At 38.1% G+C, this 131,700-nt stretch overlaps 1 protein-coding gene across 1 annotated transcript; it reads right to left on the bottom strand.

Moving 5' to 3' along the window:
- Window positions 1-43,280: 43,280 nt before the first annotated feature.
- On the bottom strand, window positions 43,281-117,681 carry RECK (reversion inducing cysteine rich protein with kazal motifs). The gene is made up of 21 exons (XM_027859124.1): window positions 117,573-117,681; window positions 105,918-105,976; window positions 98,561-98,635; window positions 97,107-97,143; window positions 95,001-95,086; window positions 93,904-93,951; window positions 78,454-78,487; window positions 74,679-74,876; window positions 72,296-72,563; window positions 69,331-69,510; window positions 67,424-67,636; window positions 66,878-67,014; window positions 61,977-62,117; window positions 59,019-59,207; window positions 58,469-58,591; window positions 56,507-56,678; window positions 53,086-53,278; window positions 49,458-49,668; window positions 49,119-49,192; window positions 46,490-46,645; window positions 43,281-44,659 (listed from the first exon to the last, which is right to left on the bottom strand). The coding sequence occupies exons 1-21, from the start codon at window positions 117,679-117,681 to the stop codon at window positions 44,447-44,449; spliced, it is 2,916 nt and encodes a 971-aa protein (XP_027714925.1). The 3' UTR covers window positions 43,281-44,446.
- Window positions 117,682-131,700: the final 14,019 nt, after the last annotated feature.

The following is a 131,700-nucleotide window of genomic DNA, read 5'->3' as shown; positions in this document are numbered from 1 at the left end:
AGAATTTGCAACTCAGACGTGTGTGTATGTGTGTGTGTGTGTGTGTGTATTTTTTCCCCCCTCCATTAGGATTATTTGAATGCTCTTTTTTTCAAGTTTTTTTTGAAGTCAGGATGTAAATATTATGTATCATGTTTCAATGTGTAGAACATTTTAAAATACTCAAAAAAGCCTAAATATGTATCTATATTTAAATAATATTTTTTCTCTACTAGGATTATTTGAATGTTCCTTTTTTCAAGTTTTTCTAGAGTAAAGATGTACATATATTACGTATATTTCAATATGTAGAACATTTCAAAATACTAAAAAAAGCTGGTGAAATAAAATATTTGGGGAAGTTTTGGTTAATCTGTTGGAAAGTATCTATAGATTTTATGCTGCTAAAAATGATACTTCACTTTCTATCCTTCTGATATTATAAGTCACAAGATGAATTATTGAAAGTGTTAGTTTATGTTTTGGGATATTAAAGGTCAGCTCTCTGTATCTAGTGATCTAGTAATAGTAGGTAATTTTATTGGAGAAGCTTTGTTTTATCAATACTGATGTCAACAAAAGCAAAACCATGAGACACAAGGAAGTTGCAGTTAAATGGAAGACTGGTTTATAGGCCCTACCCTGAGAGGTAAATAAAAGAGCTGACAGAGTTGAGTTTATGGTGTGTCAAAAGGCAACAAGAAATTAATCAACAAACATTCAGAAAGCATTTGCTTACTATAAATGCTAGTCACTGTGCTAGACACTGGAGAGACAAAGACAAAAGTATAACAGTCTCTGCTTTCTAAGTCCTTAGAATCCAGTGAGGAAGATGTGAGCTAGGTGGCACAATAGATAATGCATTAGACCTGAAGGTCAGGAAGACCTGAGTTAAAATGTGACCTCGTATACTTACTTGTTTGTGTGACACTGGGCAAGTAATTTAATCTGTCTGCCTCGGTTTCATCATTTGTAAAACGAGGATAATAACAGTATCTACTTCACAGGATGATTGTGAGGAAAAAATGAGATAGTATTTGTAAAGCCCTTTGCAAACCTTAAAGTGCTATATAAATGCTACTTATTTTATATATGTGTGTGTGTGTATATGTATATGTGTGTGTAGATATAGATATCTATATCTACACACACATATGCATAATAAGCCTATATTATATGAGATTAGGGGAAGGGAAGAAGGCTCCAGAAGCTGGAAGGATCAGGAACTAGATTTTGTGCAGAAGGTGGCATCTGGACTATGTCCTGAAGAGAACTAGGAATTCAGAGAGGCAGGAAAAGTTCTCCTTCCTGGGAGAGGAAAGACATGAATTCCAATCACGTAGTGTCAAGGCACAAAAAAGGGAACTGGAATACTATGTGTGAGAAATAGGAGAAAGGCCAGTTTCGATATGTAAGAAAGGTTTTAGGGGGTTGGGCTTCCACAGCAGGATAAGAAATTCCAAGATCTTGTGGATAGTCCCTCAACCAATCAGAAGGTGTACCAAACATTCTGTAAAGGACTAGTTCTTTCAGAAAGAGCCCTGGAGGCTAAACCATTTGCAATCCCACCTGTTCAAGGACAGGGCCTCGACAGGGCAAATGCTTTTTCTCCACTGCACTTGCTTAATAAGCTTATTAAATATTAACTGACACATGGAAGAACATGCAATGGGCTGTCCAGGAAGAGTGTAACTTGGGTGAATTAGACCAATCGTAGCCCTGGTCGGAGGAGTATGGATCTTACTGTTTAAAAGTTGACTGTACCACTGAACCAGTGCTCATGTGCTATTAAAGTGTGTTGTGCCCGCTTCTCTCGCGAGAAGTATAATAAAGGCTTTCCTTCACTTGCTCACTGTAGTAGGTTTTTGTTTCAGGTTTTTCTAACAGCTGGATCATAGTGTATGGGAAGGGGAATGATGTGTAATAAGGCTAGAAAAGGTAGTATGGGGTCAATTTGTGAAGAGCTTTAAATGCCAAACAGGAGTGTTTTATCTTATAAGTAACAGGGAGCCACTGGAGATTACTCAATGTGGAATGACATGCTCAGACTTGCACTTTAGGACAATTACTTTAGCAGCTTTATAGACAAGGAATGGAAGTAATGATAGACAAGATAGGGAAACAAGCCATTGCAATAGTCCAGGGAAAAAGTGATAAGGACCTGATATAGGATGGGAGATGTATGACTGGAATAAAGGTGTCTCCTTTATGGGAGAGGTGTTGTGGAAGCAAAAATGACAAAATTTGGCACCTGACTGGATTATGTGTGGTGATGAAAGTGAGGTGTTGAGAACAGCACCACGATTGCAAACTTGATTAATGAGAAGAATGGTGGTGCTGTTGGAAGGAAGTTTTGAAGATCAGTGAGTTTGGAGAAAAATAATGAGTTCTGAGAAACATGTTAATTTTAAACTGCTTACAGGACATGCAGTTCAAAATGGTGATATATGACTAGAACTCAGCAAAGTGACTAGAGTTGGATATTTAGATCTGACAGTCATTACAAAAAGATAATTAAATTCCTATGAGCTGAGGAGGTTACCAAGAAAGAGAGCACATAGAGATTAGACATCCCAGGACAGACCCCTGTTTTACATATTTTATGGGAAATAAGACATATCTTTGTATTCCCAGAGCCTAGTACAGTGCTTTGATCATTGTTGTTGTGCTGTTGTTTTCAGTAATGTCTGATTCTTTGTGACTCCATTTGTGGTCTTCTTGGCAGAGATACTGGAGTGGTTTGCCATTTCCTTCTCCAGCTCATTTTACAGATGAGGAAACTGAGGCAAACAGGGTGAAGTGACTTGCCCAGGGTCATATGACTAGTAAGTGTCTGAGGCCCGATTTGAACTCAGGAAGATGAGTCTTCTTGACTCCAGGTCTGCTTTAACCATTATAATCATATGAATGTAAAGATCCCACTGTGCTTATTGTATGTTCACTATAAAAGGGCAAGAATATAAACTCTGAGAGCAGGGACTATTTTTCATTATTGTCTTTGTGTGTACAGTACCTAGCACAGAGTCCTGCAATATAGGCACTGAATGAACAACTGCTCAATTTAATTGATTTGGGATGACAAAATAATTCCTGAACAACTACATATAGCCAAATATCTTCAATCAAACAAGATTCTTTGAAAGGTGTAACAAAAAATAACTTAATTCCATAGCCCCTTGATTATTAATGTCAAGCAAAGCCTAAAACGAGAAGATTATGATCATGATGTATGCTTGCCAAAAGTGCTTGCCACTGTAAGAAAGTATATTCAGCACAAAGTCCAAATTGAAGAGGGATTTTCTTCAGATGATCACGGTTTCCAGATGTTCTTTTTTTCTAAATGACATTGTGCTAATTTACATCACCTCCTGGGACACTGAAGAATGCCTTAAATATTTGAGATCCATAATCATTCAAAAAAGTCAGCCAACTCTCCACCTAGAAAAACAGTGGAAGAAGAATAGCTATTCTTCAGACCGATATGTAGCTGGAGGAACAGCCTATACAGCTGGTCCATCAGTACATAAATCTTGCAACTGGGCCTAGAAATAAATATGAGGAAGAGAGTAGGTTAGATTTCATTTGGGAAACTGCAACATGCTTTTTAGTGACCCCAAGTTCCTTCCCGAGGTCCAGCGTCCATCTTTTCAATATCAATATTCTTCCAAGGATGTTATATGGCTTTGAATTACTCAAAGATCAATAGAAATGGTGGGCTTGAGTAGGCTGCATGGTACCAATGAAGACCTGCACAGGAAAAGCAGCTTGAGGAATATGAATAGAAAGATACATGATTAGAAAAGGCAATAGCTATAGAGTGAGAATGATCAATAACCAATGAACTGGTAGCCACATAATGTTAAGAGAGGTAGAAGGACCTTCACATGTCACATGTTGAATGGCCCCCTGTGGAGGACTTGCAAAAAGATGAAAAGGTTGTAATTAATATATACATACATACACACACACACATATATATATATATGTTGTGTGTGTGTGTGTGTATGTATAATACACACATATAATTGAAGGGAGATGGGATTACAAATCTACTGAAACATGGAAATTAATAGTTTATTAATAAAGCGCATTGCTGCTACAGTTATATAAACTTTGTAATGCTTGATACCCTACAACTTTTTAAAGCTATGATTTATTACATCTACTGTAATACTTAAAATACTTCTCTTTGTTTTAATTTAATTTGGGAGTATATCTGATGATTTACTGAAAGTGAGACATCTAGAACCAGATCTAGAAGTAGCAAAGAGAAATTTCCGGTTTATTAACAAACCTGACTGGAAATATTTAATGTAATAAATGGCCGACTGACTGCATAGTGCCCTCTAGTGGATATCACTGTACCCTACTCATGGTAATAATAAATGTGAGCTATAATTACAACATTCTATATTAATCCAGTAGTTTTTCCTATGTATCTTCTTATTTTAATCTGTCAACTTTTAATTTTTCATTCCTGCTTGACTTATTAAATCTGATTGGATTTTTTTTTTTTTTTTTTTTGTTACACATAGCTAGCTGCATATTCTCCACAAAAGTCAGATCTAATGCCTCTTCCTAGCAGGGCGATTTTTCAGTTTTTGGTTTCCTATCAACATCCAGCACAGGGCCTTGCCCATAGAAAGCAGGCACTAGATGCTTGTTGAATTGAATTGATTTGATAGAGCAAAACACTCCCTTAAAAGTCAGTCAACAATATGTGAACTAATCTAACCATTCTGGAGAACAGTTTGGAACTATGCCCAAAGGGCTAAAAATTCTGCATAACCTTTGATCCAGCAATACCACTACTAGGTCCCCCCAAATCCCAAAGAGATCAAAGAAGAAGGAACAAGATTTATATGTACAAAGATATTCATAGCAGCTCTTTTTGTAGTGGCAAAGAACTGGAGACTGAGGGGATATCCATCAATTGGGGAATGGCTAAGCAAGTTATGGTACATGATGATGATGGAATACTAATGTTCTGCAAGAAAGGACAAAGAGGCTCCAGAAAAATCTGGGAAACTTTATATGAACTGATGCAAAGTGAAGTAAGCAGAACCAAGAAAACACTGAACACAGTAACAGTAATATTGTAATGATTATCAACTATAAAAGACTTAACTACTCTAATCAATACAGTGATCTATGACAATCCAATGGACTCATAATTAAAAATGCTATCCACCTCCAAATAGAGAACCAATGAACTCTGAGTGCAGACTGAAGCATATTTTTTGTCACTCTCTTTATATTTTTTGCCTTTTTTGGGCACAACATGGTTAATGTGGAAATATGTTTTGCATGACTTCATATGTATAATGGGTAGCATATTTCTTGCCTTCTCAATGTGTTGGGAAAGGGAAAGAATTTGGAACTGAAAATAAAAATTTAAGAAGTGGGAAAAAGCAGTCAACAAACATGTATTAAGTGCCTAATGTTAAGTGTTAGGCAGAAGGAGTGGCAGAAGGCAGTACCTGTCCTCAGGAACTCAGGCTTAAAGGGTAGATAATATGCAAACAATTCTGGACAAACAAGATATAGATACACATATACACATATTCATACATACATACACATATATACACATATATATGTGTGTGTATGTATATAGGATAAGATGGAAGGCATTAGAATTAAGGAGCATTGAGAAGGGACTGGAAGAAAACCAGTCAAAGCAAAGAGGCAGAGATGAGGAGGGTGAGAATTCTAGGCTTGGAGAACAGCCAGAGAAAATGCTCAGAATAGGGAGATGGAGTGTCTTATGTAAGAGACAGCAAGGATGTCTGTCCCTGGATCACAGGTTATGTGGGAGTGAGTAAGGTATAAGAAAACTAGAAAGGTAGGAGGGGGTAAGGGTAAACAGAAGATTTTATATTTGATCTTGGAGGTAACAGGGAGCCACTGGAGTTTTTTGACTAGGGGAGGAAGGGAATGGGATATGGTCAGTCCTTCACTTTAAGAAGAGTGAAAGGACTGGAATGGGAAGAGACTTATAGCTGGGCCTCTGACTAAAAGGCTATTACAACAGTCTAGCTGTGAGGTGATGAGGGTCTGCGTCAGGGTCATAGTAGTGTCAGAGGAGAGAACTACATAAGAGATGATGTTACAAAGGTAAAATCAATAGGTCTTGTCAACAGACTGGATGTGGGGGTGATGGCAGTGACAGAGTGTGAGGAGTCAAGGATGAAACCTGGGGTGAGAGATTGGGAGGATGGTGGTACCCTCAACAGTAACAGGGAAGTTCAGAAGAGGGAAGGGTTTGGGTGGGGGGAACATAGTGAGTTCCACTTTGGACATGTTGAATTTAAGATGTCTATAGGACATTCAGTTCTAGATGTCTAGTGCACAGTTGGAGACATGAGACTGGAGGTTGAGAGAGAAGTAAGGGCTGGACAATTAAATCTGAGAATCATCAGCATACAGATAGGTAATAATGGAATCCATGGGAGCTGATGCAAAATAGAATAGAGGGAAAAGAGATGCCAGCTCAGGACAGAGCCCTGGGAGACACCCACTGTTAATGGGTAAGACCTAGATGAAGATCCAGCAGAGGAAACTGAGGAGTGATCAATTCACACACAATTAGTTTAAAGCAAAGACATTTAATCAATTAAAATAGTAAGATCACAATAGAACATTCCTCCCCCAAAACACTCCCTCACAACTACATACACCATCGATGGGAAGAGTGAATGCATACAGGGATCCTGCATGAGAATCATATACACTGCCACCTCAGCTCCAGTCTACTGTAGCAGAGTAGCTAGACAAGGATAACCTTCCTGACAAGGGCAGGCATATGTCTGGAAAAATATATGGAGGGACAATTCATGCATTCAATGATAAAGAAACGCTCATGTTTTTGGGTGATGTCATCACAATGCTTTCAGTAAAGTCTACTCCCCAGTAGGAATTGCGTCTCCACTGAGTGCACTGCTCTACTGATTTCAGATGGAACTGTGGCAGCTGCTAGATACACAGTCCCTGCTGGGTATTGCACCCTATTAGCTTCTGGGCTTCATTTCTTCAGGGCTACCTGTTGACCATTTCAACTCCAGCCTGCTAGAATACAGTGGCCAGAACCTCTTGCCCAACATGGGCAAGCTTGACAGTTTTTAGTCAGAGCCACCATGTTGTCTGTCCTTCATTTTCATTTCTTTTCTTTTTTTTTCTTTTTGGTAAGGCAATCAGGGTTAAGTGACTTGCCCAAGGTCACACAGCTAGTGAGTGTAATGTGTCTGAGGCCACATTTGAACTCAAGTCCTCCTGACTCCAAGGGCAGTGCTCTATCTACTGTGCCACCTAGCTGTTCCTGTCCTTCACTTTTTTTTTCTAGCCAAAGACAAGGTTTATTAGAACATCATCATATTGGGCAGACTCTTAAGGAGTCTGAACATTAGTAAGCTATTGGCTTATTGGCTAGATTATAAGAATCCCAACAGTGGCTAGATTTTAGAAATCTGAGCCATGGGCTAGATTATAAGAATCCCAGCATCTTAATGAAGACGAGATGGACCTTATATACAGAAAGCCTGTGGGAGGGATCTAGGAGTGGCCAAGTAGTTTGGGGTGATGGGAAGAGGGGCCTAAGGAGATCTGGATGGGAGGGGAAATTGGGTGTAGTCACAATGAAAGGCCAGTTGATGGGATTATAGCCTCAGGCAAACGCCAGAGATTTGGCCATGTGGGAAAATTCAGGGTTTTTTCTTTGTGGGGCCCAGATCTCAACCCCATTATTCCCCCCTCAAACAAATGGGACCCAAATTCTTTTGGATTAAGGGGCGAAGGTCTTGGTTTCTGAAACTGCTTCCTGCTGGCAAGGGGCATGGAGCTGTCCCTGCCTCGAGGGGGTCCAAAAGAGGAGGTTGACTGGAACTGAGCACAGGCTGCATCCAGGAAACCATGTGGGGACATTGGCTGGGACTTGCTGTTTGCTACCAACTGTAAGTGAATGGCCCATAGTCTGGAAGACATAAATCTGACAGAAAAAACTGCAGGGCCCAGATATAAAACAGGGACTAGATTTAGGGCCCAACTTTGGGAGGATAAAACATCCTTAGTTCTGTTTGGATTCAGATAATTCAGTTTTTCAATCATGCAGTATCAAATCCACCTCATAGCCAGACTCAGGAATAGCCAGGTGGGTAACATTCCCTTTCAAAGGAACATAATGGGGAAACTGATCCAGGAGGATCCCATCTTAGACTGAGGCTAAAATTGTCCTCCCAGCTTTTCCTGACACTGACTTCTCACCAGCGTCACATTCTCTGAGTGGCTTGTGGCATTTCTCTCAAGGTGGTGGATTATCGATTATCGATGGATTATGATCCGTCAGACAACTCAAAATAAAATCCTATGAGCTTTTACCTCAAACAGCAAGTTTCACTAATCACAGCTTAGGAAAAACTTCTCCAGGATTTACATCTCAAGCTTAAATTTGTCCTGGTGTAAAAAGTCAATCATTAGAGATTTCTATACACTTGCAAATTCTCAGCAAGCCATACATAACCCAAACAAGCTTTTTGGCTAGCTTACACATTAAAACAATAACCCACAATAAATAGCCAAATTATTTTAGTGGTAACCAAATTATGAAAAGTTGGATACAGAAAGTTCACCAATTTGAAACTTGAAACAAACCCATTACCAATCAGGTGACTTCAGTTTTGTTAAATGCACTTCCAAATTACTTTGCACAGAGAATCAACATCTCATGGTTAACAGTTAAAACTACAAATTTAAAAGAGCATGCTTACCCAAGTTCAGAGGCCAGCTTCTTTACCTTGAGCAGGATGTGCTGAACCTGGGTGATGCTTCCAGGCAAAGGCTGCCCCAGAGCCCAAGGCCATTGCCAGGGGGCGCCATGCTGTAGCTGCTGCCCCTCCCCCCTCCTTCCTTTCCCAGGTTGGGGAGGGCAAAATCAAAAGTGAGGGGTAAAGGGTGAAACTCTCTTCTCCTCTCAGAGGGGTTAACAGATACCCTCTTGACTCAAGCAAAGGGAGTGGGAGAAAAGAGTGACCAAGGTTGTAAGGAGGCGTTCTTAATGATCAATCACAAAACCTCCAGAATCTGCCAAGATATTTTAGCTGTTCTAACTTTCCCCTGTAACTTCCATGAAGGAGAATTCAGGAGTGTAGAAGGAAGGGAGTAAGTAAGCCTCCAGGAACCAAAAAGCAACTACAGTTTTTCCCCAATTCTCTAGAGCCGAGAGAACTGACAGAATTGGGCATATACTTCCCGATAGAGCGCCCGTCCTCATCCTCTATGCTGCAGAAGGTGCAAAGCCTGAGAGCGTCAGGCCAAGTGTGAGACAGCCTTCAAACTGTCTGCCAGAAAAGCACCTCTAAGCCTTGGTCCTTGGAGAGCAACCCCAACTGCAGAGCAAAACAGGAGGGAGGGGAGGCTTACATACCTTCTAGTCTTGGCTGGAGAAGAACTTGGGGCTAGGCAGTTTCCCCATGTGGGCCACCAAAATGATGTGGTTTAGGGATTCAGGGGTGCTAGGACCCCAAAATCACAACATGTGGGTCCTGCCTGAAAGAATTTGACCCACACCTTCTTTGAGCCAAAGAGAAGGTTTATTAGAACATCCAACATATTGGGCAGACTCTTAAGGAGTCTGAATATTAGTAAGCTATTGGCTTATTGGCTAGATTATAAGAATCCCAGCTCCTGTCTTTCATTTTCAAAGAGGACCAATGACATTAGGGTGATATCTTGACTTGTGTGTGAAATAGATTTAAGTGAGGGAGAGTTAGAAAACAAAAAGTCCTCAGCCTCACTCTCTCTTCCAGATTCATTGAAGTCCAGTGCGAAGACAAAAGTCAGGACGACCAGCAATGACCTAGGATGTAGTGGATGACCTTGGCAAGACATCCACTTAGAACAAGATCTAAGCACTTCACAGTGCCTGTTTCAGCTGCCTTCATGGCTGTTGGAACAAATATCTGCCCATTCTACTAGGGGAAGACATTGCCTTAAGTCACTGATGAGTTGGATGATGGGCTGAAAGGGATAGCATGTGCAGTGGCTACATCTCAGGAAAACCCTTTTGGCAGACAGCCTAAACCAGGCTGAGGGTAACCAGAGCTATCATATTCAGCTAATAAAGGTTAAGTAGAGTGCCCCCTTGCTAAGATGGTTTTTTCTCTGAACCCTATGTCTGTGGGGAGATCATAAGCCTCAGTTCCACACATCTTGCATAAAAAAACATTCCCAATACCCCTTCTGCCTTAGCATGCAAATGAATCTGAGCTAGATAAAAAGATAAGCTAGGGCGCAAAGTCCATTGTTCTCCATCTACCTAGTGGCATTTAATGCTTTTTGCCATCTGGCCCAGTCTACAAGGGTCTGATTACAGGGTATCACTCTACATATACCATGTCCAGACAAACTAGCTTACTTGCTGTTCCTTGTTCATCTCTCCTACCTTTACTATACATATCTATCAGTACAGAGTATACAGGTATATTTTAGCCAATGAAATACAGGTATATTTTAGCCAATGAAAAAATTTGCTGAGTCCCTACAATAAAAACAATGAAAATGCTTATATCTTATATGGGAAACAATCTGTTAATGAAGCGGGAGTCATATCCCTGTTAGTCATCTGTGTATAATCATACTATAAACTTATTACAGCAAAGATCAAACTACCACAAAAATCAGAAGATAATATATATACATGAGGAAGTTCCGAGTTGACTTCTTCAACACTGCTTACATGTTTCATCTTCTACCTACTTCTATTACAACTACCCAAGTCCTTGTGACCTCCTGAAGTCTTCTAATTGGTCTTTCTGCATCCAGCAAATCTGTCCTCCACACAGCAGCCAAGTAGTGTTCTTAAAGCACAAATCTGATGTTAATCCTCTACTCAAGAACCTTCAGGGGTCTTCCACTGCCTTTAGGATCAAATACAAATACCTGTTTTGCATTTAATGGACTTCACAACCTGGCCCCAGTCTGTCTTTCCAGGTTCATTATTCATTACTACCCATCACACATTCTGCTCTCTCTTGTTCACTACATCCACCCAAGTTATTCCCCACCCTTGCAATGCTCTCTCTCCTAAATTCTTCCTCTTGGAACCTTTAGCTTCCTTTTAAGGTTAAACTCGAATGCTACCTCCTTCAAAAAACCTTTCCTGATTCACTTGTTAGACCTGCTTCCACCCAAATCACTGTGAATTTACTCTGTGTGTGTGTGTTTGTGTGTGTGCGTGTGCAGCGCTCATGCATGTACCTATACTGTACTTCACTTATCTGTGAAGTGGGCCCCCTAGTAGAACATAGTATAAGCTTACTGAAAACAAGGACTGTCTTATTTTTTATTCGTATGCCTAGCACCTAGCATAGTACTTGGCACATAAGGAATACTTGATAAATGCTTATTGATTGGTTGACCAATTAAATAAGCTGCCAATGCCAAAAAATGGAAAATGGATAAAAGAACAGATATCAACATAGCCTTTCCTCATTTCCTGAGGAAGTTTAAACAATGTAAATCACCAACACAAGGTAACCCAAAGTAAGTGAAGTAATGAATGGGTTAGTTCTCTTGTGACTTCTAGACCTAAATCTAGGCACAAAAGAGTCTAGATACCTGGTTAGCTAGAAAACACTTGATATCTCTGCCAAATGGAAAGACACGGAAGCCAACTGAGGTCAACACTAGGATAGACTATAAACTTTCTTGTAAATCTCATTGAAGATTATTATTATTGTGATTATTATAATAAAGAATTATGATCAATATTGCTTCATAACATGGTGAGAAGCAGTGCAGGGGAAAACAAATTTACAGAAAGCTTGGAAAAAGACCTAGTTAAATCAAATGATCTTGAAAATACTGACAAAACTTATCCTCTGTGCTAAAACTAATCTTCCTTGAAATTTTTCTATCTGTATTGAGACTCTCACAATACTTCAGTCATGCAGGTTCACAACTTTGTAACCATCCTTTACTTTTCCTTTAGCTCTCCTCCCCTCTCCCAATATTCAGTAAGTTGCCAATTCTTGCAGATTGTAAATCTACAACATTTCTCATATCCATTCCATTCTCTTCATTTACATAGCCTCAACCCTAGTTCAGAACTATAATTCATCTTGCCTTCCTACCTGAATTCTAGGCTTCCAGTATCTCTCCCTTCCCAAACCATTCTCCACAGAGCTGACAAAATATTTTTTTGCTCCAATATTTTCGCCTCCATTGCACAAGAATATGTGTGTGTGTGTGTGTGTGTGTGTGTGTGTGTATACATACAGTGGGTCATGTCTGACTCTTTGTGACCCCATTTGGGGTTTTCTTGGCAAAGATACTAAAGTAGTTTGCCATTTCCTTTTGCAGCTCATTTTACAGATGAAGAAATTGAGGCAAACAGGATTAAGTGACTGACTAGTGCCCTGGGTCACACAACTAGTAAATATTTGAGGCCAGATTTGAACTCATGAAGGTGAATCTTCCTGACTTCAATGCTCTATCCACTGCAACACCTAGAGCAGGGGTGGGGAACCTTTGGCCTTTTATTAAGAGGATTTATTCTGTGAAGTTTGGATTCAGTCAAAGGGCTGCACTTGAGGTCTTAGAGGGCCACATGTGGCCTCAAGGCTGCAGGTTCCCCACCCCTGACCGAGGGCTTCCAATTACTTCTAGAATAAAAACTACTTAGCTTGTCATTTAAATTCCTTTACAATCTAACTTCAAACTACCTATCAAGGATTAATGAGCATTATTTCCCTTCCTGCACTCTATGTTCTAGCCAAAATGGCCCACTTGTTCCTTAAATTCAGTATATCTATCATTACCTCCACGTCTTTGTATAGATAGGCTGTCCCTTACGCCTAGAATGCACTAGCTCCTCATCTCTGCCTCTTAGAATTCCGTGCTTCCTTCAGAGCTAGCTCATAAAGCTATTTTAAATGGTAGGCCTTTGATGATATCCTTAGTCTTTTGGGGCATACTCTCTTCTACTCAAATTGTCATGCATATATTATCTGTTTACATGTTATCTCTCAGAAGAATTTAAGCTCTTTGAGGAAACAGACTGTTTTTAATTTTGCTTTTATATCCCCAGTTGTCTTGCAAAGTTCCTTGAAAAAGTAAGAGCTTAAGAACAAACAGTAAAAAAAAAAAAAAGAAAAGAAAAAATGTCTCAAGACAATTATAGCAAACTATTCACTCCATTAATGTCAATGGAACCACCACAGTGGAAGTTGGTACAAATAAATTATACAGACTTCAAAAAGGAGAGAAGCCACTGGGAGATGGTGATAGAAAAATAGTCTTAAGAAAAAAGTGAATACTAAGCAGTGGTGTCCTGTAGCCATCTCAAATCTGTTTGCAAGAGCCCAATTGTTAAATTGAACATTGTGCATTACTCAGAGAAATCAGCACTGGCTACAAATCAAGGCTCCAGTGTGTACTGGCAACATTTGGTCACATCTGACTCCAGCTCTATGCATACTTATTGTTGCAAAGGATATGATGTAATTCAAATGACAGCCAAGTTCCTGTTAAAATGAGGAGGTAAAAACATTGCTGATTTTTAAAAAAATTTTTAATATCATAAATCTGACAATTATCAACAAACATACAAAAAAACCAGAAGTGATTCTGGATGACTACATGAAAGATGTCATAGAGGAACCCATATATTCCACATATGCTTCCGTAAAGAGCTAAAAGGGGCACCAGATCAAGTAATGATTGAAACCTGAAGAGAAGCAATATAGTAAGCTTCTTTATCCAGATGAAGTTTGGAAACATAAAAAGACAGAAGGTTTGTGTTTTTTAATTGTAGAGGTTTATTGAGGGTTGAAGGGAAATGAGGCAGTTAGCAATAGAATGTTAGTTCTCCCTCTAACTTCCCCCCACAAAAAAAGAGCCACTGAAACATTTTTGTAAAACTGCACAAGAAAGAAGAGTTCCGATGAAGTTTAGAAGGAATTACAAATAAGGAGAAAAATTTTGAAAGTAACATGTAATATTGATTATATATATTTTAAAAAGAAAAGTATACAGTATAAAATAGAGATTCAATTTCATATACAATATTCCTTATGTGTTCTACAGTGTGCGTATGTGTGTGTGTGTGTGTGTGTGTGTGTGTGTGTGTATTTGTATCCTTTTTTTGGCATGTAAGTTCAGAATTAGAAAAAAACACTTTAATTTTTTTAAAAGCCTAGTAATTCAATGTGACTAAAGTACAGATTGGGATAAAAACATAACAAGACCTTAAATGCTATGTCAAGGAGGCCGGACTTGGTTCCTTAGGCACAAGGGAGCAACTAATGGTTTCTAAATAGACAATAGCTTTGTTTTAGGAAGAATAATTTAGCAACGGCGTGAATATAGATTAGAGGTAGAAGAGAATAGCAGAACCATGAAGATCAGTAGGCAAGATAATGAAAATCCAAACCAAGCATGTGACCACAGAAATGAGAAGTTCGGGATAAATCCACCTAGAATACGCAAAACTGAATAAAAAATAAAAATAAAAAAGCAGGAACTGGCACCTATGAGACCTTCTGCCCATTGGCCTGCTCTAGGGTAGGCCTAGCAGAAGGGTTTTTTTTTAAACCACTTTGTTTTCACCTGAAACTTGGAGATTTTCTTTTCCTCTTTTTCCTAATTCCAGCCCAGATGACTGTCTTATCTCACTTTTAATCTTAGCTGCTATTTACAGAACTCACAGACCCAGAGAACCAAAAATTATAAGAGCTGGAAGGGCTTCAGAGATTCAACCTTCTCATTCTACAGATGAGAAAATTGAGGTCCTGAGATGTGAAAGTCATGCTTGTTCCCTGGTAATATTTAACTGAGTTTTTAAAAGATGCTAACTGATACTTATTCCTTCTAGCTTCTGATTGAGAAAAAGTGTCCACCTATAACCCTTCCCCTACCACAAGGAAGTTAATGAATAAAGACATAGCATGCTACCTCTGAAAGAGGTTGAATCTTGTTTTGCATTCATATCATCAAATATTGTACTTGTAGGAAGTAGCAGTTGCCCCCTGGTGCCTGAGGAACCAAGTTCAATCCTCCTTGGTATAACATTCAAGGTCTTCTATGTTTTTGTTCCAAACTCTGCTCTAGTCACACTGAATTACTAGGCTTAAAAAAAAGTTTGTTTCATGTATGATCATTTTTTATTATTTTTAAAAATTTTGTTTTCCTTAATGTTTGTTTTTTTAATGTTTGTTAATTAAGTTTAAAACAAATGAAACAACCTAAAAGAAACTATTTTTAGTGTTTACACTCTGTACCTGGAAAGCATTATAATGTAAAAACAAAAATAAGATGCTCTACAGACTAAATTAAATTCATTGTGATTTAAACAAATCATAAAAATGCAAGCATGATCCTTCAACTCTGTTATAAACATAACCCACTCTGCCCATCCTAAATGAATGCTGTGCGAACAGTATAGCTTGACTATCTATAGCTACTCATTAGACCCTTTATGCTGATTACTTTTAAAATCAAGGCTCTATGTTACACATAAGTTGAGGTGTTCGTCAATTTTGCTGAACTGCTTTTTTTCCTCTTTTTTATTATTTTTGTTACAAAGGATGACTATAGGGAAAGGAGTGCTATATATGGAAACTAAGACAATGATAAAAACAGAGGATGTCAATAAAATGCTTCAAATGTATGTAAAGTACATTGCAAACTTTAAAGCCCTATATAAATGAGCTATTATTTTAAAAATCAAGCTTCTAACTCTGTTGCTTTGAGTATGCCAGTCTTCTCACTGTCAAGCCAGTGTGGCTCCTTCATCAGCATTATTATCTAATTCAAACATTTAAACATCTTTTAAAAACCAGTCATGCTGTGATTTTTGGGGTCCCAGAATCCTCAAACTCCTAAACCTCAACAATTACACTACTAGGTCTGTATCCCAAAGAGATTTTTAAAAAAAGAAAAAAAGAAAAAAGACCTATATGTATAAAAATATTTCGAACAGCTCTTTTTGTGGTGGCAAAGAACTGGAAATTGTGAAGATGCCCATCAATTGGAGAATGACTGAACAAGTTGTGGTATATGACTGTATGGAATACTATTGTGCTATAAGAAATGAAGAGCAGGATGCTTTTAAAAGTCTTACACAAACTGATGCAAAGTGAAGTGAACAGAACCAGGAGACTATTGTTCACAATAACAGCAAGACTGTAGTTGATCAACTGTGACAGACTTAGCTGTTCTCAGCAATACAATGATCCGTGACAATTCCAAAAGATTCAGGATGGAAAATGCTATCCACTTTTAGAGAAAGAACTGATGGAGTGTGAATGTAGATCAAAGCACACTTTTTTTTTAACTTCATATTTCTTGTTTTCTTTTTTATTTTGTCTGTTTTCCTTCCCAACATGACTGATATAGAAATATGTCTTGCATGACTGCACATGTATTACCTATATCAAATAGCTTGCCTTCTCAATGAGAGGGGAGGTGAGGGAGGGAGAGAATTTGGAACTCAAAATTTTAAAAAAATGTTAAAAATTTGTTTTCACATATAGTTGGAAAAAAGTATTTTTAATTAATTTATTTTGACTTATCAACAATCACTTCCGTAAGCTTTTGAGTTTTAAATTTTTCTCCCCCTCCCTTCCCACCTCCCTCCCCAAGACAGTGCGCAATCTGACACAGGCTATACATATACATTTCTATTAAACATATTTTCACATTAGTGATGTTGTAAGTAAGAATTAGAACCAATAGGAAGAACCACCAGAAAGAGGAAACAAAATACAACAGAAGAAAAAAAATAGCAAATAGTATGATTTGATCTGCATTCAAACTCCATAGTTCTTTCTTTGGATGTGGATAGCATTTTCCATCATGAGGCCTTTGGAGATGTCTTATATCCTTGTATAGCTGAGAAGGGTTAATTAAGTCTATCAATATTAGTACCTAACTGATTATGTTATTCCCTTCTTGAGCCAAATCTGATGAGAGTAAGGTTCAAACAATGCTCATCTCCCTCCTTTCTTTCCCTCTGCTGTAATGGGTTTTTGTGCCTTTTGCTGTAATATAATTTACCCTTGTCTGCCTCCTCCTTTCCTTTTCTCTCAGTATATTTTCTTAGTTAGATCAGATTAATCCACTTACTTGGATCCATTTAACTTACCTGAATAGAATTTTTTTTATCATTACAAAGTCAACTTATACCTACCCCCTTTATGTACACCCCTTTAACATGGTGTAATAACAATACAGTTCTCAAGGGTTACAAGTGTCATCTTCCCTTGGAGGGATGTAAACAGTTTGCCCTTATTAATAACATGTTGTTTCTGAGGTACCACATCACACCAATCAGAATGACCAACATGACAAAACAGGAAAATGATAAATGTTGGAAAAAATGTGGGAAAATTGGAACACTAATGCATTGTTGTTGGAGTTGTGAAATGATACAACCATTATGGAGAACAATTTGGAACTATGCCCAAAGGACTATAAAAATGTGCATACCTTTTGACCCAGCCATAGCACTTCTAGGGCTATATCCCAAAGAGATCACACAAATGGGAAAAGGACCTACATGTACAAAAATATTCATAGCAGCTCTTTTTGTGGCAGCAAAGAATTGGAAATTGAGAGGATGCCCATCAATTGGGAAATGGCTGAGGAAGTTGTGGTATATGAATGTGATGGAATACTACTGTGCTATAAGAAATGATGAACAGGCTGACTTCACAAAAACCTGGAAAGACTTGTATGGTCTGATGCTGAGTGAAGTAAGCAGAATCAAGAGAACATTGTACACAGTAAAAGACACGTTGTGTGATGACTAATATTGATAAACTTAACCCTTCCTGGCAATACAAGGATCGAAGACATCTCCAGAGGCCTTGTGATAGAAAATGCTATCCATATCCAAAGAAAGAACTATGGAAGTCGAATTGCTATTTTTTTCCCTCTTCTATTGAATTTTGTTTCCTCTTTCTGATGGTTCCTCTTAGTGGTTTTAATTTTTACTTACATCATTAATGTGAAAATATGTTTAATATGAATATAAATGTATAGCCTATATCAGATTGTGCACCATCTTGGGGAGGGTGGTGGGGAGGAAGGGGGAGAAAAATTTTAAACTCAAAAGCATATGGAAGTGATTATTGATAAATCAAAATAAATTAATAAAAAAAAACATGTTGTTTCTTTCTGTCCTGTTTACCTTCTTATGTCTCTCTTGAGTCTTGTATTTGAAGATCAAATTTTCTGTTGAGCTCTGGTCTTTTTATCAGGAAGGTTTGGAAGTCGCCTATTTCCTTGAATATCCATCTCCTCCCCTGAAAGATCATGCTCATTTTTGCTGGGTAGTTGATCCTTGGTTGTAATACAAGCTCCTTTGCCTTACAGAACATCATATTCCACTCCCTACAGTCTTTTAATGTAGAAGCTTCAAGGTCCTATGTAATCCTGACTGTGGTTCCATGATATTTAAATTGTTTCTTTCTGGCCGCTCGCAGTATTTTCTCTTTGACCTGGTAATTTTGGAATTTGGCTACTATATTCCTTGGCGTTTTCAATTTGGGATCTCATTCAGGAGGTGACCACCAGTAGATTCTTTTTATGGCTATTTTACCCTCTGGTCCTAGGACCTCAGGGCAGTTTTCCTTTATGATTTCCTAAAAGATACTGTCCAGGCTCTTTTTTTCATTGTGATTTTCAGGTAGACCAATAATTTTTAAATTGTATCTCCTGGATCAATTTTCCAGGTCAGTTGTTTTGCCAATGAGGTATGTTATGTTTTCATCTATTTTTTCATTCTTTTATTTTTGTTTGACTGATTCTTGCTCTCTCATAGAGTCATTAGCTTCCATTTGCCCGATTCTTATTTTTAACAAATTGTTTTCTTCTATTAGATTTTGTACCTCCTTCCCCATTTGGCCAATTGTATTTTTTAGGGACTTGTTTTCTTTGAGGAGAAATTATTTTTTTTTCTTTTTAGGCAATTGGGGTTAAGTGACTTGCCCAGGGTCACACAGCTAATAAGTGTCAAGTGTTTGGTCTGAGGTCGGATCTGAACCCAGGTCCTCCTGACTTCAGGGCCAGTGCTCTATCCACTGTGCCACCTAGCTGCCCCCAATTGTATTTTTTAAGGACTTGTTTCCTACAGTTAATTTTTGTCCTTCCTTTTCCAAGCTATTGACTCTTTCTTGTATATCTCTCATTTCTTTTCCCATTTTTTCTTCTACTTCTCTCATTTGATTTTTAAAATCCTCCTTGAGCTCTTCTAAGAAGGCTTTTTGGGCTTCAGACCAGTTCATATTCCCTTTTGAGGTTCCAGATGTGGGTTTGTTGACAATGGTGTTTCAGAATTTCTGCCTTGATCTTCCCATAATAAGAATCTATTGTACATTTCTTTTTGCTCATGGTGTTTGCTTATTTCCTGGTCTTTAAAGAGATTGAGCTCTCCTGCTGGGAAGTAGAGGGCACTGACCCAAGCTTCTTGTGTTGGGAGTCTAGGGCCTGGTCACTGGCTTTGTGTGCTGGGGGTAGGATTGGGCAGTGTGGCTCCTAGAGATTTCCTGCTCACCTGGGCCTTTCCTTTTTTTGCTTTCTTCAGCTCCTTTCAGATGGATGTTATAGGTTGTTTATCTGCCTGGGGCCCCTTGAAGTGCTGCTTCTCTTAGTTTTGCTGAGGCACTGGGAGACTTGGCTGCTGTAGAATGCCCAGGCACCTGGTGATTTTCCAAGCTGGTTTCCACTGGTTCCCCCACCCTCACTGAGGCACTCATGGGTCCAGGTGTTGGTGTTTGCCTGCTCCGCCACCTGGGTTTCAGGATCTCCTTCTGGTATTCTGAGGGAGGGCTTTCCACTAGCTTGCTGGGACACCTCCCGAACATACTGCTCCTACTCCCCCAGGGCAAGAGGGGCCTTTCTTGTTAATCCTTCAAGCTACCTGGGCTACTGAACTGCTGCACCCCATCTTTCTTCTGGTTCAGCTGTTCCAGGTTTTTCCTGGGGTGATTTTTCTGGGCTTTCAGGGGTTAATAAGGGAGGGTAGGAGTGACTTATTTCTTACTCCACCATCGTGGCTCCTGGAAGGAGAAGCTGAAAAAAGTATTTTTTTAAAAAAAGTTAATTCCTTAAAGCAAAAGCTCTATTGTCCTTTCAGCAAAAGAACATGCCTCATGGTCATTTCCCTTGGCTCTAGTCAACCTAATTTAAAAAATACCTTAAGACATTGTGATTATTTGTTTCCACTTACCAAAACAATTTATCTCAATTGCATCCTTTTGTCTTATACCACTAAGCTGTTAGGAAGAACTCGCCATGTTTCCAAAACTGTAATAATGCTCATCTCAGTTGTAGCACTCCAGTTCCTAGAGAAGAACTACTTTATGATCCTGTGCTTGCTATCCCAGTTAGTCAATGTCTACCCTAAAATTCCTGGGAACAGAAAACCAAAACAGTTCTTCTAACATATATCAGGGATGGGATCTTTTTTGTATATAAAAAAGGAAGTTTGAGACAAGTCTTGGGGCTACTGATTAAAGTATGGGGGGATGCAAGAAAGGTGGGGGTCAAGTATGACTGCAAGTTTATTAGGCTGACTAAATGAGAGGATGTTACTCTCTGTGTGACCCTGGGCAACTAAGGATGTAGAGTAGGTATGTCTCTTCCTCTTGGCAGGGTACAGGCTCTGGAAACCCCCTCCTGGAATTTTCCCACTTGACCAAGTAAGCTGGTAGAGTTGGTCTGAGGCTATAATCCTCTTAACTAGCCTTTCAATATCACCTATGCCCAATTCTCTGTTACCCTTAACCTAGGCTGGGGCCCTTCATTGTCTATTACCCCCAGATAGCCTCTGGCTACTTCCCACCCCGGATCCTTTCTAGACCCCCCTCTCCCAGATCCCTCCTCCAGTTGCCCCAAACAACTAGGCCACTCCTGGATCCCTCCCATAGTCTTTCTGTATGGAAGATCTATCTTGTCTCCATTAAGGTGCTCAGATTCTACCTAATTCCCTTGATCATATGAGCTTCACAAATGTTCAGATTCCTTAAGAGTCTGGCCAATATGGCAGATCTTTAATAAACCTTGTCTTTGGCTGAAAGAAGGCTTGGGTCAAATTCATCTGGTGAGGACCGGCGGGCTGCTATTTTGGAGTCCCAGCACTCCTAAACCTCAACACTTCTACTCCCGTTCTTGCTAGTGGTATTGACACGATAGTGCTAAGTGACATTCAAGTAAGCCAGCTAACACTAACAGGACTAACAGGAACACTAGTATCTTCTCTCTCTCCACCCCCTTCTCATTGATCTGAGACCAACCTGTGACACCCAGGTGGTTGGTGGAGGGCCAACCCATGACACAGAAGAAGTATTCCATCTTAGCTCTACCACTACTGAGTCCTCCACTGCCTACAAATATCCTTCAATAAACCTCTCATCAGAATGAGTTTGGGGCCTGGGTGAGGCAGTTGGTTTATTACAAAATCACTCATTTGAAGGGCAACTGCTGCTAAATGAAGGAAGTAACATGATTAGGAGAGTTTTGACTAATTCCTCTTTTCTTTTCTATGAACTCTCAAATTAACTCTGACTCATTTAGGAAAAGGAATAGATCACTAAAACAAAAGGAAAGGATGATTCCCCAGCAAAACTGGAAAGAATGATCAGACAGGTAGGAGGGGAACAATGAGTTATGAATAAACATAAAAAGCTGTTTATTCAGAATCCTTGTTCTTGTTCAGTTGTTTCAGTTGTGTTCAACTCTTCACGACCTCATCTGGGGTTTTCTTGGCAAAGATACTGAAGTGGTTTGCAATTTCTTTCTCCAGTTCATTTAAGAGAGAAGAAAATTGAAGCAAACAGGGTTAAGTAACTTGCTCAGGGTCACATAGCTAATAAGTTTCTGAGGCTAGATTTGAACTCAGATCTTCCTGATTCCAAGCCTGGTGCTCTATCTATACTGTGTCACCTCACTGCCCACAGAATCCTTACAGCAGGACTATGGCAAATAAAAGACATTTGGGCTTCTAATATTCTACTGGGGAAAGAGTAAAAGGGTGGCAAAAAGAAGAAAAGAGATGGTGCTATAGCTCAAGGCTGACTTAGTCAACTTCTCAATCCAATTTTCTTCCTATGTTTCTTCCTTAAAAAAACAAATAAACAAAAAAACAACATAAAATCATCATGACCCAAGCTAAGATGGCAGAGTAGAAGGGAGAAATGCAGCTGAGTTCCTGCCTACAGCATCTCCAAACATCTATAAAATTCACCCAACCAAATCATGACGGAGAAATTCAGAAAAAGTCACAGTGAGTTTTTTGTCAGGCCTAAGTGGGCATAAGGAGACAGACAGAGAGATCTGTAGACATTGGGGCCAAGGTAGGGGCAGGAGCACCTTCCTGGTGCTCAGGGAGTGCTCAGTCCAGTGCTCAGGGAGAGTCTGTGCACCAGAACAAAGGGAGATCCCAGACCCAAACTAAGGTACCCCCAGACCCACACAGGGGCACTGCTACAGGGATGGGTGCTAACTAGCAGCGTTGTTACCCACTACCCAGTTCTGGGTCAAAAATTCAGGGTGGAGTGAGGAGGACCTGCATACAACTTAGAGGGATCCTGCCTGCGCGGCGTACCAACAAAGGAGGAAGTTCAGAAACCAGCAGCAGCTTTGTGGCTCAGACCTGAGGTGCAAAGAAAGGGCTAATTTCCTGCATCTAACCCAACCTACAGAGGAATAACCAAGGGAAGAAATCTAGATCAAAAGGGAGATTACAATTCTGCCACTTTGAACCAACATCTTTTCTAGCTGGCTTACAGTGGCAGAGTCCAGCACTAGTCTACTCTTGATTACAGCTAAACTCAGATCAGGAACTTACAGAGCTCACCCCAGGGGGGCAACAATCAGACTTTGCCTTGGATCACATCCCTTTGGAAGCACGAAAAGCTTGCAAGAAGACCCCAGTCTGCCGACATCTGGGAATAACACAGATTCAGTACTCCAAGAAAGTAGCAACAGGACCAGCCCAGACTCTCTCTCCATAAGTGTGGCAGAGCCTGGCCCCAAGATCAAGTCCAGAGTCAGTAAGCAGGTTGGAAGAATGGGCAAAGAAAAAACCGAACCACACCATAAAAGGCTGTTCTGGTGTCAGGGACACTCAAGACACAAACAAAGAAGAGAATGACTCCAAAACATCTACAAGCAATGCCTCAAAGGAAAACACGGTTTGGGCACAAACTCAACTAGAATTCCAGGAAGAAATGAGACAAGCGTTTAAAAAAAAAGTTTAAAAGTGTTTTTATAAATAGAATGACAGCAAGACATAGAGAAATTCCACTTAAAGTTACTGTAGATATTATAAAATATTTAGGAGTCTACCTGCCAAAACAAACCCAGCAACTATACGAACACAATTACAGAGCACTTTTCACACAAATAAAGTCAGATCTAAATAACTGGAAAAACATCAGTTGCTCATGGGTAAGCCAAGCTAATATAATAAAAATGATAATTCTACCTAAATTAATTTACATATTCAGTGCCATACCAAACTACCAAAAAATTATTTTGTAGAGCTAGAAAAAATAATCACAAGATTCATTTGGAAGAACAAAAGGTCCAGAATATCAAGGGAACTAATAAAAAGAAATGCAGGGGAAGGTGGCCTACCTGTTCCAGATCTTAAATTGTATTATAAAGCAGCAATCGTCAAAACTGCTTGGTACTGGCTAAGAAATAGCATGGTGGTTCAGTGGAATAGGCTTGGTATGTAAGACACAATAGTCAATGATTATAGTAATCTACTATTTGATAAACCCAAAACCCCAGCTTCTGGGATAAGAACTCACTGTTTGACAAGGACTGCTGGGAAAACTAGAGGGGAGTGTGGCAGAAACTAGACACAGACCAAAATCTCACAACATATACCAAAATAAAGTCAAATGGGTTCATGATTTAAATAAATATATGATACTATAAGCAAACTGAGAGATCAAGGAATAGTTTACCTGTCAGATTTATGGAGAACAGAAGAATTCATGACCAAACAAGAGATAGAAAACATTATGAAATGCAAAATGGATAATTTTGATTACATTAAATTGAAAAGTTTTTGCACAAACAACGCCAATGCAACCAAGATTAGGAGGGAAGCAGAAAACTGGGAAAGAATTTTTACAACCAGTGTCTCTGATAATGGCCTCATTTCTAAAATATATAGAGAACTAATTCAAATTTATAAAAATACACTTCATTCCCAAAATGGTCAAAGGATATAAACAGGCAGTTTTCAGATGAAGAAATTATAGCTATCTATAATCACATAAAAAAATGCTCTAAATCACTACTGATTAGACAAATGCAAATCAAAACAATTCTGAGGTACCACATCACACCTATCAGATTGGCCAACATGACAAAACAGGAAAATGATAAATTTTGGAGAAGATGTGGGAAAATTGGAACATTAATGCATTGTTGTTGGGAGCTGTGAACTGATCCAATCATTTTGGGGAGCAATTTGGAACTATGCCCAAAGTGCTATAAAAATATGCATAACCTATGACCCAGCAATAATACTTCTAGGGCTGTATACCAAAGAAATCATAAAAATGGGAAAAGGACTCACATGTACAAAAATATTTATAGCAGCTCTTTCTGGGGTGGCAAAGAATTGGAAATTGAGGGGATGCCCATCAATTGAGGAATGGCTGAACAAGCTGTGGTATATGAATGTAATGGAAAACTTTGTGCTATAAGAAATGATGAGAAGGTAGACTTCAAGAAAAACCTGGAAAAGACTTGTATGGACTGATGCTGAGTGAAGTGAGAAGAACCAGGAGAACACTGTACACAGTAACAGCCACGTTGTGCAATGACTAACTTTGATAGACTTAGCCCTTCTCAGCAATGCAAGGATCTAATACATCTTCAAGAATCTCATGATGGAAAATGCTATCCACATCCAAAGAAAGAACTATGAAGTTTGAATGCAGATCGAAGCATATTATTTGCTCTTTTTTTCCTTCTGTTTTGTTTTGTTTCTTCCTTCTTGTGGTTTTTTCTATTGGTTCTAATTCTTTCTTACAACATGACCAATGTGAAAATTAAAAAAATAAATAAATAGAATGAGAGCATTTGAGGAAAAACTGGAAAATAAACATGCTATACAAGAAATAACTGGAAAGGGAATTAACAGCTTTACACAAGAGGCACAAAACCTTGCCCAAGCAACAAACTCCCTGAAAATTCAAATGAACCAAACAGAAGCCAATGACTTTCTGAGGCAACAAGGAATATTAGAACAAAGTCAAAAGACTGAAGAAAAAAAAAGAAAATGTGTTTTTTCCTGGCAAAAACAACTGACCTAGATAACTGATAATGATTAAGAAGAAATTTAAAAGTTATTAAACTACCTGAACACTATCACCAAAAAATAGAATCTAGACATCCTATTTCAAAAAATCTTAATCAAAGTATACAAGTTGATACCTGTATAAACAAGGAGAAGAAGGTGGGTGGAGAGGCTGATATTTCAAACTTACTCTCATCTGAAGTAATAAAAATAAGGAAGAATATACATGCACACACAGAGTTGGGGGAAAAAATTCATTTTACTTAACAGGAAAATAGGAGAGAAAGGGGAGGAGAAATGGGAGATTAGGAGGCCAGATTAAAGAAAGGATTAGTCCTAATTAAAACAAAATCCAGGAGGCAGAGCTAAGATAGCAGAGAAAAGGCAAGGACTCACCTGAGTTTTTACCTAAACTCTTCCAAATACCTTTAAATAGTGGCTCAAAACAAATTCTAGAATGGTGAACCCATAAAAGGACAGAGTGAAACAATTTTCCAGCCCAAGGCAACTTAGAAGGTCGGCAGGAAAGGTCTGTTGAACCAGAGTGTGAGTGGATTGCAGTCCAGCACTGGTCAAGCTAGTGCAGACTGGGTGCCAACAAACTAGGAGCAGGCCTTGGGGTGGCTGAATCAGTAACAGCAGTGGCAGTTTTTGGACCTCTCAGCCCATGATAAGGGGATTGAACAACTGTTCATAAGGAGATTACAGGGGTCCCTTTGCTGGCACTGGGGGGCAAGACGCTGTTGTCTTGCTAGATCTGGTTCACAGTCCTCTGTCTCAGTCCCAGGGCCAGCAGGAGCTCTAGCACACCACAGCTTGCAGTTGAAGGGGAACAGGGTACCCTAGCCACAGTTTCAGGGTGGAAGAGCATGCTTGTGGTTGCTCACCTATCAGTGCACTGTACAGGAGAGCAGTAAACACATTTCTCCCTAGATCATACCATTTTGGAAGAACAGAAAACTGAAAGGTCCCCAGAATCACCTCTGAAAACAGCTGCATAAAAATCCTGAAGCTTAGGATGGTGCCCCTCCACTCCAGAAGCAGAGCCCCATTTTAGCATACAGTTAAAAGTCAAGAAATGAGCTGGAAAATAAAAAAAAAAAACCCAGCAGAAAAAGATACTGACTATAGAAAGTTACTATGGTGACAGGGAAGATCAAAACACACACTCAGAAGAAAACAAAGTGAAAACTCATATCCAAAGCCTCAAAGAAAAATATAAATTGGCCCTAAGCCATAGAAGAGCTCAAAAAGGATTTTTTAAAAATCAAGTAAGACAAGTAGAGGAAAAATTGGGAAGAGAAATGAGAGTGATGCAAGAAAATCATGAATAAAGAGTCAGTAGCTTGGTAAAGGAGGCACAAAAAATACTGAAGAAAACAACACCTTAAAAAACAGAAGAGGCCAAATGGAAAAACAGGAACAAAAATCCAATGAAGAGAAGAAAGCCTTGAAAAGCAAAATTGGCCAAATGGAAAAAGAGGTACAAAAATCCACTGAAGAAAAGAACTCCTTAAAAAGTGGAATTGGCCAAATGGAAAAGCTCATTGAAGAAAATAATTCCTTAAAAATTAGAATTGGGCAAGTGGAAGCTAATGACTTTATGAGACATTAAGAAAAATTAACAATCAAAAGAATGAAAAAATAGAAGAAAATGTGAAATATCTCATTAGAAAAACCTGGAAAATAGATCCAGGAGAGATAATTTAAAAATTACTAGACTACCTGAAAGCCATGATCAAAAAGAGAGCTTAGACATTGTTAACAGGATTTTACTGAGCCAGTCTCTAACCTGAGAATGACCAAACAGCAGGCCAGAGACAAAGTGCCAGTAATCAGGTAGCTATTTAATTAATTAGTTTCATTATGAGGAACAGATTTGCAAATCAGGAATTCTTCTGATCAGAATTCCACCTTGCTGAGGTGAAGATAGAAATTATATACATAAATCACAAGTGGGAAGGGAGTGGGGAAGGTGAAGATTACAAACAATGTTTTCCCAGGCCTGAGTGGTTTCCCATGACAATCCACAAATGGAAGACAATACAACAGTTCTGGAGTCCTGTGGGAGCAATATTGCTTGAGTCCTTGGGGGTCGTTAATTAGTGGGTCACAGGACCAGAGTTCTGTGACAGGAATAGGTTCTACCATCTTTGATTCACTTCACTTCAGGTACACACACAGGCAGAAAGATGCCAGTGATTGTGAGCCTTGTCAAAGTTTGATTGATCATTTTAAGCTGCATTGTGAGTCTAACTCACAAGAGAGGCAATTCTGAAAAATCTAATCTATTAGTATATTCATTACACATATCATATCAATTACTATAAAAATCATAATTCCCTTCACATCCCCTCCTTTTGGCCAAAAAGGTTGGAATGACCTTTGAAGGCCAATGAGGAATATTCATTTGAAATATGATTTTAATTTTATGTAAGAATAAGTTACAAGTCTAATGCCAAGGTAGATGGCAAGACAAATAAAGAAAAGAAATATCAGACTAGGGAGGGCAGAATGGAGAATGCTGCCAAGGTTTTTCAGGCAACCAGGAGAGTTGATCAAAGGAAGGTGAGAGGGAAATATGCTTCAAAATGTTTTGACCCCTATCCGATAAATCTTTCTGCTTGCTTGTTTAGAGAACTAAGGTCTCCCTCTATCTGACAGGATTGGTTGACATAGAAACAACATTCCTCCCCAATGACAGTGCAGCCCTCCCCTTCCCCTTGGCCATTAGGGTGTCCAGCACCCTATGATTTTGTAATACCATGAGGGCAAGTGAATCAGCCTGCATTTGGAGGCTGGTGACAAGCTTTCCCGTGTGCTCGAGGCCTATGGCTAATCTTGCCAAAGGTTCCCAACAGACAGATACAGCATGCCAAAAGTGGCTGTGGTACCAGGCAGGGATCCAATAGATGCCAACAGGGCTGCAATTGGCAGGAAAGCAAGATGTGGTGCCAATGGAAGAACAACTTTAACTGAGGAGGAACTTCAGTGGAGTGGTTCCCTGGGAACAGGGACAGATTGGGCATTATAAACAAAAGCACAGAGGATGTCCCAGCAGAGAGGGAGGCGGTGATATAGTATAGAGATACATTAGAAGTATAGAAGCCACATCCTGTGGAGGGGGGGGGCAATTCAACAGCAAAGGTGCGGGTATCAAAGGGTGAATCCCAGGGAGAGTGAGAGAGACTCACCAAACTCAGTGCCTCAGTGCATGAGTCTTTAGCTCTGGCATAACTATGGAACAAGAGGCCTTTCTGGGATTCCCACACTAATCGGGAAATTGAGTAGATGCCTTAACAGTTGCTTTTTGTTGTGGGCAAAGGTCAGAGGCCTGATTCCTGATTCTCCACTTGCTACAGGGGGCTTCTGCAGTGTTATGAGATGCTCCAGTACCATTTAGGGAAATCTGTGGCTGCAGGAGCTGGCCAGAGGAATCAAGTGAGGCATTTAGGAAAGCAACTCATGTGGAGTTCAGAATAAAAGTGAAATTACATTGTGTGGGATTTAATGATCCAAGGTGAGGTCCCATGTTGTCGCTTAACCTGGATGCAGAGTGGAACCTGTGTTTCTAGAGAGACCCCTGAGTCTGTAGTTAAGGGTCTGACATGCTAGGGACCCTAAAACCTGATGTTAAGTCCTAGTTAATTCTTGGTTAACGTGCTTTTTCTTATGGGCAGGTGTAGTGCTTGCAGTTGTGGTAGTGTCCTGAGAATGGTGATAGATGTACCTATGGGGGACACTAGATGTTCCCTTCACATAAGCTGCTGCTCTATGAAGCAGGTTGGGACAGGGTGCATTCTCAGTCTGGGAAGCAGCAGGGGTTTTCAGAACATGTCTTGGAGGGCCAGTAAAATACAACCCTCCCACTGGGGTCATGATCCAGGCTTCTAATGAAGTGGCTAGGGCTAAAGCTTCAAAGGGTTGAGATCTTGACTAATATGTCCAAGAGTCAGGGATTAGGATTAAGACAAACATTTTGGAAAATGAGAGGCCAGAGACTGCTATAGCAGCAAGAAAGAAAAGGCTTAGTTAAGAGAGGGAATAACTGCAAACCTCAGGCCACATTCTGTTTCTTGGGACACTGGTCTGCATCAGATGTCATCTTCACATCCTGAGGTCTTGGGAACAGCTCTCCACCTGAGATGTTGGCTGCTTTGGACCCTGCTCAATTCTGAGGGTCAGGTCACCAGTAGGTTCCACAATCTAGGAGGGCAGTACTGTTCTTTTGCAATGTGACAGGTGGATGCAGGACCCCACTCCTTGGAGTTTGGCTGCAGCTGGGGTGGTAAGCAGGACTTCAAAGTAGGGGATGTGAAGGGAATTATGATTTTTATAGTAATTGATATGATATGTGTAATGAATATACTAATAGATTAGATTTTTCAGAATTGCCTCTCTTGTGAGTTAGACTCACAATGCAGCTTAAAATGATCAATCAAACTTTGACAAGGCTCACAATCACTGGCATCTTTCTGCCTGTGTATGTACCTGAAGTGAAGTGAATCAAAGATGGTAGAACCTATTCCTGTCACAGAACTCTGGTCCTGTGACCCACTAATTAACGACCCCCAAGGACTCAAGCAATATTGCTCCCACAGGACTCCAGAACTGTTGTATTGTCTTCCATTTATGGTTTGTCATGGGAAACCACTCAGGCCTGGGAAAACATTGTTTGTAATCTTCACCTTCCCCACTCCCTTCCCACTTGTGATTTATGTATATAATTTCTATCTTCACCTCAGCAAGGTGGAATTCTGATCAGAAGAATTCCTGATTTGCAAATCTGTTCCTCATAATGAAACTAATTAATTAAATAGCTACCTGATTACTGGCACTTTGTCTCTGGCCTGCTGTTTGGTCATTCTCAGGTTAGAGACTGGCTCAGTAAAATCCTGTTAACAACACCATCTTTCAAGAAATTATCAATGAAAACTTCTCTAATATTCTAGAACCTGAGGGTAAAATAGAAATTGAAAGAAACCACTGATCACCTCCTTCAGAAAGAAGATCTTCCTACAAAAAGAAAACCCAAAATGAAAACTCCCAGGAATATTATATAGCCAAATTCCAGAGCTCCCAGGTCAAGGAAAAAATACTGCAAACAGTCAGAAAGAAACAATTTAAATTTCATGGAGCCACAGTAGGGATAACATGAGATTTAGTAGTTTTTACATTAAAGGATTGGAGGGCTTGGAATACGATTGGAAGGCAAAGAAGTTAAGATTACTACCTAGAATCACCTACCCAGAAAAACTGAGTATAATCCTTTAGGGGGAAAAATGGATATTCAATTAAATGGAGGACTTTCAAGCATTCCTGATGAAAAGACTAAAGCTGAACAGAATATCTGACTTTCAAATACAAGACTCAAAAGAAGCATAAAAAGGTAAACAAGAAAGACAAATCATAAGGGATTCAATAACATTACACTGTTTACATTCCTACATGGGAAGATGATATTTGTAACTCCTAAAAATTTTCTCATTATTAGGGCAGTTAGGAGTATATATAGTCAGAAAACACAGGGAATTGAATATGATGAGATGATTACCTAAAAATAAAATAAAATTAAGGGGTAAAAAAGAAGAATGCATTGGGAGAAGGGGAAGGGGAGAGGTAGAGTGGGGTAAATTATCTGATATAAAATAGGCTCGAAAGAGATTTTATAGTAGAGGGGAAGATGGAGGAAGGGACCATGCGAACCTTATTCTCATCAGAAATGGCTCAACGAGGGAATAACACACACACTAAGTTGGGTGTGGAAATCTATCTTACCATACAGGAAGGTAGGAAGGGAAGAGGTAAGAGAAAGATGGTGGAGGTGGGAGGTGGAGCTGACAGAAGGGAGGGCAAATTGGGGGAGGTAAAAGTCAGAAGTAAAACACTTTTGAGAATGGACAGGGTGAAAGGAGGGAGAGAGAGAGTAGGATAAACAGGGGGAAAACAGGATGGAGGGAAATACATAGTTTGTAACCATTAATGTGAAAAAAAATTTTTACAGAAAGTTTCTCTGACAAAGACCTCATTTCTCATATATATAGAGAACAGAGTCAAATTTACAGAAATAAAAATCATTCCTCAATTGAAAAATGATCAAAGAATACGAACAGGCAGTTTTAAGACAAAGCAATCAGAGCTATCTATAGTCATACCAAAAAAGAGAAATACAAATTAAAACAACTCTGAGCTACCCCCACAAACCTATCAGATTGACTAATATGACAGAAATGGAAAATGACAAATGTTGGAGGGGATGTGGGAAAATTAAAACACTAATTCATTGTTGGTGAAGTTGTATACTGATTCAACCATTTTGGAGAGCAATTTGGAACTATGACCAAAGGTCTATAAAACCATGCACAACATTTGACCAAGCAATACCACTACTAGATCTTTATCCCAAAGAGATAAAAAATAAAAAGGAAAAGGATATAGGTATATATATGCATATACATACATATATACACACAAAAATATTTACAGCAGCTTTTTAGTGGTGGCAAGGAATTGGAAATTGAAAGGATGTCTATCAAGTGGGGAATGACTGAATAAGTGTTGGATATGATTGTGATGGAATATAATTGTGCTATAAGAAATGATGAGCAAGATGCCCTCAGAAAAACACGGAAAGACTTACATGAACTGATGCAAATGAAATGAGCATAAGTAAGAGAACACTGTGAATAACTTAGCTATTTTCTCAGCAATACAATGATCCAAGAAAATTCTTAAGGCCTTATGATGAAAGGTGCTGTTCATCCCCAGAGAAAGAACTAGTAAAGCCTGAATCCAGATCAAAGACTTTTTCTTTGATTTCTTTCTTCTGTCTGTGTTTTCTTTCACAGCATGACTTATATGATAATATGATTTGCATAATTACAAATGTATAACCTATGTCAAATAGGCTGCCTTCTCAATGAAGTGGGGGAGGAAGGAGGGAGATAGGGAGAGAATTTAGAACTCAAAATTTGAAAAAAAGAATGTTAAAAATTGTTTTTCCATGTAATTGGGAAAAAATAAAATATTAAATTAAGAAAATCTAGGGTTGTACAAATATATGTATAACTGTTTGAGGTTGCAAAGAATAGGGATCTGAGGGAGTGCCCATAAATTAAGGAATAGATAAATAAGTGACAGTATTTAAATGTGATGGAATACTATTATTCTTATAGGTGTAATGACTAATGAAGATTTCAGAGGACTAAAGATGAAAGATGCTACACATCTTCTGATAGAGAGGTGAAGGGCTCAGAATGCAGAATGAGACAATTGTGGGCAGATATCTACGAAGTGGAAATTTATTTGGACTGACTATGCATTTGTATGAGGGGTTTTGTTTGCATATTTTCAATGTTTGCTGGAGTGAGAATAAGAAGACAAATTTTGGCTGATTAAAACAAAATGTTTTTTTAAACCATTTGATTTTAAAATATACTAATGTGTATTATATTTACATTAATCCATAAGGATTTACTAGGTGCCTACTATTTGCTAGAATGCACATATCTTGTTTCTCTGAACCTGGAAGTTTGGTTAAAAGAGGCAAACAAGTTAGATGATATACATTCACGTTGTTTATTCCCTTAAGCTAGCAGAATTCATGTACATGGAGTCAGAAGATAACTCTGACTGACATAAGCAGGATGAGGAGACCTTTTATACATTTAGATCAATCCCAACTCAGGATGTCTGTGTCACTCAAAAATTATACTCTCCATTTGTTTAACCAGAGCATGAAAAAGGAATTTTCTTAATTGAATAGATTGTAAATACAATAAGATAAGACAGCTGACAAAATGTCAATTGAAATTATAATCCAGGATATCTGTGTTCCTTCTATCTCTAACATAACATAACATAGTAAATGTCCATAAAATGCTAAGATCAGGAAAGTCCCATTATTCACAATAGTATCTGCGTCACGGTGCCTTTCTTTAGTGGCCATAAACAGAGGAATGCTCCTGATCAGCCTTACTTGCTGACACAGGAAGGGGCATTTTGAGTTCACTCTGATAACAAAGTAAAACCTGTCAGTTATGGGCCAAGGTGCTTCTTCTGGTTGATTAGTTCATACCTTGGCCCTTATTGGTGCTCAAATGATCTTAAATGATTATCATCTGTCAAGACTACAAGACTTCCCTAAAATGAGGTCCATGTGTGATTTATCTCTGTTATCTCTCCTGTGCTTATTTTACTCACATCTATCTCACAGGGTTCTGGTGAGGATCCAAAGAAATAACATAAAAGGGTAGCTAGGTGGCGCAGTGGATAGAGCACTGGCACTGGCCCTGGATCCTGGAGGACCCTAGTTCAAATACAGCCTCAGACGCATAATACTTACTAGCTGTGTGACCCTGGGCAAGTCGCTTAACCCCCTTGCCTAACCCCCCCCAAATATATATAATATATATATGCAGAATGTTTTGCAAAATGTTATGTTAATGGCTATTATTATTATCATCATAAAATGTAATAATACTAAATGTTTACTGAATAGAAGGAAGGAGGGTGGGAGGGAAGGAAGAAGTGAGGAAAAGAGGGAAGGTAAGAAAGAGGAAGGGAGGGAAAAAGGGAGGGAAGGGAGGAGGGAAAGAGGGAGGGATGGAAGGAAGGAGAAAAGGAGGGAGGGAAAGAAGAAAAAAGGGAGGGAAGTGTAGGAAATGTGGTTGGTAATGTTGCTTCTGCATATCACTCATCAAGATGATGAGTAGCTGCTGGGGTATTGACAGTTGTAAGCTGTTGACAAGGAAATGTGGGGAATGGGAGATGTAATTAGGGGCAGAGACTCACATGGGGAAATTAGGTACTCTAGATAGGCTATAAAACCTGCATTACCCAGACAATGGGGAAACAGGGAAGGGAACTGCAATTTGGGCCTAGAAATAAAAAGCTTTACTCTTCCTTTTGTACAGTGTGCCTATACATGGGATGCTCAGCCTTGCTAGGCTGTTAATAAAAAATTTTTCTGCTTCACCAATAGCTTCTTGGAACTTTTGTTGCTAACAAATGGGGGCTCGTCTGCAATCCAGACAACCTGAGTGAAGTGTGAAGGACAGAAAGATTGATATCAATGGTCCCATGCATCCTCTTTGGGCATTCCAGCTCATGGACTGTTCAAGATCCTAGGATCAAATTAATGAGCGAAGCCATTGCTGAACCAGGAACAAAAAGGGGAATGGGAAAGTAGGCATGAGGCAACTGGGCAATAGAAAAGTGGACTACTAAGGGATTGCCTTGGTGGCTCAGACCAAGATAAGAAACTATTAAGTACTATCTTGGTGGGGCATCTTACTGGAGTCTGGAGACTGAGTAAGTCTCAGACAAATAAGTAAGATGGGGAATGAGAATTTAAAGGCACCAGGGAAATCAGGGGAAATAAGGAGACCCCTATGGACATTCCTCCAGATAGTCCCTTAGGGAGGATGTTGAAATACTGGGAAGATAGAATAGAAAGATAAGGAAAAGATTGCAACTGATGTCAGTTAACTAAAGAAAGCTATGTTGGCTAAGATGGGGTTCTTTTGACTAGTCAAGGTTACTTTATCTTAAAAACAAACTAAGTCTAAAAAGCCAACAAAAAAATTAGATTCATGCTCACTTTGCCTTGTCAAGCTGCTTCTGTCTCTGTGTGTTTGTTGAATGTTTCATGTTTGTGGTGAAAGATTTAAAATGAAGGTCTGTAATTAGAGAGAGAACATTGGGAAAGAACTTCACCTTAAGCTTCCAGTGGGAGATTTTGGCCTAGCTGGGATTCCAGAATAAAGTTAGACAATGAGTAATAGAATAAAAAAAAAGCAGGGAAAGACTCTCTCAGAAGTTAGTGGAAGGTGCAGCAAACAGCCTTTACTGATAAGCATCTAGAGCATACAGCTTAAGATAGAAGGGCTGAGAGGCAAAAGCTAAGGGTTTGAATCATCTCAAAGCTAGAGTTTGTACTTTATGTTTGAGCTAAATTTAGAGAATCGTTTTTGCACCCCTCCTGCCAAGATATCTGATATCACTGCAATGTGTTTAAAACTGTAAAAATAATGGTTTTTTATAAAAGCTGTCTGTGAAGGATATGGGGGAAATACAGCTCTTTTGATTTGTAAATTGTTAGGAGTTAACTCCCTCCAGATTCCAACAGGCACAATTAATTATTAGAACTCTAGAGGTTTTCTACCAGGGGCAAATTGACCACACCCTGTCAGCATTGATTACAAGTCATTTTAAGCTGTTTGTAAAACTTGCATCAGCCTGAAACTCCCAGGAGAATGAAATGCTTAGGGCAGTTTTTATCTGATAAGCTTCAAAAAGGAAACTTTTCAGCTCTCTTAAGGAAGTAAGTTATTCAGAGCCAGGAATTGTCACCATGTGTCTTTTTTTAAGGAAATATATGAATTTGTGGAGAATATTTCCTTTTAAAGAAGCAAAAACACTGGATTAAAAAATATTTTTAGATGTTTATCATTACCAGATTTAATTTGCTTTAAGTTTGTTTACAGATTCAGAGAAAAAGAAAAATGAATGGGTTAATGTTGAGGTTAGAGTTGGGAGAGTTGGTTCAGATGTGAAAGAATTCACTTAGACAATTTTCTTTTAACCAATGGGAGCTTTATTTCGTGAAAGCTTCACTGGTCTCCTTAGCCAGAAAACTAAGAGAGACCCTGATATTTGGGGGAGTTATGCTTATACAGAAGTTTCAAAAGGATGATGTAGTTTTAGAAGTTTTTATGGGGGTTGAAGAATAGAGATAGGCCAAGGAAGGATTTTAACAGAGTAAGCTGGGATTTCACAAAGTACTGGAAAAGCAAAGTTAATATTCTCTTAATCCTTAGGGCACTGTATGTCTTCAGCATCATTAAGAAGCTGTTAGATCATTCTATCTGACCATATGTTGTAACGTTTTGAAGTACTGTAGTTAAGAAATCATAAACTTCCAAGTTTTGTCTATATTGAAAGGGAAGTTTCAGCTAAAATTATTTAGTTAACTAAGCTATTTGAAGTTATTGTTTAAATCAAGTGTTTGTAAAAGTATTTTTGTGAAAGGAAACTTGATGATTGCGCAGGAAAGGACAGTGTAAAATCTCCTTGTAATTAATTTAGTTTGTTATAGTAACAGGATAAATTGTAAGCTGTTTTTAAGAAAGAGAAATACTTTCATGAAGAAATGTTTTGCAAAATCTTTTGTGTGATTTTTTTTTAGAAGGCCTACTAAATTTTCATTTGCAAGAATTTTGAGTTTGTTTTCCTAGGTTTGAATTTCCTAGGTTTGTTGTTCCTTGGACTGACCTTAATGGGTGCTTTCTGAGAAATAGTCAGAAGTTCAATGACAGTAGCATCAGAGGTATTAATGCTAAAGCAATTACTGTAATGAGTTGTAAGTGGGGAGGATCTTGCTATTTGATCAGATTAAGTATTGTTAGAGAAGGATAAATAAGCTTGAGAAACAGATACAAATCCATTAGAGTAGATGTTGCTTGATCAGGAACTAGAACATGTGTAGGAATGCATGTAAACTACTTGGGGCTCACTTTAGAGATATTCCCTAACTAATGTGAGATTATAGTCACGCCTGAAACCCTGATGATGGGAATTTGCTATCCAAGATCTTAGGGGCTGTTAATGGATTATTATTCTGAGTCTAACTCCAGGTATGGGTATCAAGGAACTGACTGAGCTATTGACCTATGATGCCAGCAACCCTGTGCTGCATCTATGAACTAGAGAGGGTGTTCTCATGGGAAGGTCTGGAGAGCGACTACTCTGCATAGGCTGAGGCAGGATTCTCTTGACTCAACTTCCCCACTATAACACCTGGCAGACTCTAAGCCTGGGCTCAATGCAGTTGGTCATTACATAACTTCTGCCTGGGATTGACACGAAGTTAGGGAAACATTGTTCCCCTACTTTAGTTATGTCCCTATTCTTTCATGGCAAATTTCTATAATTTTTGTAAGTCAAATTGATTCGGGAACATCTGAGGTTATTTATAGTAAGATGCAAATATAAGTGACTTATTTGGCCTAGAAATTTTAGATAAGTTAGCATCCTTTAATTCCTCATAATGGTAGGGAGATAATTAGGCCAAGGGCTTGTAAAACCAGGATATTATTCTGTTACTTAGTTAATATCTTACCTGTCTCATTTTGATAGGATTAGTTAATGTTAAAAGAAGAATAGCTTGTGGTCTATCTTGTAAATGCCTTAAAAGAAGCATCCATTTTAATTAAGGGTTATTTATTTGTACGTGGCCAGAAGTTGGAATCCTTTTATTCTGTTATCAGTTTCTTAGTGGAATCTCATCTTTCTGATGGGGAATATGTATAAGACTGTAAACATGATGTGTGGTACAGTGACTCTAACACAATTAAACTTAGAGACTTCTCAAGGAAGTAAAAGTTACTCTTTATTACAATCTCGCCAGAAGGGGGGTCTACTCCTCCAGTACACTACCAGCAGGAGAGAGGCGAGGCACAAGGGACAAAGCAAGGTTATATATCTTAACATAAACAAGAAACTCCCACCCCGCCACTATCCCTTACTCCCATTGGCTGGGAGTCAGGCTTACATTCTAGGCGTGAAAATCTTTCCCATTCCCAAAGAGCAACGAAACAGGGTATAACCAATCCAAACATACATGTCCTTATTTAGTATACCTAATGCTGACGTGGCAGTGGCAATCAGGAGAGGGTTTAGGGCCGAATTCCTATAGGGTTAGGTAATTTAAACTTACAGCCTGTTAGTTCTCTCAGAGCCTATCTCTAGTTTCGAGACAGTCTTTTCATCACCACTCTGAGAAGTCTTCACAGAGATTATATCTCATTCAGTGACAACTGGCCAAGGTTCCAATTTTGATCTTATAATAATAGAGGCATAAGGGCAAGGTAATTTAAATTGTATTAAAATCAATCTTGTGTGGACACAAGAAAGAGAATCTCCACAAGAAGACAGTCTGCTGGACACTGCTTGAACAGCACTTAGACCAGAAAACTTCACTGGATGATGTCCAGAACACCAACCAGACAGCTGCATGAGAGCTGCATAAATGGACTATTTATTGTTATTTTTTTCCCTTGGGTTTGTCAATGCTTCCCTCAATTTTTCCCTCCCTTCTCCCATATTTTTATAAGTCCCCAAAACCCCTGGATGAAATGTTGCCCACCAACATAGCCCTGAATGGAACGGGATGGTTAGAACCGTGGTTTGGCAAGTGGAAGGGAATGGCAGTCTACTGAGGTGAACCATAATTATGACAAGAAAAGCGAAATAATGTTATCAAAACTGGAATCTTATGCCTTAATGAATTAAGATGCAGGTGCAACAGGGTAAATGAAAGGAAAAGGGGGGATTGTAGGAAATCCTGCTTCAGCGTATCACTCAGCAGGCTGGTAAGTAGCTGCTGGGGTTTTGAGGGCTGTAAGCTATTGACTAGGAAAGGTCATTAGCGAGATGTAATTAGGGGCAGAGACTCACGTGGGGAAATTAGGAGCTCTGGATAGGCTGTAAACCCGGCATTACCCAGCCACTGGGGAAACGGGGAAGGGACCGCCATTAGGGCCTAGAAATAAAAAGCTTTGCTCTCCCTTCTGTAAGGTGTGCCCATCCATGGGGCACCCAAGGCCGTTTTTCTGGTTTATCAATAGTTTCTTGGAACTTTTGTTGCTAGCGGGAGGAAGAGGGAGGAGAGGTGCTGCCCCTCCGAGCTCACCCTGGTCGTGGAACACGAGCGGGTCGTCGTGGTCGGCGTCCTCCTTCTCCTGCTTCGCTTTCTCCCGCTCCTCCTCCCGGAGGTCCTGGGAGGCCGCGGAGCTCATGGGTGGGGTGAAGGAGGTTAAGGGGAGCGGCCACGGCACGGGGACGAGGCTGACGATGGGGGCGGGGGGTCGCTCTGGGAGCCTGAGAGCGGAGGCCCGGGGCTCCCGTCCTTGCGGCGCGGCCCTCGCGGGCTCCCTCGGAACGACGGCCCCTCGTCGCTGTCGTTGTTCCTGGCCTCCCGGTGCTCGAGCCTCGTGGAGCCGGCTTCCGCGGCGCGGCTCAGGGCCGGCCCGTGGGCTCTGCCCGCCTCGTCCGGGCTGTGCAAAGACGGGCACTTCTTGGAGTGGCCGTGCGGTCGGTGGCCTCCCTTGGAGGGGCGGGGCTCCTCCTCGGAGCCCGAGTCCGTGGTCAGGAGGCGGTCGGCCATCTCGAGCAGGTGCTGGGCCTTGAGCCGGTACTCGCTGCTCTTGCTCAGCGGCCTGGGCGGCGGGCCTACGCCTTTCTCGATCAGCTCGAGGTCGGACTGGCTCAGCTTCACGTCGTACAGGGAGCTGTCGGGCAGGTGGTTCCGAGGCTTTCCCGGGGCCTCCTCCTCGGCCGAGTCGTTCTCCTCCCTCGGCCTCATCCTCACAATCTTGTCCTTATTCTCGTAGTCCTGGAGCACCTGGAAGAGGGTCCCCTTGCCTACGATCTGGAAGTCGTCTAGGGAGAAATCGACCGATTCCTTATCGGAGGAACTGCTTTCCCGCACCAGGTGGCCCTTCTCCTTTAAGGCCTCGGGCAAGTGCTGGTCGGGTCTTAGGGGCGTCAGCCAGTACTCCCGCCCCGTCTTATCGCTGGGGCGTTCTCTGGGATTCATGGCGACCTTTCCTAAAGCGCTTCTTTCTCCTTTCTTCGGTAACGTCCTCGCTGGCTTGCCCGCATCCCTTTGGTCTTCTCAGTCTCCACCAGAAGGAAACCTGGTTACTAAGGGGAACAGTTTGCCAATTACCATCCCTAGCCTCCAAGCTTTGGCCCCGATTCCTTTTCCTTTCCTTGCTTTATAGTGCCACAAAGGGGCGCTAGAGCGTAGCCAACTTAGGATCGAGCACAGTGTGCTCCATGATTCTAAAAGGCTGTTGCGCTCAGCCGAGATGGGGCTCAGATCATTGGCCGTAGCCAGCTCCCTTAATTTCCATAAGAGAAAACGGGCCCGGAGGGGTTGTGACTTGCCCAAGACCATAGCACAGCCTTGGTGGCAGATGCCCCAAAGTGTTCATCTCTCCCGGGGGTGGATTTGATTGTTTTCACGCCTGCTCTAGAAGGTTGAGGTGACAATGATCACTCACAATTCGAGAACGAGAATAGAAGCATGCCACCCACAGGGCGCAAGATGGAGAGTGAGATAAACACTTTTGGACGTGACCAGTGTGGAAATTTGCTTTGTGTGACAACGTATATTTGTTAGGACTTTTTTCTTCTTTTTGTTCAATTTGAGGTGGACATTGGAAGAGTAAAGAAACGCTTATTAAAAGTAGTAGTTCTAGGCACGCCTAGAGGGTAAAAAGTACAGTGAACTAGTTTTGAGAATTGTAAACCAAAAAAGACAAAAGGAGTGGTAGAGAAACTAGTAAACTAAAGAGTGACAAGTGGTCCCTTGGGAGGAATAGTTTTGTGCCTGACTGAATTATTCATCTAATGTAATAATTTAGATTGAATTTGTTAGTTATTTATATTAATAAATATTATTTATTACTTGCCTAGTTTGTTAGCAGTCCCTCACAGTGAATGAATCCTTGAACTGATTAATATGTGATAGATTATAATCAATAAGAGTAGAGGAAAGAGGTAATACCAGAGAAGTCAGGTGAGGCCTTAGGGGGTACAGATTTTTTTTTTTGATGGGTGAAATTATCTCCTTTTACCTATTTTATCAAGTCAACAAAAGCTTATTAAGTACTTAGACTTAAAATTACTTACAGTCATTGTGCTAAGGAATACAAATACAAGGACAAAGACTGGCGTGCTCTCAAAGAGCTTACATTCTAATGGGAGAAGACAACACATAAAAGGAGTAAAGCCTATATGCTTTTTTTCTTTCTCTCTCTTTTATGGATTTCTTATGTTGTTATATGTCATTTTCTGATGTGCCTATACCCCCTGCTCACTGAACCTTTGTAACAAATGAAACTGTGAAGCAAAACCAAACTATATAGAGCATGTATATGCAACATTCTGCATCCACAGACTCTGACCTCTAGTGAGGGGAAAGAAGTATGTTTCATTATCTTTTCCAGGAAGAGACTGGTCATTATATAAAATCGGCATTCAGCTGCCACCAGGCTACCTAATGAGTGGTGGACAGGCCCACATTGGAAATGGGGCAAAAAAAGATAAAAGGAAGGGGAAGAGAGAAAGAAAAGGGAAGAAAATAGCACATATGAGTTTTCCAAAAACGGAATGGGTTGCCTTGAGAGATAGTGTGTCCTTCACCTGAGGTCTTCAGGCAGAGACTGGATGACCACTTGTTAGAGACACTAGAGAGAAGCTTTCTATATAATAGATTAAGTGGTATCTGAGGTCTCTCACAATGCAGATTTTGTGTTGCCAAATATGTTTCAAAAAACCTTGGAATTCCATAAAGTGTAAAAAGGGATTCTATTAGATAATGCTAATGACATTTTTCTCCAAAATATGAAAAAGTGAAAATACTTGTATGATAAAATTTCACTTGTATGATAAAATTTCAATATAAAATAGACTTAATATCCTTTATTTTGTTTCAGAATATGCCCAATGCCTATTTATTCGAAGGGTACTTAATGCCCTTAGATCCTCAAGGCCAGCACTGTGAAACAGAAATCCAAGTGTTGTTCCACAGCCAAGTAAGACTTGGAAATGCTGATCTAGTCACTCTGCATTGCTAAGTGGGTGTCGATCCTCTGCTTGAAGACACAATCAAATGAAGGCAAACATTATCTCCCAAGGCAGCCCATTCTACTTGAACAGCTCCAATCCTACATAAATGCACCTTTCTGAAATTTTTGCCCATTTCTCCTAGTTTTGTCCTCTAGGACAAATAAAACTAGTCTAATGTCTTTCACATTACAGCCCTTCAAAAAATTGAAGGCATCATATCATGTTCTTTCCCTACCTCCCAAAGTCTTCTCTTCTCCATGCTTAACATTTTCAATTTCTTCAATTCATGGATGTTTATAAAAGATTAAATCTAGTCATAGAAATAATTGAATAATCTTTTGCTTGTCTAGTTTTCAGATTAAATATCTCATCCTAACACGAACATGAGGAATCAGGCATGGATGTCCAACAAATCGCAGAGGATCTTTAACTTCTCTGGAAGCCCAAAGAAAGGCTGTGGCAAGATGGTCAAAGGTTAGGCTGAAGCAAGAACAGTCGAGTCAGTATAATGTAATATACTGAGGGAAGAACTTTGCTAGTGTCAGGGCTGGCAAAAAATGAACTGATTGGAGCTCAGGTAGGAAACCAAAGTCTAAGCCATTCTATCTCCCTGAGGCCCTTTCCCAAACATATCCTTTAAATAGTTGAAAAAGGCAAGAGGTATCAAATAGGTTGGGGATTAATTTGTAATCAATCAACAAGCATTTATTAAGCACTTATGTGCCAGGGATTTACAACCAGAAACTGAGGTCAAGAGGCCAAGTGGTTTCCTTCCATAAACCTCTCCTCTCTAGTCCCCTCCTCTCCCCTACAGGAAATGTTGAAACACCACTTTATAAATCAGCTACTTGGCCTTAACTCATCTAATTGGACTGGGGGCAATCTCCAAAAACTATCATAATCCATGAAGACCTTTTCCTCCAAAGAAAAGTACTTTTGCTCACTTCAAATTATTTCCACTATTTTGATTCTTTAGATTTCAACAATTTATAGAAGATCTTCCAGTTATTCATACACATGAGAAAATAAAAATTGTTTTATTAAAATAGAAAAGCTGCCCGGTACATTGCATTTAAGACATTTATACAGACAAGAGAGCAAGTGTTACAAACATGCTACATTAGCATATGGATATTCCCAAAGTGCCAACTTTAAACATCATTTTGGCAAAAAATAATTATGTCCATATATTTTTCAAAAGTTGGCTAATACTGAAAAAAAATACTTCACGTGGAATCTAAATTCAGGTGCATAAAATAAGTATTAAATTGTATAGCTTATTTCAAATATTTAAACACAAAGTATAAAATTTAATAAAAAACATGCAAGATATTTTAATATTTAGAATAGTATCTATACATATATGTGTGTATATATATAAAAACAAATGTAAAAAAAATTTGCAACAAGGAATAAGGCATAATACATAGTATCTACAATGGACATACTATAAAGACAGAATGTATCTTCATGGAAAAAAAAAGTACCAGATAACATTTGTGATTGTCATCTTAAAAACATGGCTATTAGTTTTCTTCATAATAAAATATAAGGAATATAAGGATCATGAATTATTTACACAAACAACTAATTACTTCACTTTTTGGCAATTATTTAAGTAGCAGCAATTTTTTTTAAGACTGACATTTAAAAACCCTGTCGGTTCAGTTGACTGTTCCCACCCAAACTAGGTTTGAATAATATGAAATTGCATAAGGCAGGATGCTTTCTTTGTTGCTTAAAAAAAAAATCTTACTTTTTAATGTACTTTAGAGGACTTTTCCCTTTCACAAAAGTTAGAAACATGTCTGTGACATACCTAGCTACAGGATATAATGAGGCACTTAATTACTGGAAGGGTATCTTGTCATTAAACTAGTGGATATGTTCTTATATAGCTCTGTAAGGTGTCAGTTGAATTTTTTAGAGTCTCCCATTTTCCACTAACTTAACATGATCATTTCTGAAATACTGTATCTTCATTTCTGATATTGAGTTGGCAGTGATTTTACTAATACTACATTTCTTTGTATCTGAGCTTCTGGTTCAAGTAGCTGATATGTAAACAAATACTGAAAAACACTGGAACTTTCCTATTAAAGGAACCCAGCAAGGAATCCTTCCATGAAGTGAATCCTTTTATAAAGCAAAACAAAAAACAAAACCAAAAAATATCCTTAAGGTGGGTAACAGCATCTCATTCACCAGATTCCCAATGGTAGAGCACATCTCTAAGCAAATTTCAGATCAAGTTCATGTAGTAATACAATGTCAAAGATCTAGTTTTTAAGATGTTATTCTGAAGACTCATTTTCTATCTCATAATTCTAAAAAATGTAGAAGACTTGATAATGAGAAATATTACTTAAAAAGAAAATACTGTGTGGTGAATTATTGAAGTGACACGTGCTTTTACTTGGTGATTGCCATAATAAAGACCATCAGTCCTGAATGTGTTTTACAATATAGAAACATATCATAGAGAATTAGTTTTGCACATTTTGTAAGCAGTTATGTGCCATGCAAAACTAATAAGGCAAGTACAAGGCTGAAGAAAAAGGGACAATAGAGAGGCAGAGTTTTTGTGCTAGCAGACGGAAGGCTACTTGAAACTTGCACCCGGGAGATGATAAGTGCTGAAAGTGGAACATGTGATGCCAGAGTTGGGCTATCAGAATTGATCAGTGACTCAATCTTTTCTGCTTCTTTATTGCAAGCCTCAATCTGGGAGAGAAGAAGAAAAAAAAAAAAGATCATGAAACAATCACATTGAGTCTGGGAAGTTTTAAATTGATCCTGCCAAATTTGGAAACATGCATATTCTGGATAAGGCTTAACTCGGGTCACTCCAGTGATTCAAGCTCAAGGTCATTATGTAATGAAACACTTGTCATCTGCTGTGCCTGGCATGGCACCCTTGAGGCCACTGGATCTTGCTGCCTGCCTGCTGCCCACTTCTAGCTGCAGAATCATAATTAAATCAACACTGCCATTGTAGCTGGAAAGATTGTGTTGTTAGTCAACTCTTCTATGGCTCCACTCACCATCCCAGTGACTTCTCAAATCAAAACATTCCTTTTTGGTTACTGCTCCTTGCCCTTTGTATCTCTCTCCTCCCATTAAAATATAAGTAAGCTCCTTGATGGCAGGGACCAGGTTACTTTTGTATTTGTAACCCAGCATTTAATAAATACTTTAAATTCATTTTTCATCCAATCATCTGCAAAAGCCTAACTATTCCCTTCTTACATATTAATCAAAGATATCTTTGATACATGTGCAGACAATTTTCAAAATTTTATAGAAATGAGAAAGCAAGCATGTTATCTTTTTATTTTTTTCTGATGATAATAGTTTTTAAAAAAAATCATCTTTTCCACTCTTTTCAAATTTTCCTCACTGAGATACCCTGAAAATTAATCCGAATTTCTTTAAAACTGTTAGTTCAAGCACATATTTCCTTACATATTTGTTTAGTTGAGGAATTCTCAAATTCATTTTAGATGTTTTTTTCTACTTCATAGTCTGTATTGAATAGGGTAATATTAAGCATCTGAATGTGGTAGGGTACACTGTCATTGGTTGTAGAATTGTTATGAGGATCAAATGAGATAAATGTATAAATGAAAAGCACATGAGATAAAGTGCTAGTAATGAGAGTTGACATTTTTATATCACTGATAAAAATAGGCTGCTACAGAAAGATGGAAGATCTGCTTTATTTCACATCTACTTATTGTTGTTTCCAGTTTCATATTACTGCTTTTCACTGTTTTGTGAGGTGGTACCACTTGATTTGCCTTTATTATTCTTCTCCACAAGGTTTTGCAAACAAATTTGTACATAGCTTGTGGACCAATGAAGTTTGTGTGCCTTTGACAAGTGTGAGCTGGCTGTGGTTTCTACACTTTCTAAATTTTCTTATTGTGTCAAGTGTTTTATGTTGTTCAAACTTTTCTAAGAAGAGCCAGTCTTTATTTTTATCCATTTCTCATTTTCAGAGTCCATAGCTTAAATGGGCTGGTTTACAATTGTATAGTGTCTTCTAACTCATATTTACATTTCCTTTTAAATTGGTACTGGTTTTGACTTTTGTTCTACCTAGAAAATAACATGACTAGATCTGATCCTAAAATGAGTCCCATTGGTAACTTTCATGCCAATGTGCAGTGGTTTTCCAGTGCTCTATCCACTATTCAAATTGTTCTTGATGAAAATATTCATGGTATGCAGGCATACCTGGGTGAGTTTATGAGTCACCCTTCTAATGGGCTGCAAATTGTATTCTGGTTTAATTTATGAGGACAACATCAATACAGATATGGTTGAATTCCTTCAGATTCATTGGTTATGGGGCAAAGTTCTTCAATAACTAACCAAGAGTGAAATTTTATAGAGATTGTCTAAAAATTGGGATTCTTAGAATCTTTGCCCCTTTTCCACCAGTTAATTTAAGGTTTAATTACCAATTAAAAAGCAAATAATGCTAAATTTAAAAATGTAAACAAATGTCTAGCAATGTGTATTTCATTACGATTCTATGCTAAATCTTACCTGTAATGCTTTTGGATAATGATCAACAGGAATGATCAGAATCACTATTTCTGATTCAATGCTTAAGTAGCCAAATACATCACACTGTGGAACTGAAATGTGCAAGCGAATTTTCTCAAGTATTTCCAGAACGGTTATGGGTTTTTTGGTTGTCACCTAGAAAAAGACAGATTTTTAATTATCTGCAGTACTGGTTCATGTGCAAACTACATTTCATTAATTTGCAAGTTCAGACCATGTTACAATGAGTTCCTGCTGGTAATTAAACTCCAAATTCGATCTCATACCCATTTGTATTAGGAGGTCCTTTTGTGTATGCCCAATCATCTGAACTAGCAAGGAAAGATCTTCTATCAAAAGTTATTTCTTTGAAAGAAATTTTTTTTGAGCTACAGGTACAGGAAGATAATAACTGCCTTATATAAAAATGTATTTTATCCAAAACCCATGGGTATGAGCATTGGTGCCCACACATTTTGGGGTCTTATCCCAGAGTCAGTGGTGAAAAGTAGGATGATATACAACTGGAAACAAACTGTATATATGACAGACGACTTATATGGGGAATAGCTTTATGATGAAGAAATGTTAGTTCCACAGGTACTCTTTTGAGGGAGCTTCATTGTTGTGAGAAGAAATAAAACTACCTAGACTCTTTAGCATCCTAGAATCATGGAGCTCTTTGGACTTGTGGGAGCTTAACTAGATAGATTTATTCTATTCTGTTCCAGCACCTAACCCCAGTCAGCATGCTGATGTGGATTTTTTTGAGCAAAGGTGTCAGGCTAACTGTGAAAAATAGGAGGTGTATCATTAATTCCTTTGGAAATATTTGCTGTAGTCATATATCATAGAGAAAAGATACACATCAACCTTTCTGGTCATACCTCTGAAATAACTCGTATTCATACAGTGCATCTTTATAACAAGACTGAAATAGATAACAGAAGTATTTCTTTTTGTATTTTGCAAATGAGAAAACTGAGAGGTTAAGTATTTTGCTCATGGACATCCAGCTGTCAGGATTCAAACCTAGAACTTCTGGCTTGCAGCACTCTTTTTTTGCCCACATAGCCTTCCCCTTAGGTAGAGTGATCTTTAAATGTGAAAGAATGTCTCTATCTGTAAAAATGGTTTTGCTAATGTGCAAGTCTGACCAAGTCACCCCGCCCTTCCTTCTATCCCCAATTCAGTAAACTCCAGTGACTCTCTATCACCTCCTGGATCAAATATAAAATCCTCTTTTTGGCAATCAAAGTCCCTCACAATCTGGCCCTCCCTTTCCAGTCTTCTTGCACCTTACACCCCACCACATACTCTTCAATCCAGTGACCTGGGCCTCTTTTCTATTCCTTGAACAAGGTACTCCTTTGACTCTGACATTTCCTCTGACTTTCCCTTATGGGAAATGAGCATGGAATGCTCTCCCTCTTCATCTCTGCCTTTGATGGTTTCCTTCAAGTCTCAGCTAAAATCCCACTTTTTATAGGAAGCCTTTCCTGATTCCTCTTAATTACAGTGCCTTCCCACTGTTGATTATTTCCAATTTATTCTGTATTTGGCTGTTTGCACATAGTTATTTGCATGTTTCTCCCCAATTAGATTTTTAGCTCTTTGAAAGCAGTTCTTTCACTTTTTTTGTATACCTAGCATTGCACACTTAATAAATCTTTATTGACTATCATTCTCTCTCCTTTGTGTAATTTCATCATTCTTGCGAAATCTATTTTAGAAACTTCCTCTACTTATTTAGATCAGTCAATCAACAAGCATTTATTAACCTACTATGTGCCAGGCACTGTGCTAAGCACTGAGGATACAAAGAAAGGCAAAAGACAATCCCTGGTCTCAAGGAGCTTTTAGTTCTAGAGCATTGCTTGGGACACTGAAATATTAACTACCTTGTCCGAAGTCACAATGTGCCAGAGACTAGACTTGGACCCAAGTCTTCTTGACTCCAAGGATGGTTCTCTATCCATCTACTTCCAGAGCTATCTCTTATCCATTTATATTGTATTACTTGTACATGCACTGCCTAGTATTAATCAATAATCAAGACTTTGGTTCTTAACATGATGGTTTATTCATTAGATGGCAGCAGTCTTTAGCAGATGCTATCTACACATCAAAACTCTGTCAAAGTGATAAACTTTGCTTAGTGTTAACACTCTCAGTGTTAACTTGGATTTTAAGTGGCCTTTTGATAGACTAACAGCTCCTCCTAGTGAGAACAGTTGTAAGTCAAATAAGCAAATTAATCTGGGACCAGAGCTGTCAGCAGAGACACATCCTGACAATGTACTGGTTACTGTATACCCTGAGCTGTTGAAGTTTAACTGTGACAGTTACAGATATTAAAATCACCCAAATTTAGTACTATTCTGTCTTTTCATTCTCAACAAATATGGTCTAAGAAAGAGCAAATTATTAATAATGGATCTGCATTCATTTCTGTAAGATAAGGCAGCTGGCCTAGATGCAATCTAATGTCTTTGGCTTAAATGTTAGATAAAAAGTTTGCTTTTCCGAATTATGAAACTAAAACCCTAATTGTTAAAATGAATTTACAAAATTGTTTTAAAAGAAGATGTGGCTTTTCTAAAATTTCTAATATTTTCTTAGTTTTTACCTTAGCAATTGTATCCAACTTTTCCTTGTCAAATAAAACTCTTAACATCCCTGCACACAATGGGCAACACGCACCTGTACAACAGAAACCAATGAAAATAAAGCAAATTGAAAACATCTGGGTAAATAATCAGCCCCTATATGAGGCTGTACAAGGTATGTACGTGGGGCTGGAAGTATAAGCATGACCTGTGACAGGGGCTGTTGCATAAAGGATAAAAGGAAAGAAAGAAAGGCAATTTTTAAGAAAGATTCATAGGATGTGCTGCAATATTGCAGGGAATTAAATATGGACTACAAACTGCCAATAACTGACATGTATGAACCTTCATGAACCCACCAGGTGAGATGACTGGTTTGCATCCAGTTGCTGGGAGAGGAGGACATTGGACTGCAGCACACTCTGTGAAGGAGCTGTATTCTGAGAGTGCTCCTACAGCCTGACAGGGGCCAGAGTAGTCCACTGCCACCCGATCAGAATAGGCAGCACATACATTACTGTAGGTTTCACCATTGTGTCCACAAACGGGTTTTGCTGATTTGCAAAAGGGCTGAAAGAAAAAAATAAGATTTACATTTAACTTTAATTATGTGGAAATTCTTTTCTGCAACATTAAGATCCTAAGGGAGTGTTTATTCTTTCTCATGGGAAAAATAAAAGGCACAGAGGCAAATCCTAGAGTCTACATTTTATCAATGGGCCAAGCAATAGCCACTTGGGCCATTCAAAGAAGATTATTTTTATGCTATCCTCTGGCTCCACTGATATGTGTTCATCCACTGTGAACTAATAAATTTATATATAATTACAATTAATGTAAATTAATAATAATAAAATTATATATATAATGCTATTTATTGCATTAGGGTGTTTTTGCTGATGTTTATTAGTTATTCTCTATAATAATATAAGCCAATCATAAATGTTCCAACATATTGTTATTAGATACATGTATGTGTATATATATATATATACATATATGTACATGCATATTTTTTTAATCCCTAAGAATTAAAAAGCCTACTCTGTCACTGTGAAACATGGAATCAAGTTTTAAGGCAGGTCTATTTTAGAGCTAAGATGACAAACAGAATCAAACAGACATAAGATCAAATTTTATTGTTATATAATGACCTAAACCCATGTAGGGAGGGAAAAGAATTCCAGTGCCTCTGAAACCTATATGGAGTCAGAAATCCTGGGTCCTAGTTCTACAAGAGCCACTTAACTAGCAGTATGATGTTCGGCCGGTCACTCTACCATTCAGGGCCTCAGTTTCTTTGTCTGTAAAATGGGGATAATACTTGCACTACCTCACAGAGTTGCCAAAACCAACAAATAAAGTGCTAAGCATATTACAACTGTAAAACACAATATGAATGCAAGCATGATGACTACTAATACAGTTTTTGATAATAATACCAAGTGCTATCATCCAATTTTTTTTTTTTTTTTGCCTCAAGATTGGTTTCATCTAAACTTTTCCAAGTAGATTGGCAGGTATCTTTCTCATAAAGGTCTCAAAATAAAAATACTCCTAATTCTTACCTACTTAAAACATACGACTAGAGAAAATTCTGGTTTTGAGTAAGATGGCTAAAAACTAACCATTAGTTGGGGTTGTTATAAAGAGTATTCTTGCATGGGTATGGACTGGATTAGATAACTTCTGAAGTCCCTTCAAGTGTGAGACTATTCTATTACTTGGGTTCAAAATCTGGTGACCTCTGGCAAGTCACTGAAACTCTTTGGGCCTAACTCTCCTTAAATGTAAAAAGCTGAAATTGAACTCAAGAGATGATTTCTAAGATCCCTTCCTGCTCTAAATCCTATGATCCTATATTCTTACTATCAAGACTTTAATTTCATAGTTTTGCAAACATATATCGAGCAATTGGTAAGAAATGGTAACCTGCTGAGAATAAAACAATTGGAGAAATGCATCTTCTTTATACATAGAACAGAAGGAACATTTCAGTTGTTTGGTATTTTCATTTTAATCTTAATCTTCAAAATCACTTAAAGATACGTTTACACTAAAAGAGGACCAACAATCACATAGAATAATTAGAACAGCAGCTTTCAGAAAGGAAGCTTGCTTAAGCAGCTGAACTTGGTTATAGGAATCCCTAATTTTATGTCTCTCACAAATCTTTCCAGGTCACTGTGATTTAGTTACAACAGTCAAGACTTTGTGTGCTAAAACCAAGAGGATTAGAGAAAAAAAGAACTCTGGTTATTTAATATAATGTGACTGGGTGCCTGAGTCTCAAAGTGGTAGCATACTATAGTTATTTTTGTTTTGCACAATAAATAGTTATTTTGTCAAAAAACAAAGCAGTATTCAGTTATTTTATAGGTATTAAAGTTTGTGATGTACATTTATAAAATGAATATGTGTGATGAACTCCCTCAAATATGTATGGTTTTGATCTTAATTAAATGTAGTTGCTCCATAATTGCAAACTAAATGGGGCAATGGATCCAGCAGAAAAGAAAACTCTGGAGACAAGGCAGACTCAGGTTCTGGGGATACGTAAGTGGAAATCCTAAGTAGGAAGAACCAAAAGGAAAAAAGGGGGAAAAGACTGCAGAATGAGAACAAAGCACAAATTTAATCAGTCAGAATTGGAAGAATAAGCTGTATGCTTGATTTAGGCTGGGGTCCTAGAAAAGATCATCTATGCCACCTATGGTGTAAGAAAACCAACATTGGTGGGTGTTAACTGGTTTGGAGGGGTCAATCATTTGAACCTGATTTTGTGTAATGTAATTAATGCTAGAAAGGAAGGGTTTATCTTTCTCAAGGACCAAAGCCCAAAAAGTTAGTTTCAGAATAAATAAAGTGGAACTGAGAAGAGAGATATTTTAAGCTGGCCAAAGTTAAGATTCTGCAACTAAGATACTTAGCTGTAATTTGCCTGCTTATTTCATAATTTGTACCCTAGGATTCCTTACACTGTAAAAAAGTAGTTGTTTTCTAAATATCTGGCTGAATGTCATGTAATGACTTCAGAAAGGGATCAAGGAATAAGGTGACAGACTTAAATGTCAAGATCATAGTTTAAAGAAAAGAATCTCTTTTATCCCTTCATTTGCAGCAGATATAAGTGACTCCTAATGAAGGTGCAGCCTTATTTTTCAAAGTGCCCCTGGTATTTTCATCACTGATATATTTCACTGGTCAGAGCATAAACTGTACTTCCCACCCAAGGTCTAGCTTGTAAAAAACCCAAGTGTGACCTACAACTATAGTAAGGGAACAAAGGCACAAGTAACAAATATCAAAGAAGTATTTTAAGTAAGTGACTTATTTAATCCCCATAATTTTATGTAATGATTTTTTAGTGTGCATCTATTTTTTTTTCCTTTTGGAAGAAATTTCACTTTAGGAGTATGATCTATTTAGACCAACACAATATATCTTGACTCCAATAATATACATGTATATGAGGGATACCTTCAAAAATAGGAAAAAACTAACAAGCATTTTAGTATTATATTAAAACTTAAAAGAGTAGGGAAGGTAATAAGCATTTTTAAAGCACTTAGTATGTGCTAAGTGCTTTATAAATACTATCTCATTTAATCCTTGCAACAACCCTGGGAGATAGATGTAGGTAGAGGTAGGAATATTATTCCTATTCTACAGCTGAGGAAATTGAGACAGACAGGTTAAGTGACTTCCCCAGGGTCACATGGCTAGTAAGTATCCAAGACCAAATTTGAACTCAGTGAACCACCGGGCTGCCTTTAAAAACATTTTCATTCATTGATGAGTACAGTGGAATTAAGTAACTCAGTAAATTTGTTTGATACATGTTCCCTAATATATGTACTTCTACCTGTGCTTCCAAAAAGTATACACTTATTTCATTCTTAGAAATAATTTGTATATTTGTTAGAAAAATAAGAAAAAAAGAAAAATTTGGAAAAGAAAAAGAAAAGAAAAATCATATAATTGTACCTGACATGGACCTTTGTAAGACATATTTTTTCCTCTTTGGTATAAAGTGCAGAGGTTGTTGTGTTCTACATTGTCTGTGTCACAAACAGGATCCCGAATCTGGTCACAGTTGAGTTGTCGAGGCACACATTCATACTGGTTGCACCCAAATTTATCAAAAGTGGTCAGGCAAACCTGAGGTTTTGGTATGCATCTAAAAAAAGTATGTTCATTACAGAGAACTACTTATTATGTCCACTTTTTGGGATAGTCAATAATCACTGACACACTTATCAAAGTTAAGTTTTGGCCAAGAATCTGAAGTTTTATATTTTGATACTTCAAAAGATCCATGATTTCTCCAATGTGATTAAAATCCCCTTCAACACAGATCAAAGGCCTTCACACTGTACCTGATATTTGATCAACCTTATCTTAACCCTCTATATCTTAGGTGATATCTGTTCAACCCATCCTTATAAGATGGTTTCTGACTCCACCAGCTCATTGACTCCACCAAGAACTGAGCTCTTCCAAGATACCAACAATTTCTTAATTCCTGCATCCAATGGCCTTTTCTCAGTCCTTCTTGACCCCTCTACAACACAACACTGTTGGTCACTCACTCCTTCATGGCTACTTCCTCCTCCCTGGGTTTTTATGACCTGGATATCTTTTGGCACTCCTCCTACCTGTCTGGCCACTTCTCAGTCTTTTTTTTACTGGATCATCAACCATAAGCTACTTCCAAGGCTCTGTCCTTGGCCCTCTACTATTTTTTTTTCCTATATACTCTCCTTTGGTAATCTCATTGGCTCCACTGTTTAATTATACTCTCCATACAGACATACCCCCAAATCTAGATGTCCAACTTTCATTTTTCTTATGAGCATGACTAATACCACATCACTGCCTGCCTTTTAGGCATCTCTTAATGTATATCCCTTAGGCACCTGAAACTCGGCATCACTAAAACAGAACTCATCATATTTCCTCCAAAATCATTTCTTAATCTTAACTTTCCTACTCCTTGTGAAGGCACCATTATCCTTCCAGTTGTCCAGTTATGATACTGGAGTTAATATTGACTTCACTCTCTCTTACCTTGCATAATGGTTTCTGAATCGTGTTGATTTACTGCTACAACTTCCCTCACCTATATCTCCTCCACGTCCAGTCTCCATCATTTGGTCCATTGCAATAGCCTCCTAACTGTCTCCCTTTCACCAGTCTCTCTCCTCTCCAATCCATCTGCCTCACTGGCCTAACAATGTTAACCCCTTGCTCAAAAAGTTTCAGTGTTCCTCTGTTACCACAAGCATAAAACAAAAACTGTCTGGCACTGAAAACTCTCTAATGACTGGTGCCAGCTATCTTTACAGACAAATTTGATATTACTGCCCTCAAGAATTCCACATTCCAGCCAAACTATCTTATTCTCTCTATAATATTTCATGTGTTGCTTTTGGGTAGGACATTTCTCAATCCCCCTTTTCTTCCCTGACACTGCCCTACTTTGGTATAGGTAACACCTCATGCCTGGACTACTGCAACAGTCTTCCTGGGGTCTGCCTGCCTCAAGCCTCTCTCCATTTAGGCACCAATATGATTTTCCTAAAGCACAGGTCCTACCAAGTTAACCTTTCTATTCAGTAAACTCCTGTGGCTTCCTATCACCTCCAGGATCAAATACCAAATGCTCTGTTTGGCATTCAAAGTGCTTCTCAACCTAGCCCCCTCCTCCCTTTCCAGTTTTCTTACCTTTGGCTCCCTGTCCCATACTCTTTGATCCAGTGACACTGGCTTCCTTGCAGTTTCATCAACAAGACACTTCATCTCTTGGCTTTGGGCATTTTCTCTGGCTGTTTCCCATGCCTGGAATGTTCTCCCTTCTCTGCTCCAACTACTGACCTTCCAGGTTTCCTTTAAGTCCCAACTAAAATCTCACCTTCTATAGGAAGTCTTCCTGAACCTTCACTCTTTTAAGTCTTTCCTATTTATCTTGTATATAGTTCATTTTGTACATATTTATTTGCAGATGTCTCCCCCATTAAATTTTGAGTTCTTGAAGGAACTATCTTTTGCCTCTTTTTGTATCCCCAATCTTAGCATAGTACCTGGCACATAGTAAGTGCTTAGTAAATATTTACTGGTAGATTGTGCCTTTATGTAGACTGTTCCTCAATACCTGCAATGTTTTCTCTCCTCACCTCTTTTTCTTGAACTCCTAGCTCCCTTCAAGCTTAGGTCAAATGGCAACTCCTACACAAGACCTTTCAACTTGTACTTGCTTCATAAAATACTTTCTATATATTTTTTTATTTATTCATCAGGGTACATACTGTTTCCTACTAGTAGAATGCATCTTGAAGGCAAAGACTATTTTCATTTTTCTCTTTGTATTCCTAGGGCCTGGCACACAGCTGGCATTTCTTAAATATTTGCTGAATGAATGAATTCATTATTTATTTTGGCCAAAAGAATTCATCACACGATGGTCAGTGTATAAGGCAATAAGCTTTATCAATATAGGAAAATTTAAATTCAAAAAGTGAAAAAACAGAGTCTCAATTTTAAATTTTAAGGGGAAATTACCTATGTTAATTTGGGCATAATTTACCTAAAACCACAAAATGCCTTCAGAACTGTAAATTTTTTGTGATAGGATTTGAATTTGTAATTTATAACAGTGTTAGTTATAGTTTAGCTTCAGAGAATCAAAAGAACGATTTCAAAATTAGTGCAAAGAAAAGTAACACTTAGTACCACTTATATTGATTAACAATGGGGGGATGATCGCCAGGAATTTAATATAAAATTAAAACTTAAAATCTAGATTAGAATTACGGGAAAGTACAGAAGGAGAGTTGGGGACAGTGTATGCATGGGGAAGGACTGTCAATCAATCCCATCTTTTTCCTTATGATATTTTCTGGTTCAGATTCTAAGGTATTATATATTTTCCAAATGGCTGACCAATTCTCTATCTCTCTTTTAACATGTGAAAAAGCCTGACAAAACCGTGGAAAAGAACTTTCAGGATTGATATGTAACTGCTTAAATTCTAAATCTTGGTAAGAAACCAGTGGCATTATTGTGATAGGATCTAATCAAGACTTTTAGGAGCTTCAGTGAACCAACAAGAACTTAAATCCCAGCTGTTTAAAGGAAACTAAAAGCTCTACGATGGTCAAATTGAATAAATGACTTCTGTCCACCGAACAGAGAAAATCAACCCTAAATCCTGCTTAAATTTCACTTTAAGTACAGATTGGAAGCTAGATTTCAAAGGGTCAAAGAACAAGTATCAGCATGCTTTCCATAGACTACTTAATTCCCTTCCCTAAAAATAATGTCTTGGAACAATAAAGTTTTACAGTATTATGTCCTACTTGTTAAAATGCAATCATCTGAAAAACATTATATAAAGTTTATGAAGTACCTTTGAGATTTTTGACAGGGATTAGGATTACATGGATCCTTAGAGACACATGATCCAAATTCAAATTGATGGTCCTGAAGACCAACACATCGTGCAATGCATGCACTTGGATAAGTGCGTCCATTCTGTCCACACACTGGGACAAACTGATCTGCACAGTTACATGGTAGACCTGAAAACAATAAGATTACAACCATCACACTTACTTGCATATTTCCCACAAATGCTGTGATTAGAAAATCTTGGAAAATATTCTCCCCTTCAAGATTCCACATTTGTCTCTGCTCTAAAACAACCACCATAATGACAGCTAAGGATGGAGCTGACAAACAGCTAAATTAAATGAACAGGCTGGGATGGAGGAAATGGAGAGCTGGCTAGCACTCCTTCTAGCTTTCCAACAACCTGCTTCTCTCCCCTTTATCCTCTCTCTTTTTAGCTTCCTTTTCCTTTTGGGAACATAGTGTTGTTGAATTCCCTAGTATGCTGACAATCCTTTGGGCAATGTGAAGTTTCCTGGTTCTTCCTTTGGAGTGTAAGGTGCTTAAAACCTTAGCCCTGAAACCTGAAGGAGATATGAGTAGACTCCGAGGAAAACTGCAAATCAGGTTCCCTACTTGTCTTTTTGGGTAGCTAGGTGACACAGTGGATAGAGTACTGGGCCTAAAGCATGGAAGACCCATCCTCTTGAGTTCAAATCTGGCTTCAGTCACTTAGTAGGAGGGTGACCCTTGGCAAGTCACTTAACCCTGTTTGTCTCAATTTCCTCATCTGTAAAATGAACTGGAGAAGAAAGTGGCAAATCAATTCAGTATCTTTGCCAAGAAAACCCCCAACTGGGGTCACAAAGAGTCAGACACAACGGAAAAACAACTGAACTGAAACTTTTTCCCTACCCTGGCACTGCCCCCTCCCCCCTCCTTCTCCCCCCATTCCAGGCTAGAATCAGCTTGGCAGGAGGGGAGAGGTGCTACTAAGGTACAGTCATCAGGGCAGCTCTTTTGCCTTCTTTCAACTTAGAAATAGAGAAGTGGGAGAAGTAGATGCTTGGAGAGACTAAAATCTCAACCAGAGACAGAAGCAATCTTAATGCCATGTTTGCTAAGATTTCAGGATACACGGAGGAAAGAGGTGGAGCTGAGCGAGTTCTCTGGAGACAGGTATTCAAGGAGGCAGCAAGGTGTGGTGGAAAGATGCTACCTTAGGTCAGACAACCTCAGTTCAAATCCTGTGTCTGCTGATTACCCGTAAGTCACCTCATCTGGAACCTGTTTTCTCATCTGCAAAGTGAGAGGGGTTGAACAAGGTGACCTTTAAGGTCAGCTTTCCATCCCTCAGTCTAAGTCTCTGATAGCTATGGTAACAGGAATAGGCTTGCCTTGACTATTTTTGCTAAGTCTGGGCATTAGAGGTCAAACACATGATAAACTTAGGTTGTTGAGAATGGGTGAAAATTTTCCTGGTTTACTAAATTTGGGTAATGATTTCCAGAGGTTGAGAAAAATTTCAAACACAAGGGCTCTTTGATGTATGCCACCAAAGTAGCCTGATTAATGATTAGTCCTTTCAGTGATCATACATGAGTAGGTATTCAACTAAGCACACTGGTATGACCTAACTAAAATTAGTCCAATTATTTATGTACCTCCACCATGTCTCCTAGAAATTTAGAGCTAAAAGGTGTCGGAGGAAGCTCCCTGATCTAACTACCTCACTTTATAAATGAAGAAACTGATGCCCAGCTAAGTTAAGTAGCTTAGGTTCTATTTTCCCCCTATATTTATCTGTCCTTAAATTCTTTAGTCATATGGTTTTAATACTACTCTCTGATGTTTGAAAATGACTGACATCCCAGTTACCTTGATACCAAAATTTCAGGAATAATTCCCACAAAGGGGAAAAAAAACCTATGTTCAAGATACCTGAAGGACCAGCTTATTTCCTGTGATTTGAAATGATTACCTGTAAACGTGTGGCGATCATCTTCTGAGCTGTGTTCATTTAGGCACAGGCGAGTAGAGCATATCAAATTGCCAGCAAAACAGGAACAGACATTGCAGTCTATGTTAAAAGACATTCCGTGGCCTTAGAGAAAAGAATGAAAATGTTTGAGAATATTAGAAACATGTCTGTGTTTAAGAAATAGATAGAAGTGTGTTTTATAATGTAGAATTAAAATAGAAGTTCTCAAAACATTATCTTTAATTGTTCATACTAACCAATTTGTTAAATCTGTTCTATTCTGCATGCCCACAGTGCTTCAGCACCCAAAAACTTAATGTTTAAAATTCATTTTTTCCTATACCTTTTGCAACATATAACATCAATACATTTTATTTGGGAAAATGGCAGAATATGAAATACTTGGTTTGCAGAATGGCTACAACCTCCTCCGGGGCACTGCTGGGTACAGAGTCCACTCAGTGCCACATCTATTAGAAAAAGCTTTACCTATGATTTACTTTTAATCTAGCCTAAGTGTTTGTAATTATAAAATACATATAACACTCACTTTTTCTTTTCCCTCCAACAATACAAGACTTCTGCAGGTCTACACAATGCATTTCCATACAGTTTTCTAACAGTCCACTTTGTCCACAAGTACAAATTTTATAACAACCAACTTCTCCTGAAGATGATGGTACCTGGATAAGTGTTCCTTGCCGGACAATGAAATCTGAAGCTTCTCCTAATTTGCAACCTATGCAAAGAAAAATTAACTGAGCAAAATAAAAAAGAGCTGTTCTTTATTTATCAAAAACAGATTTTTTATGTTACCTATGGATCATAAGGGATATACAAAACTTTCATAAGACTAGGATGTTTGCCTTAATGTTCTTGGCCAAAAATGTCTCTTCTATCTCCTGCAAATTAATTTAATCTTAATACATTTTATTGATGTATTTTGATTTATATTACAGTTATTTCAGGGAGAAAAAAATCTGCTCTACATACCACTCCCCCCTGCTCTGCGAGTGAACTCTCCTTTGTGACAAAGAATACCCTTTAAGCAAAAGTATCAGACATAATGACTATCTGACAATCTATTAAGCATTTTGTTATAACAGTCCTTCATGTCTCTCTGACATGTGCAAGGAATTGTTGTTTCACTATCTTCAAAGGCTTTTAAATTATTCAGAATTCAACTCTGAGTGATCTTTTCATATACATCAATAGCATCATTATGTGTATGATTTTTTGGGTTCTGCTTAGGACGACAGGGTCATAGCTGAAAGACCTTAGAAGCCAGCTATAGTCCAATGCCCTCATTTTGCACATGAGGAAGCTGAGCTTATTTTGCTCTGTATCAATTCATGCAAGTCTTTCTATATATATCTATAAATTCTCCATATTTGCTATTTCATACTGTATAATAGTATTTCATTACACTCATATACTATAGTTTTTTTTGAACCATTCCTTGACTGATAGTCAGCTATTTTGTTTCTAGTTATTAGCTACCACAAAGAATGATTCTATATGCATGGCAGCATTGGTATATATTAGAGCTTTGGGTATATAATGGAGGTTTGTTTCTGTCTTTGACCTCCTTGGGGTATAAGGCTAGAAGTAGGATCACTGAAGGCCTCTTTAAATTATATGTAGTACTAGGCAAAGGCTGAGAGCTATTCAAAGATTATTGTAGCTTAGTGCCAGCCCTGTGCAAATGTATATATTCTCTACATTTTGGGGGAAGATTCAAAGATTTAAAAGTACTACAGACAGTTCCTACTTAAGTGGACTGTTCCACAGACCTCTATGTAAAATAATTTTTACATAATGTGCATTTGCCTGAAGGGGGCCACTTGTCTGTGGAGGGAGAGGGCCAGTACACAGTTCAAGGACATATGGAAGCCAGGGACAGAGAAAAAAGAGGAGGAAGAAGAGGAATGTACAGGGACCAGGACCAGCCACGTGGGGCCTGGCCAGAACCAAGAGAAAAGATACATTCAGAGAAGTCATGTGGGGGCTGGACATGGACCCAGATAAGAGAGGATGGGTAACTCGAGTGCTGGAGGTCACAAGCCAAATCTCCTATTCAGTAGAGATGGCAGTCTCTCCATAATTCCATTCTGCTTTCACTTGGAGGGTTTTTTTAGTTCTCTTTTTTAGGCTATTTTTTGGTAGAAGGCTACAGAATGCCAAACTGAGGGGCAGGAGCTGAAAGAGCACAGCGGATTTTCTTTTTAAATTTCTTTATGTAAAGTCGAGTTTGCAATGTAAATGTACATAAAGCAAAAACTATAAATTTCAAGTATTTGAAAAATAAGCATGTAAAAATATTTAGGAATAGAATTTGGAATTCTTTACTAAGTGCAAATATTTGGGTAGGATTAATAATGAAAATTTCCCATGCCTATATATGTATGTGTGTATATTTATTTGTGTGTATATATGCATATACATACTTTCCTATCCCAAAGTGGCTTTCTTGGTTTTCAAAAAATAAACTTTTCAATTAAGTTAAATGCATGAGTCAAAGAATCTGAAAATAGATTCACCCCTAAAAGGCCTGTGCTTCTCTGAATGTAATTTTTAAAATCTGGTCTCAAAGTACAAAATAAAAATGTCTACTAATTCATAATCTTAAACAGTTCTACCATGATTCCATGGCTAATCTAGCATACAAATTAATCACAGGATTATAGTTTTAAAGTTAGAAGGGCCTTTAGAGGCCATTTAGTCCAACACTTCCATTTTACCTATAAGGAAATTGAGACCCAAAAAGATTAAGTGACTTCCCTAGGTCACACAGGTTAAGTTGCACAGTAAGTGTCAGAGGGGGGTATATGAACCCAATTTTCTAACTCCAAATCTGATGATCTTTCTACTGTACTAGATCTCCCATAAGATGCCAAGCTAGAAGGCTCATTTGAAATAAATATAGTCTAACCTCATCATTTTACATACGAGGAAACTGGGATTTGTTCAAGGTTACCCAAGGTGAAAGACAGCTGGAATTTGACCCAAGGTCCTCTGATTCCAGTCCTGTGATCTTTAGGATTATCTCCTTAGGATTATCCATTGAGACATAATAAAACAATGGACTTCTTTACTGGTTTAATGATTCTTCTTCTGGAGATCATTCTTCATTTATTTTGCAGATGGTTATATTAACACAGCAAAGAAAAATGGTTATTTCCCCCCAATTACATGTTAGAACAATTTTTAAAGATTTTTTTTTTAAAGTTTTGAGTTCCAAATTCCATTTCTTCCTTCCTTCCCTCCCCCCTCCCTGAGACAGCAATCAGATACAGGTTATACATGTGCAATCATGTACAACATTTACATATTAGTCATTTTATCACTTTTTAAAAAAGAACTTCAGAGATAGTATAAGGAGAGGGAAAGTAATTTTCAAGGAAAGTATAGAAAATTAGCATGATGTTCTTTTGGGAGAAAGTCCTGTCATTTGCGATTTATATTTAAAATACAAAATCTGAAGAACAAATAAACATATACTGCTTACCTTGAACACAAAAATAAGGAAGACATGGATCACCAGACTGACATCCTTTTCTATTCACCTCACATAATTCATTAGCAGAACAAGGATTTGGGTTACAGGGATGAGTAACATCTTCTACAATGCTATCTAAGGAACTTGGCCCTGAAAAGTCAATAGCAAATAGTTTAAATGACTTGGAGGAATAATGGGAGACCTATGAATTTTGAATACTATTTTAAATAAAAAATAAGGTAATGAATACAAAGAGAGCTTGGCTTGACTTTTGGTTAATCAATCTAAAGTTTTGGTTCATTAGTGAATTTGATTTAAAAAGGGCTAATGTCCAAGAGGGAAGTCATTCTACCACGGGCCATATTCCTTATGGTAAGTTTGATGACAGACCTTGTTTATACAGTAAATGCTAATGTGTCTTGCCTCTGCCTTGTGGCTATATAATTTAAAGCCCAACTCAAATGCTCCTTTCCCAGGGAAGCTGATCCTCTCCTGGTGGTCCTCTCTTATCCCTCTCAGACTTCAAAAAACACTTTGTTTTTGCACCTCTCTAGGATACTCATCATAGGTTTTTGTATATCATGTGTACTTAACAAATGTTTGCTGAATTGTACTCAATGTGTTAAAGTGGCAACTAGGCTGCTAAAATATAAGATGTGCAGAACATTCATGTGAAATTCAAATAACTTCCAATTTCCTAAATGTTTTTTTCCCCTTTCGAAGTATTTAGCCTCTAAATGGATAGGTGATCAATTTAACAGTTTGCATGTATCTGGATATTGCCTACCTTGTTTTATTCTTGATTTTTCTTTTATGGTCATCTATAAGGTATAATGCACTATGAAATAGGTGGTCAAAATGCAAACTTTGTGTCACCTTCTCCAGACACCCTAGAGACATTCTCTCAGAAAGGGAAGCCAACAGCAGCTGGCCTTCATTCCATGTGCTCACAACAAGCCAAGTGCCTTTATTTACTCCCTTCACTAATTCCATTTGTCTTGTTATGCTGAATCATGCTTAATTATATTGCCTCAGAACCCAACTCCATAATCAATTCAATTCAACAGACATTTATTAAACATCTACCATGTACAAAATTATTTAATTTAAAATTTAATGGCATTTTAAATGCACATATATTTGTGTTCACTGACAGTGATTTTTAAAAAGTTCAAGTAGAGAAAAAAATTACTTTCATTTGTCTTTTTTATTCCTATTTACTTTGATCACTTTTAGTGAAAAGTAAAATTATGATAGGGTTTAGAGAGACAGTGTAATGGACTGATTAGAGAGTCAATCTTGGAGTCAGAAAGACCTGGGGTCCAAATTGTGCCTCTTACAGACTGGCAAGGCAATGCAAATTTCAGAGTAGGCTTAGCTCTTCATTGGTAAAGGGGTTTTCCATCACAGGTGTGTCTCAAATAAAAACGTGCTAAGTTGTGATGCTAGGCACGAGTATACACAAAAAAAATGCAAGAAGGAACATCAAGCATTCCAGTCGGGATACAAAGAAGATACAGAGAAATAAAAGGCAATTTAAGGAAGGAGCACTAACAAGAAGGTAACAGCTGAAGAAAGGGAAGGATTGTAGGAAGTAGAGGTGAGGGGGTGGTGCACTCCAGACACAAAGGCACCTTGTGACGAGTGAGCGAGAGAGAGAGAGAGAGAGAGAGAGAGAGAGAGAGAGAGAGAGAGAGAGAGAGAGAGAGAGAGAGAGAGAGAGAGAGAAGACAGACGGCGTTCACAACGGGGAACATGTGAAATAAGATGGAGCCACAATGCAGTTCTGGTGTTTGTATCTTATCCTAGAAGAAATACATTCTAACACAGTCACTTGGTCAGGGTGGCCTCTGAAACAGTGCAGACAAGTCATACTGCTCCTACCCCTCACAGATGTAAGGGTGGGGGTTAACTGAGGCAATCAAGCACTAAGCTCTCCCCTCTTAAAGTAACCAACAAAACACTTTGCCTCCGGAATCTTTAATAGTTGAGTGTGTCTTTATTGAATCATTTAGTCAAAAGCATTAAACTAGTGTACACCTAGCCCCAAGAGGGGGACTCCAGAGCAATGCCCTTTCAGGACTTGGCTAGAACTGCTATCTGACACTTGACCGATGATGGTTTCTGAACCAGCCACACTCACAAGGTGCTCATGAGTTTAATAGCTTTGACTGAATGATTCAATAAAGACACAGTCAACGATTAAAGATACCAGAGGCAACGTTTTGTTGGTTATTTTAAGTGGGATGGGATGACTGACTCAATCAAATCAAAACTTCCATATATGTAAAATATATACATGTACTTTATCTAATGAGATCATCTGCCTCTCTGTGTTAATTTCAGCCTAGTAATTTTCCAGATATATTACAATATATACAAATATAGGTCCCTTGATTGCAATCTACTCAATAGAATTCCAAAATTCATATGTAATAAATTCATTCTTCAGAACAGTATTCCTCGAAGAATTTAGGAGCTCAGTCAAAGGAGCACCATCCCTCCCCCTATATTTAGTATATGTTCATTTTGAAAAATCAAAGACTTTTCACAGCAGTTACTGCTACTGCCAGCTCTAGTTATATTTTAAAAATAATGGTATTATAGATATAGAGGACAGTACATTACAGATCAAAGGACTGAGGGACTTGGGTAGTCAGCAGGGGGCTAGTGAATACCATATGTGGAAATTTAAGATTTTAGTTGCTAGGATCATTCAAAGGGGGGGGGGGGGGCTGGTTCAGAAGAAGTTGTTTCCAGTTAAGAAACATTTATTAATACTGAAAATAGTTAACTTTTTGGAAGAAATTTAGTTTTGACCTACTTAACAATGTTTTGATACTTGTGATACACACTTAGTTAAAAGGCAGTACTATAGATTTTCAACAGATTATTCAAACAGTTCTGGCTTTACCTAAAGAGACCTCTATGTAAAGCGATTTTTACATAATGCAAATTTGCCTGCAGATGTGGGGAATGGAGGGAGGGAGAAAGGAAGGGGGGCTGCCTACCTATGGAGGCACATGGTTCAAGGATGTGTGGGGGATGGGAAAAGAGAAGAGAGAGCAAGAGGCCTGGCTGGGCCTGAGAGAAGGCAGGTGGGGAGGTGGGGGGGTGGATGGGGGGGTGGAGAAGGGCAGTACTGAGCATAGATGGACTGAAGACAGACAGACACATGGGGTGGACATGCAGGCACAGCAGGGCAAAGGTCTCCTCTCTAGGTGCTGGAGGTTTCAAGCCACACGCTGACCTAGCAGTCATGGCAGTCTCTTAATGTGTCTATTCTCTTGCTTGCAATCAGAGTTTATTTTTAGTGTTTTTTTCTGGGGATGGGGTGTGGTAGGTTGTGAGGGAGGTTGTGAGGACTGGTGCTGCTGAGCAGAGGGGAAGAGTGGAAAGAAAGAGCACAGTACTGTACGGTAAAGTTAACATAGGTGTTTTTTGGAATGTGGATTTCTTTCAGAATTCTTTATATTAAGTTGAATTTGCAACATAAATTTACATAAAGAGAGAACTGTCTGTATATTTATCTGTGGCTATAAAACAAGAGAGACTTCTCCAAGTCAAGTGTTAGGATGCTACTTTTGCTTTTTTTTTTTCTCTTTACAGCAACTTTATCTAAACTGAGTCATCTAAAGCCATGTAGTATTATATGACTACTTTGTGTAACAAACAAGTTTCTGGAAAAAAAACATATGTACAAATCTAATTTTAATGTACCAAATCATGTTAAATACATTGGGGGTGGGGGGTAGATGTCTTGTTATCCTTAGTAGCCTATTGTGAACTCCTCTGTGGAGTAAATAATTCTTTTGTGAAGGAAATAAAAACCTAGTTTATTCATTTTAATTCATCAAACACATTAGTTCACATCTAAGGCACTGTGCTAGGTACTGGAGACATACAGATGATAAAATAACATAGATCCTGAAATATAACATGCATACAAGTATAATCTGAGGTAAAATGCCATTAGGACAAAGGAGAAATGTAGCAAAAGTGCCATAAGAAAATATGATGAACAGAACACTCACAACTGAGAAAATCAGGGAAGATTTCACAGAAGAGATGACACCTGAACTGAGCTGTGAAGGAAGAGGGGTTTTGGCAGGCAGAAATTAACAGAGCTTGTCCGGGTCATGGGGAGAAACTATGGGCGAATGACAAAGTTGGGAATGCGTAGGCCATGGCAGGTCAACCACCAACTGATCCAGTTTGTCTGTAATGTCAAATGCATGAAGGGGAAGAGTGTAAAGGAAGACTAAAAGGTTTCATTTTTTTTAAAGTATGATTGAATTACATTAGGGATCCAACATATTTTTTGAGCATAACAAATCTCTAATTTAATAATGAAGGATATTGAGACAATAGGAGTCACTAATAGAAATCTATTTAATGGCCAAGATCTCTTCCCTAGAGAAGATGTAAAAATTCTACTAGTCAAGGGATATATTTATCTTTGTTTTTGTTTTTGTTTTTTGGCTAGGCGATGGGGTTAAGTGACTTGCCCAGGGTCACACAGCTAGTAAGTGTTATGTGTCTGAGGCTGGATTTGAACTCAGGTCCTCCTGAATCCAGGGCCGGTGCTCTATCCACTGCGCCACCTAGCTGCCCCCAAGGATACTTACCTTTATCCTAATCTACCAAGATTCAAAATCAAGAAATTTAATACTAAAAGAGAACAATGAATAATAAATGGTCATTTCTTTCTGATTACATTGATAGTAATGGCATGTCTAAAATATTTTCTTAGATTAAAAACATCAAACTGGAATTTATAATTGGGGTTTTTTTTAAAAATTATTTTGTGTTACATAAAGGAGGCTTGTTAAAAATAAATACCACCAGAAATAAATAAATAAATAAATAATTAAAGCATATTTGAACTCTTATACAGAAATGTTACTTACTAAGATATGTATCTAAAGGTATACAGTTCTCCAAGTCATCTGTAGGAGACAGAAGCTCACAAATGCTTTCAGCTGTGTGGTCTTCAGGAAACTTATTGTGATCTCCACATTTCTTAAGAATCTCTATACAATCAGATCTGAAGAGAAAAACATTATGCACAAAATCATACCATTCACATCAACCTCAAGATGGATCTCTTAGGGTGCAGCTCCATGAAGGTGAATGCCTAAAAGGTCTGACTGCCTAAACTATCCAACACATATCACCATCAAACTATATTACTGTCATCCACAGTTTGGAGAAGTTTATTACAAAGAGGGTGCCTCTGCAAGGTGTATTTTTCAGATACAGGACCTCACAAAAATCATCTATCAAGGCTAAGAAGAGTTGTGATTTATGTCAGGGAAGGAATTTCCAGAGTGATGAAATCATGGATCCTCAAAAGTGCTTTAGTAGAAGGCAAGTTCTCACTATAGTAATTATCATTTAAATAACTAACACTATGATCCCAATCTGTAATGTTAAGATTATTTAAAAAGACTTACTTGCAAATAATGCTTCCCCTGGATTTGCTATGACAAGGTTTAATCTGGAGAGAGCAAGCAATTGCTTTCCACATTTCAGGTTGACATTTTTTAATGTCCAGAACAGGTATGTTTATGAATGGCATTTTTATGCTTCCTTTTTCCCATAGCTTCATGTCGTTCATGGCTCCTTGGTCCGATTGAGCATTACAACTCCTGAAAAGCTCTGTTGGCCTGAAAAGAAAAAGTCACATGTGGTGACAATGATGTTCCTTCCAGCCAAATGCCATGGCAAATTACAGCAATACCAGTGCATGTACACAATGCAACACTGAAAAATGAATTTAAGTCAATGGAAAATCATATGAAACCCTGAAAAGAAGAATCAAATAAAATTATATGAGACTACAACTTCAACTTAATAAAATAGTGTTTTCTTGGTTAACATGACAAGACCCAATTTTTCAAAAGATTCCCATAATAATTTCTAGGACTTTATATTTCAATAAATAACTTGACATACTCAACAATATTTTAAAAAATATTTTCAACACATCTAAAAATTTATTTTTCTATTTTTAAGTTAGACTTTTATTTCCTAATATTTTAAAACTAGCTGTAAAAATATCACAATACACTTACTCAAAGTAATTTGAAGAGCACAAGCTGTGTCATCCTGAAGTGAATAAGCTCTGAAAAATGTACTGATTCACTGATTGAAAAAATACACAACAAAAAAGTTCCTATGAACTCAATATCATTTTAAAATGAATTTGTAACATCATTAGTCACAATTATATACAGATGAAAATAGTAATGTGTAAGACAATATTTATTCGATTATCTAAAAAGGTATGATTGCTTATTTATAGATTTACATATGAATTCATAGATGCTTTACAATAATTCCATGGTTTACAGCTTGGGAACAAATGGCTATATCATTACATTTAAATTCTCAGTGTATTTTAGTATACTTCTATAACTAAGGTGAATTTTAGTGTGTGTGAGGAAGATTTTGTTATTCCTTTTTAGATAACAGTTCTAGGATCCTAGATAATATTTCCCATGAATAATGGTTGAAAACATCTCCACCACGCTTACACAGTGAGATATAGGGATGACATGATGTACACCTGTGCTGTGCTAGGTCATGATGATAGTGCTAAAGTTAACCTGTGAGCTTAATGTTAGCAAGATACTTTCTTTGTTTTTTGCCCGATAAAGCAAGTGGGCAGTGATCAGTAAGGGGGGAACCCATTTTGGGGATTTGGGTAATGTGTAGAGGAATGCATGTGCCTGCCTTGATTGGTCCTCATCAAGGCTTGGGGGGAATCTGTGTGCTTGCCTCAATTGGCCCCCAATGAGGCTTAGGGGATCTTGAACGAGTTGTACTTGTATTCTCGCCCGCCCCTGTGAGAAGTAGGATTAGGGAATGCTGTAGGAGCTGGTGCTCCCATTATCAGCAACCCTTTTGAGAACACTAGACTAGAAAAAGTAAGCTTATTTAAGCCCTCTGAAGCTGTCTTCCTGTCTGACTGGATCAAAAGTGAACCTGTTAGAACACCTGTTAGTTTTAGGAGCCCTCCTGGGTTCTCCGGACCAACAAATGGTGTTACCCGTGAAACAACTTCAAAGAACTTTAATATCCTGATGACGTATTTTCCATGATTTAGAAATTCGACTATTACGTTTCCTAATTGAAAGTTGGCTTACCATTTTGAACCATTTCCCATTTAGATTTACCATTTCAGTCTTAAGAGGAAATCAAAGGGGGTATTTTCTTATAACCAAATAAAAATTCAGTCAAGTTAAGGGTTTGGTTTTTTTACTCATTCTACCAACAAAACAAATTTACAATAAAAGTATATTTTCATTTACAACATGAGAATTCCTTACAAAACTACATACTACCTGTTGTTTCCTACCTGTTGTTAAAATTAGTGCAGTAAGAAAGGTTTCTACAGCCCAACTGACAAGGCTCTCGAACATCTGCTAAACAGGTCAGCATGGAAACTTCTACTGGATTATATTCACAAAATCGATCAAACTCTTGCCAGCTTTGTGTATTGCCCCAGCTCATGCTATAAAGCTTAGTGCATAGTTCCCTGAAACAAATTTACATTTGGCTAATTAGAAGAGTTAGATAAACATTTAAAATACAATGTGTTGTAACAGTTTCATAAAGACCATTTCAAAAAGCCTGTCACATAACAGAAAATGTAGAAATAGACATGAGGAAGTGTGGTATAATGGATAGAGAGCTAGCTGGTCTTGGAATCAAGAAGAGCTAAATTCCAGTCCTGCTTCTGACACATACTGGCTGTGTGACCCTCAGTGAATCACTTAACCATTCAGTGCCCCAAGTAGCTCCCAGAACCTAAATTGCAGAAAAGGTGCCAATTGGCATCAGTATAGGATAGGGGTGAAGCCAGGCCACAGGTTCCCCACCCTTGGTATAAGGATATTGGTCCCCTGGAAATTTCTACACAAATCAAATCACAGGTCTAGGTATGAATAAATACCTGACTTACCTAAAACCAAAACCCTAGAATGAAGCCTTTATAAAATACAGAGGAAGAAAATACTGTCAGAACAATAGTTTTAATTATAACTGAGAGAAGCTATAGTGAGGCTCTCAGGCCTCTTCCCAGAATGGTTGTCCTGCCATGAGCATGCTTGACCAATAAACCTGGTGATCAGAAAACGGGCTCCCTATAAACTCTCAGGGCCCTTGCTTTCATGTGCAGGTCATGACACAGCAGCATCCTAGGTGATACAGAGAGCCTTGGGAAACAGCTCACGGCTCCATCGGTTTCTGGTTCCAGGTACCAGATTAATTCTGTTTGACTTGGGTTTGGGAGAGAGCACCACCGATTCAATAGGAGAGCTAGAAGAATCTCAGTTCAAGTCTTGCTTCTCAGGTCCACACTGGGACTTCCCCATATCAATGATATCACAGGTCTAGTTCCTATCCCAATTCAAGACAAAAAATCGAGGAGAAGAGAAGGAGCATTTTTTCCAAATCTCTAGCTTCAGAAGACATATTCTGATGTTTTACAGTGAGAAAAGAAGCAATTTGGATGACTATTATCATCTTTTAAACCCAAAAGACTATGAATTTAAAGATAACTGTGTGCTAAGTTCTTTGTATAATAATAGAACCGCCTCTTAATAAAATGCAATGTTATCTAAATTTTAGGTTCTCCAAAAGTCAAGATATGAAATCTACTTGCATCTCACTGAATAAGTGACTTTGCGCTTAAAGATATATAACAACTGAGGATCCCAAGATGGCCTACATGTGATAGCTTTTGTACAATGAAGACTTAACTTTACATTTTCAACACATGTTCAGTGATTAACAAACAATAAAGTCTAGGAAGTATCCAGAGTTGCATTTAAATTGCATTGTATAATGGATAAACTGGGTCCAAAATTAAATGGAAGGAGAGGAACAGGCTGGATGCCTTCAAGGAAATTATAAAGTTCCTTTAATGACTCCAAACTTCTCTCCAAAACAAAGGCCCATTATCTTAATATGTCATATAGCTATGACATATGGAAACACCAGTCTCTGATGAATTGAAAATGAGTATCATGCAAAGGGCAATGGATCTGCACAAGGTGGGTATAAGCAGAAATAATATATCACAAATAAGGGACTTCAAATATTAGCAGGAGTAAAGGATGCCATTAGCAAAATATGTTACCTAAAAAGAAGGCAGGCTGGTTAGACAGACAGGGTGAAGAGACAGCCTGAATGCTCCACTGCTCCTCTTGTGAGGAAGACCTTATACACATTGTGCAGCAAATTTATGTGAGGACTTGGACCAGCGTCTCACATGATCATGAAAATAGACATCACATGAAGGGAAATATACTTAGTTTTTCACAATATGGCTACTATGGAAGTGTTTTGCATGACTACACATGTATAACCTGTATCAAGTTGCTTGCCTTCTCAATGAGGATGGGTGAGGAGGGAGGAAGGGAGAAAATTTGGAACCCAAAATTTTAAAAACAAAAGTTAAAAAATTGTTTTCATATTCAACTGGGAAATAAGATATACAGGAAATGGGGTACAGAAATCTATCCTTCCCTACAGGAAAACTGAAGGGGAAGGGGATAACAGAAGAGGGGGAGAGATAGAAGGGAGGGCAGATTACGAGCAGAGGGGGTATTCAGAATGCATGCTGTCTTGGGTTGGGGGGAGAGGCGAGATGAGGTGAAAATTTGGAACTCAAAATCTTGTGGAAGTGAGTGTTGAAAACTAAAAATAAATAAATTAATTAAAAAAATAGGTATCATAGATCTATTTCAGTATTTGAAAACAATGTCACTGTTCTGATAGGGAAGGAATAAGGTACTTTAAAAATATTTTCTAATTTCAGAATCTAGTTATGGAACCTAAGGCAAAGCAAGTGCTGATTTTAGTCTCTGAGGTTTTGTTGCTCAAAAGACAGTCTCCTATAATAATGAAGTTAGGAATAGAGAGAGAATGCAGAAGCTGAAAATCCTAACAGCATCATATATTGTGAAGGAAAAATGGAGGAAGAGGTGGAATGACTGATACTCATAGAACCTCGGGAGGTTGTTTGGTCTATCCCCCAGGTCTAAATTATCATTAACTTTTTGCTATGAAGAAATCTTTGTTCTAGTCATTCACAAACGCAATGGTAATATATTCAAGGTCATACTTTTAAAATTTGTTGCTGTCATTCAGGTCCAAGACCACTAAATATTCTGATTTTTTTCTAGTCCTTGTCCCAAAGCCTTTATAGTGTTAAAACTGCAGGACTTAAGATATTTATTTAAAGTTTTGGATGTTTAAAGTCACTTATTATTGTGTTGCTTTCCAGCAGCTTTAATAAAGAAAAAAGCAATACTGACCTACATGTGGAAGTATTTGCTTTAGAACAGCAATGTAATTTGGCTCCATCGAGGCCTGTTGAAGGAGGTGGATACACAGTGACGCCAGGGTGAACAGACCTGGAGCTTTCAAGAAAACATTGCCAGAGTGGATCCTGTGGCAGAGGCATTGTTTTACAACCTTCTATGAGTCCATCCACTATTTCAAGTTCTGTCTTCATTGACATAAGAATTCTCTTGCAAGCATTTTGGCAGGCATAGTCTTCAGCTCTATCACAGCAATATAAACCTAAATTGATGGAATATAAAGGCTCAATTAAGTCTTTTACAACACCAATTATACTAGGGATTGGGGAAGAAATAGCTCCTGCCCTAAAGATTATAATTTAATATGGATAATAAGCCACAAATAGCTTTAGATGGCAAGTACATAAAAGAAGTTCTGAGTGTTGAGTTTAGACTAGAGATCATTACCACCAGGAGAGGAGGAATCAGGGAAAGCTTTCTGGAAGAGTTGTCACATGAGCTGTTCTTTGAAGGCTGTAGGTAGGGATTCTGAAGTAGTAGAGATAAAGAGAAGGGCATTCCAGGCAGATGTCCTGCAAGAGCATAGGACTTATCCCAAAATGGAAACGAGTTTAGTTTGGCTAAGGTGTAAGGTAAGAGAGAGTAGTGAGAGAGAGTTCTGGAAAAGGAGATCAGACCACACTGTGCAGTACCTTCCACGTCAACTAAGCAGTCTAGAATTTATCTTTTTTTTTTTCTTTTTGGCTAGGCAATGGGGTTAAGTGACTTGCCCAGGGTCACACAGCTAGTAAGTGTTATGTGTCTCAGGCCAGATTTGAACTCAGGTCCTCCTGAATCCAGGGCTGGTGCTCTATCCACCGCGCCACCTACCTGCCCCTAGAATTTATCTTTAAGGAAAGGGTAAGCTACTGAAAATTTCTGGGAAAGAGTGGGGTGGGGCAGGGGTATGTGTGAGACCTTCTAAAAGATATACATTAGGCAGAATAGAATAAGTGTATAGAATAGTCTGAAAACCAGCAATTGGATGAGTTTTCACATCTAATTTTTTTCCTAGGGAATGCCAGATTTACAAATAATTTTTGAAAATCATTAAGTCCACCAAAATTTTATTTAGTTCTTTAAATCTGTTTTGACTTCAGCCATGTTTATTAAGGCCAACCCTATGCCCCTCCCAGTTCTTATATCCTTAAGCTAGGAGAATATCTATGAAATGAAAAATACTTAGAATTCCTTTACAGAGTCCCAAGAAAACTTGAAAAAAAAAGTTAGAGAAAGTCTGAAGATATTTCATTACTCTTCATATCTATTGCCTTGTTTCATCTGACATTTGATTTAGAACTGGGGCATGTGGGCTAGTGTTCATTTTCAGGTATATAAGATCTAATTTACCAATTTGGGGTTCTGGTATGTCCTCTATTTCTTTTGTTTCTGTCTGTGATGACTTCACTCTGTCTAACTACTTCTATTAGAGAGCAGGCAAGGAAAGAAGAAGAAAAACTTGGTATTGTGTTGCTGCTTTCTGCCATCTCTCATAAAAAAAATCACATAGGGAAGATTAACTAATGGGTAAACCATCAGGCATTCTGACAAGAGATGAGGTGGCATGGTGTAGGGAAGAAGGATCATAAGATTTAAAACTGGAGGGATCTTAGGCATCATGTCATCCAACTGTTTTACAGTATAAAGAAAATGAGAATGAGAGAAATGAAGGGACTTTGTTAGAGTAACACAGAAAGCAAGAGAGCTGAGCTGGGGACCAGAGTTTCCAGAATATTCCCATTACCCTTCTGCAATTTGACCAACAGTAAGTCCCTTAGTCTTGCTGAACCTTGGTTTTCTCACATGTAAAATGGGAAAAATAATACTTGTATTATGCACATCACAGGGCTGAAGGAAAGGGATTGGTAAACTGTAAAGCACTGTGATTGGTGCTAAGTAGTTGCAATATTATTATTAGCAACAACAACAAAAAAGCTATCTTTATCTGTGACTATATTCTTTTTCCCTCCTCTCTCTGAGCCAGAAAGCTCCTGAGGGCATAGGCTACCTTTCTTTATATTACTGTCAAAACTATTTCCTGTAGTATACTGTACAAAGTAGATATTCAATAAATGCTTTTCCATAATAACATACGTTCATAACCTGTTTTTTTGGGGGGTGGGATGGGGCAAGAAGGAAGGTTTCTGAACCTATGATTTCATCAATTTTGGGAACTCCAGGGTGTAAATTCAGTCCACTGATGAAGACTGCAGCCCATCTGTGCCGGCCAATGTACCTAACTAGCACAGACTTCAGAATTCTTTTAGAATGTTATTTCATTTCTCTACAAAGATTACATAAATCATGACACCAGAAACAGCATTCTTATTTTACTTACTATCTGTTGGATTCCTCATTGGGTAAGACTGGGTGTAGTTGTTCACACAGTGTATTAACTGTGGGCTAATAGATGCACAATAACTTTCAACTGCTTTGATCTGAGATGGACCAGGAGAAGAGTCTGTTCGAAAAATGGCTTGACAGTATTCCCGGCAGTTTGTGTGATGACCAGCATAACTACAACAAACTGAGCCCACTGGGAGGGAGGAAAAGGTAAGAAATTCAAATGGAAATGCATTCATTAATAATAAAGGCATTATAACAATGAGGCTACAAGACAATGAAACTGCTGCCTTTCTATGTTTAAAACAAAATGTAATGGTAGCTAAGGAAAAATCTTATATGAAGAAAACACCTGAAAGCAAAACTGTTAGGTAGCCATAACTAGTAGGTACAAGAGATGTTCATGAATAGTAAGGTTAGAAAATTAGATAATGGTAATTACTGAAGCCTAATAAGAAAAAACGTTCCTAATGGAGCTGTTAGGTACTTTTGCATGGTTCCTAACTGAAGTGTGTCATTAGAACTCTATAGAAGGGGAAGAAGTTTCAGTCTTGCTTTAAAGTGTTAACAGTCACTGAGATCCAAGTGAATAGATAAAGTCAAGGTAAAAATACACAGTAAATAGAAAAATGTCTCTGTGTATTAAATCAGGGAAACACTAGGCCTGGGGACTTGGGAAGAACTAAAAGAGGAGTTGAAGAGGTGGGGAAGAGATGCAGAAGAGGGGAGTCATAAGGGATAGATACAGGAGGGATCTCTAGACAGATGATGAAGCTAAGAGGGATTTTTTATTATTGGGTGTCAGTGAAACAAGGATAAAATAAAGGAAGAGGTGTTAAAGTTCAGATAATTAGCAAGGGTATAATGTGGATAATAAAGAGATGTTAGGGTGTTGGGGGTGAGCCTTAGAATAGACGTAACATTAATGTGTGTTATATTCAAAAAGTAAGCTACTTGCTAGATGAATAAAATGAACTAGATTACGGGAGAGTGATGAAGCTCAGCAGGGAAGCCAAGAAACACTATCTGAAAATGTCTTATTCTGCACCTCGAGTCCATCACCTCTCTGCCAAGAGGGAGGAAACATACCTCAGCATCAGTGTTCTCTAGTTATGACTGGTCACTGCACTAGTCACATTTCTTAAACCTTCCAAAGAGGTTTTGCTTATTCTTATCTAATAGATTCCCTATCTCACTCTCCACAAAAGCATTTCCAAACTTTCTCTGCTTTCATCAAGCCTCTCGCACCTCCCTTCCTCGCTTTCAGCTGAGGACTACGCCTCTTCACTCAGAAAATTGAGGCCATTCAACAAGAGCTCCCTTTTCCGCCCTTCCTTATCTCAAACCCCCCATGACATCATCTCCCATGTCTCCCACTGTCCTCTATCCCCCAGTTTCTAACAACAAGAAGGCCCCTCTTGCCAAGGTTGCTCGCTCCAGATGAGAACTTGATTCCATCCCCTTTCTGGCTTCTTCGACAGAGTGCAGCCTCAATTATTGCCCCTCTTCATCTCTCCCTATCGACCGATTCCTTCCCAACTGCCTTCAAAAATACTCAAGTGTTCCCTATTCTTAAAAAAACTTCACTGGATCCCACCATCTCTTCAAGCTCTCATTCCATATTTCTCTTTTCTTTCTCAAATGCCTAGAAAAAAAAAAAAAACAAAACCCTATACTCAGTGACTCTACTTCCTTTCCTTCCATCCACTCAAAAGTCCTTCACAATCTCATCACTCAACAGAAACTGCTCTCTCAACAATTGCCAATGATCTTATAATTTTCAAATTGAATCATCTTTTCTCAGTCCTCATCTTTTTTGACCTATCTGATGCACTGAAACTATGACCACCCTCTCCTTAATACTTTCTCCTTTATGGGCTCTCATGGCACTACAGTCTTGATTTTCCTCCTGCCTGACTGATTACTCTTCAGTTTCTTTTGCTGGATCATCATCCAGATCACACCCAACTCTAGGTGTTCCTCAAGGCTGTCCTGGGTCCCCTACTCTTCTCTCTCTCTCTACATTCTTGGTGACCTTATCAGCTCTCCTAGATCTATATATATCCAGTCCCAGTCTCTTCTCTGATTTTCGATCCCACATCACCAATTACCTACTGGACATTACAAACTGGATGTGCCAGAGACATCTCAGACTCAATATGTCTAAAACGGAACTCATTATCTTTCACTCCCTTGTTCTTCCTTTCTCCTGAAAGAAGGTACAGCTACAGGTACCTTATAGGTGAAAAACTTATTCAATAATACCTCATTTATCTGGGATTCTAGAGCAAAGAATGAAGTATTACACAAAGGTGAATTTTCCAGATAACTAAAGCTTACTGTTTTAAACACCAAAGCACTTAAAAAAAAAAAAAGCAATGAAATGACTTGGAAGTTTTTCTAAAATAATATTAAAATAAAATTTCTGAAAATTTTCTAAAATAATTTTTTCTAAATTAGATAACAGAATCATACATATCTCTGCCTCTTGGTGTTCAGTGCTATATAACTCAATACTAACTGACCCACAGGTCTGCTTTTTATAAATTTTTCTTTTTCCTCTCTTGGTAGCAGCTGCTAGCTTTACTTTTTCACTATTATTATAGTAACAAAATCTTTCTCTGTTTCTAATTGACTATTTCTAATCTGCATGAACTGGAAAACTAGATAACTAGGCTTGTTAGACTTGTGTCTAAAATAAAAAGTCTCTGAATTACGGCTTGGTTATGTCCTATGAGACATCTGCTTTGGCTTTTCAAAGGCTTTTTGCTTACTGACTGTTAGCTGTATCCTGGACAGCTAAGGTTGTAGCCTCAGTGATCTATGGATAAGTGAAGTACACAAATTTTTAACTTACGCTTCTTTTCTTGGTAGAATATTAAATTGCAGCACCATAGTACTGTAGTATTCACTATCCTTCATAAAAGGCAAGCCTCTAAAAGAACATAGAGAAGTATCTAGCAGTGGTTCTCAAACTTTGTGGTCTTAGGAACCCTTTATACTCTTAAAAATTGAGGATTCCTTCCAAAAGAGCTTTTGTTTACATGCGTTGTATCTTATCAATATGTATTGTATTAGAAATTAAAATGTCTTAGTATTATTGTGAAAATAGTTTTGACTTTGCAGACCCCCTGAAAAGGTCTCAGGGACCTTTGCGGGGAAGGGGCTGGACCACACTTTCAGAACCACTGGTCCAGAGGAGTGCTCATTACCATTGCCTCCATTCCTTCAGTCTGCAACCAGTAATGCTATGTTAGTGCCAAGGGTAGGAGACAGGTCACTGGAAAGCAAGAAAAAACAAGCTAGAGAACAAATAAAAGGAATAATGGAAAAAATATATTTTTAAAAAGTTCACCTTCAGAGTACTGTGGTGGAAATGACCATCTGAGAACACCAAGTATTATGGGAAGCATTATTCAAGAGAGGGAAGATAGTTCAGCTCTTGCGAATGATCATATTTATTCACTCATTACCTCTAAATGGTCTTTTTCTAACACTTGTAAGTTCCCTGTTTCATAGGTCTATTTTTAGGACAAAGGAGATATTATAAATGTCACTGCTCTGAGTTCCCCAGAGAAAAGATGGCCTAATAAGCCAAGACACTTTAATTCCGATCATGAGAATAATGCTATTATTGCTCATTCATTTTGATCTTCACTCTGAACTACAGTGCTAAGGCTTCTCACAATACAAATAACCCTTAACTTGTGCTCTCTGAACTGCTTTTGTTTTAAGAGTTTTTGTTGTATAACTTTAAATAAAATACTTACTTTCATTTTGGCTAATGCAACTGAAAAGGGCATTCTGTAAATAAAAACAAATCCCAGTAATTAATAATAGTAAGGAATTTCTGAACTAGGTCTCATAACTTCACACATTAATATCATGCTAATTTATTCTACTCCATGGATGATATGAACATAATAAAATATTTAGCTATGTCTTAGATCCAAAACTTTATGTTAAAAACATTTAACAAATGAAAATGAATAACAAGAATTTTAAACACTGGTATAGGATAGAGCTATTACTGATCTTATAGGCTAATTGTGTTCTATCAGATTTTTACTACATGTAGTTATTTTCAGCAGCTTGATTTAAACCATATTCTTTTCAAAGCCATGTACACAGATAGGTATAATGGGATTAGGAAAAAAAGAGTTGTAGCAGTAGAAGGGAGCTTAGAGATTATCTTAATGAAATTCTCATTTTGCACATGAGGAAGCTGAGGTGATTTTATTACAACACAATGGAAACTACATATAGGTTAATTAAAGGGACAATTACACCCGAGTACTTGTGCATAATCTTATAAATAATAGAAATCTATATAAAATATTATAATAAGATAACTGAATGCAAATACTCTAGACACTTGCAGAAACATGTATTTTAGAGCTGGAAGAAACCTGAGAAATCCAATATAGTCTAACATTTTTCAGATGAAGAAACAGAGATCTAGAATGGCAAAGTGATTTGTCCAGGATCTAGCACATAGTAGGCACTTAATGAATACATGATTAATTGCCCAAAGTTATACAGATTGTTACTGGCAAAGTTGTCACCAAGACCTACCTTTCCTCTTAGTCCTCTGCACTTTTTGAGATAGAATGCTGTATAAAGTTAAAGAATGTAAATGAACTGTCAGTGAAATGTAAAGAGGAGAAAAGCAACAACAGAGATACATGAGCAAAACCAAGAGCAAGATCCACAAAAACAGGATGATGGCAATGATTTATTAGCTGAACTTCAAAAGGAAATGGGCCTTGGTGTAAAAGAGCAAAGATAAGACAAATGATGTACATTTTAAAGGCAGAAAGCAGATGAAAATTAGAAAAGTTCTTGTGGTTGAAGGAAGAAAATGAAGGCAAGAGGACTTTGACTTTGGATTACAGTGAAACCATAAATATGATGTGTAACAGATTTATTTGAAAGAAAAGAGTTAGGAAGACTTTAAACATAGCCTTGCAGTAAAGACGAACAAATTTACTTAGGGCAAAGGGTTTCTCAGAGATCTCTCCTCCAAGTAATATGTGGTAGAAGGAAAAAATGTTTAAAGCTGTTCATTCTCTCCAACAATGCTGATCTTTATTAATAATCCAGTTGGTTTGAATATAGTGCTTTTTACTTTTAAAAGTATTTTTTACTTATTTCCTGGTCTAATATGGCTTTTCATTCTCTCATCAGCTGGCACTGATTCTGCTCATCTGATCTCTGTCAACTTTTCATGAGAGATAAAACTATTAAAAGCTTTGACTCTTCATAGTCATCTGTTACCAGATTTTTTTCCCTATAAAGGCATGAGGTGGCATTTTCTTTGGCCTTTGTAAGTAGTGGAATAAAGTTTTGCTGATAGTTTTATATTTTTTTTCCAAGCTAAATAGTCTTTATTATTTCTCATCTTTTATGTTCAAAATTGCTATTTCTTTGTTTCTTTCCAAAGTGACAAATCCTTTTTCTGTTCATATCATTACCATTTGCCATTCAAGTCCCTCTATAGTCCTATACTTTGTTAATCTTATCCTTAAGACAATAAGAAATAATAGCTGACATGTTTATAAAGTGTTTTAAGGTTTACATAATGCTTTCCACACACTACATCAGTTGATCTTTACAACTGAAGTAGTTATTATAAGAATTACACTGTCATTTTAAGGACAAGGGAATTGGGGCTGAGAGGTTCACGCTATTTAGTGCTAGAAAGGACCCTGAAAGTCATTTAATCCAGCCCCCTCATTCCAGTAGTTAAGTAGCAGAGCTGGGATTCCAATTTAGATCAAGTCCTCTGACTACAATGCCACTGCTTGTACCACTGTGACACCATCATGTTCCCTAGAAAGCTATGGCAACCTCTCAGGAAATGGACCCTAGAGAAAGGTGAAATGGTCAAGCAGCTAATAAATGCATGACGTGGGATTTGAACATAGGTATTTCCTTAAAAGTATAAAAGTATAACTTATGAGGCCTCTTAGACCACATCAGTCCAGATTCAAGGTTCATACAGTCTGCTATTCTTTTTTCTAAAAAAAAAGGCCAACAGACAATTTAAGGAAGGACATGACCTTTTCCTTAATACCAACCTAAAAGACCAGGGATATCCTGCCCCTCCCTCTCCCTTTCAAACCCAAAATCTCCTTTAATGACTTCTATCATGAAGCTTGCCATGCATAAATTCATTTAAATTTATTTTGAACCTACTTATATTTTCAAACCATGGCACCTCTTAGACCAAAGAATGCAACAGCTTTGCTTCCACTATGTAAAGTTGAACTTCCTTTTATTTGTTCTAAATTTACCTCTTAGAAGAATAACGGCATGCCTAGTTCTACTATACTGAATTTGATAATCTCTGACCATTGTTTCTCTCCAGATTCTTCATGATTTTACAGAGTTTGATCATATTCCTATCTTTCTAGACAGAAGAATCCTAATCTTATAGCCAGTTCCCACTCTTAATGTTCTCTGCTTGACATTTTACCAGTCTAATCATTTGGAAACACCTATCCATTTTTTATCAGTGTTAATTTGATGCCCTGGTTTCTACCAATTCTAGTTCCTTCCAACTCTAAAATCAGATGGACTCTTTGAAAATAGTTTGATATTAGAAGCAGCTTTCTGCCTTACCCACGGGAAGAGTTGGGATAGTGAAGTACTCTAGTTTCCTTCATTTCTATCACAAGGTAAGAGCTATCTTTTAGCATTTCACCACCATTCCCACCCAGAACCCTATATTATTTAACTACATGGGATGAATCAGGCAACTCCAAGGTTTCCATTTGGCCCTACCCATAGTAACAAGCACCAAAATTATTATCCATATAAGGTCAGACTCCTTAAAACTTACAATATCCCTTCTCATAATATTCTCACCCTGATTAGCCACCACAACTGTGACCCAAACAGGATGGAGAGGAACTTCCACCTGAAAAAGGATATTCCTTCCTTCCATGGTCTGCTTCCCAAAATACCCAATAGACACTGAGGTACCCTGTAGGCCTGTTGAGGATCTTCTGGTATAACAGGGGCTAGGCCTCCAGTATCTAAGGACCCTTTACCTTTATATATCTGGCAACCCCCTTCCCCTTTCTAAACTATTGACTCAGGCATATATCTGTCTTATAATTAGAATAATCAGTCTTGGGGAGAACCTTGGTCTGTGCCTTAGGGGAACTCACTGCAAGAGTCCCTCAAGTCTGGATACAAAGATTTGGGTAGCTTGGAATGACCAAGTGGGATGGGAATTCTGACCCTGCTCCATGAACTCCAGTGGCTTCCTATTACCTTCAAGATTAAGCATAAACTGGGGCAGCTAGGTGGTGCAGTGGATAGAGTACCAGTGCTGGAGTCAGGAGGACCTGAGTTCAAATCTGGCCTCAGAAACTCAGATGCTTATTAGCTATGTGACCCGGGGCAAGTTATTTAGCCCCATTGCCAAAGCAAAAAAAAAAAAAAATTAAACTGTTCTGTTTGGCATTTAAAGCTCTTCAAAGCCTGGCCCCTTCCTGCCCCTTCCATGTTCTATGCACTGGCATTCTTCATGTTCCTTATATACAATACTCCATTTCCATTTCCTTGCCTTTGCACTAGCTGTCCCACTATGCCTGGGATGTTCTCTCCTCAACTCTCAGTGTCCCTTTCTTCCTTCAAGACTCAGTCATATCTTACCTTTTACAGGAGGTTTCTTCTGTCCTCCACACTCCTCTCCTCACCTAGCTGCTAGTGCCTTCTCCTCTGTGATCACCTTCCATCTAATCCGTATTCATCTTGTATATACCTAGCTATTTATATGTTGTCTCTCCCATTAGAATGTGAACGCCTTGAGTCAAGGTATAATTTTGCTTTTCTTTGTAATCCCCATGTTTAGCACAGTGCCTGGAACATAAGTCCTGAATACATGACTCATTAGACTAAGTCTGGGTGAAGCAGAAGGATCCTCATTGCTCTGATCCTAGAATTCCCAACATGGTTTAAACTCCCATAGGCTGATAATTATCTTCTCATCAATCTCTTGGTTCAAGAGTCACATCCAAAGTTTATTAAAAGAGAGAGTATTGTCACCCTCTGCCCACTGTCCTCTATTTACACGGTCTGCTACATAGGCCCAAACTGTAGCTACCACTCTCCAGCTGAAATTTTGCTCATTGGTGGTACAAACCTGTTCAATGGTGTGGCAGGAGAGGCCCAAAGCTAAAGCTTGATATCATTCAAGTGGGGATTTGCCCAAAAGATGGGATTTAACTGCTATTGAACTGTTATGCTAATCAAAAGGTGTATGAAGTCATGGTGGAACAACAAACAAACATTTCTTATAGGAATTTCACCCCCTCTCTTGCTTTTTCCCACTGGAAAACCAGCTACAAAGGGAACTCATCTTAATGGGGCCCAGAATGGTGAATTCCCAATCTTAGCTGCCTAAAACTGGACAAAGGACAATCCTCATCTGACTATGATTCATCTGACTTTATGAAGCCAAATTTTCTGTAAGCTCCCCTTCTGTAAGCAGATGGAATCAAGCAGCTAAGAGTTCTACATTGGCCCCACTGGATCACTTTCCTATCATTTGTTGTTCTAATGACCCAATGTTGTTTTAATTTCTCCTGTAACTTTATAAATTCCTTGGTGGTGAAAGCCTTGGTCCTATCCTCCAATCTTCCTGTGGAGGAAGTCACCCCTTTGGGTTAGAAATAGAATAAATCTAATAGTAATAGATAAATCTCTTACCATCAGGGGTGAGTTCCCAGTTCTCATCCTAATTCCCATTTCCATTGCCTTCTCATTGCTCAGTTGGATTTAACAATTTCTCCAGTCAGACCTTAGTGTTTGAGACCATTCTCTCCCACCTATAACTTATTAGTTCACATTCCCATCAGCATCACCCCTTCACCTATGCTGTTACTAATTATATAAGAATATCTTCTTGGTTTTCAAGACACAATTCTTAAAAACCAACAATGCATTCATATCTATCTCTAATTGCTGAATGTGCAAAGACAATTTACTTTCACTATCCTTCTGCTGGTGACTCAGCTTTTCTAAAACGAGCAAGAGCCAGGGCATATAAACCTGTGATATGCCTTTACGCAGCCTGTTATCTTCCTTAGGCTAATCCTACAGAGTCAACAGGAGACCCCTTATTCCATCAGCAGCTGCCCACCTTATCTGGTGTTCCCATATTCCTTTCCCAACTTAAACTGTAAGATCAGCCACAGGGTCAATCTTATCAACTGATGCCAAATGTTCTTGGCTGAATCTAGCTCAAGCCAGTTCAATGATTCAGGCTTGGGACTAGAATGTAATGAAACACTCACGGAACATGTAAAATTCAATAAAAATAAAAATGTGCTCAGTTGTTTTTCACATCCTATTCTTTGTGACCCCATTTGGGGTTTTCTTGGCAAAGATATTGGAGTGGTTTGCCATTTCCTTCTCCAGCTCATTTTACAATGTACTTAACAATAAAAGATTAAAAGGACATAATCACTGATTAAAATGGCTGCTGCTCGCACCCTCTACGTCTGCATTATCCATAGCACCCCTCTACTTCTGCACTATCCATACTGGCAATACTAGGGAGAGAAAGACACAGAAACAGGCATTTTGTGAAAATCACAAGGCCACCAAATCCCTCTAGGCTAGGCTTTTTATGCCTCAGGTGACAAGAAAGCCGAGTCAATGCCCTAGTTCCCCAAACCAACCAAATCCTAAGGATAGTCTCCTTATCTCCTCAGAGGAACCAGTCTAGCCAAGGCAAAACAGATGCTGCTCTTTACCACACTATTGTATGCATCAGTGTTTCATATGGTGGTAGAAAAGGGTAACTGCAGGTTTATGTTGATTTTTTTTTTAATGTTTTATGTTTAAATTATTATTTTTACACAGACTTATGATTTCATTAGTACAGGCAACTCCCAATGAGGAAACTCTCATACCAATGAAGATCTGCAACTCTTCCATAACTTACAGTCTTAAGAGGCACTGAGAGCAATTTGCCCAGGGTTAAGAGATTGTATTGGCAGAGATGTGACTTGAACCTAGGACTTTCTGTCTTAGAGGCTGGTTATCTACTATGCCATACTGGCTCTCTTTTTAAATTCACACAGAAGCTAAAATAATTTTTTTTTCTTGTTCTATTTACTGACAATCTCTAGGAATACATGGCAAAAAACTATCATCTGACCTTTTATGATAACTCAGTTCCTCTAACCAAGATACTTTTGATCATCTTAGGCCAGAATACTACTCAGCATCCCAGGTATGAATCTGCAACAGTTTTATGTACAGGTAGAAGGTTTTCTGTCTTATTTCCAATACCCACCTCAGCAAAACTCAACATTTCACTGAATATTTTGATCTCGGCAGAACACTGGCCTGATATCTTCAAGAATGAGACTTCAACTATGTTCCATACAGGCAGACTATGCAATACATTATTGTGCTCAGAGAATCATCTGTTTTCAGAGACATTTTCCTAACAAAGATTTATATAAAATGCCACAAAATCGTGAAATCTGTAAACCTGTAGTCCAATTAAATGCTCAGGTCCACCTAATGGAAGCTAACAGAAGGAAAGAATCTCTTAGTCAATGGGGGTGAGGATACAGGTAATGTTCTTAAGACCTGTTCTGATCATAATATTAATTCCTTTAAACAGGACTCCTCAGAGCGACTGGGCCAGTAAGTAACAACTTGGACTAAGACTGTATCGGCATAGCTTCATTACCTCATGATTAGACCAGGTGCGGCTGCTTTTTGTGTTTCTTTTACCTATCAACTTAACTGTCTTCCTTTTCTAACTCCTGTTACTTTTTCCCCTTGTCCCAGTCCCTCCTTTGTCTGGTGCCCTTCTCCCTTTGAAATCTCAGCCATTCCAGATCCTCTTCTTCCCTGTCTGACCATCGAGTCTCATAATGGAAATAGTATAAACAAAAAATATGTAAAACTTTTAAAGTTGCGTCATAAAATTTGTGCTTCAATAATGTGATAATTAAAGAATGCATGCCAGCTAAAGCCCACAGAAGGGAAGAATAATGAGTTAAGTTCATGAATAATTTATACTTTTATTCTGAAGGCTATTTAAGATATTCTGCCTTGACTAAGTTCTTAGTCAATGAAAATTGCTTGCATTTCACATATAGTTAAATTTCTTGCATATCTGACATTGTGCCTTTTATACCAAGAACTCAGTTTCATTAATTTTTTTTTCTCCTGTGGTAACATTTCTAAACAAGACAATGGGCTTACATAATTGGCCTTAAGAATAAAAGTAATTACAAAAAACAGAATTTAAACTTTTCTCTGCTATGGTTAGTAGCTAGTAAAAAGGATATTATATGGAACTAAAAAAAAGAGCAAAAGAATCAGACTTAATGGCAGGAATATATTCAAAACTACAACTGATTCTACAAAGTCAACTACACACATTCTAAGTATGATAGTTAATGGTTTGAAAATAAAAACTAAATTTGAGATAAGAATAAGTCTCGGAGTGATTTGTTTGCTATGACCTTGGGCAGTAACTCCGTATTTACACAACCACAGGGATGTTTTTTAATTGCCACTTTAAGCAAATTCATAGATAACTCCTTTACAAAGTCTTTATGGGAGGAAGACTCTAGAGTTATTCGTATTTTCCAGTGACTCTAAATAGATCGGCTAAATGACATGCACGTACGCTTTCTATTTAATAGATAATTCTTCTAAAACAAAAACCCTTGCTTAATTTAACTGCCTAAAACACACAAAATAATATAGTACAAAAGTGACATACCAAAAAAATAGGACAGTGATATTAAGAAGGACTAAGACTTTTTAACTATGCTAAAGCCAGTACTGCAGGACCTAATTGGTTTCGCTCTTATTGGAGCTCATCAGCTGCAGGTAACGGCCTAAAAATCAAATTGGACATTTTCTATTTGCCATGTTTAGGTTTTTTTCTTCCCTAATTCCAACTAAAAAGGTTAACATATAAATTTTATACTAACGACCTAAGGCTATCACCTAGAAAATACATCACAAAAATGATCATACATGTCTAAGTGTGATAAGCAATTTAGTACCAAAGAAGATCTAAGAGCTTGCACATTTAGAAGCAATTTTTAAGGGGCAGCTAACAGTGGATAGAGCTCCAGCCTTGGAGTCAGGAGGAGGACCTGAGTTCAAATGTGGCCTCAGACACTTGGCACTTACTAGCTGTGTGACCCTGGGCAAGTTACTTAACCCTGATTGCCTCAGCAAATAAAAAAAAAAAAAAGCAATTTTTAAAAATTATAATTATTTGTCCTCTTGCTGCAGAGATTAAAGTTCTAGGCAATGAAAATATTCCAAGCAACTATATCCACTGAAAATGAACATAATTCATTACGTAACAAAGGAAAAAAAATCACTTTTTCATTACTTGTTTTGAAATGTTTCCTTAAGCACAGCCAATCAGTTCTCATTTTCTTTATAATTACTCATACTTTTTATGCTTTTTAGAGGGGCACAAAATGTATAACTATATAAATAATGAAAAACACATATAAATACTGAATATTCTTTTTTTTTTTTAAAGCAGAATGACTGCACCCAGTCAAGGGCAAATTATTTCTCCTAACTCTGAATTTATTAATTAAATCGCTATTGTTCATGCTGTGGCCCTGAAGGCCACTAACATACATTCTGATAGCTCAGACATTTTATATTACTTCTACTGCATATATTTATACTACTATATTATCTACCAAAAGCTCAATGAAGTTTTTTTATTTAAAATCTTATATGTTTGTGATAAAATATATTTTCCAAAATAGCTAATGTTGCCTTTTTTGAGGTATTTTTTTACCTACCTTACTGAAAGAGCATCAAGTACAGAAGAGGGCTAGAAGTAGAAAGGAAAGAAAAAGAGATTTCTAAAGAAAATGTAAAGAATAGTCTAGACAAAGATTTGGGAACAAAAGAAGGATTGAGAGGGAAAAAATCCCTTGACAAATCAATAATATTATACTTTATAAGTTTAATAAGCATTTGTAATGCTAATATAGATATGATGCTATAGATGAAGAATGACAACAAAAGTAAAGAGGCTAACTGCAAGTCACACTTGAAAATCAATATTATCATTTTAAAGTTACATATCTTGTAGGGGATTTGTTAAATTTTATTTCATGGAGCTTTCCATTAACCAAATCAGTTTAATTATATGTGTGGTCTGTTACTCAAGGAGAAAAATTATTTTGAGTTATCAAATTAAAACCATTACCTTAGCAATTAGGATGAAATGTTTTCTTTTTTTTTACCCATTATTATTATTATTATTATTATTATTGTATGCATTATCCCATACCCACATATAAAATGTTTGCTTCAATCTTAAATTCTAACTTAATTCTCTCCTCATTATTCATTGGTGGTTGGTAAACAAAAAAATAAGGTATAGTCTTATCAATACTTCCACAGAACAAACAAACTAAGCCTATAAAGATGCAAAGAAACCTAATATAGACTTAAGACAGGAATTCCCCACCACAACGAACTATCTGAAAACACCAATTGGGATGCTTCCTACTCAGTGGCCAGAATTTGGCAGCACACAACAGAACACATTTTGGTAAGCTATGAATGAAAAATAAGTGTCATCTCAAAAGAAGGTATTAATCTCTAATGCTGTCATATTCCCCTCCTTATTAAAATAATAATAATATATAAGCAAATATAGTAAAATCTCAAAAATTCTGAGTAAAGGGGAAAATTGGTTAGAACTGGTAAAACCTGAATCATGGGATATGCAGGAGAAAGCAGTTGTTAATAACTGTATTCACTACCTTTGCTGACTGACAGTCATAGTATCATGCCTTAAGTTTTGTTTTTCTGTATAAGTTTTCTGCTTCCCAGAAATCAGTTTCCCCAGCACCTATCTTTCCATTTTTGCAAATGCCTTGTAGAGGGCCTGCTGGGAGGATTTTATCTTGAAATGATTAAGGGCACAGCTCAGGTTCAGGGTCTCAGCTTGAGGGGAAACTAAATTTGGTTAAAAAAAAAAAAAAGACAAAAACAACAACACAGCTGTGTCTGTACTCTTCCACCTCACTCCTAAGAGGTAGATCCTAGAAGGTTTGGGGCCAGCTCAGCATTGGTGCAATGTTTTGTTTATTGCCATATCCTTTTATTATAGTAGGTCACTTACAGAACACCTCAGAGGGCTAGAAGATGATGCTTGGGACAAGCTAACCTGAAGTGCAAAAAGACAGAATGCTATCTAATTACAATTTCCCATAGGCAATAGTTCTGCAATTTATAGTCTTAGAGAGAAGTCTGGGGTATTGGGAGTTCAGGCAACTTGTCCAGAGTCACACAAGCAGTATATGTCAGAGGTGGAGCTGACCCCAGGTTTTCCTGAATCCAATGTGAGCTCTTCACCTATGCTACTTACCACTACTGCTTCCAGTGTACCTTAAAAAAGCAAAGTAAATTATCTCTCCTTAGCCTTCCTCCTGGCCCAAGTTCATTCTGTACTCTTCCATCACAATATTTTTACAGGGCTATACCATTATTTTTATTCATCCTTTATTACCTACCCCTCACATTCTTTTAAAAAAAATCTAAGTTAATTGAAAAGTGCCCAGTGTCCTAGTCTCTTTAAAAAAGTTTTCCCATTTCCTCACCTGAATCTCTCCTTGTGTCTTTAGAATTTTCATTCTCGAATGGTTCTCATTTTGTTTGGGGTGACTTTCCTTGAACATTTTTAGGTCACAGGATCCTAACTTTCCTTCTCTGTCTGAATCAAGTCTCCTGTCCTAAAATTGATAAATGTCAGACTATTCTTAGTGTTCCTCTTCTCTATTCCAAATTCAAAGATACAGTAGTCATTTTTCCTAATGGTTTCCATCAATTTCCTCCCATAAACTAGTTACTTCTTGTTATTGAGACTCAAATCTAGACCAGAAGTTCACCTTGTTGGTTTTTTTACTTTCTAAAGGACAAAATTATCATTAAAGCAATAAAGACACTTTTACCTGGAATGTGGGCAGCAAACTTCTGAATTTGTCCAGATAATTAAAAGTCTTCCATCACTACTATATTGTGCCAGACTTGGGATCTATCTCCTAAATACTTCATCTATTTCTTCTATCTATTCAGGTACTGCTTCTATTTCTGCTTCCAATGATCCTCATTCAAATACTCTCCACAATGCTTCTCAATTCTGGTTCCCAGATTTCCTCCTTATGACTGAACCACTGCAATTTTTTGGGTGCATTGTCTATTCTGTACTGCACTTAACTTGGCGACTATATGCAGTTTCCCCTCCTTTTCCTTTTCAGCTTAAAGCCTTTTTGCTTATTCAGGCAAATATATTCTTGCCAGCTCTAGTAAGGTATAGTCTATCTAAATTTCTAACAAGAGGTATTGTTGAGATTACTGTGTAATTAGCATCCATTTGCCTATAAATGATATATTTGTCATTAAAATAGTTGTTTTTCTTAAACAAGTTAAACGTATGCTGTATGTCATTTACATTGCACTACTCATTTACAAATTCTTTTTCCATAAATCATGCAAAAGTAAACTTCAACACAGCCTCTATATGAAAACTCCATTTCTTTCTAAATGTATATCACCAATATTTCAAATGGCAAGTAGGGATATGTCATGTGCGGAGAGAGTACGGTGGCATCTCAGGTCACACATTTGAAAAGGTAATGAGAATTTCTGTATTACCCAAGTTACACATAGTATATCCTTAATAAATTTTGCTGGCTTCAAATGAATTGCTGAACTCAATACAAAAATCCTTCCTACAACACTCCTGATATGTGTGTTCTATCCTCTGCCTGAACATTTCCCTTGCTGGGGAAACTCACTATCTCACTAGGCAATCCACTCCATTTTGAGATACCTCTAAACTTTATTATAAAGTTCTTTCTAATATTTAGATTTTGGACCAATATCTATATTCTTATCTACATCGAGACATCCCCTAATCTCTATCCTTGGTTCTTTTATCTCTACATTTTCTTCCCTAGTAAAATTAGCCATTCTCAAATATGACTCTTCTAAATTGATGACTCTAAAGTCATTGTCCTGACCCCCAGAGTCCCATATTACCAAATGCCTTCTCCCCCAATAACTTCACACACAATATTTAAATCTAAATGCATCAGCTATAAACTTGGTGATATAGAATCGTGGATGTCTACCAATCAATCATGCTCAAACTAAGAATCACTTTCTATTTCTTCCATTCCTTCAATTCCTATATTCAATGTTATTGTGTCCTATTCTTTCTTCAAAATCTCAAATTCATTCCTTAACCTCCATTTCCATTGTCACCAAACCTCCAAAAGATTCCTAGTGGCTTTCTCTGCCACAGTCCATGCCCCTCCCAACATATTTTGTAGGATGCTCTGCCAGACTAAGCTTTCTAAAACAATGGGTTTCTTATGTTAGTCTTCAGTTTAAGAATGAATATACAATTACCACTTTTTACTGAATAAACTACTTATATTCTCATTCTTGAGACCATTTCAATTCCCACTTCTTCCATTAAATTTTCCAAGATAATCCTAGCCAACAATGATTTATTTATTCTTTCCAATATATTTTAAGTGTGGAATGCTTTCTGGCCACTAAATATACACTTAGTACATTACTGTACTTAGTATATTACTTTATTATATGCTCTCATATTGTCATGTAGTTGCTTCTAGTGTGGATCTTATACTCTGCATAACAATTGGTTACTTTGAATGAAAAAGTGGATGAAAAAAGTCATAGCTCAAAAAAACAGACTAAAAATCCCACATTACACATTTTAAATAAAGGCCCTTAAGAAATATGAGTAAATTTCTTCAATTACAGGAAAGTTATACAAAATAATTTTGCTTTTATATTAAATGCCTGAACACCAGTGAGAAAAAGAATGGATATATAAAATACAAAAATCTTATTTTAGTAAAAGTTTTCACTCCTTTAAAACTCCTGCTCAAATTACTAACAAGTAGGTAAATGAACAGACTTTAGTCATTTTCTTTCATTAATCTTTACCTACTAAAGGTAGTCATAACTGGTAGGTCCAAGGTAGACAAAGATGGAAAAAGATACGGCAAAAGAATTAAAAATCTGAATAATTATTCCATACTTACTTGAGAATTAACTGTGTATGCTTTGCTATAGCTATTTTTAATTTGGCTGCTTTACTTTAATTTGTAAGCTTTTTGTATTGTTTTTGTATTTTCAAGGCATAAAAGAAATCTACACAAACTCTTTATAACTTTTTTATCGGTTACTTTTAAACAAATGTCTCAAATCATCCAACAAAGTAATGGTTAATTAACAACTAACAATGCAACCTAATATATCTATTCCATCTATCTAGACTTCTCTGGCATTAGTTTATTCAAATTTTCTAGCCCTTCTATCAAGTGAGAATACAAGTCCTCTGAAAAATTATAATTATTATAAAATTATATAATAATGTGGAGAATTCCACAGCGGGACATAGTTTACATGTCTGGATGTACCTCTGTACAGCTCTTTCACCTAGAAAGGAAAGGGTCCTAACAAGACAGTTCTCCAAATTTTCTATGTACAAACTGTGTATGGTCTCAATAAATATAGCTACACTGGCTATTTGGTATATGCCATGTTATCTCTAAATTACTCTACGTTTGGTTTAAATCTTATTTGTTGTTTTTTTCAGCTTATCTCCCTCTGTAGATTTTTCTTTCAGTATTCAATTGATCCCTTCCTTAGCATCTCCAAAATTTATGATTACGAGAATGGAGTCTCTGAGTGAATCTGAAAAATCCCTGAGGTAAAATTTCATATTAAAGAGAAGAACCCTCCCAGAACTTAATTAACTCCAGACAAAAAAAAGGGAATAGAAACTGGGAAAATGAGTCAGGTACCTAGTCAGTAAAGAAAAGAGCTACCCTCAGGACTTCTATCATAGGTTGCTTTAATCTCTCTTACCTTTCCTCTCCCGTCCTCCATCAACACATATTGGCAGACTTCCTAGGGCAATGTAGAAATCCAGAAATGGGAAGGAAACAGACCAATATAATAGAGGAAAAGTTACAGAAGATGGACAGTGTAATACGTAATTTGGGAGAGAAGACAGAGTTATTCAAATTAACCAAGAGAAATTAAATAGTGGTCATTTCAGAAGTAAAGAGCATAAGAAAAAGAGAAGGACCTTTCATTTCTTTTTAATCAAGGTACTCTTTCAACAAGAAGAACAGAAATAAATTATAGTTCATTTGAAAACTGTCTTCAGAAGAATAGATAAAAGATTATAAAACTTGGCCAAAAGCACAAAAGAACAAGAAATGAACAAAATTCTTATAAATGTTTCAAATGTTAATGTTGGAAGGAAGAAATCTTGATCATAACCCAGAAACAGACTGAGGAAAAAAAGAATAGTTCTAACTTGATAATCTTTTCTTTACTCAAGAAAAAGAATCTAATAGGTTCCCCAATTTTATATAGCCAAAAGAAATTATGAAGTAGCTGTCCTTATGTGTAAATGATTAAATAGCCTTATCCCATGAAGGGCAAGACTGTACTCAATGGATAACAATGGAACGTTCCACTTCTAAATTTGAAAGCTGCAGGAAGCCAACAGAAAAGCTCAACTACACGTATCTTATGCAGAGATAGTGAATAACCTATATGGTGGTATCATTTGAAAAGGCCAAAAAGGCCCACCTCTGAACAGGTGACACATAATCAAAATTTCATCACTGGAAGATATTCTCCCTTTGTGTTAAACACCTTTCTTTCTTTGTTCTCTTTTAAGACACAAATTCTCTTAAGATAGGTACTACATTAAGTTATTCACACTAATTAGCACCACAGCAATGGGTGTAGGTAGGGTATCAGTCAGGTAGGGAAAGGGAGTAGAAAAAGGGAGATATGTGGGGAACCTTGGTAAATTTTGCCTATTTAAAAATTCTAATTAGTACTGGGTCATTTTTAAATAAAGAATAAGCTACTGAAGAAAATCTTCAGTTTAAATTAACTAATCTGTACATTACACTTATATATTTCTTATAAAATCAGTACTTAGTTTAAAAAAAATTCTCAAATAAGGTAAATGAAACTTTGTGGAAACTAAAATAAAATTTCTAAGAGAAGAAAGGCCAATGTATGTTACTTGTACAACTAGTTCACTCAGAGATAAAATAGTTCTCTTAACTCTAATAGTATCTGAATATTATTTCTAAACTTTAAAGCAAAATACATACCTCATATTCTTTTCTGCAGACTTTAGAAATATCATTCTTAGAAGAGGCCTAAATGTCAACAGATTTTTTGTTAATTTGTAGGAAATACTAATTAGCACAAAACAAAACAGAAACATCTTAAGGTCAAAATGCTCATGGATCCTCACAAGACAGTTGTACTATTAATATTCATTAATTAACAAAATATATGACAAAAGTTAAAATTAATTCAGTAATGCTTTCAAATGTATTTGTATTTTATCAGTCAAAACAGCACCTACATAATCAATGATAATGTGTCCAAGACATATTACTAATGCAGTATATGTTTATAGTAGTTATTATATTGAATTATGCTTTTTGATGGAGCTAAAGATAAAAATGACAATACTTGGTATTCACACAGTTTTACAGACCCCTTGCAATAACTCTTAAGTTTCTTAGGGAGTCAAGAGACCAATTAGAGATTCATTAATTAAAAATTGAAAAGGACAAGGACAAGAGCAGAGACTCATACCATATCACAAAAGACCCTCACCTCAAGGCAATAGCAACATTTTTGAGGGTACTATCTTTTGACCCAGTAAAAACATATCTAACTGAAACTACCATTTAGCCCCCATTTTTACATCTTGTCCACAAGGCCAGACTATCTTGTTAAAATTCAGGCATGGTACATTATGATGCACCACAAATCCCAAATCTGAAATACTTCTACCATCCATCTCCTTTGCTCCTACTCACATGCTGCTGAACGGAGTTGGATAAAGTTATACAATCAAGTTAATTGGGTCCACTAGAAATTTCTGTTATCTAGTCTCAACTAGGTCCCCAATGTAGCATAATCTCTAATTGATTGTCTTACTCCCCACAGAAGCTGTTCTAAACTTTTTCTTCTCCCATCAATAAGAATTAAGATTTTTTTTTCTTTTTCTTTCTTTTTTTTTTTTAAAGTTTTTAGGCAATTGGGCTTAAGTGACTTGCCCAGTGTCACACAGCTAGTAAGTGTCAAGTGTTTGGTCTGAGGCCAGATTTGAACTCAGGTCCTCCTGACTTCAGCGCCAGTGCTCTATCCACTGTGCTACCTAGCTGCCCCCAAGATTTTTTTTAAACTTTACCTGTTTGCATGCCTGTCGACATTCCAAAACAATGGCCAGTTCACAACAGCCTAAGCCAACCCAGCCATCAGACTTCTTAAAAACACCTTTAAGATAAAATACACATTTATTTTTCAGTCATTCAAGTAACCACATTATCAGTTCTTTCAAATTCAAATGTAATTGACACTAGACATTGCACATAATATTCCTTAAATATCAACCACTGAAATATGAACTTGGAAAAGCTCTGAAAATTTTACCTAGCCCCATCCCTCAATTCTTAGAGTTGATGGAATTGCTACTAGTATTTTAAGAATAATCATTTAATGATGATTCTTTTTCTAATTCCTCTACGATTCTCCTTTATTGCTGAGATTTCTCACTTTTGGTGACTATGCTCAGGTAAAAGGACAAGAAGAGAAGATAAAACTCAAATCACTCAGTTTCCAACACTCACTAAACCAGAAGTACTCTTTTCCTCATCTAATCTAATAGTAATAGTAACTCCTTTTATGTATTTATCATAGTATAAGATAGAATTTTTAAAGATTGCTTTAATTATCACAGATCATAGAATGGTAGAGTCAAAATGGACTTTAGAGACCACCAATGAAAAACTATTAGAAAACAATCAGAGAAAGAAAAAAAAAAGGCAATTCTGAAGAGAAATTACTGTACATCTGTTGAAAATTACTCCTTCATATTGACATTTAAGAAATGCCATAACTACATTCTGTATAAAATATAAACAGATATCTATAATAAATGAAAAATATTCCTTATATATGAAAAAAGTTCAAGAAGTCTCAAAGGAGGAGATCATATAGAAGTCGATCGGAAATTGTGTGTCAATTACTACTAATATAATTAATTATGCTTTGTTTTTTAAGAATCAAACACTATCATAATCATGAGCATTTTTGTTATTTTTAAAACTGCAATAAATAGTCAAAAGAAAAAAGTAGTCAAATAATCAAATAAAACAATCCAACTTCCATAAAAGATCACATGATTACAGGTTTAAAGTTGAAAAGGACTTCAGAGTCATCATCAAATCCAGTCTCCCTCACTTTAAGAAAATTGAGATCCAGAGAGGTTAAGTGACTTGCCCAGATGCAAAAAGGTAAGTAGGATTCAAATTTAGGCAGGATTCAAACTCAGATCTTTCTGACTCCAAGTCTATCCACTATATCATGCTGCCTCTAGAGAACAGCAGCAGAGAATTTTTGAGCTACAGATCTTAGAAATCATCTAGCTGAAACCTTCATTTTTACAGATGAGGAAAATGAGACTTAAAAAGGTGTCCCAAAACATATAGGAAATTAGTTGCAGAACCAGGACTAACATCTATATCTCCTGAATACAGTGCTGTACTAAGAATTATTTTTGCCTAAATCTGCTCAATATTATTATTATTATTATTATTTTACTTTTAGGCAATTGGGGTTAAGTGACTTGCCCAGGGTCACATAGCTAGTAAGTGTCAAGTGTTTGGTTTGAGGTTGGATTTGAACTCAGGTCCTCCTGACTTCAGGGCCGGTGTTCTATCCACTGCGCCACCTAGCTGCCCCTCAATATTATTTTTAACTTGATTTATTCATATATGCCTTGAGAAGAGATAAACACAGGGACACCAAGAACATGCAAACCCATTATTATCCCTACTTGAGCAGTATCACATCCCTAGAACTCCTTTATGCGCAAATGAACATTATGCATTTTTGAAATCACATTGCACATGACACAAGACTCAATTTAGAAAATAAGCTCCTAAAGTGCCTTGCAGTATCACTCTGATAAATGCTTAACTGACTGATGAGAACTACGGATTTACTAAATTGTGTGCTCTTTACTTTCTTTTCTTTTTTTTTTTCGTGATGCAATTGGGGTTAAATGACTTGCCCAGAGTCACAAAGCTAGTGAGTGTTATGTGTTTGAGGTTGGATTTGAACTCAAGTTCTCCTGACTCCAGGGCTGGTGCTCTATCCATTGGGCCACCTAGCTGCCCTTTTTTTTTTTTTGGTCGCCCTTTACTTTCAAAGGATCCTATAGCCATTCAGTAAAAATTACAATTATTACATGAATACAAAGTAAAAAAATAAAAGTGCTAAAGCTTATCTTTACCTGGTAAAGAAGAGTTCATACAATTCCAAACGTCAACCTAAAAGTATATTATACACAAAAAAGATCAGTGGCTCTTTGAATAGCACTCAATTTTGAAAAAATATTCAACAGATGCTGCCAATTTAATTACGTCCATGTCAATATATTCATTCCAGATTGAAACAACAGTTATTCTGATCCTTTGTTATCAGGAACATTTCTTAAAACCCAGTGCCAGTAACACAAACTGTCAGAACTAGAGTAGGAAAAAAAGTTGGCTTACTTTGTCTATTGCAAACGAAGCAACAGAGATAAAGGCTCTGCCGAACTCTTTGAAAATCACAATAATTAAAAGGGAAATATCAACTGTTTAGCTATTAATTTAGTGTTTCTAATTATGTATGGTTCTGCATCTGGAGAGGGTCTCCAAAGTAGGCAATGGGATTCCTTGGCCTATCCTCGTACTAACCCAACACTTACAACAGGGCTGGGGAACCTGCGGCCTTGAGGCCACACATGGCTTTCTAAAAGGTCCTTGGGTGTGGCCTTTTGACTGAATCCAAGTTTTACAGAACAAATTATTTTATTAAGGGGATTTGTTCCGTGAAGTTTGGATTCAGTTAAAGGGCCACACTTGAGAACCTAGAGGGTCACATGTGGCCTTGAGGCTGCAGGTTCCCCACCTCTGTCTTAGACTATCTAGAACCACCTCAAGCTTCAAAGCCTAGGCTAAGAAGGGACAAACAGCAAACTATCTCCTCATGATGTGGAAAAATGAGAGAAAGTGGGACTGTGAGAGGTTATATGTTGTCTTCAGCCCATTAAATCTTGCCAGATATTTACTTTGAAGCAAGAAGTTAAATTTAAGTCCCTAGTTATGACATCTGGGAGATGGGGTAAAGATAGAGTGATTTCACTGATGTACCAATTCCATCCATTGATACAGATCAGTAACCTCTCTGTAACTTAAAGTCTTAAAAGAGCTGCCTGGGGGACCAAGAAGTTATGTAATTTGCCCATAGTTACAACTCTAGTATGTGAATGAAGCAGTATTTGAACCCCGGTCTCTGTGACTCCAGGCCAACCCTCTATCCACCACTGAGTTGCTTCTTGATGATTGTTCTAGTTTTCATAAAATTTTTCAAAATATAATGGAATATAATGAAAAATCACCAAATTCCATTAAAATTTCACATTTTTAAAAATTCTATCATACTTATAATTACAATTTTCAGAATGAAATCGTAGGGAACTATGAAATAATCTCTTACATAGTAATTTATGTAGAAACTTTTCATTTCACAAAGTTAAATCTAACATTTTGCTTATAACAGAAACCCCAAGCACAATAGATAAGTTATTATAAAAGTGCTTCATTAGATGCTTAAGTTTGTTTAAAAAAAAAAAAAAGACAAACACACACACACACACACACACACACACAGCTACCATAGTTACATTAAAACAAGTCGTACCATTGATTCTGGGCAATAGCCTGGTGCTCTCTGTAAAAGGTGTCTTAGGCGAGATTCACTTTTTGATGATAAAATCTATTTGAGAAAAAAAGTATCAATGGTACTTAAAAAAAACCCCAATGAATAAAAAAATCACAAACTTTTTTCCTAAGTTCAAGTGCTATGCTGAAAATCTTTATTCATTTTCCAAATATAGCTGCTAAAAGTAACTTTTAAACACTGTGCAATCATTAGTTAGGAAATAATCAAGAAACACAATATGCTGCAGTTTGAGATGCTGCTTTTTAATGACCATATGGGAAAAAAGCTGAGTATCATGAAAAACCCAAAACAATAGTATTCTATACAGTTCCATTAAACTGCTTTCAAACAAAATAACATTCTAAAACAGAAGAAAAAAGTTGCCTCCAAACAGGAAATTATCTTAGGCTAATGTAAATAGCAATTAACTCTTCTTTCAAAGGAAACTTCATGAATTAAGAGTTAAAAAAAAAAAGAACTAAAGCAACAATAACAGATCACCTGTCACTATAGAAAGGATGTTTCAGATTCAAAGAAACTGGTTTACTTTCAATTAAAATGGATCTGGGCTGTGACCTCATAGATATGAGATTTCCTCAAATAATGCAGATCATGTGTCCATGTAACCCCATTTGTGCAACTCTCATCCCTCTCCTTCTGTCAGTTTGCCACAGAGGTTCATCCAAAACACTTACTTTTCCTTTGCTATTGAGAGCCTATCAATTGAGCATGTGTGCTGTCTTTTGGCTATCACTCACTTTCTCTCCATGTGATGTGACTGACTTTTTTTTTTGACTTTTTATGACTTCTTTCAGTCATACATTTCTGTGAGGATATGTGCTATACTGCTCTCCTTCATAATAAGCCAACATTCCACAGTGCTTAAAGGTTTTGAAAAATACAATCTATATATTAGCTTACTTGAAGCTTACAATAACCCCATAAGGTAGGACTACTATTATTACAATACCCATTTTACAGATGTGGAAATCTAGGCAGCGAGATGAAGTGACTTGCCCACAGTAGCATAACTAATGTCAAGGGTGTGATTTGAATTCAGTTCTTCCTGCTTCCAAAAGCTGCAGTATTTTTTATTTTGTTTTTCTAAGTCCACAGTCTATCTACATCCACCATATGGCTCTCCATTTCTTTTTGGGTGATCCTCTATTTCATTTCTGAGTAGAGTATGCCATCATCACTGGATGCATCATCATTGGAAGACTGGGATTGAAAAGATGGGGTTTTGTTTCAGGGAGAAACTTGGAGCAATTAAAATAATTGTGCAATATCTCAATGTCAATCCAATCTACATTGTACCTCTTGTTCTTTTATGGGGTCAACTCATTGTCTATTTGTAATGCCTGTCCAAAATACACATAAAGATAGACAAGTGCTAGACTGTCTATTCAAATGCTCATCATAACTAGACAACAATCATTCTTCCTCTGCTTATTCTCTCTCTGTGGAGAGTGAAGCCAAACCCTTTAGAATAATTTATAGACCTCATTTAGGAGGCTCTGTGATATTCCGGAGCTTGCTGCAATCTGTAAACCATCTGCAGACAGGTAACATCTGTTAGTCCTCACCATTCCTCAACCTGGATTGTGTGCGTGATCTCCTCTATAACAACAGTAAACACCTATGCCAAGCACATAATCTTATTTTGTGTCTCATTTGATACTGATGATAAGAGACGGTGGTTCTCTCTGAAATTCTTCTGATTGTAACTTCCAGTCCTTCCTTTTCTCTCTGCACTTCACCCTTCCTAGATCTATATCTCCCTATATCTATCCTGTCCCCACCATGACCTCATATATGTTCTGGCCTCATTTTCCTTCCTTCAAAATCTTGACCCTTTAGTTAACCAGTTCAACTTCCCTGCTCCATTGTCTTACCGCCAATTCATCCTTTTCCAAACACCACCTCTGAATTACTCCATCTGCTTTCTCCATTCCTGCTCACATGCTACGTAACAGTTAAAAGTCATACAACAGGATTGACAAAATCTACTAAAAGTCTGATACCCAATCTCAGAGCTGGGCCCTCACAGCTACACGCCAATCCTTTTCTCTTCCCCGACAGATTCTCTGACTTACTCTCCACAGCAGCTATTCCAAACTTTCTCTGTTCTCAAGCCATCTACACAACCCCTTCTCTCCTTCCTCTCAGCCAAGGACCCCACCTTGTGTATTTCACTAAAAAAAAATTAGGCCTGATTTCTTGAGCTCCCTCCCCATTTCAAAACACTTCAACATTATTCCCTATTCCCTCTTTCTTTGCTCCAGTCTCTAAGAAGTACTCCTTCTCTTTGATTTCTTTGATTGTGCTCTTAATTCCAACTCCTCCCATTTCCTCCAGGATATTATACCTTCCACCACTCTTTTTCTCTTGAACTTTCAACCTTAAACACAGCCCATACCCTACTACCAGCAAATATGCCCTAGTCTCCTACAAGCTTAAAAAAACTGTTGTTTGAACCTATAGTACCTTTCAACCTATCACTCTAAGCCTCTCCTTCCCTTCATAGTGGAACTCTTAGAAAAAGCTATATACAAAGTTGCCTTCACTCTCACTCCTCTCACTTTTCAATTCCTTGCAGTTTGCTTCCATCCCACTTTTGAAGGCTGCTGATTATATCTTTATTGTAAAAGCCAACATCCTCAGTCTTTATCCCTCTTGAACTCTAGGTAGTATTTAACATTAGCTATCCCTTTCTCTTCTGGATAGTCTCTTCTCTGTATGATTTTTTATTATCACTCTTATTTCAAAAATGAAAAGGTCATTATAGTATGACAGTACTGTCTCTTTCTACCTATATCACTTATACCTTTCAGTCTCCTTTGCAGGATCATTATTCATATCCTGGCCCCATGCATGAGTGTACCATAAGACTGTCCTAGCCACTCTCCTCTATCAATCAACAAATATTTGTTTAGTGTTTACTATTTGCCAAGTACTACACTAGCATCGGGGATATAAAGATAAAAGTCAAACGGTCCCTCATCTCAAGGCACTTACATTCACTTGGGGGAGACAACATGTATAACAAAATAAAGAAAAAATGATTGTGGGGGTAGGTAGCTAAAGGGATCTAGAAAATTTCTTATATAGAAGGTGACATTTGAATTGAGTCAAATAAGACTTCACTTCTGTCCCAGCTCAGCTTCTAACTCTCTGGACTTTGCCTTCGTGCCTCAGATGCCTCCACCCTGGAACATCCCTCCAACCCTGTGATTCTCTTCTTCCATTGCTGAGTTTACCTGAAATCTTCATTTTGATGAAAGGCCCAAGGTTAGCCATCTCTCTCCTTTCCCTGTTCATTTCTAATTTTCTGGTGCCATCAACCCAACCACACCCCTCAACTTTCCAGCTCACTTTTATGTTTTATCTTCTCCCATTAGAATAAAAGCTCCTTGAGGGTAGACACTATCTTTCTTTTTGCTTGTATTTACATCTTTAGTATAGTGCCTGGAATAAAAGCAGCACTGAACAAATGTTGACTTAATTTGGCCAAGGATTTTACAAGGCATAGGTGAGAGAGGGCACCACAGACATGAGGGACAGTCAGTACAAAAGCATGGAGAACAAAGATGGAGTGCTATCTATGAAAAACAATAAGAAAACTAACTATACTGTAATGTGTAAAAGGAAGTAATGTATAATAGGGCTAGAAAGATAGGTTAAGGCAAAGTTATAAAAGACTTGAAATGCTAAACAGTTTATATTGATCATCAGGTAGTAGAGATCAATTGGAGTTTAACGTGTAAGGAACTGATCATGAGACCTACATTTTAGGAAAACCACTTTGGCAGTGATGTGGAAGATGGAGTGGGGAAGACTTAAGTCAGGAAGCTCAATTAAGAAGTTATTATAGTAGTCCCAGTGACAGGTGAAAATGACCTAACTATGGTGATGGGTGATGATTGTGAGTAGAGAGAAAGGGATGAATGTGAGAGATGTCGTAGAGGTAGAAAAAATAATTGACTGAACATGTGGGGTAAGGGAGAGTAAAGAGTCAAGGATAATACCAGGGTTGGGAAATTGGATGTCTAAAAGGATTTCTGTCCTCGACAGAAATAGGTAAGCACAAAAGGAAAAGGGCAAGAAAATGAGTTGTTTTAGACATGTTAAGTTTGAGATGTCTACAGTATGAAATGCTTGAAATGATGAATAAGTATTTGGAGATAGAGAACTAGAGCTCAGGAGAGAGATTGTGCTGGATATTTAGATGTGGAAGTCATTTATATACAAATAATTGAATCCATAGGAACTGAACAGGTCAACAAGTGGAAGAGTTCATAGATTCAAGAGAAGGGATAAAGGACACAGCCAGGTACACCAACAGTTAGATGGCTATGGATGATAAAAGAGACTGAGGAATGGTCAAATAGGTAAGAGGAAAACCAAGAGAAAGCAGCATCACAAAACCCCATAGAGAAGAGTAGTGGAGGTAGGAGAAGGTGGTCAACAGTGTTAAATGCTACAGAGAGGTTGTAAGGATGAAGACTGAGGAAAGGACATTGTATCTGGCAATTAAAAGATCACTGGGTATTTTGAAGAGAGAAGTTTTAGTCGAGTATTGTTTCAGAAGGCAAACTGCAAAGGGTTTAGGAGTGAGAAAAGATAGAGGCAATAATTATAGACAGTTTTTTCTAGGCATGTGGTTGAAAAAGGAAGGAGAGGTATAGAGAGACAGATAGAAGGGATGGTAGGGTCTTAAGGGGGCTTTCTCAGGATGTGAGACTTGGGCATATTTGTAGGGAGCAGAGAAGGAAACCAGTACAGAATGTGTTGATCTTTTGGGGATATTGTTGGTTCCTATGGATTCAACTACCATCTGTACGCAGATAACTCAAAAAATTACCTGTCGAGCCTTCATCTCTCTCTTAAGCTCCATTAACACCACCTCCTAACTTCCCTGTTTATTTTATAATGGCATCACCATTCTTCTAGTCACCCAGGTTTGCAAACCAGACATCATCTTCAGATCGTCATGCTCACCCTCCATATGTGATCGGTTTCCAAGCCTTGTCAACTTTACTTTCTCCAACATCCTTCACATCTGTTCCCTCCTGTCCACTCACACAACTACCCTTTTCCATAGTCTCTCATCACTTCTCACTTGGACTACTGCACTCGCTTCCTCAAGCACCCTGCTATACACAGTCTCCTCCTTGCCTACCCATCCATTGCTCACAAAGCCGCCTAACCGATGTGCCTTCTGTCTGGCTCTGACCACGTCACTTCCTAGTCAAGCTATTTCAGAGGTTCCCTACTGCCTCTAAGATGGAGTATAAGCTTCTCTCCTCAGCGTTCAGAGCCCTCACAACCTGGCTTAGCCTCGCTATCCAAGCTGAGCCCACAATATCTAACCCCCTCCTCCCACATTATACAGTGCAGCCAAATTGGCCTAGTGGCTGTTCCCCACAGAAGACATTCCATCTTCTGCTTCAACACCTTTTTAGCCACAGTGCTTGGAACCTTCTCCCTCCTCATTTCTGCCTCTCTGAACCCACCCAGCTTCCCTGAGTTTGAGGTCAAGTAATATCTTCTGATTCCCCTAGTTGTTAGTGTCCCCACTCCCACCCCCCCCTGATTACTTTGTTCATATACTGTACAAACCTGCAGCCACCACAAAACCAAGTGTGACCAGAACCAGGTTAAAATGTATTTGGGGGGCAGCAAGGTGGCGCAGTGGGTAGAGCACTGGCCCTGAAGTCAGGAGGACCTGAGTTCAATTCCAGCCTCAGACACATAACACTCACTAGCTGTATGACCCTGGGCAAGTCACTTAACCCCATTGCCTAACAAAAGTAAATAAGTAAACAAATAAAATGTATTTAGAAGGGCAGTTAGGTGGCTCAGTTGATACAGCACCAGCCCTGGAATCAGGAGGACCTGAGTTCAAATCTGGCCTCAGCACTCACTAGCTGTGTGACCCTGGGCAAGTTATGATTGCCTCCAAAAAAGAAATAAAAATGTAATTGGAAAATGTTTAACAAAATAAATAAAAATGCAATACAACATAGATAATGTTAATTTGTGGTTTTCTAAGTCAACATACAGTCTGCAAGGATCTGTTTCCACTTGAGTTTGACACCACTAGTGTACAGGGAAGCAGCCAAGTGGACAGCAAACCAGACCAGAAGCCAGGAAGACCAGGGCCGAAGACTCTGGCACATCCTGGCAAAGTCACATAACCGAAAGGCAACATAACCCTAGGCAACTAAGACTATTCAGGAATTCCCACATACCAATGAAATCAGGTCCAATTCTTGTATCTGTCCTTACATATATTGTATGTACTTATCTGTGAATATACTGTACTCCCCAGGCCCCTCTCTCCGAGAAGAAGGTAAATTCCTAGAGGGCAGGGACTATTTCAGTTTTGTACCTTTACCCCTTCATACTTCCAGGCATACGGTATGTGTTTAAAAAGCACAAGTTCATTATTTTAATATTTTTGGGAATTGTTTATGATTTTGATACAGACACTGAAGACATCTTGTTAGAAAGCCTGTAAGCAACATTTTGCAGTACCCTGAAACTCCCAGATCTTTTTCAGAATTGCTATCTAACCATGCCTCCCTAATCTCATGTTTCTGAAGTTGATTTCTGTGTATCTAAATATAAGACTAATTTTTATCTCTATGAATTTTATCTTATTTCCTGCAGACCAATGTTTTAGTACTATCAAGATCCTTTTGGACCCTTACTCTGTTATCCATTGTGTCAGCTATTCTTCCCAAGTTTATGTCATTTGTAAATGTGATGAGGATGCAATTTTATTCTGAGTAACTGATAAAAATGTTAAATGGCATAGGGCCAAGCACAGATACCTAAGGTACTTCACTAGAAAACCCTTGCTACTCTTTGAGTCCAGTTATCCAACTCATTCAGAACTCATCTAAGTGAACTGTAGTCTAGTCTATATTTCTCCAACTATTCCACAAGACTAGGATGAGTCACTTTAACAAAAATTTTGTTAAAATCCAAGCAAACACTATCCTAAATTACCCCTCACCTATGAGTTTAGTAATAAACCCCAAAGGTTTTTTTTTAAATAAACTAAATAGCTAAGAAGTTAGTTTGATACTTACAGGAGCTATCACTTCATCTTGCCCTAACACATAATGTAACACCTGCAACACCTTATCAGACTACCTCTTCTATGAGTTTCGAAGCTCCTACCTCACCTCCTACCTCACCCCTCAAAAAATTTCTACTTCTTTATATTTAGTGAAGCTGATTCTTAGAAAATAGACATATATATCACTGGGTCAGGATTCAAAGCCTTATATAACTAAATGTCTCTACAAGTAATGCACAAACTTACCTGTTCACAAACATCACGGCACATTAGGTTATCCTTTGCATGATAACAACATAAGGCACCTAAGGTGAAAAAAAAAAAAGAATTCTCATTCTTCCAAACTGTTAAATAACTAAATAAACCCACACACATTTACAATAAATAATCCACTTCGAACTGGAACACCAAAAATAACATTTTTTAAAATGACAATTTTCTCAGTTTTAGAAAAATCCATAAAGACTGGCATTATTATCAGTTCTCTTACCATCATGGTCTTCCTGTAGCTCATCAATGTACTTCTTAAAAAATAGTAACCAGAAATGAACACAACACAGCAGTTGTGATCGGGGCAAAGTACTATAGGCCTATCTCCTTAATTTGGACACTACAAAGTCTATTAATGTCATTAATGCCTAAGATGAATTTGATACGAAAACAATATAAAATTACAAAATGATGGAGATAATTTGATGACAGGAATGAAGTATAATTAAGGAGCAAACATAGAAGATTATGTTCAGGTTTTTGGAACACGGGGCTTTGAAGTAAAATTTTACTGTACTCTAACCACTTATGTGTTTTTGTTTTTTATAAAATACCTTTCCAAACTGCATGTTACTTAATATCTCTGCCTCACTTTTCTCATTAAAATATAAATAAAGTGTACCTCTTCCCTAAAGACATTAGACTAAATGATAAAAGAAACAACATATCACATATCCTAAATTAACCAAATACCAAAGAAATCAGATAACACAGTTGATCTGTAAAGGTTCTCTGCATTCAAAGGAGAGATTCTATAAACAAGTAAACCTGGTTTTTGAGTCATCCTGAGAAGATAATGCACTGAGACCTTTTTAATGATTCACGAAAAAAAAAATCACAAAATTTCAGAGGTAAAAGAATCTCAGATCCCAAGAAATGGTCCCCTTGAAGATCTCAAGCAATAGTAAACAAGTTTGCCTCTGAAAACAATTCAATATACCTCTGTCATGCTCTAGTTGTTAGGAAATTTTTCTTTATATTGAGCCAAAATTCATTTCCCTGAAATTTCTAACCTGTTGGTCCTAAATCTGCCGACTTGTACAAGACTAATCTCTCTTCCACATGACAGATCTTCTAATATTTGAAAATAGCTAAGTCTTCTCTTCAAGAAAAGCATCCCTAATTCCTTCAAATGTTTCTTGAAATGGCATGGTTTACCCACCACCTTGGGCATACTCATATTGTTCTCAAAATACCATACCCTAGAACTTAAGATAATACTCTAGAAATGGTCTGATGGTGACTTTATAATCTACCCTCATTCTTGACACATTAACTTTTTCTGACTACCACTTTAAGATACTTATCATCTTCCAACTCTTTTGCACAACAAACCTGTAATCACAGAACATAAAGAACAAAGTTGAATTACTTATACAACACTTCCAGCACCTCAAGAAAAATAAACCCACCAACCCATTATGTAAGTTCCAGTTAAAATATGACCTCATTTGGCTCTAGCAGCAGCCAAGATGGTAAAGTAGCAAAAAAGAAATACACTGAGCTCTGCCCCCTTCCCCAAACTTCTCCAGGTCTAGAAAACACCAGACCAAAGCCTGATTAAGAAATCCACGGAAAAAAAAAAACCCACAGAGTCATTTTTCCAGCCCTAGTTAGCAAAGGGAGATACATACAGAAATCTGTAGACAATGACAACAAGGTGTGACCAGGAGCTAATCACACTGAACATTTCAGAACAAACCATGGCAAGAAGGAAACAAGTATTTATTAAGCATCCACTATGTGCCAGGCACTGTGCTAAGCACTGTACACATTATCTCATATGATCCTCACAACCACCTTAGGAAGTAAGTGCTATTATTGTTCTCATTTTAGGGTTGAGTAAATTGGGGCAGACAAAAGTTACATAATGTGCCAGGGTCGCTCAACTAGCAAAAGTCTACGGCCACATTTGAACTCCGGTCTTCCTGACTCCAGATTCACTGCCTTATCCACCATGCTGCCTAGCTGCCAGATCCCAGATGCTAGGTTCCAGATTGACTACCTAGTTCAGTCACAGATCTGGGGCAGCCTGAGAAGACCTGCACCTAAGAGTTGCATCCCAGGGTGAAGCTCAATCATGGGCCCTAGGCTGAGCAAGACTAAGTTCAGAAGAATCAGTTGCATTGCTTGGACCATAGGAGTGGAATGAGGTCTCCATTCCAGCTTCCAGATCATTGTAAAGCCCAAAGAGGAATAATCAGAGAAGGCATCCCAGACCAAGGGGAGTCCCTGAGTTGTCACTCTGAACCATCAGGGTTTTCCAGCTGGCTGATGATGGCTCAGTACAGGAGCACTCTCCTGAAGCTCCAACTGGATTAAACCCACAGGCCTGTTGCTCAGACCAGAAGGGCAGCACTCAGACTTTTCCCTGGATCAGACTACTTTGGGAGCACAAAAAGTATGCAGTTTCTCAGCCTGAGTTGTCCCCTTAAATCCTTAAATACAAAACTCAATTCCCCAAGAAAACAGCAGCAGGACCAGCTCAGACATTCCCTCCAAAAGCATGGTCCTAATATAAAGCCCAAAGTCAGGAAGTAGGCTAGAAGAATGAGCAAACAAAAAAACCTCACCATAAAAAGCTGTCACAGGGACACTCAAGACAAACTCAAAAGAAGAAAGCAACTCCGAAATATCTACAAAGTCTCAAAGAAAACACAAATTGGGCACACAAGAATTCCTGGAATAGATGAAGCAAAAGTTAAAAAAAAGAGTTAAAATGTTTTTATAAATGAAGTGAGAATGCTAGGGGTGGGGAGGAAAGGGAATTTGGAAAAGAAATAAGAACTATAGAAGAAAGAATTGGAAAGAGAATTAACAGCTTGGCACAAGACACACAAAGCCTTGCCCAAGTAACAAATCCCTGAAAATCCTCAACTGGATCAAACAGAAGCCAATGACTCCATAAGATAAGAAGAGATAGTTAAAAACAAAGTCAAAAGACTGAAAAAAATTAGAAGAAAATTTAAGCCATCTCATAGACAAAAACCAAAACAAACAAAAAAAAAACCAGATTGGAAAACAGATTGAGGACAGATAATTGAAGAATCATTAGACTGCCTGAAAATCATGACCAAAAGAGCACAGACATCATATTTCAATAAGTCATAAAAGAAAACTGCCTGGATCCTTTAGAGCCAGAGGTTAAAGAGGAGATAGAAAAAAAAATCCACTGGTCAGCTCCTGAAAGAAACTCCTAAATAAAAACTCCCAGAAACAATGTAGCCATAATCCAGAGATTTTGAGAGAGAGAAAAAATAATGCAAGCAGGCAGAAAGCGTTCAAGTACCAACGAGCCACAGTCAGGATCACACAAGATTTAGCATCCACTCTAAGAAGTAGAGAGCTCGGAATACTATATACCAGAACATAAAGGATATAGGCTTATAACCAAGAAAAAGTCAGAAAAATTGAATATAATCCTAGAGGAAGGAAAATGGACCTTCAATGAACTTGAGGACTTCTAAGTATTCCTGATGAAAAGAAGAGAGTTGCATACAAATTGTGAAGCGCAAACACAATAGTCAAGAGAAATATAAAAAGGTAAACATGAATAAACAATCATAAGGGACTAAATAAGGATAAATTATTTACATCTTAATATAGGGAGATTATACATACCTAAACTCCTGTGAACTCTATCATCTGGATCTAATTAGACAGAAAGCTTGGGAATGGCTGTTATGTCTTGATGACTCAATAGAAGAGAAAGGAAGGAAGAGAAAAATATACTGAAGGTGGAGGGTTGAGGGAAGGAGAGCAAGGTTAGGGAAAATTATTTCATATAATCAAGAGTGTGCAAAAGTAGAAGTTTATTCAAAGAGGGAGGAAAGGATGGGGGAGCAAATAAGAAGTGAACCTCACTCTTATCTGAACTTGTCAATGGAATACACATATACACAGTGGGTACATACACTATGAAATATATTTCATTTGGGGCAGATAGGTGGCGCAGTGGATAAAGCACCGGCCCTGAAGTCAGGAGGACCTAGGTTCAAAACCCGCCTCTGACCAAATACTTGACACTTACTAGCTGTATGACCCTGGGCAAGTCACTTAACCCCTACTGCCTCACTATATATATATATATATATATATATATATATATATATACCACTCAGTAGGGAAACAGGATAGAAAAGGGAGAAGGGATAATTAAAGGGAGGGTAGATTAAGTGAAGGATTTGGTCTAAGCAATCCAAATTCTAGGTATGTACAAAAATATTTCTCTTTTTGAGGTGGTAAAGAATAGGAACCTGAGGGGTACCCATCAATTGGGTAATAGCTGAATAAGTTATAGCAATATAAAAGTAACAGAATATTACTGTGCTATAATAAATGATTAAGAATAGTTATGAGGGGCAGCTAGGTGGTGCAGTGGATAGAGCTCTGACCCTGGAGTCAGGAGGACCTGAGTTTAAATTCAGCCTCAGATACTTGACATTTACTAGCTGTGTGACCCTGGGCAAGTCACTTAACCCCAATTGCCTCACCCCAAAAAAAAATTAGTTTTGAAGAAACCAAGGAAGACTTGTGTGAACTGATGCACAGAAAAGTTAGTAGAATCAGAACAATTTTTACAATGACGACAATATTGCAAAGATAAACAACTATGAAAGAATTAAGAACCCTTATCAGCATAGTAACCAACCATAATTCCATAGGATTCATGATGAACATACTTCCCACACCTCCTGATAGAGAGGTGAAGGGCTCAGAATGCAGAATGGGGAATATTTTTTTGGGGGGGTGGAACATGTCCAATGTTGAGATTTTTTTTGCTTGACTATACAAATTTGTAACGGGGGGCTGTTTTTCTTCTTTCTCAATGGGGAATAGGGTGAGGACAGAAGGTGGATTTTCACTAATTGAAAAAATTAGTTTTAAAATGGTATAATGAACAAAAAAATGAAAACAAAAAGAACAAAAATTATTTCTACAAATATTTAGTTCCAGCAGCAGCCTATCTGCTAACCAAGGCTAAGCCTAGCTAAGTCTGGAAAGGCCCATTACCAATAAGTTCACCATCACAAGATAAATTACTTAACCACAACAAATCATGAAACAAACAAACAAAAAACACATAAAATATCCTTCCATATTTTGTTGTCCCCTTCTGCTTCTACTGTCACACGGTCAGAGTGTAGAAAAGGGAACAGAGCAATACAATGAATTAGTTTTTAGACCATCTACAAACAATTGTGGTACTCAGTATAAGATCCTTGTCCAATGACCAAGTTGACAGACTTCTGGAGGAAGTAATCCTTAACAATCACAGCTATAAAGTTGGAAGGGATCTCTGAGGCCAACTGGTTAAATTTCTCATTTCATAGACAGATCCTCATTATAAATAAAACCAGCAATTACACGTTAGAACTATCTTACATAAAGAAATTACAGCTAAAAGGAAGACATACCACAGATTCTCCTTGGAGTTACAAATAAAGGAGTAAGGGAATCAAAGAGTTGGAAGGGTTATTATCACTAGCCATCTAGTCCAACCCATATCCAAAGGAAATCCCCCCATCTCAAGTCCAAATTTGTCTCTTTCCAACTTCTACCCAATGCTCCCTTGTCCTGCCATCTGGGGTCAAAAAGAACAAGTCTAATTCCTCTTCAATGTGATAATTTTAAATTTCTGAAAGCAGCTATCATATTTTGCCCCAACCTCCACCCCAAATCTTCTCTTCTTCAGGCTAAACATCTCTCAGTTCCTTCAAATGATCTTCACATGACATAGACTTAAGGCCCTTCACTATTCTGGTTTGCCCTTCCTTGGATGCTTTCCAGTTTATTAATATGCTTCATAAACACTGGTACCCAAAACTGAACTAAATACTCCAAAGAGTATGGAAGACTCTTTCTGAATATTCATGGAAACTCTGCCTCTTAATGCAGCACATGATTGCCATGAGCTCTTTTGGCTGTCACATATTGATCCTCCAAATCCACTAAACCAGCTAGATCTTTAAGAACTACATGTATAAGATAGGATAATGCTCTCACTATACGTGTAAAGCTGAGTTAACAGATTTGTTGTCACTATTAAGCCCAAATGCAAGCAACAAGAAATAAGGAATATCTGGTCATTTCATGTGGCTGTGTTCCTGGTGTTCAGAAGTACACAGATGACTGTAGCTCATGTATCAATATTTGCTATGCAGGATAATAATAATAATAATTATTATGATCTCATATATATATATATATATGTATATAGCACCTATGTGCCAAACACTTTACAAATATTTGATCTTCAAAAGAACTCTGTGAGACAAGTGCTATTATCATCCCCATTTTATAGATAAGGAAACTAAGGCAAAAAAAAAGAGGTAAGTGACTTGCCCACACAACTAGTAAGTGTCTGAAGCCAAATTTGAACTCTTCCTGTCTCCAGAACTAACACTCTATCCGCTGCATCACCAAACTAGATCGAAGAGAAAATCTATAAAAAACTATACAAACTCCTCCAAACCAAGTCAACAGATATGTTGATACTCTGATTCCTATGAGAAAGTTAGGTAGAGGTGAGGATAACAGGAAATGTATTTGAAACTTGTTTAGGATTAAGGAATAAAATGAGCAAAAGACTTCATAGCCTACTAAGGAGCCTCACATGTGTGTATGATGAATACCTTTTATATGAACAGGCAGTTCTCAGATGAAGAAATTAAAGCCATCTGTAGTCAGATGAAAAAATGCTCTAAATCACTATTGATTAGAGAAATGCAAATCAAAACAACTCTGAGGTACCACATCACACCTATCAGATTGGCCAACATGACAAAATAGGAAAATGATAAATGTTGGAGAAGATATGGAAAAATTGGAACATTAATGCATTCGTGGTGGAGTTGTGAAATGATCCAACTATTTTGGAGAGAATTTGGAACTATGCCCAAAGGGCTATAAAAATGTGCATACCCTTTGATCCAGCAATAGCACTTCTAGGGCTATAACCCAAAGAGATCATACAAATGGAAAAGGACCCACATGTACAAAAATATTCATAGCAGCTCTTTTTGTGGGGGCAAAGAATTGGAAATTGAGAGGATGCCTCTCAACTGGAGAATGGCTGAGCAAGTTGTGGTACATGAATGTAATGGAATACTATTGTGCTATAAGAAATGATGAACAAGCTGACTTCAGAAAAACCTGGAAAGACTTGTATGGTCTGATGCTGAGTGAAGTGAGCAGAACCAAGAGAACATTGTACACAATAACAACCACATTGTGCGATGAGTACTACTGATAAACTTAACTGTTCCCAGCAATACAAGGATCTAAGACATCTCCAAAGGCCTCGTGATGGAAAATCCTATCCACATCCAAAGAAAGAACTATGGAATTTGAATGCAGATTGAAGCATACTATTTGCCATTTTTTTTCTCTTTTGTTGAGTTTTGTTTCCTCCTTCTCGCAGTTCCTTCTATTGGTTCTAATTTTTACTTACAACATCACTAATCTGAAAATATGTTTAATAAGAATGTATATATATATATAGCCTATATTAGATCATGCGCTGTCTTGGGGAGGGTGGTGGGGAGGAAGGGGGAGAAAAATTTTAAACTCAAAAGCAATGGAAGTGATTATTGATAAATCAAAATCAATCAATAAAAATAAAGAAAGAAAAAAAGAAATGATAAATACCTTTTTCAAGATACTCAAAGGGCACCTAAACATGGAAAACACTAATAGTGCCACAAAAAATGAAACAAAGTATCTTGACAAAAATGAAATGTGGATATTAAATCAGAATAAGTTATCTGTACATTTACAACAGCTCCAATTTGACCTATTCAAACAAGTTTTTGACTCTGAAAATTAGGAAATGGATAAAGGAAAGGAATTAATTATAAATATCAATTACTGCTGACCAACTGCCACCAACAGGCAGGTAAGCATAGGAGCCCTGGGTTTGGTAGCACTGCCCCATAACACTGGTCTTACTTCCAGCTATCACCCAGGAAAGCAATTCCTGTGGAGAAGAAGTACTCTATTCCCACCAACCACCAACCAACTGCCAGCCTAGGTCAAACAGCAAGGCACGCTGAGGAACAGAGAGGAGGCAGCATGTACCAGGCAAGTCAAACCACCATCTGGACCATCATCTCCACCCAAAACTGCCATGCCCCTTTTAGACACTGATGGAAGTAGCCCAGAACCCTGAACCCAAGAGCCTTGGGACAAGTTATGCTTCTAGCACAGTGCCCACAGTCATAACCCTGGGAAGCAATCCCTGTGGAAATGCAATCTGACAACTGTTCCTGCAGGTGCTAGTCATAAGCTGAAGACCCAGGAAAAGAAGTTCTTGCCACCAAAGCCCTTAGCACTGTCAAATGGCACAACATCAGAAAATGATCTGATTTTGTCGGTGAAATTCACATTAAAGACTAGGCATTACTGCTTTGCCACTATACCCTAAGGACCGTTGGGACCTTTCTATCTGATTTGAAGCTGAAACCATTCATGTGAGATGTCTCCTTCTTGTTAGAATGAGCTCCTGGAGTGCAGGACCCTCCTGCTTTTATATTTGTATTTCCAGTCTGTAGCACAGTGCTTTGTACATATGAGTCCTTAATAAATACTTCATTCATTCATTCATTCATTCTTTGGGAGCTTTTTATTCTACTTAAAGGTCCTGTTACTTCAGGTAAAAGTTAATGAAGGTATCAATTTGAGTGACTGGGTAAGTAGAAAAAAGCAGACAGATGGTAAGAGATACTGGGGAGGTAAGACAACAAAATTTATTGACTGACTGGCAAGGTGGAGGTAGGGCCAGGAAGAAACTGAGAGGGAAGAGTTGAGGATGATTCTAAAGTTGCAAATCTGAGTACCTGTAAGGACGGTGTTGTTCCCTACTGTGATTAAATATCTCAAGTGAAAAGTCTTCCAATCTCTTCTACTCACTCACTGAGATACTAGTATCCAGTACCATACACAACAGTTGTAACACTAAATGCTCCACTTTTCTTAAACACCTATTTTCTGCATCTTTTGGAGCATCTAGCTTAGTGTTCTCATTAAAATCATGTAAGAAAGTGTTTTAGAAAGCAATTTGGAATTATGCAAGGAAAGCTATTAATTTGTTCATACCCTTTGGCCCAAAGAGTTCAATAGTGAGACTTTTATATGAAGGAGATTATTGTCAGAAGACTTACATTTACAACACTCTGTAAATGTATTATTTGTGACATTAAAAATCCAGAAACAAAACATGTGCCCAATGATTGCTGAATGGCTGAACTGTGATATATGAATATCAAGGAACATGGCTACATTGTAAGGAATATGAAGAATTAAAAGAAACATGTGAAATACTTATACAATATGACAAAGTATAAAGAAAGCAATGCCAAAATAACAAAATACAAGATAACTACAACAGTTTAAATGAAGATTTATAGGCAGCAAAACTCTGGTCAAATACTTTGGTTGGGGCAGCTAGATGGCACAGTGGAAAGAGCTCTGGCCTTGGAGTCAGGAGGACCTGAGTTCAAATCCAGCCTCTGACACTTGACACTTACTACCTATTTGACCCTGGGCAAGTCACTTAACCTCACTGCCTCATCAAAAAGCAAAAAAAAATACTCTGGTCAATGTTAAAACCATTAAGGTTAAAAAACAGCCCTCCTTTCTTTTGACATTGTAGAAACTGTTTTCAGGGTATGTACTTTTGTAGGAGAGGAGTTACCCATGGTTTCTGTTGGGAAGCGTCTGTTGCGTCAAAAATAAATTGTACCAATAAACACTTTTCTAAAAGGGGTAAACAGAAGAAAAAAGTCAAATGAGAAGTTTTCCCTCTTCTGCTAATTAATATTTGGAATAGAGTTTTGCCTAAAGTAAATTTTCATGGTGAAAATTATTAGACAATACTCTCAAGAACTATGACCGGTGCTGGAGGTTATATAAGCTGGTTATAACTACAATACACAGAACTTTTGCCAAGCTTCTGGCTATTTCTAAAAGACACTGTAATTGTGTAATCTAAACAATTTCCTAGACTTTAACCAGTTATAATTTCTAATGTGAAAGACTTCATTGTATAGAGAACTACAATTTTCCACTAGTTTTAACTTCAATTGACTAGAATACTCAAAAATAGACTGTTCGGGTTAATATAATCTTTAGGATAACATAACTCAAAACTCTCTTTGCTTCAACCACCTTTAAAAACATTTTTATATTGTATTTGGACACTTTCCTGCATTATTAAGTATAGTACTGATTCCCTTTGATGCTTGAGGATCTTACAAGTGTCCTATGATCACGATTCACTTCTCCAGATGTTTATTCAGGTTCTTCCCTCAAAATGATATACACTAAACCTTTCCCCACATTTCTAGCCTTTGTGCACGTCTATTACAGATTTTCTGTAAGTTTTAATATGTAACACCTCAAGTTCTATTCTGTGCCAATTCTAAATTTATAGCAAACACCCCAAGTAGAACCAGAACTAGTCCTTGTCATAAAGTAGACCACAGTCCTCACCAAAAAAACACGCTAGGATTCTCCTTCAGTTCAAATTCAGTATTAGGACCACTCGACTTCAAGAACAGAGCAGTAACCAGTAAAATTGCTTTCATTCTTTTTTTTAAAAGGGATAGGAAGGAGGTGAGCTTCAGCTGGCAACAACAACAACAACAAAATAAAAAAAGCCATTCCTGTGGAAATACAAATAACAAATCCTTCGAGTCCCTGGCCAGAATGGGGATAAGCAGATGCTCGAATGTAGAAGTTCTTCCTTTTTTAGTGTCGGGGACCTCTTTGGCAGTCTGGTGAATCCTATGGACAGACCCGTTCTCGGAATCATGTCTTTAAATCATGGAAATTTAAATTAATTTCAGCAGGAGGTTAGGGAAAATAAAGGTGTCATTTTTCTCCCATTCCAGCTCGAGGGCCCCAGGTTAAGAATCTCCTAAAGTAAGTCTGGCAAGGAACATTTAAGTGCCTACTATGAGCTCTGTGCTAAGTGCTGGGGATATAAAGAAAAGCAAAAGAAAGTCCCTGTTCTCAAGAGGCTGACGGTCTAATGGGGACAACATGAAAACAGCTACGTAAAAATGGGATATACAGGGCGTTATGTTCTATAAAAGCTGCACTAAGATTTTTGGGACACTGTCCACGGGACAAACCGGAGGTAGCCTCAGAATGAACGCATTAAGATTATTTGAGCAAAAATGGGAGAAAGCTTCTTGCAAAAAGTAAAGGTTTAACTCGGAAGCCAGGAAAACCTGGATATGGAGAGGAGAGAAGGGGGAGAATTCCAGGAACCCGGGCTAGGGGCTGAGGAGGTGTGGGGGGCTCCCAGGAAAAAGCTCGGAGGCGGGAGATGGAGGCTGGCGGGCGAGGGACGGCCAGAGGACAGCCGTGAGCAGACCGCCGGCCAAACCTCCGGCCCGCCACGGGAGGCCCAGCCCAGCACCCCAAAGAGGTTAGGACGACCCCACCCTCGTTCCCTCGCCGCTTCCCGTAGGCTCGACCCCCGCCGGCCGGGGTCGAGCTGCCCATGCGCGGCCGAAGGCCCAGGGGACCCTCCGCCATTACCCAGAGGGTCCCGGCCGGGGCCCCCTCCGCCATGTTGATAAAGTCTTGGGGAAGGGGTCTGCCCCGAACCCCCCTTCAACTTACCCGAAGTGCCAGGGACCAGCCCCACGGCGGCCTCCGCCACAGCTGCCGCCGCCAGGAGGAGGACTATAACGTAGCGCGGGGCCGGGGCCGCCGCCGCCTCCTCCTCCATGGTGCGGGCCGGGCCGGGCCGGGCTGAGCCGGGTCTCCGACCAAGCTGCTGCTCCCCCCCGCCCCAGAGTGGCCGCTGTGGCCTTGGTGTTCAGGAAGAGGCCCCACCCCCTTCCCTCCCTTTCATTGGCTGCGGGGACGGCCAAGCCCCGCCCCGCGGCCGCGCGGAGATTCCTAACAGTCCTGGAGGCTGGAATACTTCCAGGAGTCGAGGGTGGGATGGAGGGGAGGGAGGGGGCTGTCTGCTCTTTGTTGCTAGTACCAGCCCTGGCACGCGCGCTTCTCTTCTCTCTCACCACAGCTTTTGCACGCCCTGGAGCTCTGCGCCACCCAGGGGTCCACCTCATTTCGGAGCTTGCAGGCCAGAGCAAGGGAGGGAACTATCAAAAAACCTGAAAAGAGACCCAAGTTTCCAAACTACAGTCTTCCATTTACACTTTTCTTTTTTGTATGCATGCATGTATGCATGCATGCATGCATGCGTGCTCCTTGAAGGCAGGAACCGTATTTTGCCGGTCTTTGTAACTCCTAGTACTTAGCACAGTGTCTGGCACGTAGTAAACACCTAATACATGATTGTTGAGTGCTGAATGACTAGACTGATTCTTCCAAGTTATTGAGTCTTTCAAGACAGTGACCTTTAAAAAAATGAAAAATAAACAGGCTAGGCTCTAGTAAAAGTGTGAACTAGGTGATTCCTCACCTGTGCTGCTGACCCTTTCCTTGAACTTATGCCTTCTCATCAAAGTCTCCTGTGCAAGGTATAGTATAGGCTTGATGCCACATCACAAAAATTGCAAAAGACTCAAAAAATGCAACAATCCTGCCTTGTTCTGCAAACACAAAGGAGATGAGAGTGGCAGTGAACTGGATTGCAGCACATCCCATGTAGCATGTATGAAGCTGAGCTGTGCTACTTTTGGTGGACCATGAATACTGTGGTTCAGTGCTGAGAACTTAATGCCTTGGGATAATATAGCAATTCCTTGGTTCCCTCGGCAGCAACAGGGGATGTGAGATGGTCAGAAGAAGGTAGGAAGAGCTGCCATGGAATGAGATGTGCTGCCTAGGCAAGTCCAAGCTTGGGCTTCAGGCCCCGGCTGCCTCTGCTCTTTGTGTTATTTTTTGTCTCTTAGAATAGAAGTCCATGAGTCTAAATAGTGATACTGAAATAGACATTTCTAGCTTTTGAAGGCATACTTGTGATATTGAGAGTGACATCAGTAGGAAGTTTCTGCAACTATACCCATCTCAAGATAAGACAGGGATGTTAGACACAAGCCCTGACCTGGCCTAGCTGGCCAGAACACATAAATCTTGAGGGAGTTGTTCTGACAATACAAAACTGAGGTGAAAGTAAAATGCCAATTCAACAACCCCAGGAAGTACTTCACTTCTGAATGTTTTAAGTGTCAATCTCCTGGTAATTTGGAACTATGCCCAAAGTGCAATCAAACTGTGAATACCCTGTGACCTAGCAATACCACTACTAGGTCTGTATCCCAAAAAGATCATGAAAAAGGGAAAAAGGACCAACATGTACCAAAATTTATAGCAGCTATTTTTGTGGTGGCAAAGAATTGGAAATTGAGGGAATGTCCATCAGTTGGGAAATGGCTGAACAAGTGTGGTATATGCGTGTAATGGAATACTATTGTGCTATAAGAAATGATGAACAGGTGGATTTCAGAAAAAACCTGGAAAGATTTACATGAACTGACACAAAGTGAAGCGAACAGAACCAGGAGAACATGGTACACAGTAACAGCAACATTGTTTGATGATCAACTATGAACAACTTAGCTATTCTCAGCAATACAATGATCCAAGACAATACCAAAAGGCTCACGTTGGGAAATGCTATCCATATCTAGAGAAAGAACTGATAAGAGTCTGAATGCAGACCTAAGCATACCTTTTTCCCTTTTTTGGGGGGGTAGTTTTTTTTTCCTTTTGTTCTGTTTCCTCTTTCACAACATGACTAATATGGAAATGTTTTACATGATTGCACATATATATAAACATATCAAATTGCATACCATCTTAGGGGGGAGGAGGGGAGAACATTTGGAATTCAAAATTTTATTAAAAAATGAATGCTAAAAATTATCTAGGGGCAGCTAGATGGCACAGTGGATAGAGTACTGGCCCTAGAGTCAGGAAGACCTGAGTTCAAATCCGATCTCAGACACATAACACTTACCAGCTGTGTGACTCTGCGTGGGTCACTTAACCCGGACTGCCTCACCAAAAAAAAAAAATATATATATATATATATAAAGATATATATATATATATATATAAAGATATATATATATATATAAAGATATATATATATATATATATATATATATATAAAGATATATATATATGTCTTTACGTATAAAGGTTTATACCTAAACCTTGAGTGATTTTCCTCCAGGGCTCTCCAGTGGAAGCTAAAGAGCCATTGAAAATGAGAGAAAGAACCTGACCCTTCTCTGGGTACTAGGCTCCCCCAGGATTGAACTCAATGTACCAAAATGAGCCTGAGCAAGGGCCTATTAGTGGAAGAGGAAAGTGTGCTGAGCTCCCTCTCCCCTCATCCAATCATTCTATTGTTACACTCACAAATAACTCAAAATGGATAAGATTCTCCTCATTCTCTAGAGAATCCTAAAGTTCTCCAGAGTTAATAGCACCACCCTCTGGTTTAGATTCCCCTCATAAGAAAAATGGGGCAGCTAGGTAGCATACTGGAGAGATTGCAGGGCCTGGAGTCAGGAAGACTCATCTTCCTGAGTTGAAATCTGGGCTCAGACACTAGCTTACCAGCTGTGTAACACTGGGTAAGTCATTTAAACCTATTTGCCTCAGTTTCCTCATCTGTAAAATGGAAATGGCAAACCATTCTAGTGTCTCCACCAAGAAAACCCCAAATAGGGTCACAGAGTCAGACACGACTAAAAAACGACTCAACAACAACAAAATGGAAAGAAGCTTGGCGGCTACTGGACTAGGAACCCTTGACAATCTTGTGTGGCAGGATGCTGAACTATGTTTGCCACAATTCATTCCTTAATGCCTGGTTTGTAGCTGCTATGAATGATCCTTCCCTTAATAAATATATGGATATCTTTGTAATATAGGATTTAATAACTGTAAGTTTCATTCTTCCTTTATGAATGTAAATTAATTAATATTATTAGAAAAGGCACATGTAGTTTGGGGTATGGCTTGCAGAGAGGTGAGAGTAGATACATTCCTAGTGTCTCCTCTCTCCACCTTTCTCCAAGAGAGACTTTGTTTTCTGCCAGGAAGAAAAGCAGGAGATTGGGACTGGAGTCTGCTCTGTTGTCCTCACAGAGAGGGAATGCTGGGCTAGAATTATATGTATCTGATTCTTTAAATAGTATTAGTCTAGGGAACAAAGTTTTCAGATTCAAGCCAAACTCATCTCTATTTTTTAATGGAGATGGAGGGCCCCAAGCTTTATATCCAAGACTTCACTCCCTTGCTACCAAATACCAGTTTCACAATAAACACACATAACAAGTGGCAAAGAAACCCATTTATCCAATAGCCAAATAGAAATCAGAGGAAATATGCATATGGAAAATATATACCAGACAATACAGAGTGGAGGAGTTGTCCCATTGGGAGGTCACAGCTTAACCAGCTAGATCTCACCCAAGGGAATAGGGAGATGATTGAAGTTCTACATGTCAGCCTCTTCCCAGAGTCTTTTTCTTTCTTCATCAATCTGAAGAGAGGTTGGCATCACCCATTTTTCATCTCTCTATCTCTCTCTGTAGCTCTCTCTGTCTCTGTTTCTCTCTGTCTCTCTGTCTCTGTCTCTCCATCTCTCTCTCTCTCTTCCCCCCCACCCAAGCACACAAAGAGACTAAAGAGATCTGATTCCTCTTTTCTCTGTGCCACCCTCCCCTCACTCGGGCACAGGATATTGATCTTCCCCAATGAATAGAGTCCCATACAATTGGCCCTTTGAGTCAGAGTTATAAATATAACTGTACATACAAATGCATACACATCTGTAATTACCTTCTGACCTATCTCAGAGATATAAGATACCCCAACATATGAATCATTAAACAAAAAGATCTGAGTGAATGTTAACTTGATTACTGCATCTATATCAGCTTCAAAGTCTTGAAATTAAAAAGTAAATCAGAAGTTCAAGCTATCAACAGTCTTTGTTCTTCATTTAGCCATGATACCTGTTAAGAATTCATAGCTATTTGTGCAAGGGATAAGCTCCTGGGCCATGAGGTAGTTTGTTGTTTTTTGTTTTTTTTTAAGAGACCAACTAAAGGGGCAGCTAGGTGGTGCAGTAGATAGAGCTCCCATCTTGGAGTCAGGAGGACCTGAGTTCAAATCTGGCCTCAGACACAGGATACTCACTGTGTGACTCTGGGCAAGTCACTTAACCCTGATTGCCTTGCAAAAAAAGAGAGAGAGACCAACTAAGGCCATGAGAGCAAGCTCCTATCTTTATAAGAAAAGGTCAAATAAATTTAATTATCAACCATGTGATGAGTCAGGCCTGCTTTTCTCTCTCCCTTGCTCTTCCAACCAATGACAGTGCTTGAAGATCTCAAATCACAGCTATGGGAGCATAGGTAACAGATAATACCTTGTTTCCCCACCAATCACTCCCCTAGAAACCCTGGGAATAGAGGAGAATTGATAAAATATGACTGATGTGTTAGAGATGGAGCCTTTCTTATATAAATGGGGGTAGCTGGGATGCCATCTTTGGAGTTATTTCTTACAAGTTCATGAGACACCGATTTTTTTTGGCAAGACAATCGGGGTTAAGTAACTTGCCCAGAGTCACACAGTTAGTAAGTGTCAAGTATCTGAGGCCACACTTGAACTCAGGTCCTCCTGATTTCAGGGCTGGTGCTCTATCCACTGTGCTACCTAGCTGCCCCTGGGACACAGATTTTCAGTATCCCCCATTTCCAGACTTCTTGGGGCATGACTTTGTTGTAAAGTAGTAGTGTCAAACTCAAATAGAAACTGGGATCACTAAACCATACATGTCAATCCCTGCAGGCTACATATGGACTTAGTTTCAAAATGTAATATTATCTATGTTTTATTGTATTTTTGTTTATTTTGTTAAACACCTCCCCATTACATTTTAATCTAACTCAGGCTGCACTCATGAGTTTTGTGGGCCCCATGAGGCCCCAGGGCTGTGTGTCTGACACCTCTGTTGTAAAGAGCATCCTTTAGTACATTCCATTTGGACATGTAAATTTTGTGCATAGATTTACCTTTTTCCTTCCTAGCATGAAATCATTTATTTAGACAGGTTCTTGCTGCTGACAGGAAATAATGACAGGAAATTAATCACTTCTCCATTCCAAATTATCCCCTGTGAAACTAAACTATCACTAATTCATCTCTTTCCACAAGGAAGCATATAATCCTCCTAGACTCATAGCATTCTAAGTAGTTTGGTCACTCTTCAGAAGGAAACAAACTTAGAAAGACCATATCCTGACATTCCAGTCAATCCTCTTTTTACTGCACAGCTAACCATACAGACTTATGGTATTGCTCTATATCTACGACTCCCTGAGAAGGAAAACACACTTGTGATTGTTAGCTAGGCAGCCCCTTCCCATCAGACCCATCCCATCTGAATAATTCCCCTCAGGGGCCATATAGGTATTCTATTACCAAAGATCATGATTCTCTTGATAGAAAGCAAGAACTATTTGGGAACTATGGGAAATTGTATATTGTTCATTTCTGTTATATGAGTGAATTGTAGATTTGGAATTTTTTAAGCCTAAGTCAGAGATAGGTCACTAATCATGGAGAGGCCCTGATCTGAGGCTTTAGAAGCCATAGAAAAGATGAACAGTCAGAGATCCAGAGATCTGAAGGATATAAAGACACAGCAGCCCCCCAGTGAGAGGAGCTGATGGCAGACGTTATGCCCTGCCACTTGAAAGAGACAGAACAGAGGATAAAAAACAACTGTGTTGGTCTGAGTCAGATGAGAGAACTGACTGCAGCCCAGCAGGCCCTGTGACTGCTGGGAGCTCATTGGAGGAGAGCTGGCTGGGTTTTAGTGCCCTTTTTGCCCTGTCTACAGCATTGCCCTCTAACTGCCAGCTCTCCAGCGAGAAAGAGAAAGAGAGAGAAACAGAGAGAGAGAGAGAGAGACAGAGAGAGACAGAGAGAGACAGAGAGACAGAGAGAGAGAAAGACAGAGAGACAGAGACAGAAAAACAGAGACAGAGAGACAGAGAGACAGAAAGACAGAGGGACAGAGACAGAGACAGAGAGACACACACACACACAGAAAGACAGAGACAGAGAGAGAACCACCAAAAAACAGCTCCTCAGAGCTCCCAAAGAGCAAATTCAAGAACTTTGAAGTTTTATGGCTTAATAAGGGAATTAATTACTTGTCACAGAAAGAGCTTAACTGTACTTCAGCACCCAAGCAAGGGAATAGACCTGGAAAGCTAAAGATCCCAGGTTTAGGATTACTATTTCACTGAAAGTGTTTAAAATGGATGCTTTACTAATTAACTAATTACTTAATTAATACTGCAGCAACCTGAGCATGGCAGAGAAGTGGTTTTACCCAGAGGAGAGTGGAAGGGCTTAGGAGAGGAGTTGGTGATGTGTGGGTACAGTGTGTGACCTAACAGAGAACCCCAGCATCTAGGCCTGGAGTTCAGAGTTTTGCCTAATGTGTATGGGATTCCCTACTTATACACCCCCCTCCTGGGTTTCTGTAAATGTGTTCCTACTGTCTCTCCCAGAATATACATTAGTGGGAAAGTGTGACCCTGGTTTATGGGTGAATTGTTATATTTCCATTTTTTCCTGCTTTTGCCTTCTCTTCAGGAAATGTTATGATTTTTCTTGCTTCCGTCTTCTTATTTCTTATTCTGTCTTCTTCTTATTCTGTCTTCTTATCTTGTCTATTAGTAAATGTTTTATGTTTAAGAGTCAATGGTGTCTGATCCAACCATTTTGGAGAACAATTTGGAACTATGCCCAAAGGGCTATAAAAACGTGCATACCCTTTGACTCAGCAATAGCACTTCTAGGGCTGTATCCCAAAGAGATCATACAAATGCGAAAAGGACCCACATGTACAAAAATATTTATAGCAGCTCTTTTTGTGTTGGCAAAGAATTAGAAATTGAGGGAATGCCCATTAATTGGAGAATGGCTGAACAAGTTGTGGTATATGAATGTAATAGAATACTATTGTGCTATAAGAAATGATGAGCAAGCAGACTTCAGAAAAACCTGGAAAGACTTGTATGGACTGATGCAGAGTGAAGTGAGCAGAACCAGGAGAACATTGTACACAGTAAACAGCCACATTGTGCAATGACTAACTTTGATAGACTTTGTCCTTCTCAGCAATGCAAAGATCTAAGACATCTCCAAAAGTCTCATGATGGAAAATGCTATTCACATCCAAAGAAAGAACTATGGAGTTTGAATGCAGATGGAAGCATACTATTTGCTCTCTTTTTTTCTTCTGTTGTGTTTTGTTTACTCTTTCTGGTGGTTCCTCCTATTGGTTCTAATTCTTCCTTACAACACATATAAGGTAAAAATATGTTTAATAGGAATGTATATGTATAGCCTATATCAGATTGCATGCCGTCTTGGGGAGGGAGGGGGAGAAAAATTTAAAACTGAAAAGCTTATGGAAGTGATTGTTGATAAATCAAAATAAATTTTAAAAATAAATAAAAAAAGAGTTGATGGTGTCATTGAGACTGCTGTTTATAAATGGAAAGCATACTGAAAGAGGCTTAGGAGCTAAATTGGCTAGTAGCAGGAAAATGTTCCCCAACCCCTACCCTGAACCCTAAAACCCTAAGAGAGTGTGAATTATAGCCTTGTATCTGGAGACACCACCCTGACCTGCCAGCATGGACACAGGTGGGGTGAGTAAGCCAGCCCCAACCCAGGAATACCCAGGCTACAGACAGACAGAAATGATCCACAAGACTTGAACATGGAAGAATCCAATATCAAATACTCCTAGCCTTATTTATATTTTAATTTAAAACTCACAAGGGCATCAGCTAGGGGCACCCCTCCTTAATTGATACTCAGAGATTGAGTACCCCAGAGGATGGCTAGCCCAGTTTGAAGGTAATATGTGGGTCCAAACTCCTAAGACTAATTGCTCACCAGCCCTCATCAATAATAGAGGCTACAATTTGCTCAATACAAAGGTATCCGGTGAAATGGTACAGCAAGAAAAAGCAGCAACAAGAAAAAATCTCCCTCATAAACCTTGAATGAACTCTCTCACAAATATACCCAGGATCATCAAGGAGTGGACATACAAAGCAGTTACAAGCAGACGCACACAGGGAGCACACGTGGCCAAGGCCAATACCCGATGGCACTCATTTTATTCCACCTGGAAGATACTTTTGTAGTCCTGATGACCAGATATTTTGAATTCACCTTCAACGTGCACTATCTTTTTTTTTTAATATTTAGCATTCATTTTAAAATTTTGAGTTCCAGATTCTCTCTCTCTCCCTCCAGCCCCTCTCCCACCCATTGAGAAGACTAGAAATATGATACCTATTATATATAACATCTACTATCTTAATAACTCACAGCAACTAGCATGGAGGGTTGGCAAGGTTCAGATTTCCTGGATCCCTTATTGTATGTCTTTATCATACTTCCAGCTGCAGGGTAATGTTGACCATCCTCTTCTCTGAGAAGTGTGCTGTTAAGGAAATATTCTCCCCCTGGCTGACTTTTGCCCAATTCAGAAACTCTAGAACGAATTCTCATACTCAAGATTATCTACAATGTAACTCCAAGGCTGGATATGTCTTCTCAGGATTGCTAGTTGCTAACCTATGCTCAGAAAAGGAGACAGAAACATAAGTAGCAGTCAGAAACTGGAAGTTCAAGGCACCTTATTCTCAGTCTTAGCTAGGCAAGTTATATATCTCCCATTGCTATGTGCTTCTGCTATTAAGTCACCATTATTGCTGGAGGAGCAGGGGAAGAGAAATCCTTTCAATCCTCTTTTGCTAGAACTCCAAGGATAGAAAGGTTTGGTAAAAGGAGAAGGGTCCTTAAAAGAAAGGGATGTTTCCACTGAGTCATTCCTATGTGCCAAAGAGTAAGGAGGTTCCTTCAACAAAAGTTTATCTTTCCTGATTCTCAGATTCCAATCTTCTTTGAAGAAACTCCTCTCCTTCACTGATAATCAGAGAAATTTTCTGTGACCTCTAAGCAAGGGGTCCCACTCATCCTCCTGGCTGTCTTTTAGCTAGGGGTTAGTGGGCTTTTTTAGTTCTTCCAGAGATGTCCCCTTCAAACAAAGTTATATATCATGTAATAACATGATGTAGATTGGAGCACCCATCCAATTGATCAGGAGTTCTATTGATCACCCATGCTACTCTAACAAAATGGGAGAGCCCTCAGAGAGCTCCATTAGCAAGATAGCTAAATGTTTCAAAAAGACGTTTCAGAGAAGTAGAGAAAAAAAGATGAGGCAAAGGGAACCAAGAGGCAAGAGGATGGTGGAGAGGATTGCTAAAGCAAATGTCAAGGTATGTGACTGAAAATGAAAAGACTTCCCAGAAGAATTCAATAGGCCAGTTGATGCTAAAAGCACTCCCCTAGTACCGAACCTCAATCAGACAAGGTCCAGAGCAGAGCAGATCAGCCCCTTAATGGAAAGGTAGCTGATGCAGTGCCTCAGTCCTCAAGGCTCAGAAGGAACTAAACAGGAGCAAGGCTGACACTTCCAAAGCACAGGTGAGAAATAACAGGGGAAAGATACAAGTGGGGATGTCACTAAGGAGGCTCAAGTGCAGTCTTCAGGCTGTGGCAGGAAAAAGGAGACAATTATGATGTTGTAAGAAGCTGATCCCAGGACATGGGACGTAATGACACCAAGCTCTTATCGAGACTTACTAGGTCCACGCTTTAAATTCTCTTGAATAAAACCAGTAGGCACAGGTGGGAAGGTGGGGGTGGGATGGGGAACCAGTGAAAAGGCATAGAATCAGGAGATGTTTCATGTGTTAGGAACAACAAAAAGACATGTGTTACTGGAAAAAATATGTAGAGGGAAGTAAATTGAAGGAAGACTGAAAAGGTAGGAAGAGACCAGGTCATGAAAAGCTTTCAGTGCCAGAGAATTTTATATTTGATTTCATTTTGTACCCCTTCCCCTTCCCTTCACAGAGAGCTACCCCATATAGCAAACAATCATTTTAAATATAAAAGAAAAGGAGAAAAAATTAGCAAAATAGATCAATACCTCACTAAAGTCTGAAAATCTGTGCAGCGTGCCTACTTCTATGAAAGGGTAAAGGCACAGGTGTATTCTTGGAGCCATACTTATTCTTTGTAATTTTGCAAGATTCACTTTTTACTTTTTGGGAAGTTCTTCCATTTATACTATTGTAGTCATTGTGTATATTGTTTTCCTGGCTTTGTTTACTTTCCTCTGAATCAGTACATGCAAATCTTTTCATTCTTCTCTGTATTCATCATACTTTTTCTTACAACTCCATTACGTTCATGTACCATGTTTCATTAAACCATTCTTCAGATGGTAGCTATCCATTTTGTTTCCCATTCTTTGCTATCACGAAAAAAATGCTGTTATAAATATTTGGGGACATTCTTCTTATCGGTTGGCCTCCTTGGGGTATAAGCCTAGTAGTGGAATCTCTGGGTCAAAGGATATGGACCTAATTGTTCTTTAAAATTTTGATAGAATTCTCCTATGACTCCTTCAGGTCATATTTTTTCTTTTTTTTGCCTTTAGTAGTTCCATTACAGCTAGTATTACTTGTTTTTCTGAAACTGGATAATTCAAGATTTCTACTTGATCTGTTAGTTTGAACATTTTGTATTTTTGAAGATATTCTATTTCTTTTGTGTTTTCAGTTTTTGGTAGCATATATAGGTTCTTACAATTACATTTTTTTGTTGTCATCTTACCTTGTTTGTTATTTTTATTTGATTTTCTGCCCTCTTCCTTTTAATCAGATCAGTTAAAGGTTTATCAATCTTGTTAGTCTTTTCAAAGAAACAGCTTTTAGTTTTGTCATTTACGTAGGTTATTTTTTTTTTGTTTCTAGTTTATCAGTTTCTTTTACAATTTTTAATACTTGCTTTTATGCTAATGTTAGCTTTGTTTATTTTTTGGTTCTTTAATTTAAAAAAATGAATATTTTGTTCATTAATCCTCCTCTTTCCTATATTATTAGTTTATATGTTAGGGATATAATTTTTCCCTTGAGGATTGCTTTGGCTACACCCTTGAAATTTTGGTATGCTATTTCATCATTACCATTTTCTTTCACATAATTATTGATTGTTTCTATGATTTGTTCCTTCCCTCATTATTATCTAGAATTTCATTGTTAAGTCTCTACTTGAGTCTGTATTTTTGTTTATTCTTCATGAACTAATTACAATTTTTATTGCATTATGGATTATAAGTGAATTGCTTACTATTGTTCCCTTTTTACATTTGTTTGCAATATATCTAATAAATGGTTAGTTTTTGTAAAAGTTCCATGGGGTATTGAGAAATATGTATATTCTTTAGCTGTCCCATTTAGAAGATGCCATTAGCTTTTATGCTACAGAGCTTTAAGCTTTAGTTTCTAACAATTTGTTCAATTCTACATTTTCCCTTTTGTTTTCTCTTTATGTTAGATTTATCCAAAACTGAAAAATCTCCTGCCACTATTTTATTAGTGTCTTATAATTCAGTTAACTTTTTCTTTATGAATTTAGATCATAAGACATTTGTAACATATAAGTTAAATACTGAAAGAATATTGATATCTGTGGTTCTTTTCAGTATAATTTTTTTGTTTATATCTTCTTATGTTTTGAATATTTGTTTTTTGCTTTTTCTGATAGCATGATTGCAACTCCTCTTTTTGGATTCACCTGATGCATGGTAAATTTTGTTCCATTTCTTCATTTTTATTCTTTATATGTCTTTGGCTTTTAAGTGTGTTTCTTATGAGCAACAGATTGTGGAATTCAATTTTTCTCACCACTCTATTGCTCTTTTTTGTTTTATTGTATTGTTTAATATATTCACCTTTAAACTTATGAGTTAGGTTTATATTTTCTTCTATTCATTTATAATGTATTTTTCCAAATTAGGTTTCCCTTCTTTTTTCTGTAAACATAATATTTGATCTATTATTTCACCTTAATGTATTTTTAAGGCACCCTATTCTCACCAGCTCTCTTCCCCTTACCCTCAAGCACTTTGCTAGCTGTTTGTCACACCTTTCTCTAGATTTGGAGTTTTTATTTAATTGTTAATTCCTTTTTCTTTCTTCCTTTTATCTAGCTTTCTAATTCTTCCCTCTTTTTTCTCTTTATTAAGTAATCAGGTAAAATCTTCCCCTTCAATTTGTTTCATTTACTGGTTTTTAAATTTCATTTTTTTGCACCCTTTCTAGAGAGGATTTCCCAAATTCTCTTCCTTATTTCTCTTCCCTTTCTGTCTATTCTGGACTTTTGTTCTTTGATTCATGGCCTCTTTACTTATCTATTCCTTCTTTAGTCTCTGTGGTCTCTGTGAAAATAAAGTTTCTAAGTGACCTATTTTGAGTTCCCTCTTCAAAATAGTTTCTATGTTATTGCTTTGTAGATCTTGCCCCATGACTTCCCCCCCCCTTTTTTTTCAATGCCTCTGTTAGAAATACCAATTGCTGCAGGTAATAGAGAGGATAGAAGTATTGCCCAATGGTAGGGATTTTCCTATGATCCTGATTGTTCAATTCTTTACCACCCTTTGCTCTCTCCATGATCATTATTTTTCTCATTTGCTATGAAATTTCTTCTCTGGGCCCATGACCTTCTATTTTTCTGGGTAACAATTGCCTTCTGGAACTTTGATTCCTCTTCTAATGAGGCAAAATGAGTGGTCTCTCTAAGCACTAAATCCTTGCAGATTATATCCACTATACTGTCCCTATCTCCTATTATAGAATCTCTCCTTTCCCCCATGGGAGCAGTCTTCAGTGGGACCCCCTCTCACCACTTGCCTTTCTTTCCCCCTTTCAGCCCCTTCCTTTGCATCCCTCGCCCACTCTCCTGTAGAACCTTTTCTTCCTGAGAGGCTACAGAAATTATTTTTTTTTCATTGTTAACCTTTGACTTGATTAAGGTACATCACATATTCCCTTTTATCATCTTCCTTCACTCTCACCTTTTATGTACCATCCTATTCTACAATTTAATACCACAAAAATATTCACCTGTTAGTGGGATATAATGATATTTAGTCCACGCTCAGTGGACTAAATTCTTCCAACATTATTTCTTCTATTGGACGTCAACTTTCACTCTTGTCTCTTTGTGTACATTTAGAAAGAAATCTTTTAAAGACCTTTCTGACATTATTTTGTTGTTGTTGTTAATCTCATACATATCATTTTCTTTTTAGCTTTTTTCTTTTTGTTCTCATGTAATTTATTTCATTACATGCACTTTACTTAATTACTATATTATTTAAATTTCCTGTATTTCTGTGGTCTTGGGTATTTGCAAAGCAAATTTGTTCAGATCTGATTTTCTATTGTGAGAATCCTACAAATTTTTTTCCATTAATGGTTAGGCTCAGGTTAGCAGGGTATGTCACCTTGGGTTGCATCTGGAGCTCTTTACTCTTCAGAATATACTATTCCATTTCCTCCTGTGATTTCTGGTAGGCATAAAATAGTCTTGTGTTATTTGAACTTCCATTTCTTTTTATTTGAAGGTCTTTCTCGTGGTTGCTTGAAGAATTTGTTGTTTTTCATTGGAATTGTTAAATTTAATCTCTATATGTCTTGGATTTTTCAGCATAGGATTTTTTTTTCTGGAGGAGATCATTGGATTCTTTCAACTAACACTTTGTTTTCTGTGTTCAGAAGTTATGGGCAGTTTTCTTGTTTGATTTCTTGTATCATCATGCTCAATTTTTTCTACTTCTCATGTTCTTGTCATTTTGTCA

This window comes from Vombatus ursinus, unplaced genomic scaffold, assembly GCF_900497805.2.
Source record: "Vombatus ursinus unplaced genomic scaffold, bare-nosed wombat genome assembly UNPS02014158.1, whole genome shotgun sequence".
NCBI classification, from domain to species: Eukaryota; Metazoa; Chordata; class Mammalia; order Diprotodontia; family Vombatidae; genus Vombatus; species Vombatus ursinus.
Note: the sequence above shows the minus strand (reverse complement) of the source record. Positions and strands in the feature narration are given on the sequence as shown.

Bases quoted from the DNA above. Each gene is read 5' to 3' on its own strand.
- RECK (XM_027859124.1), bottom strand. From the start codon at position 117,681: ATGGAGGAGGAGGCGGCGGCGGCCCCGGCCCCGCGCTACGTTATAGTC. The intron at 74,877-78,453 runs GTAAGTATTTTA...CCTCCCTCCCAG, and splicing joins TTGCATTAGCCAAAATGAAA to TGGGCTCAGTTTGTTGTAGT. The intron at 59,208-61,976 runs GTAAGCAGTATA...TTCTTTGCATAG, and splicing joins TCCTTATTTTTGTGTTCAAG to GTTGCAAATTAGGAGAAGCT.